Here is a 144,179-nt window from a genome sequence, read left to right on the forward strand (position 1 = left end):
CTCGGCTCACCTGTGTGAAGGGGGTGGGGGTGTCCGCTCCGGGCGTCTGTCCTCTGGCTCCTGTCTGTCCTGTCCCTCCGGTCCTGTCCCTCCTGTCTCCTGGGTCCTCCGGTGTCTGTCCTCTTGGTCTCAGTGCGGAAACTGAGCTCGATCTGCGGGTACTGCTGCTGCTGCTGCCGCTGCTGCCTTCAGGGACTGTAGGACGCCGGAGAACTGCCACATCAGCTGGGGACCCCCCATGTGCAGGCGTGCTTGGTTTGGACGGAAAGGGTTTGATAGAAGTTAGTTTGTTCCAGACCCGGTGGAAGATGGAAGAGCCATAAAAAGACAGAAGCACACTTTATACATCTGATCCTGGTGACCTGCTGCCTGTGTGAGTTACTGCCCACAGACGACACGCCTCCTCTCACTGTTCAGACATGAAGCCACCACATGTTGAGAAGAAGGGATTCATGAAAGGAGAAAAGTTTTATAACTTAAAGTTTTTAGTTTGTGCCCATTCATTTAATATTCTTATGAGATTGTATACTGTTATAAATGTATACATATATATACTTACATCTGTATACAATTAAAAATATATAATGTATGTTTGTACATTAATTACAAGCATATATAAATAATATATATATGTTATATTATATACTATATATACTGTACTATTTTTATATACTGTCTAACAATAACATTACCATCATATCATCAGTACTATTACCATCATCTTGCCACTGCACCTTATCTACCTATTTATCTTGTGTTTCTGTTTTTTATTCTTTCTACTTTAATATTTTTTTATTTTATTGTATTGTATTGTATTTTATTGTATTCAAATATACCGGCTGCTATGATAACTTAATTACCCTTCGGGGATGAATAAAGTACTCTATCTATCTATCTATCTATCTATCTATCTTGTATATCTTATCAAATACTAAACTATTGTGTATTTATACCTATATGTATTTATACATACATATATGCATGCAAATATACGACTGTGAATTTATTTATACACATTTATATGTTATACTCATTCTTTTTGTACATACCTGCCATACTTATAATAGTCTAATATGTTTTAAATGCTTAGTTCAAAATATCCTTATACAAATACACAAGTAGAGTATTTAAAGTACTTGTGTCAGTATCCTTGTGCAATCATCCCGCAGAGAACTCAAGTACATTTTCTCTACAAACAATATATACGCAGTGAGAGGTGTATATTTTGTAAATATTCAGTATTTTTATGAAATCATTTTATTTTCTTGTCTCCCTCATTCAGCTTCTGTAACAAGTCAATTACCCTGATGTGGGATCAATAAAGTTGTATCTTATTTTATCCACTAACATGGAGTGGGCGGGGTTTATGACCTATAAACCATCAGGGGGCGATCTAGACACTTTGGCTTAATTTTTTAGGATCGTAGTGACGTCCGTCTTTATTTACAGTCTGTTCAACTGTTTCGACAGGTTCTGTATAAATACATTTATTATTATTTTCGAATAAATACGGTAATTGTTATGCACCAATAAATACACCAAAGCGAATTCCTTGTAAAAAACCTTCTTGGCATTAAACCTGCCTGTTATCCAGAGTCTGGGTTTTTCTTTTTTACAAGAGGTCCTTGAAGGCCCCATGTCTCTGAGTGTGGACAGCAGACCTGTTGACACATCATGGAGACACTGAGAGACACTGAGAGACACCGAGAGAAACAGATAAACTGAGAGACAGAGAGAAACAGACAGAGACAGAGAGAGAAACAGAGAGAGAAACAGAGAGAAACAGATAAACTGAGAGACACAGATAAACTGAGAGACAGCGAGAAACAGAGAGACAGAGAGAACCAGAAAGACAGAGAGACAGAAAGAGACTCAGATAAACTGAGAGAAACAAAGAGAAACAGATAAACTGAGAGACAGAGAGAAACAGAGAGACAGCGAGAAACAGAGAGACAGAGAGAAACAGAGAGACCGAGAGAGAAACAGAGAGACACATAGAGACAGAAAGAGACTCAGATAGAAACTAAGAGACACTGAGAGACAGAGAGAAACAGAGAGAAACAGAGAGAAACAGATAAACTGAGAGACAGAGAGAAACAGAGAGACAGAGAGAGAAACAGAGAGACACATAGAGACAGAGAGACACAGAGAGACACAGAGAAACAGAGAGACAGATAGAGACAGAAAGAGACTCAGATAGAAACTAAGAGACACAGAGAAAAACAGAGAAACTGAGAGACACAGACAAATATAGACACTGAGAGAAACTGAGAGACACAGAGAGACACATAGATAAAATAATTGACAGAGAGAGAGACTCATATAGAAACTGGGTGACACAGAGGACACATGACTGAATCTGTCCTAGAAACGTTTTACGACAGCCGTGCTGCGTTCAGGTGACAGGGACCAGACTGAAGGCCTGCTGCGCCACCTGTCGGGCAGTGTGGGAACAGGCGCCCTATGAGGATGGAAAACCAGCGATAAACATGAAATACAGACTTATTTTAAAAGATGAGGTCTATGGATGTCTGCTTGAGTTTAAAATCTAATGAACTGTGAATGGGTCGGAAAAGTGTAAATGTAAATGATTAAATGTAATTCAGCAGTTTTAGCTTAAGAGTTGTTGGTTCCAATAAAGAGCCTTCTTGCTGTGAGGCGACAATACAAACACAATTGTAAAATGACCGCGGAGAGAAAGGCCTTTTTCAGGAGGAGGTCACCTATATTTACAAAAAATGGGGAAAGTTTATGCAAGTATCACTTTTTAGGTTTTAAATAAGACAGTTTTTATGTTTTGTGGACTAAATTGAATTAGACTTATTAAGTCAGGTCCAGTTTAATGTATATTTGTGGAACACAGACATAGAGCTCTACAAATAAGTGAAAACACTCTTGGACTGAGGCAAATTAACTTTTGTTCTTGAAAGTTTCTATATAATAGTCAAAATATCTCTGTTAGGGAGCCAGTATTCTTAGATTATATAGTTCAGACAAACTTTGAATTAATGGGTCTAAAATAAAGCCAAACTTGTCCAACAATTTATATACTTTATTTTCTATTTTAAATTTTTGATATTCTATTTCATTGTTATTCTATTTTATTCTATTTTTATTTTTTTGGGTTGAAATTACTGAGCATTGCTTAAAGAGAGTGTGTGACCCAAGCATTTCATTGACAGTGACTACTTCATGTTATCTCTGTTCATTTGACAATAAAAATCTTGAACCTTGAATTAACAAACAACACATTTTACCTTTCATGTTTTTCCACTTTTCACTGAAAAAACAAACTAATGGTGTGAACTCATCATAACCCGAAGCAGGTGAACGAAACAGATGAGGTTATTGGAGTTTTTGAACTGAATTGATCCTGAAACGACAGACTAGCATTGATTTGAAATGGAAAACGAAGGACGTTCTCGCAGTTAAAACCGGCTGCAGCTCCTGCCAGCGAGGGAGCGACCCAATGAAAATGACAGATCGCTATTAATTATAATGAACATTATGAGCGGTCAGTATCTAATTAAACTCGTCGGGCGGGAAGAATCGCAGCAATTGAAGCCGCGCACAGGTCATTATAGATATTACACTGTATCTAAACGCATTCACATAGACTTTCCTGCATTTCATTGATCCTCCAGCTGCAGCTGAGTAGAAGGGATTCATAAAGGAGACCAAAATAACTCTTGGCAGTTGAGGCCAAACATTGTAAACTGCTCACATGAATGATTTTTGGAATCCCAGCAATAAGGTCGGCCTATCCCTGTTCGTGTTAAGACAGGCAGGAAGCAGCAGCACCCACACACATAAATCTGCGTTGTTTGCAGATGCATATTCATGGAGCTCATGCTGTCACACTCCAGTCTCTAATTTCCTGCTGCAGCCAAAGTGACACTTGTAATAATGTGTAATGTGAGTGAAATAATTATGCATCCTTGAAATGTGTCCTGGGTAGGCACTAACAAGATGAAGGTGCTTGCTTTTACATGAATTGTTCTGCAGTTTAACAAAATCAGGCCTTTAACTGTTCTCCATGCAGTGTTATTAGGCAACCACTAGGGGGCAATCAGCCACAATAAATAGGAGAAGTGAGAGAGGGAAGTTTTGAAGGAGGAACCAGCAGGTATGTGAGCTGCAGTTGTGTCTCAGTATTTGTTGTTCAGGTATGATTAACGTCTCAGATACACCTCCCACTCATCATGTGTTAATGCAGCGTTTCCTTGTTGACAGCACTCCTGGAGTGATATTGTGCAAAGTAGGCTCCGATCCACAATCACCCTGGAGTGATTTTTGATGTTTCCTCGCTGTGCAGCAAGATAAACAAGCCTAAAAGCTTCAATTAGCCCCTAAAAGGCCTGCGAGGAAGCTAAAGTATATTGCGCAGCGAGGATGATTCATAACAACCTGCATTAACTTTGTCAGTTATAATCCATCACAAGGTAATAGTCTTAAATAAATCTCATAGTAATTGAGATGAATCCCTCATTTCAATGACAAGTCTGGTTTTTAAGACCCAATTACCACTTGGAGCTCCCCGGCCCGGCGGCTGCTCCGGGTTCGGGCTCTGAGTGGAGGAGAGGGGGCCAGGGGGGCCGGGGGGGCCGGGGAGATGGACTCCATCCAAGGAGCGATGGATACCTCGCCCGGCTGCATCAGAGGGCAGGTAGATTTATGACAAACGCACACAATCTTAATTTGTGCTCAGCCCGATAATGCAAGGCCAGAATACTTCTGCTCAGTGTTTCTTAACTGGATGTTTCTTTAATTATATGTCAGAGGCCATAAAACTCAGGAGGAGATTTCCCCACAAAGCACTGTTTTATGTCTCGCTCATTACTGTAAATTACAAGCAACAGGGAGAGAGACTTGTGGGAAGAAACTGCAAAAAAGAAAAAAGTGGGTTTATTCATTTCCATACACTCTTGTTTCTGTTTGTCGTCAGCCGGTTAGTACACTGATCAGTTGTGAGTCTTATGGACGTTACGCTGCGGTTTGCTCCCTGAGAGCAAACTCTCAGGCAGCGACCAGGGAGGAGAGTGTTGACCTTTAACCTTTAACAAAGCCTCCATCCACACACATGAGGAAAAGAAAAAACCCACCTGTACAAATACTGAATAAATGAATAATACAAGAGTTGTTGTAAACATGTACATATTCACAAATCCGTCATCATATAACAATCCTCCCCAGACCCCTCCCCCCGCCCCCCCGAGTTAGTCCAGCAGTACGAGTCATTTCCACTGATGGCGTGTGCATGGTTATCGGACACGATGGTTACTACTGGTCATAATAATCATATGAGAAATCAGAAAAACTGACGCTTTGATGACCTCTGTGTGAAAATAAATGATGGCTGTACACAAAGCTCCTCCTCCTCCTCCGCAGCAGCAGCCCTTGGCTCATCACAAGGTGGCTTCGGAGTCCTCCAGTCTGCCCTTCTGTTCTTATATTGCCTTTTTTTATTTTTATTTTTTATTTAATATGATGCCACTTAATCTTTGGTGAAAAATAACTGTCCGTTCATGTTAGATTACACAAGAGAGCAGCTGCTACCGTTGGATTCTTGATTTTATTTCGGCGCATTATATTTCCTGCACAACTCGACTGAAGTGTTCCGACGAGCGATTAAACATTTAAATTTCTTAAAAGCAACGAGGATTTAAAAAAAAAAAAAAGGCTTCCTACTGCGCTTCATCCCTTTCCTTTCAGTCTGTGGGTGATCATCCCCCCCCCCACCCTTTCACTTGGCACACACACACACACACTCACACACACAAACACACAGTAAATCAGGCAGGTCAGTGCATCATTTTCTTTCCCTGTTCTCGTTTCCTTCTCTCTGTCCCAAGCCTTTTTCTTCCCATTACTACGACACAGAGTCCATGGATGCAGGGCCGGAGAAGCCCCCCCACCCCCCCCTCAGCTCAGCTCGAACCCGGCCGACGACTCGATGGCGTACAGCAGCTTGTTCTTCATCAGGTGCTCGTCGCAGAACTCCGGCAGCTTGAGCAGGTTCATGCAGGTGCTGGCCGTGGGCAGGCGTTCCAGGTCCGTGCCTCCGTGGTGGATGCAGAAGGCCGGGTACAGCTCCTGTGTGCGGACATACGTCGTTAGTTAGCACATGACAAATTGGCAGCGGTTGCAGATTAAAACTCAAAAGACTTTGCTCCTCATGAGGTGTTTAAAGACAGAGGGGGAAATCGAGTCGGCGCTGATCACCATGTCCAAAGCAATCCCAATTAGGCAATAAATGTCAAATTCCACAAGGGGATAAATGTTAAAAGAGAGACATTAAGCGCTAAGCTAATACAGTGAAAGGATAAATTTAGGAAACCAGATTAGTGCTTGAAAGGCAGCAAGCGGGAACCCGGCCCGCGGCTTGACCCTCGGATGAGACGCTGGAGGAATGGTCATTTCATGTTGTCTATCTGGCATTTTTTAAATCAAGCCTCCGTATGATGAGGCCACCTCATCTGCAGCCGGTGACACTGAGCGTTTCCATCACAAGCCGGGCCGCCGAATTAGCCTCCACCCTGATTTCATCCCGCTATTTAAAGTTAGCGAATACGGCTCGGCGGCCATACTCGCCCGATTAAATGGCTCTTTGGGGGCTTAGCCGTAATGACCCCATTTTTCTGACAATTACCGTATTAAACTATCGTTGCTTATTGAGAAAGTGTCATTACCGCGGCTATCATTCTGGAAAAAAAAGAGAGTTTCAATCATCTTTTTTAAATGGCTTCTCCTGACAGAGCTATTTCTCCTCTAGTGAATCCTGGACCGTTTCACGACAGCTAATTAAGGCTTAGCTGGCTCAGGCTGAGGGCCGGGTCAGGGGCCGCTCCCCCTACGAATTACTGCCCCTTTCCGGCCCTGGAGAAGAGATGGGTGGGAGGAGGGAGCATCCACACGCCGGCCAAAGTCAAATTGATTAAATGTGGAGGGAAGGCAACTATTAAACCCTCAAGAGGAGGGACTGCGAAGGGATTTGAGGAAGAGTTTTGTTCCCTCGCTCTGCCGTCGCACGCATTTAGATTTTCTTAACTAATGACAGTCATAAAACCAATCATATGATAATTACAGCTTCTGGTTAAGATGAAGTAAGACGCATAAAAACACTTTAATGGTCCCGAGCAACACTTTCTGCTTTTTTCTCCCCCTATCTCAAACTGCTTAAGTGTCCCACAAATCAAGTCAGTAAGAAAGTCAAATGGTTTCCAATAAGGGAGGAAATCATTTCAGAAGGAGGAGAGAAGCAGTAATGAGGAGGCTGAAACAACGTATAGAAGCATTACGTGTTTTCATTTAACAGGGAATCGCTGCTGTGTCACACAGAGGGCAAAAGTGCAAAGGTTCAACCTGCTACCGAGGTTCTGAATGGTAATATTTGTCTAGTCATGATCTCTGACCAAGCCCCCCCACCACACACACACACACACACACACACGAAGGTCATGAACCACAAAACAACAGTGGACGTGGAGATAAGGCTTCACCGCACTGGCTCGCTCTTATCGCCGCTTAATTGGAAAATGATCGTTTTGAGGGCTGTTATCAGACGAGGTATTTTCATTACAAGCCCATTAGGAGAGAACACTCCCTTCTGTAGGGTTTGGTAAACTTGGCGATAATACAGGTAGTACACAGTCTGCAGATTTGAGTAAGATGGAGTGGAAGTGTGGGTCGGGTAAAGCCTCACCTTGAAGCCCAGCAGAGGAGGTCTGGAGCAGCTGGTGACGAACCTCAGCAGTTTGCGCTTCTCGTCGTCTGTGAAGCCGTCGACCACCTCCCAGAAGATCGTGATGACAGGGTGGGTGGGCGAGTACCCGCCTGCAGGAGATGATGATCGACAAAAAGATATCGTATAAGCCACCTTCATAAGTACTGTATCTTGAAAGCAGCTTGAGTTTCTAAGCACCTCACACATACGGAGCGTAAATAAGGATATTCGCTCGTACCTGAGTAGTTTGTGAACTTTTTCAGGTCATCTAGACAAATTGGCACATGAGCCCCAGATACCAGCACCTGTAAAAAAGCATGAGAGCATACATATACGTTTTTGTGACCCATGATTGTGCTCGGTGTTAATCTGCAGTTTTGTTTTGTTCATGCGCTGATTACCTGGATCTCCTGCTGGTCAAACATACGCAGCCACTCCAGGTTGACCACGTTGGCCAGGCCCTGTCTGAAGGCCAGGCAGTGAGGCCGGATCTGCTTGTTCAGTCGGTAGTCAGCCACCAAATGGATGTAAGCGATCCGGTTGGCTGTGGTCACAGGAATGTCTTTGCCTCCCAGCTTCAGTTCAACCACCTGCATCCAAAACAGATTTAGGTTTAGTTAAAATATTTCATGTTTATAAGGAGATGGATCATTCCTTCTGTTTCTGAGTGGTATTACTGTCAGGCAGCCATATGCATACTTCATTATGCAGATCACTGAGCCGGCCTCTCCTGCCAGACGACCAACAAACAATGTAAGTGCTTTAATTGTGCCAGGTGGATTTCATTCAATCACAGAAAGGTAATTAAATATTTTCCAACAGCACTCTGATTAAAGGTGAGGCTCGATGTGTGTGTGTGTGTGTGTGTGTGTGTGTGTGTGTGTGTGTGTGTGTTCGTGCACGTGTGAGTTTAAGTGCATGGCAATGTTTCTAAATATAGCACGTCCAATGAACATCTGGTCCAATACAATTTGGCCCCAGGTTCTCTTTTCATTAGCTTTAGAGCAGTTAGCACTTGATAGGATGTGCTTATCTCTCTTCATAAAGCCGAGTGTATGATGACATCATAACAGCCACGGTGGGACAAAATTTAATGTTCATCTTTTTCCGCCGCAGTTCTCCTGCGTTCGGTGAATGTGATCTTGTGTCGTAAATACTTAACGACTTAATTTTAAAAACAGGGATTCAGTGACTTTAGGTACCATCTTCACTTTTTTGTTTTTCTTTAAATTTTGACCACCGATGATAAACACAACGACAAAGAGTATAAATCTGCAGGCATCCCATGTGAGTCCTCTGCAGTGGGCGCAGGTCCGGTTCCAGCCTGGCCCTTTGCTGCATGTCTTTCCCTCTCACTCTCCCCTTTCATGCTTAATCTCCATCAAATATAAAAAAGTTTAATGCCCCAAAAATATGAATATAAAAGAGTAAATCGAACATGATTTTTCTTTAGGATTTAGAAGCAACAATAAGCAGCATACAGAGGCTAAACATAGCAACATTATGTAATGTGACATGGTGAAAAGCCCTGTGGAAAGTGGAGATATCTCAACTGGAGGGGGGGCGTTGAGTTTATCCTATGTAGATTTCAATATTCTGCCCCTAGTTGCTTGTTTCTGTATTAATAATTGTATTAATAAAATAAACAACCCTTTTTTGTTTCCTAGTTAAGAGAAGAACATCAAATTCATCCAGACACCGGATAAGATATCTGATGACTCCACTCCAGCAGGCTGGACAGTTTACACTACACAATGATACACTAAATCTAAAATATGTATTTGTAAGTACATGTAAGTACATCTGCTTTATGCTTCTTCATGCTACCAAAAATGATTGTATTTTAGACTCCATTACATATATTTGACAGCTTTAGTTCCTTTCAAATTAAGATTTAAAAAAATAGATAATACAACTTAATTTACTCGTGGCTAAAGAAAAAACTCAGGGACACAAACAAGGTGAGTTTCCGAACTTTTCCCTGAATTCATCCTAACACACAACAAACATGAACATTTGAGCAACAGTAGTCACACGCAGAAAAGAACTGAGTGACACTCAACAGGATGTTTGTTTAACAACAACACAAACTACAGTCAAAAAGGACAATACAATCAGAATCTCTCTGACGCAGTCTCAACAAAACTGATTGATAAGTAAACAGAGGTGTTCAATTGCAACCAGATTGTATTATAATCCACAGTATCCACTTTTACTTTGTCCATCCCCTAATCGCTGTGTATCCGCGTGAGGCTGCACTGACCAGTGATCATTTTCTGTTTTTTTTGTCTCCCCCGTGTTGGATTCTGATTATGTGCTAATGTAAGAGAATTACTGTCGTTATCTTGCTTACTTTGGCTATCTCACCAGGGCAAATGCAGGGCAGACTGCTCCCGGGTGTGTGCCTAATCTTTCACAAATTGTTTTCCCTATCGTGTTTGCGATGCCCTATTTGCCACCAGGAAGGCTACATTGTGACTCGGCCATTTCAGGTGTTGTTTGAGAAGAGCTAATAAGAGGCGTTAAGGCCCTGAGCAAACAGGGGGTCTGGGCAGAGTGCAGGTCTGGGCCCGGGTGATTCAGTGTGATGACGGCCGCTCGTCTCCGCAGCCTTGAGCTTTGGAGGGGACGTGCTTAAGAGCAGCTAGTTGCTTCTGTCAGGCGTGTTCTGAGATCATTTCTGGGGGAAAGGCAGGTGGAATGGTCAACAGAGCCGTTGTGTTCCCTGCACTGCAGCAGCGCTTAGGGCAACAGTGGCAACGTGCTTTATCTCTTCCAGAGCTGAAAAGTGGTACATCATGGAGGAAATGAATTATTAACGCCACAAGAGAGGAATCAAACATGAGGAGGGGAAGATGGCTGAACGAGAATTACTGACCAGGATAGAGAGATGGAAACAAAATGAACATGTGGCTGAACGAACATACTCCATCCCACCCTGAACCCCGACCCTGTTCACCTGAGCCTCTCCCAGATCGTTGTTGACCACGGTGAAGTTGAGGCCCAGCTCCTCCGTGTCCCCCTCGTAGCTCTTGAGGAAGAGGAGGTTGCGGTACATCTCTGGGTCCAGCGAGGCCAGGTGGTGGATGTCCACATCTGCACTGGTTCCCAGAAGTTTGGAAAGGAAGAAACTGGCAAAGGGCAACTCCACCAGCATGTTCTCGTACAGCGCCTGTGGGTGAAACATGGACGTCAACGGGAGGACAACAGCAAGACAAGGGACATCCTGACAAATTCACCTACATGAGGAAATGCTCGGAGCAGGAACTGTTTATTACTGGTGTCACTGAATAAAACATGATGATTAGATAAGATTAACCACTGGACCTGCATTAAGTAGCAGGTACATATACAACAAAAATATGATTACAAGGGACATTAGGCAACATTAGATTTGCCTTATGCTCTTATATCAAAGAAAGTGATCAAGATATCAAGTGATAAGACAGTAAATCTGGTCACATCATGGTGACATAGAGCAAAACACGGAACACAATCTATCTCAAGCACACCGGCTTCTGTTTCACCCACCTCAAACTTTATAAATGCCAATTCTCACCTTGACCTTAAGTGCCATTAAGAACCACAGCCGGGCAGGTGACTCATAAAACCCAAAGCTAATGTACTGGAATAGTCCGAAAAAGAGCCTGTAGGAGGCATTAAAATATACAGGTCTTTATAAATGATCGCACTAAAAACCCTGACCGCATCAGCTAAATGGATTATAAATCTAGGGGATTTCCATAATGCATGCATCTAAAACACACACGCACACATAAATCATGGCTATTTTCTAAACACAGGTTAATTGCACAACTTCAAACATTGTCTATTTTTTATGCAAAATAATCCACTTAGTATTTCTCTCGTGGCCGGAGCTCGTTTCAGACCATATGGGCCGAGTGGCCCCTTGAAACCTATCAATAACACTTGTGCCGGGAAGAGGCAGCAATAAGTATATGGAAAAAACCTGTAGCCTTATTTTTTCAATGCCACTTACTTTATTTATGAGTGTTTATTGCCAGAAATTGTGCCAAAATGACTTGGGCTGGAAAGAATTAATTATTATGGCCCAGGCCTTTTAATATAAGTGAGTGCAGTGGCAACGCAATTAATACAGATCGCGGCGCCATCAGGTGGAATAAATGCCAGCAACATTGCAGGTGCATTCTGTTAGCTGCCAAATAAATTCCTTAATTTACAGCATTAAGAATCAATAAAATTATAATGCCTTTCAAACACATCTCTATCAATCAGAGGGGCCAACCTCACACACCTCCAAACCGTCAGTTGCTGAAGATTAGTGAGGAGAGGCTGTGCAGGAGTGTGCTGTTGAAGAAGGCAGGAGGATGAAACTTTCCTCACCCCTGATAGTTTACAGAGTGGTAAGGCCACTGCTGATGAGGTTGGAGGTTTTGCACCAATGAGAGATGAATGAAGCACAACAGGGACCTCCCATGGGTCACATTACATAATGAGAAATGGGATTCTGACAAATCGACATCACTAAACACTCCCATCGCAATTAAATTAACTTTTTTGATCTCTAGGCTGAAAGGTTTGAGGCACAAAAGCAAAAGGAACCTGTTTTCATGTTTCCCCATTTGTGGCTTAAATCTTTCAGCTTGCCAGCTGGGTGGACAAGTGAGGAAGAAGGATGATGACTGGCCTCTATTCTGATGTTCAATCCCATTTCAGTGAGTACCCTAGACAAGCCACTCCTGCCTGTAATACATCACCTCCACAACAATGGCACGCCTTGGACATTAATTAACAGTATTAATCTCCTGTGTCCTTTGAGCCGCAACGTGCACTGTGCACATTGCGGCAGCAGTGATGCAATCCCAATCTATATAAACGAGTGCCTTTTACCCAGGCAGTAACGGCACTAAACAAATATCAATACGCCCCTCAAATGGCCACTCAAACGTCCATTTTTATGGAGAAAGAGGAACTTAAGATAGGGTTAATTGAAAGTCAAATTCAAATTAATTTCCCCCCACCTAATTGCCTGAACCATTAGCTATGGAGAGCACAATATTGAAGGGGTGGGGGGGCGGAGCGCTGGGGGCTGCTGATTGATCATTTCTCACTTGCATAGAGCACAGAGAAGAAGTGGACTGAACCATCTCGGGCTTAGCAAGAGAGAAGAGACCTGGATGTTCTTGACTGTAAAACAGATCAAAATGCTATTACCACATGCTTTGAACGCTTATTTATGTCCTGTCTGTGTGGGCCCACTGATTTAGTGCCGGCCAAATGCAATCACTACACAAACAAGAGGTAAGAATCATCGGCTAATGGAAGCCCTAATTGAGAGGCGACCGCTTGTCATGAGGTAATTCTTCTCCAGGTTGAGATGATAGCCAGCCAGCCAGCCCCCCCCCCCCCCTTGCGAGGAAGGCATCTTGATAAACAATCACTACCACATGCATTAAGGATGATTTAGAAACATTAGGCTCTAATAAATAGTGCCATCGGAAGAAGGACGGGACGGGGAGAACAACGCTGTCAACAGATTACGCATAAAGCCAATTAAGAAAACTAGGGCTTGCAGGAGTGCGAGGTTCAAGTTCTCACCCCAACCCTAAAATCTTTTTATGAAACAAATGACGGCAATTTCTCTTAAACGCTGTCAGTTTCCAGAGCAAACACAGAAACAACCTCTGAATTTACATCAACAGCGAGGGAAGCGTTGACACCGACTATGACGACTATTAATTGACGTATTGGTCATTATGTTAAGGCCATCTGTGATTTCATATTAAAATTCTCTTTATGTGAAGAGCTTTATTATCGTCCATTATCCCTCCTTGTTTTAAGAGCTATGTTATGTTACTTTGCATTTTTAATGTAAGGGCATGGAAATATCTCACATCACTATTATTTTTACTAGATTTTACTTTAATATCTCACCTTTCCGAGAATCCTGCCCAAGAAGTAGTAGTGTCGCGTGAAGGAGGCTCCCACCAGCATCTCAGCAGTGGGGCTGGGATACAGCAGGCTGTCGTTGGTGGTCTTGAAGAAACCTTGGTTTGGATTGAAGCCCGACTTGAGGAGTTCGTTGAGGAACTCCCGGAAGATGCCGCCACCGTCGATGCCCGCCTCATCCAGACCGTGAGCATTCAGGAGATGGACTCTGACCCTTTTCTTCAGGTCCGGTTCTAACAGACCACAGAGCAGAGGAGGTTTAAAGAAAAAGGATTTCTGAGTCGTGGACAACAATATTCATGGTTACAGTAAATTGTGGCCATATTTTCAGTTCATAAATGTAACCAATAGCCCTTTTTATGTGATGAATACTTTCTGCTAACAATCACACAGTGAAAGTCTCAGCATTTTAGAGATGTGAAAATGACCAATGGGCAGTGATTACACAAAACAACAAAGATGAATTAATATCGGTAATCAAAATTTACTGTTCAATATAGAGTAGAACTATAGTGGAATGACTGAGTGGACAAGGGAGGGATTTTAGACACAGGCCGGAGTTTTGAGGCTTTTCCTTTCTGCTACACTTACAGAGCGCTAGAGATTTGGACGCCATACAATGACTTAAAAATGTCATCTTTCAATTTTCAAAGCAGTAAAAGCAGCAGACGAATACTGAAGAAAAACCAGACGTAATGAAAAAAAAGTATTGGTTCCATTAGCTTTGAAATTATAGATTATCAAGATTGCCAATAAGCAAACTTGTCGAGAATGACCTTATTAGTCCTGTAAACAAAGACAAAGCTTAAAAGTCCTATGTTCCTTAAATCTACCGTAGCGCATTGTTGTCTGCCCTTACAAACATATTTAGCAAGAAAGCAATTTTTTGACCTTAGAATATTCAAATCAAATTCCATAAGAGGTCATCTTTCAGAATAATTAATGTACAGTGATAAATCAAGGTGGCTATAACTTATAGACACATAAATGATATAGATCATGTCTTCAGCCTAGGTCTCATACTACTCTTTTTAATCAGAGTGGCCCCACTGAAGTGCCCTTTCAAATTCAAACACAAAAGAGGTGACTTAAAATAATTGATTCTGCTTTTTATGTGATCCATTATAATAATCAGAACCACAATTACGCTTTACCGAAATTCAGCACAAGGAGAGAGCGAACCTTCATCTTTAATGCAAACTGGACCCTCGATCCTCAGTCTTAAGCTTTTATGGACCATAACAAGAGTTTCAGTGACAGCGTCAAACATTTACAGCACCGCACTTCCTCTCCTCTTGTACTTGTCACATTGAAAATGAATGAGGGACCTTATACAACAACTACAGCACATTTTCCAGACAATGCGATGATTAAGTACGTTGGCCTCATGCGTTTGACACAACATAATAATGCAGACGTAAAATAGTGCTTTTATTCAAGCCGCAGCAATGCCAGCCCTACCGTTTTCTGGAGAGAGTTTATCGTAGGCGTCTTCATAGATGTAGTTGCGCCTGATGGTGACATTGATACCATCAGGGAATGGCCCGTCACCCTGAACGTCCCGTTTGTCGGCATAGATTAACCTCTGGAAGATCTAAAAAGACGTAAACCCGGGCGGCAGGGTCAGTTAAAAGGTTTAAATGTTCAACAATAGGTTTTAATTGCATTTTATCACTTATACTTTATCACCTTATTTTAGTTTTTTCAGGGTGAAAAGTCACAGAAAGGAGGAAGGTAATTGTATTAAATGCAATAAAAAAGCAGATTGATTATTCCTGTGAGAACTGATCCTATAACACTAACACAGCCGTGTTTCAACTCAATATACAAAATGTATTAACATGAACTTGGCTTTCAAATTTTTCCCTTCAAAAACATGATGTTAAATATAATAGAATATATTTAACAATATAAAAATAAACATCAGTGTATAATTTACAGCAACAAAAGCACAGTTCTGTTCTAATATTGCCCACAAAATGTGTATATTTTTGCACTTTAAGGTGGGACAACGGTGCAGCACCTTGACTCGCTCCGCGAAGGGAACCACGAAGGGGAGTTCCGTGAGGATGGCCAGATGTCTCTCTTCCGTCACAGACAGCTGTGCGGGCTCCATGCCGACTGCAGAAAGACAGATAAACACAATTTAAGGACGGGTGAGAAATTAAAGTCCCCAGCAATGGGTGACAAGAGGCCACTGAGTAAGAAAATGGACATGTTAACTTTTCTGGTTTCTGGACAATCAGTCATTCTCTGCTGATATTCTCAACCTGAAAAAGTAATTAAATCCAAAATGTAAATTCTGGTTAGCTTACCTATAAACTGTATTTTGTTGGATCTATCAATTTGTAACTCCCGTCTCTGATCTTTTTTACTTACACCTCTTTGGGAATGATCCCAGATATCCTGATGATGGTTGAGTTTATATGAAATTTTTGAAAACTTGTTTTAAGTATTTGGTCTCAACCCTTTTATCCAAAACTGAGAGATCCAATCAAAGTGTATTTTTATAGCTGGCATCCAAGCCCTTGTAGCTACTCCAATTCAACTGCACTATAACTTTGTACTTAGAACATTTTTAAAAGACTATCCATGCATTTAGGTCGATGACATTTCCAAGGCAATCTTCAGTTCCCGTCACTGTCCTCTATCAATGTGGTGTGGCAGAATTGCAGATCATCTATTTTTGTTATTGTCAGGTTGAATTAGATGATTGTTAAACTTTCTGCAAAAACTGTGAAAATAAAGGTTAGATGCTTCTCAAATATTTAAAAGTTAATCATTAAATAACTGGTCTATAAACTAATGATAAAAAGGAGAACAATTATTTTGTCTTCTACAGGGCTGAATCTGTTCGAGTCACAGTCTTGATTAGTTTAAAGATTAGCTTGTGATTCCAAACATCCAGCGCTCCTCTGTGTATAACACTCATCTGACAGTATCATTACCATTCACGGTGCTTAGTTCAGTAGTTAAGACCCAGTGCACAGCTTACAGCACACAGCGCCATTAAAGACATTTGACATCCTTCACCCTTTTAATTAACCCAACTGTGAGCTGCACGTCCACATGTTGGGCTAAATCCATTAAGCTGATGTTTGCTTTGTATTAAACTCGGGGTTTAGGTCGTTTAGCCCACGAAGAAAATGCCACAATAGCTAAACCGCTCTTCACCCTCCTCACTTTGCGTCCACTGCAGCTCAATTATTCTGCTCAATTAGTCAATCTGATCTGCATTTTGCCATCAGGTTTCCATCTTTGAGGAGAAATATGGCCGCGGAGTGGTCAATACGTTGCTCGTTCATCAGCCTCGGGCCTGTCCATTTAAGGAAATGAGAAAAGGCCAGACAAACACATGGACCAGATGTGGCTGAGCTCATCAGGTAATTTCACACTAATTGAATTTATCCCATGCAGCCTCTGAGTGGCATTAGGTAGATCATACACACATTGTTATCAGCTTGTTTTCACACCATACTCCACAGAAACCCGGGTGAGCCAGCTGAAGCCCTGTGTGCATCACTGTGCTTTCCTCTAAGTGCCTAATTGAGTGAATTAAGAGAAAATGTGGGGATGTATCTTTGTTGAAAACAGAGAAGGTTAATGACTATTTCTGAGGTTTTACTTTGTCCCTGTGAAATGAAATTTACACTAAGAAGCATTTGTTCTAAGCTAAAAAAGCTAAACTATAATTTGTAAGGGGGGAAATCTATTATCTATTTCCTAGTCCTGCACCTTCATCCCTCTGTCTAGTATAGAGATAAACTAGTAAGATGATTCCTTGTTTTTCTTCATGCATTTCAATGCACAGCTCTATAGAATAAGAGCAGCAAACAGAGAAGGTGACTTTGGACAGCAATTAGGATGATTTTCTGGGCAATGTATCAAGCTGACACAAGCATTATACAACTCTAAATTTCCACCCATTGCCAGTGGAGCAGCTCAGTGCTGTACATTAAGTACAGCAAAGTGAATAACAGGCTGAGAGTCTAGTTGTTGGGGCTGAGGAGAAATAACATTAACAGGCTATTCAAAGACAACTACGGGGCAGGATCACTGTAAGGGTTAATGTTTTCAAGGCATAAGGAGACACACTAACATGTAAATGTATCGCTCCATTTTAAAATTAAAGCACAACGAACACAAAAGGTTATTCTTAATGTGTCGTAACAAAACAAAACATTAACACAGATTACAGTACCATCGAGATTTGACTGGAGTGGCCCGATGCGACCCATCCTTCTCGTTCTCCACACGTGTCTTGCAGAGGGGACGTACAGCTGTGTGACCTGGAGGTGCAAAAGACAGGTCAGTTCAACTTGTCAAACCAACCTGGGAATATAGTTAGGGGCCTCAGTTTACATATCTACTCGATATTATGTAGCTAATTACAGGTGTACCCTTGATCATACACACACAGGAACTTCAATGAGCTATTTGATTTCTATCAAATAACTATTACAATCATAAGCTTAAGTTTCTCAGTCAGCTGCAGCTTCACAGTTGTAATTTTTATTTGTTTTGCATGTTAACGTTGTTTATCGTTAGTTTGGTCTCTATGAAATGTTTGATATTCAAGACCAAGTATTATTATTACTTTAATAAAACCGAGAGCTAATAATTACACGTGTAAGCCTCACTGCTGTTCACGGCAACATGCAACAATGATCTGCCTGGTTAACTCCAAGCAGGTGTGACGACAGTAAAGTACCTTATCAGCACGGATGTTGACCTCCGACGAAAGCCAATGACCTGCGGGACAGAAAGGTCGTCTAATGTCGCGAGCTTTCACCATCTTCACCAGGTTAGTGATGACCTGTGTAGTAGATCAAGCACAGCCATACACACATTAGCACCTCAAACTCCGTCAATTGTTGCCGCGCTAAATCAAACTCGTTGTTAGACAACAAAACGTACGATTCAAGTACATTTCAGAGGAGAGAACATAAGATTGACAAACAGGTGCCTTGTCTTAGGGGAAAAAAAGCAATTTGAGACTTCAGCCATTAGTGAGCCATTTATGGGGAGTATAAAAGAAAAACGACCTGCTCCGTCCCTCAATGTCCAGCCCTGTTAATTACTGGCGAGGTCTGCTGACATCAGCCACTGGACAGAGAATTCAAAAGACACAGCAGCAGCAGCGGTTCACAGTGCTGCATGCAGAAGCGTGGCTCTCCCCTAGCCTGCAGAAGGTTCAGGGTTACAACAATATTTCACCCGGATGTCACTTTGTAACGTTCACAGAGCAATTTCAGGCGACCGCCAACAGAATCTGTTTTATTCATTAACACTGTCTGCTGGGTACAGTTGATATACATTTTTCCGAATTAGGATTTCAGTCAGAAAGTCCAGGATTGAGACCAAAGACTTTATAGTAATACATTTACTTTGCAAATGTAAAGATTTCAGTCTTATTTGGACCGAACAGGTCTACTGTTGCTGCGACACCCACCATATAACCTCATGAGTGCCAATGCACGACAATTCATTACGTCTGGTCTGCCATAACAGTTACAGCCACTCGATTTCCATATAATCCCCCAGCTAGATTATTTCAATCGAAGTTTTCTTTTCCAAAGCACGCCATTTTCATAGAGTGACAATCAATCTCGGCCAATCGCTGGGAGGCAACTGGAGTCCGCAATAATGGCAAGTGCAAAATGCTGTAAAAGACGCGTGGCGATGGGTTTGGAGGAGGCCTACCCCCTGACTCTGGGAATGAATAAGCATTCCTTAATTAGCCCATCGGGTTAAGTGCAAGCCTTAATGGGCCTTTCCCAAACTCCGGCGTGACATCGTTCTCCAAACATGGCCAAGAAGAAAGTTCCATTAGCAATATTAATACAAGCTTAGTTGATCATTTTCATTCAATTAACTTCTTTCAATTAAATAGATAGCTCGACAATGGAGGTGATAAAAGATGGGGAGGGACGGCTGATGACACGAACCAAACATTAGCGTGTTAGGGGTCAGCAGCGTTAAACGGACTGTAAATCCCACCGTTCAATTTGGAAAATGCATTTCCCCTGCTTCTCACTTCTTTAATGGGTCGTTTTAGCTGACAAGAGGCCTTTGAGCAGATCCTTTATGAAGCATACTGACATGCTCTTTGCGTATTTGCCACCTTCTCACAGAAACACCAGTGTTCACTTTTAAATCCTTCTGTCAAAGACTAACAGCCAAGAACAGAGTCGCTTAATTACCGTTTCCTTGACAGAGAATGGAGGAGAGGAGAAAGGAGAATGAGAATAAGAGCCGAGGAGAATGAAGTTAATGCTGTCTTCTGCCTCATTTCCTCTGGGTAAATAACCAATGGATGACCTCCATGGCAGCGCTCCACCTTGTCTTTGCCTGCTCATGCACACATGCTCGATTTCCATCCAACACAGGGAAGCATTAGGCCACTCTGCTTGACCGCACAGACAGGCTACACAACTCTTAAGCATCATGTTAATGTGCCGCAGATCACGGTTTACGCTTCGAGCAAAGAGGAGTTTGATTTAAAATTCTCCTCCACGATGAAATCCATTCAGAGGTGACACCATCACTGACAGACAAGATGAATGAGCCGCCAATAGCAAAGATAAGACATGAGGAATGCTCTATGCTACAGGTGTAATAGATTTATAACAGTCCAATTCTAAAGCCACATTTGGTTCTTGACACAGTTATGGAATTACATTTTTCACTATGTCATTTTATTAAGAACAATACAACTTAATGTCAGTACTGCTTAGTGTCTGAAATTAACATAAAATAACAACACACTGGTTGGCTGGTTAGTTACTTTGAGGTGATTTTTTAAATCACTGAGGTCAAGATGCTTAGCATGTTTGTTGTGTGAGTCTGTGTGTACATGTGTGAGAGTGTAAACACGGACACACACAGAGTGGCAGAGCAGTTTCTCGACACCCCTCACTTTATTTCCTGCGCTCTATTTAAAGTCAACAATGAGAGTGAGAGACACAACAAAGAGAGCAAGAGGACGATGGGCGAAGAGTTCGAGCAACATATTTACGATTTCTGCATTCACATCAGGATTTGAGTGAAGAAAATAAATGGAGTTAAATGCCAGATGCGATATTATTTAACGTATATGCGAGTAATTTTCTATACTCTACCTTGAAGAGCTGCACCCAGCGTTTCTGTTCGGCCAGGATACGCTGCTGGACCTCAGAGTTGGTCTTGACGCCCACGCTGCGGAAGGCCACCATGTACTCCTCTCTGTGCTCCGTCTTGGTCTCAGGGTAGGCCAGCTTGATGATTCCCAGACATGCATCTCTCAGACAGCGAGACAAAGTGACCAGCTCTGTCAGTGTGAAGGGCATACTGGAGGACTGCGTCTGAACTGTTGAGAAGGAGACGAATTCAATGTCTTTTACAGATATTGATTTTTACAATCCCATGGCGGCAAGACAAAATTCAACCGATGAAAGCAACAGTCATTAATGAGACATTATATTGCAAAGAACAGCAAATGTGTCCAACAATAAACAGGTCCAGGGTGAGGTGTGTCCTGAATAGAGTTTGTTTATCACTCATTATTGTCCATTGTGAAGACATTGCAAATTTACATTTTACAGCAGAAAACAACTGTTTGAACACAACCAGATAAATTTGTTCATTGAATCAGCTGTGATTCTGTTCAGCTGGAGATGAGCTATATGAAGGGAGAATTCAGGGTAAATTCGGCTCAAAGTCATCTTTAAATATATATAATTTTGATGAAATTGAAGAGTCGGCCATTATCTCCTACTGGGGGTAAAAACAAAACGAAAGGGAAAAGTTGACTGGGAAAATACTTGTCTGCAGAGTATTTTTATGAGTAATAAATACTGCTAAATACTACTTATTATAAATTCTAATTACAAATTACTTATGCATTGCTTTGGCCTTTCAGTCTTTTAAGAGTCTGAAATTAGTGGACCACCTTAGTCGGCATCGGACATATAAGATCCCAGAAACCCCAGACACTATATCTTTTAGTTTTAAAGCTCTGAAAGTACATATAACATATGGCACTTATAAGAGACATGAGGCCATTTTTGTGTTTATTACCTTCCAGTTCATGCCCGAAAAACTCGCTATCATGCACGGAGATAAGCGAGTGGCTGAAGAGGGAGCTGAAGAGATAGAAGAGGGGAATGATGCGGTTCGAGGCCTCGAATGACATGGGAGAACCTCGTGAGATCAGCTGTAGCAGCGACACCATGGAGCTGAGGGGAAACACACACAGAGGACGGGACTAAGTACCAGGCATAAGTATAGACGTAAGCATAAATATGCTGCATTCATTAGTATGATCTTACAAAGATATATAAAAACAGCATTAGCTCACCCAGTGATCATTTTAGTTGTCATGGAGGTGATCAGGAACCAGAGATGCCTCAGGAAACGTGCGTTGAAAGCTAAACTGTACAGAAGTCTGCAGAGAACAAACAGGGAGATGAGACACATTAAAGAGATGAACTATTTCAGTCAGATGACACAATCAGTGTGAAGAACAGTAAAATTACTTTCCGCCAATATGTCTGCTATGCTCTGATTGTTAACTTTGCCCCGTTAACCAGAGGACACAAGTAAAAGGAGGGGAACAAAATAAATGACCGCGTTATCCAACGTTTTCCTCATAGAATTTTCTTGGCCTTTCTCTCCCCTTTTATACCTTGTGAGGGCCGAAAAGATATTAAATGAGCCATTAAGCTTTATTTAGGCGAGGCACCTTCCATTAGTAAACTAGTTGCTGGCGAGGGTGCCCAGCTCGGGTCATAAACAGCCCTCTGGCTTCCTGCTGGAGGCCCATTTAACTTAATGGCCACGGGAGCAAGACAATGGAGGACGGAGGAGGAGGGGAAGCCTGCTCCTCGCTGTGACCCCGCAGCGCCAGCATGCTTCCACACTCACAGTGAATTACATGATAACACTGAGGAGGGCCCACATACCTTGCTATAGTCGCGTTGCACTCAACGGGCTGTGGCACCGAGGTGTGAAGCTGCTCTTTGTTCGAGTGTGTGTGTGTTTGTGTATACTCCTAAATTGCATGGCTTTTCACACAGAGGGTAAGTACAGGTGACAATAATGTGGTAAGTAAGCTAAAAGGCAAAATAAAGTAGCCCCTGCATATAATAGGCCCTTGTCTGAAGGGTGGCAGTCCTGACACCTATAAGGATGCTTGCCTTTAATAGGGCAGTGTCATGAATTCATAGTGGAGGAGAGGACCAGAGGTCAACAGAGGAAAAGGAGGGAAGAGAAGGGAAAAGGGAATTCTGCATTTCCCGAACTTTCTCATCTCAATGTCAACGCTCAAATTCCCATCCCCGCATTCAATCTACAAAAACCCATTCAAAAAATTCCAAAATGGAAATGAGCGTCCGGAGCAGAGTGTCACACGGCCCTCGTGCGGCTTGAAAAATGGTTTGAGCCGAGCGCTCGCCATCTGTCAGTGCAACAAGGCTCAGGAGAGAAGCGGGGAGTAGTGCAGTGGGCTCATAACAAGTGATGCGGGTGTTTGATTGAAATGGGAAACAAAGCACTAAATGCCAGCTGACATGCTGATTTACGGCCTGAGAGAACCCAAACCCCCATTTCAATCATGGAATGAACCACTAATAAACAAAGTCAAGACATCAAAAGGGGTTGCGTGTGTGTGTGTGTGTTTGCGTGAGTGTGTGTGTGTGTGAGAAAAGCAGCTTGATGAATCATGCCAGGATCATTTCATTTCGCAGTAATGAAAGAATCTCTGTTCAGCAGAAAAAGCAGGCGTGCTCGGGTCAGATTTGATACCATGATGACTGAACCGATTTTCCGCCTGAATAAAAATGTGTTTCTCTTGTATAAACAAGATCAACATCATTATCTCATGGCCAACACACGGGAAAATCACAGCAAGTCTTCAAAAGTAAATGAAGGAGCAAAGCTCATCTGTGCTCACTTCTATCACAGCCAGCTCCGTTAGCGACAGGGTGCTACACCGGGTGAAACCAAACCATCAAAGGGAAATTACACCAAATATCCAAGTCTAAACAATTAAAGTCAGATTACAGAACGGCCACTAGCACAAACCTGGGCTGAGAACAATTTGTAAAAACAATTAAATCTAAATTTTTGCCCCAAATTATTTTACAGCATTTTCACTGTCCTCTAAAAAAAGGCAGAAGCAGGGACATGAGAGATTTTACATATTTATTAAAAAAGACAGCTCGCCGGGCCGACTGGACAACTGGCCAACCCCACTTTTCTTTTTTTTTTTGCTGTAAGTGCAGTAAATCAAGGCCGGGATGCAATTTGCTCCCCTTAGCCTCTTGTAAAGCTATCCCGTCCACTTCTGCAGTGATTAATCTTTCTCAGTGAGCTAATTATTTTGTACAGATATCCAATAATGATGGAAGACGAAGGGCAGGATTTATGGTAAAAGCGAAAGGAAGGAGGAAGCCGTAAAAAATTAAAGGAAACGATGGGGCGGGGGGGGGTACGCGGGGATAAACTGAAGTTCGTCTACATTCTCAAGTCTACGGCACAAAAATTACTCGCTGAGCATCAGACTCCAGCTGTGTGTGTGAGTCCTGTTTTATCACTTGTCCCTATATGCATGTATTCATGTTGAGGTTAGCTGAACAGATATGTAGTAAAACACATTTGCTAACATGGTATGAATCTTTATACATACACATCCCCGCCCACACATAAAAAATCAACTGGCAGCAACGGGCTCCGCTTATAATTAACTAGAGCAGGTTGACCATGCACGAAGCTCAGTCTGGATCACCTCCCGTCAGTCAATGCACCATCCGCCCCACCGCCCCACGCCACCTCTGACATCCTGGCCCTAATGTAATCAACCTGAGAAGGGGTAATTGCCCCCATCCAAGAGTGACAGCTTCCCTGACATCCCTGCTTCCTCTGCCGGTTGTAAATGCCAGTGGGTGCGGACCACAGATAACTGCCTGCCGCACTTCACCGTTATTTACATTACTGCTTACAGCGCAGAAACACATAAAGACACAGTTTTCCACTCAATCAGGCAGGTGTGTAAACAAGCCCGTTGAAAGCAAAGCTGATCTCAACAAGATGAATAAAATGTTATGGTATGAAATAAAAATGAAGAAGGCTTTAAATTTATTTTCATATCAGGTTTTTTTCACTGCCTGGTTCAGTTTTTGTTATGGTCTGATGAATTTACATTATGTTTTTTGTCGTTTGCATGAGAAAGCAAAGTGTGTCTGAGCTGTTTAAAAAATAATCAACAGGGTTTTTGTATTCTTACCTGACTTTTGGCACCATGAGGCGATGCTGCACCATTAGTGTGTGACAGATGGACGCCATCATTGTGAAGACCTCCTCGCTGGCTGAATCCCTCCACACCAGGTTCAGCAGAGCGTTTGTCTGATGCTTGGTGTCCAGCTTGTGGACGCACTCTTCAGTGATCAACTGCACAGATATCCGACTGTCATCCTGAGAGAGAAGGAGACAGGTGTGAGAAGAAGGACTGGAATGACGACAGGAATGAGCTTTAAAGATGAAAGAATTAAATCAAATCACGTTTAAGTTTATCACGTGGTTAATCAATTCTAATTCCATATTTGTGTCCTATGTCATCCTGTTTAACAGGAAATTCACTGGTTTTTGTGTGTATGTTTTTTTCGTGAGACATTTTTGAAAGCAAATCCTGATGCAACAGGATGAACCACATTACTTGACATAGCAAATTCTTGATACATCTAAACTCAGGGAATCTGCTACTAACAAGTACAAATCAAACATTGATTGAAAATACGAAAAGCATAACTTCTTTAAACACCACCATTCCTTTTAGGCCTGTGCACATTCTAGTTGATATCCAATAAGTAAATGCATCATACCTGCATTGATGATGAATGGATTCCAGCGTTATCCTCGTCCTCCGAGTCGCTGCTCACCTCAGGCCTGGTGCTGCCCTCCGACACGGGCAGCAGCGGCAGCAGCGTCTGCAGGGCCCGGAGGTACAGGTGGAGACCCTCCTCTGAGAGAGAACCTGCCAACACACACCCATCTTTATTACTGTACATAACAATCCTATTTTTACCTCTATAAATCCATCTCAGACTGAGTTTATGCCTGAAATGAGTCATATTTATTTCATATGAACATACTGCAATATATAATGATACAAGGAGTTTACACTACAAACAGTGGAGTGTGTGTGCACCTACCTAAGCAATTCTCCCCTGCAGAGAGGACAAAGTAAAATATCCACGGTGCCTGGCTCTGTGCTGCTGAGGAGGAGGCGACGGTGCCCTGGAGGGAGCTCAGGAAGGCCTCGAACGGGAATGAGAGACGGAGGTCCGATAGCGCCGGGATAAAGAAGTGAAAGATCTGCTCGGTAAACGGTGCCGAGATGAACTCCTTAGTAAAGGCTGAAAATACAAACTGCCTACAAGGCCACAGAGAAGCAAAAAAAAAGATTAGACAGGTGGGCATTGGACCAGTAAACACATTAGATGAATACTGATATGAACAAAATGCAGTATGTTAATGAGAAAACTAGCGAGGGGGAGGGGGCTGTTCTAACACCACCCTGCGCTTTCTGCTTCGTGAGTACTCCGGTGTTGTCTCTCCAAACAGAGCGGCTTTGTGTGGCTCAGTCACACACATCTGGTGAGTCAAGTCAGATAATTAGCTGTTGGAGTCGGTGTGTACACAAGTTTCTCTCACTCCCGCCTTGCTTTTCTTCAAAGAAGAAAAGGAGTCCTCTTGTTGTGTGTTATTAAGAATGTCTCAAACTGAGGGCAAACAACCTGATATTCTGCACTTTGGCGAGCGAGCAAGTCTGGGGGCATTTTATGGCTTGTTGTAAATTGGTCTCTGAAGCAATTACTGCTTCACCACTGACTGGAGGGGACAAAAAACTGCTGTGGTTTGTCCGATCAGTTTAATGGATGATTCCAAAAGAATTCACTAGGGGCAAACACTTTTCCTTCCTGCAAACATGAGGTTATATTTCTCTTCGCCAAAAAAGCAGCTACTTGGGAGGTCTGCACTTTATAAGTGTCTCAACAGATGAACATACAGTGTGAAGACTTACTTGTGATATTATTTGTTGTTAATATGGGAGATTCACCTTCTCCAAAAAGTCATGCTACAAATACGGCATTACACAAGGAACTCCAACAAAAAGTTCAGTTTGGTTGTTAGTCCAAGACTCATGGTGAGTAATTTTACCATGAGACACAAGTCACCACTAGCCGTTGCCATTATCAACCCTTTTTTATTTATTTTTTTACATTTGGCCAATAACCAATAAGTTTGTGGACATATAATGCCACTTAAGTTATTCAGCATATTTATTCTGAAGCCACAGCTCTTCATGTTCCTGTCCTGCCACTCTGAAACTCTAGTTAAATTTCACTCGTATCGAAGCACCAAACTCCATCCACTACTTGTTGAAACAGCCCAGATTTCACACTGATACCGTACCTTGCGCCTATTGTGCAGGAGGAGTAGGTAAAGTGCAGGGGTTTGAGGATGTGCTCCAACAATGTGCTTGCGAGAGGGATAGAGGGAGCGTCGCTGTACTCCAGACTGGAAGGGAGCCTGTGATTCACCAGAATGTACAGCGACCTGTAGTATCCTGAACAAAAGACACAAACGGGTATAAGATTCAAAAAAGAATATTAGGCATCCAGATGACACCACAGACATACTACAGCATCTTCTACATCAATATAAAAAGTAGTAAATGTTTGTGTTTGCAGTTATTAGTGCAGAATTGAAGGAAGATTATTAAGTCAATTGTCTGCACTTTTCTCCATGTAATTTAACTTTAAAAATAGAGGCAGCTGAAGTATTTAATAAACTGAGTGGGAAAAGGAGAAACAAGCATCAACAAAAAAAGACTACTCTCCTAACTTTCGTAGTTTCAGCTGTAAAAGAACAGCTAGCTACTTTTCCTGTCTTGTTAGGCTCTAGGACGGGCTCTCTCTGCAGCCGACATAGTGCTAGCAATCAAACAAAATGTATTATGTTGACAAGTGTGAATTATCTTGAACAGTACTGTTGAAAATGAGTCATACTTCTGGGAAATTGTAAATACAATGAGATGTACTTGACCAGGCGCCAGTTAGAGCGGGAACTGCCCACGTACAGATTAAAGTGTTCAAACACTTCAGATCAAATGATACCACCACAAATTTAACATCTCCATACACCCGCCCCTGTTACAGTCGGCTTTAAAGTGTTCGTTTATTTCTGTCTGTGTGGTAGCAAACAGTGGAATAAGATAAGTGTCTGCAATAGCGAAATTTTGCATCCTCCCAAACGATTTACAGCAAACTTAACTATTAAATATTCACATGTAATATCAAGGCTTCTAAATACATTCATTTAATAATAAGCCAGTGAATTCCTCTGTTAACATACCTTTCTGTACCATATAGTGCAAAATCTGCTCGAGTAATGAAGCTACATAGTTAGGATCTGGAATAGCAGGAAGATAGGTTCTCTCTGAAGAAAATATTTCTAGCATCCGCATGGGAACTGCCACATTTAAACTGTCGTCCTTGCAGTTCTGGAGGAGTCTGTGAGACGAAAAGAGGAAAGAGTAACAGTGAGGATTAGTAATAAGTTCCAAACAACTTGCTGTGTCTCTATGCAGCTTAAATATCAATTCATAATGAGTTTTTAAGGGCATTACCTGCAGCAGAAGCCTAAGATCGTCTTGATCTGAAACGTACATGTCTGCTTCTGTGGCCCCGCCAACAGCTTCACAAACTGACTGTTGTGTTTCACCAGATTCTGGCATAACCATATCTTTAGAAACAGACAAACAGAGACAAATTTGTATGGTATGCATGGTTAGACCTCTAGCTAGAAAATACATCAGTGCAACAATCACTTAAGAATTAAACACATTTTGCATCCTCACCAATCGATGTGCATCCACCCTCTGTCTGTAAAAAAATATCAGTTCTCTTGATAGGAGGCAAAGACGAGGACCGTCCAAGACATGCTGAGCCCCTCCTGCATGCGTCTTACTGACACACTCATCAAACCTGGCCCTCTGGATGGCATACTGGCAGAGAAAGAACACCGGTTAAATATTGCAAAAAGTCTGTTTCAGCAGACCTGTTATGAAAAGTGAAGTGAAATCAAAACATGGAGACCATACCAACTTTATGAACACCTAAACAGACACACTTGTTATGTCTGCAAAACCAGTGAATATATTCATGGCTCCATCACCTACTTTTACTCAATTTCAAAACGTGTTTTTTTACCCAAGAAAAACAGGGAAGTGATGTATGAAAGGTACAAAGGGCGTCTTGCAGACTTACCTGGCGTTTCAAGTCCTGGTATCCACGTATGTAGGACTGAATGATGATAGCATTCTTAAGACGTCTTCTTTCATCCTAACAGATCAAAGAACAGAATTTAGACCTGATGAAATTACCAGTATCTTTTACTCATTGTACTCTTTTGGGTTATACGCATTTTCTTCTGCGAAGTAGTGCAACAAAATAGTGGAAATTCCTCCCCAGACACACAATGGATCTTTCAATGAGCGCTTAAAACCCATACAGTGACTAGGAGACTTAACCTGACCAGGTTTGTGATCAGATTGAACCTCCCTGCTCTATATCCAAAAGAATCACGTACGACATTAGTGTTTACAAAGACAAAATTATGTTGTGTTTACCCAGTCTGAGTTTACAGATGTGTGGGGCAATGTTTGAGTGTGTGTGTTGGCGCGAGCAAGCATTTGAGAAACGGAGCGGCGTGAAAAGTCAGGAGGGACTGAATTAATCAATGAGTGGCATGAAGATCTACTATGAAGAAAGATTTTAAGAAAGAAATATGAGTAGAGTGTCACAAACAAAGTCAGTCGAGTAGGTGGTCGGTTAGTTGAGGCCCGGGGCAGCTTTGCCTTCACACGGCTTAAGGGAGAGGCGTTGGACTAGTGGCAGAAACTTGGACTATGGGCCTCTGGTTCGTCTCTGGTTCGACTCCAAGGAGAAACAACAAAAAGACGAACCTGGATTGATCTGTCCAAAAATCCAAGAGGATTCTCCCTACCCTGTCTAGTGCCCCTGAGCAAGGCACCTTACTCCCCTAACATCTGCTTCCCGGGCATTACAGTTTAAAATTTTATAGAAAATAAGGACAAAACCTCATCTACGGACAAGTTTTCTTTTTACTGCTCTGTGTGTGTCTGGCACCAGATGGGTTAAAAGCAGAGGTTAAATTTCCCCTTGCATGAGTGTGCCTGTGCATGTCTGTGCATGTGTGTGGGATAATAAAATGTATCTTAATCTTAAATAATGTGGCCGTATCCATCTCACACCACCTCCAGATGAGTGATCTGATCTCAGGACTTATTCAAGTGTGTGAACTGGGTGGAAGTTTACCTCTCTTTTTCTTCTTTCCTCTTGGGTGCGGTGCAGCAGAGATGCTTTCTCCTCCTGGGAAAAAAACAAAACAGAAGACCCAATCAGTAACATTATAAACATACTGTATCATTAATGCTGTATCATCAACGTGAGGAACAGGGATGGAGATGACACCTTCCCCTCCATCTCCATCTCCTCCCTGACAGGTCGAACCACACCAACCTTTTTGCTGGCTCCCCCGAGTGACACATTGGGTCTTGTCTTGAAATCTCCCTCAAAGCTGAACATTGTTAGATTCTTCCCATGGACTGACCCAGAGGTCGCAGCTTGTTTCTACACAGAGAGAGAAAGAGAAAGTATGAAGTGAACTCGGTGGCGGAGCAAACACACAACGAACACACCAGTGACAACAATGTCGTGACGACTCGTGACCTAGCTTTAACTTAGGGGGCTAACGTGTTCTCCAACTGTTACAGCACGTTGCTACGTTTCCGATGGAGGTTCGTGTAGGGATATGTATAAAAACACATGTACCTCAACGTGGGTGAGTGCTTATGGAGATGACCGGAAAGGAACGGTCAACGTCTGCGACTTCAACGGCTAACAGCTTCACAACAATAGTTAGCTAGCCGGTCAACTTAGCTAGCTAATGACTCAGCAGCTGTCACGTAATAAACTTCGCCGTTTACGCCGCTGGACTCCGGACAACACCGGAAACACCACATCACACATTTATTCGTGACAAAGTCGCAGCGTCGGCTCACACATGTGTACGTAGCGTGATTTTTGTTGACGTTAGCACTCGCAGCAAGCTAGCTAGCACAGCAGCGAAGCACTCACACAGGCTGACTTTACGGGGGGGGGTCCTTCTTTCTCTTCCTACTCCGCTCTTATTACAGGAAACTCGTCTGAGAGCCGTGAACCAGCAACCTGCGGATCGTTTACCTGAGACAGGTCGGGTCAGACAGACACACAACAACTCTGAGGAGCAGCTCAGGTGTTAATCCACTCGTCTTCTGCTTCTCCTCCTCCTCTACAGACATCAACACACCACCGGGAAGAGCCGGAGTCACTGCTTCCGCTTCCGGCTAAAGCACCGGCCGCTGATTGGACAGGAGTCACGTCAATAATAATGGGTTAAACCCGCCTCTCAACTAGATCCATTGAGAAGCTTCTGTAAACGTGTGTGTGTGTGTGTGTGTGTGTGTGTGTGTGTGTGTGTGTGTGTGTGTGTGTGTGTGTGTGTGTGTGTGTGTGTGTGTGTGTGTGTGTGTGTGTGTGTGTGTGTGTGTGTGTGTGTGTGTGTGTGTGTGTGTGTGTGTGCACGTGTGTCTGTGTCTGTGACACAAGATATGTGAAATATAATATTAGTTTTAGTAGTTATAGTAGTTGTAGTAATAGTAGTATAGTATATTTAAAAGTTAGATATATTCTCTCCATCCCTTTGATTGTTTCTGTATTTATTAATTTACACTGAGCACATAATCACACACACACACTACATCAGTGGTGGACAACTTGTGGTCCGTAGGCAAAAAATGGTCCCTTGACAAAAGATGAATATGATATAAATCTGTCAATCTATTAATATAAATACAGCATTTAGCTACATTCTAATAAATGTGACCTTGTAAGGTTCCGTTAACAGATGAACTATTGTATGTTCTGTCTTCTTTTCAACATAAACCACATATATTCATATTTATGGGTTACTATATGACAGATGAATGTAAGTATACTGTAAACTGTTCACTAATAGATTCTGAATTATGTAAATAGAGTAATTTATCATGAATTTAAAGTTGCTATCAAAAAGAGCCATGAATAGTCACCTTTTGAATAGTTGCCTTTGAAACGGAACTGATCTCTTCGACACACTTGTTTTTTTGTTTTTTTGAATCTCTGACAACTGTAACAGTCCCTCTCTGGATTAAGGTTCTTTGAGTATTTTTTGCATTCATTTGATTTCCAGACCAACTTGATGATCTGAAGCAGCAGGACTCTGTGCAGACCACACCATCCACTGCAGGACTCCTGCTGTGAAGCGTTCAAATGTACAGTATCTCTGAGTATCACAGAATTTATGGCTTTGACCACGTTGTCATTGAACTGTAGTTGTTTGAATCATGGCATTTCAAGGGTTTTTCGCCCATGTCGGCTCAAAGGCAGAGATTGAGACTTCATGTTTGACCTTGTAAACAGCCACACAGAAAACTCTTAACATGTTCCCATGATGATATTTTTATCTGTAAAACAAAATACAATTACAATTGGGTATAGGGACTCTGGTGTTTATCCCCATGAAGTGATCACAGGTCAATCAGCAAAAATAACCTGTCCCTGTTGGCCCGAGGCTGAAACCATGAAATTCTCTCCACACATTCTCTTGCAAGATAATCCACAATTGTGTTTTTACTCATATATTATTGCTGTATTTATATTACTGTTCCTCATGAAAGACTATAAATGCATAATTACTTAAGATTAGTTGTGGTACCGTGTTGAGGCTGGTAATTGACATACTGGTGTGATACTATTCTGGATTTTTTTACAGACTTTTGCATTTTGCCCTTGTTATTTCATTTTAATCCATCTGGATTTTGACATTTTATCAGAAAAGTAGGCCTATGATGTTAATATTTTATTTATAAAGATAATAAATGATGAATAACCTGTGTGACCTCATGCAATAAACCAATATTCACAGATATTCTCTCAGCTGCAAGACTGTGCTTCATTATCTATGTCAGTTTTTATCTACAAGCAATTTCACATGTCTAATAAAATTGAATCGAATACAATAGAGCGAATAGTATCTAGAGGAATTGTTTACAATACAAACCTACCACAGAGATGCAATGACTCTCCGACAGTCAGCAAGAAATGAAAATTAAAAGCTTCTCCTCAGGACCCTCCATCTTTCCAACACCAGCACCTGACACAGCATCAGAGGTGAAATGATGCTTGTTGTAATGAGCAAAGAGCAAAATCCTCCCTCATCAGATCACTTTAATAAGCTGCAGGAGAATACAGCCCATAAAATGTGAACATGATGGAAGTCAACAATGTGGCTTCCACTCCCAATATAATAGTGTTCATGTTACATATACAATATTTAAATATGGAGACAAGTATCTGCACCACATTTATTATTTACCTGACTTTATTATTATTTATTTTTTTGGCATTTTATAACATTTTCTTATAATATACTTAACGTATTTTCTCCAGAGCAGGTGAATTTAAGCTGCAATAATATTATCACTGTTTTAAATTAATAATTTGGAGCATGCATGTTTTATATTGGATGCAATTCCCTCATAGTCTTATCAATATTCTTGTTGCTATCATCATTGTTATTGCAGCCTTTATCTCGTCAACAAGCTGATGACATATTTCTTCGGGCTTTTTTATTGGCTGAACGAATAAAGGCTTTAAAAGCAGGAGCACCAGGCCCATGCAGGCAAATGGCTTCATCAATAAGATGTGATCCGGCCTCTATATAAAACAGTGAGCAGGTTTCCTCTCCATATTCACAATGTACTGTCTGAGACAAATTAACCATGATATTGGATTCCACGAAGAGTTTGATGTCACTTTGAGTCTTTATTGTAGCTGTGGATAAATGGTGATTGTCTCATATTGACATTGACATTAAGGGGCTTTCATCTGACAGTAATGAGGCAGACAAATCAGACCACGAGCCATAAGCACTTCCACACATTTCATGGAATTCGACCACTCGTGCCACTTTCACCTAAAGGTATTTGTTGCATTAAAAAGAGACAGTGCAGGTCCCTCGGAATTGCCTTTTCATAATGAACACGTTTGCCGAACGTAATTAATATATAAGCTTTCCCGATTTGTCACTGTGATTTGTATTTTAGTTAATTGTGAAAGTAATTACGGAGCAAATTAACAGCTTTCAGGAGAGACCGAGGTTTTAGGGTCCGGTTCCATCTTGGGCGCCTTATTAATTTTCTCTCCCCTAGATGTGATGAAAAGGAGCAATAAATCTGCTGATCGGTGAAGGCCAATACTAAATGGCTCCATATTTCACCGCTGCTTTAATAGAAATATTCATGCGAGGCCCCTTAATGAAATTAAACCCGAGGTGGGGACAGGGCGCGCAGCTCGGGAGCACGGCGACCAAGAGTCCGACTGTTATAATAATTATTATTATTATTATGATGCAAGATGGCTGATAAAATGCATTTAATCAATGGGAAAACTACAAAATAAGACTCCCTCGGTTCTGCTGCGTGTCCAGGGGTGAGGGTGGTTATTTAGCCCTTCGCAATATCATAATAACTCTCTCAGCTTTTCTCTAATGTGGATGTATTTTTTTATTTTTCCCTATGATTTAAACCAAAATGATCAAAAATAAATTTGCTTAAAAGAAAGTGGCACATGGGGACAAAGTGCCAAAAGGATTTGAGACCCCAGTTTGTACCAGTTCTCATTACATACAGTTTTGGATGTTTGGTGTCTCTCTTTTTCTATTCACCCCCCATCAATCTCCTCGTTATCATTCTGAAATTGGTAATGATCCATAACTCTCTCCAGTGGTTGCATTTCAGTTATCCTTGTGATTAAAAGCAGAATAATCAGATTTAAATTTGCTTCAAAGAAAGTGGCACATGGGGACAAAGTGCCAACAACACCGGAGACCCCTCAGTCTCACATCTTGGGTCATTGTGCCATTTCCCCTCAAAAACCATGGTTTGGGTGTTTGGTGTCCAACAGTGAATTGTCTCCCTCTCTCTACCCATTTTGTCTACGTGTCCATGCGCGGCCACATCCCGCACCCACATCAATCTCCCCGTTATCATCCTGTAATTGGTCATGATCATCAAGGGCCACAATTAAATGGCGATCCTTTACTTGAAAACTACCCGGTGACTTGTTGATTTCCCCCGAGCAAATAAACGTCCCGCGGCGCGCGGCTGGCTGATGAATTGACAAAAACTAATCAGCTTTATTGGTAGACAGGTTAAGGGCAACGGGGTGTCAATAATTCTCATTTTGACCTCCTCTTCCATTAACTTTAAGTGGCTTATTAGACCCAAGTCACCAGGAGCCACGGGCCTATTATGTCTCTCGCCTCATCACACTTGAAGGGTTTCAATTACCAAAATTTTGGTGGAATATTGTGCCAAAATTTGACTTAATTTGACTGCTAACCATGGCTTTTTATCTAGGGTAAAAATGTGGTAATATTCTTTATTCACTATAAAAAACATCAAAACTCTTTCATTATTACAGGGACAAAACAATTGTAGGATTTTACCGATTTTTTTCTGCATCATCCACAAGTCTGTTTTGCTGATAACCTCATATTGGAAGCACACGGGTGTGAGTTGATTGATTTGGTTGCACGGCTCCATTAGGACCAGGGAGCGTCTGTCACCTCCAGGTTTGGGGAGCGACAGACGGAGGCTTTTACTTAAATTTCCCAGTTGGCCTCTCAGGGAGCCCGGGCTCAAGATGTTCGGTTTTTACGCATTGGTCTTTCATTTGCAGCAGCTTGTGTATTAATTGAATTTGCTATCAAAATATGTTCCACTATAGAAACAAATACCAGTGGTGTCGTTTAATATTTGTTATCATGTTTTCTCTGTTTTATGATTTCAAATTTGAAAAAAACGTTTGCTGAATCATCTCCTATCCTGAGATGAACCATGAAGCAGAGACAAGACATGTGTCAGCAAGAAAAGGTCATTTAAAAAATCTGGAATGAAATAATTGCATGATTATAAAAATGATTAGAATTTCTTTGGATGTAAAGAAGATGAAAGATTAAAAAAAATGAATAAATCGACTCTTATATTATGTTTTTTGTTATTGGTATGTTTGTGTGAATAAAAAACATGATGCTGCTATACCTTCTCCTGACCTTGGTTAAATTGATGACGTATTTATTTGTGTATATAAATGCATAGTGTCAATCAATCCTCAGAAATGTGCAGCACCTGTATTCCTATGAAAACGAATTAATTCCTCCCCCATGATTAGGATATTAACTTTGGGAACGTTGACCCTCTGATGCAATGCATATTTGTCTTTAATAAAACAATAACATGTAGTTATATGAAATCTTTCTGATGCTTGTTGTTTTCCTATAACAGTTATATCTTATGCAAGCAGCCAGGCATGCAGCACGGTGCTTCACAGTGATTCCAGCAGCTTGGACCAGCCCCCTGCAGACCAGTCCACCAATCGCCTCCATGTGACGGGGATGAAGTGTGACACGGAGCTGCTCCCTCACACTCCGGACCACATCATAACTTTTGAGAGGTGGGAAAGCGGCTCTGACTCCTCCGTCGTCCACCAGCAGCAGCTCAAGGGACCCCAAATGGAGAAGTCCAAAAACTTTCGCATCGATGCCCTGTTAGCAGTCGATCCACCCCGGGTGCAGACCTCCCCGCTGGCACTGGTCACTTCCCTGTCCTCCTCCTCCATCCCAGGGTCCGGGAGCCAGGCGTCCCAGGAGCTCAGCAGCAGCATCGAGTCCCTGCGCAACGAGACGCCGTCCCCGCCGAGGATGTCCTCCTGCGGGCTGATCCCCAAACCGGGCTTCCTCAACAGCCCGCACAGCATGCTTGGATTACACCCGCAGAGCACCGCAGGCATCCCCGCACAGGCTCTCTACGGCCACCCCATGTACACCTACTCCTCTGCTGCACTCGGGGGCCAACACCCTGCCCTGTCCTACTCCTACCCACACGGCTCCCATCACCACCACGCCAGTGATCCCATCAAGCTGACGGCCAGCACCTTCCAGCTGGACCACTGGCTCCGGGTCTCCACAGCCGGGATGATGCTGCCCAAAATGTCTGACTTCAATGGTGAGTAGCTGTTTCTCTACAGAGTGTATATGACAATTTACCTGCAGCTAGAAAAAAAAGCCCAAAACAGGATTATCAAAAGCAAAAACATATGGTCCTTGTGGCAATTTATATGATACATATGAATGAGAAATAACCCTGAAAGCGTGTGATCCTGAGCTAATACAGACTGTCATGCATGCTCCTTATATTTCGATATAAAGTAGTTTTTGGTGCACTCTCTCCCTCAGATATGAAGATGTCTGAATGAACAGGCTGTCACAGTGTGATGGGTTTTCAGAGAGGAACTAAAATTGTCAGATAATGGACAGTGGGAAAGTGGCGGAGGGGTGTGAAACCCACAGTGCACATGCTGTTTGCTCACCAGAGACTGCCTTTTTGTTTCCGCTCGTTTTAACAGATTTGTTCAAAACGCGATGGCAAATAGCTTCTCTATGGACATATTCATAAGTGGACGACCTTGTTGCTTAAACAGGGGGGTTAGGGATGTGGGAAATGACAACATAACAACCAGGAGCTGGCAATCTTCTTGTTATTAGACCCAGATTACTGCGGAGAAACTGAATGAAAATATGACATTGATGTTGTTTTCCTCCTGCAGCTCAGGCGCAGTCCAACTTGCTCGGGAAGTGCAGAAGACCCAGAACCGCCTTCACAAGTCAGCAGCTGCTGGAGCTGGAGCATCAGTTCAAACTGAACAAGTATCTGTCCAGACCGAAGCGTTTCGAGGTGGCCACGTCCCTCATGCTGACAGAAACACAGGTAAACAACGTCTGAGCACATAGCGTTTATATTAAGATATTTATTGTATTAATACATTTTTCATGGCCTCAAAAACATGGCCAGCAAGTTTATTAATGGGTTCAATATTAGAAAAACATAAAACATACATTTATGCAAAATGTAATTGAGAAATGAAAGTAAAATGTATTTTTAAGTGTCTTGTTTCTGAAAAATCCCAGTCCCATCTCTCCACTTGTATCTGAATTGCAATGGAAATAGTCAGTTTAGCCATAGTATCTATTTCATATTTTACATGATACAAATTATTTGTAAAAAAAAAAATGATTTCAAGATTAAATAACCTTTAAGTCCTGTTTTCGATGTAAGATAATTGTAACACCCTAGAGGTCAATGTCAGGTGGAATGGTGACCTTTACGCAAACTTTACGCATACTTATTACGCACAGATTTATTTTCTTCTTTTTGTGTTATTTCTTAAGTATTTTAAGGACATATTTATGTCTTAAACTGGAAGTGCACACTGGAGAGGTAACGGGTATAGAAATGAGACAGGAGGATAAAATAATGTGCAATAAAGTTGCGGGGAAGCTTCTGTCGCAGTGGCCACCAGCCGGCCTCTCGTATATGTCTCAATCAAATAAACTCAAATTGTTTCTCTTCATTCTTCAGGTCAAAATCTGGTTCCAGAACAGAAGAATGAAATGGAAAAGAAGCAAGAAGGCCAAAGAGCAGGCCGCGCAGGATGCCGAGAAGCAAAAGGGCAGCAAGAGCGGCCAGGAGAAATCTGACGGACTCGAAAAGTCGGATTATCGCAGCAAGACAGACTCAAAAAACGGCAGAATAAAAGACTTCCGGGACAGTGACGACGACGAGGCCGAGAATTTCATGTACAACTCGTCCGACTGCTCATCGGACGACGAGAGGAATCGCGCCAGTGACATCAGCCCACAGCCCTGAAGCTGGAGAAAAAAGAATAAGGGATGAAGATCTCCATTTATAAAGACTGTGGGGGGTTCTCGCTTTAAAATGCAGTTGCATGTTATCCAATCTCTAATCACCTTCATGGAAGAAATGAGCATTTTGTCAAAAAAAGAAAGAAAAAAAAAGAGAAAAGAAATTAGGTCAAATATTAATGCCCATAATGTCGTAATAAACAAGAAATAACAAGTGGATATTTAGATTTTATAACGCACACACATCACTCAGCATATAGATAAACTGTGACATATACAAAACGCTGTAAACTGGATCCGGACTTTGCGACCTGTACTTGTTGTGATTGGTTCAATAAGCCACACAGCTCATATAGTCTGCTGCCATTCCTCTTACTTTGGCCTTATTTTGTTCTTTGTGGTGTTATACCTCCGAGTAGTGTGTCGTGTCACGCTAAAAAAAGTGTTATGTTTATTTTTCTATACTGTATTTATAAAATGGTCATACCAGTGCATGCTAAATTATTTTTAGTTTAGCGTCTCTCTCGGTGGAAACTGTGAAATAAAAATGCTTTTTATATAAAACTCACGCAGTTGGTATTTTGACGCAATTTTTTTTTCTTCTTTCGATTTATGACTCACACTTTGCGGAGTTTCGGGCCCTGGTGCACACAGAGACTTGTCTTCTTGCTCTGACAGGTGGGGTCATGGGAATTACTGTTAATAGCGCTGTCGGATCCGTGCAAACGTGAAGTGAGAGCAAACAGCGAGCAGCCCGGCAGACGGAGGAAACATTTCACACCACACTAGCAATGGGGCTCGTTTTATTAAAGCCTTTTAAACGGCGTGTTAAGCGGCAACTTGGCTGCTCAGGCACTATGTTCAGGAGTGAAATCATCGCGAAATGATTCACAACTCCAGAAATATTTTAAATGTTAACATCTACTTATCTAGAGTGATTCAAATGTCGCTATACAATTACATTGTGGTATTTTGTATTTCATTTATTCATAATTCATTCACTTTGAAGGGTCTTTATTGGGAAATATAGGACGGATTGGATTCAAGAGGACCTCCCTTTAATTATAACCTAAAAGTAAAATTATGACATAGCATAATCTTTTAGAATTTCGCTATTAAAAAATAAAAACAAGAAAATAAATAAGTACTCCTGCAAATGCACGGTTAGCATCACTTCCATACTACAGAAACATGTATTTATTTAAGGTGCGTTATCACCTGCTTTCCTTAATCCAACATGATCTTTAAATATTTTTTATTTATTTTGAATTTTAGCACTGTGTATCCCACTGTGGCTGAGCTATTTGGACAATTTAACACCTTAACTCTTTGTGTGCTTACTATGCAACAGATATTTTCTAGGAAACCTTTTTCTCTGCGCACAAAATGGTCTCGCTTGTTATCTTTGTTCCCGCTGTCATCAGTGTGAAACTATAGCAGAGGTTGACTGATTATGTGCCATTTGTAACAGGATTACTGTGGGATCTGCTGGTTATCTTCAGCTGTTTGCTTTAGCTTCGGCAGACTAAATCAAAGTTCAGCCGAGGGTCAAGCCAAAGCAAGAGTTCACCAGGTAAAGCTGGTGGCAGCTCTCGGGCTCACGGCTGCAGACAATGGCCAGTGTATGGACGGCACAGTGAGACCATTGATCCCACTATCTCCGCTTTTTAACTGGGGAGTTTTCCTCACAAGTACCTTCCATTTCTCACCCAAAACACCGTCAGTCCACATGGGCCTTTTTGTGGATGCAGGGATGCTCTGCTCTTCATCAAAAAACTGGGTCTTACCCGAGTTTAAATCCCCTTTTTACTTCCCATGACATGAGATTACCAGAGGACATTTCCTCTGGTTGACCTTGGTGGCCCATTGCTGACCTCCGGCCGCGCTCTGATGCAGGCCGCACCAATGGAGCTAATTAATAGGAGCAAGTATCAAATGTAACAGAGCGACTCTGCTATGCTAACCACGCGGGCAGATACTGGTGTCAGCGAGCAAACAGAAAAGACTAGACTCATTCGCCCGGGGTCATTTCATCAGGGCGTGAAAACACTGAATGAACAACGCCGCCGTCCCTCTGTTCTGGCGGCTCTTGTTTATGTCACAATCACAGTGGCCAAGAGGAAATATCAACATAAATTGATAAAAAGATGGAAATGTTCACTAATCAGTTGTGTTCAAGGCTGAAATGTATTATAATGCATTTTATTTTGTGTAAGAGTGTAAATAGACCCAGTGAAGCTCAGTAGAATGACTCCAGGTGTCTGAACCTTATGATATTAACTCTTGCTGTACACTGCCTCCATGAGGACAGAATCAGAAAATAACATTAAAGAAAAACAGAGGAAATGAAAGCAGTTTAAAAAATCTTTCTCTTAACAATAAATCAAATCTTTTGACTCATGTTTAACTGATTATATAAATATTTTACAGTGCTAAGATTTCAAATGAATTTGTTAAGATATAATACCATGTGATATTTCAGAAGCACCAACAAGAACAATGTATCAGGGAGTTGAAATATACAAAATATCCAATGCAATGCTATTAGATAATTGAACATATGCTAAATCTGTCATAATCTAATCCACAATTCAAAGATGAACTCGTTTATGCTAAAAAAGCATATTTGTGATCAACCATACTTAAAACCTTCACGGAAAAAAAAACGTCAAGAACGTTGATTTAATATCAAAATCATATTTTTTTCTTGTTTAAAATAAATTGTAGGATCCTGGTCTGTGAATCAAGATGCACTTCACTGCAACAAGCCGTCTTGTGTTGCACAGTTCTGGTTTGAAAGTAAGTCTGTTGTGTGCTTTACAGTTTGAGCTTGGCCTCTTTAGCCTCCATGGCCTTGGTGGCGACCTGAGCGCGCTCCGACAGCAGCGCTGCTTGCTCAGCTGGTTCCTGTGACTGGGCATTCTTCAGCAAGAAGTGGCTGATGAAAAGCTTCAAGCCCTCCCGCAGCATTCCGAGCTTGGGAATTCCTGAGATCCTGGCAGATGGAAAACAATGAGGGACATTGATTTTTCAGACGTTCACATAGTCCCAAGCAGCAAAGAGGAGACGTTTTACAAGATGTGGGTTAATAGAGGTTAACATTGCTCAAAAGTTTAAATGGACTGTTTAGCCATGTTAGCACAGTGGCTCTGTGGCAGTTTTGGCTCTACCTCCACCAACGAGTGCTTGTTAGCAGGATAACTCAATAAGTACTGAGCTGATTTCCATGAAACTTTGTGGAAGGATGGACCATGTGTCAAGAAAGAACCCATAACATTTTGGGCTGGATTTGGAGTAAAGGGTTGATGCAGGAAATTAATTTTCACTTTAAACATGGCAAGATAATGTATTTTTCACAAAATTCCCAGGGAAAAATTCATGGTTGTTGATCGTTCTATCTATTTGTCTTATTTGGCATTAGTTTACAGGTTTGAACATCTAAGAGTTAACTGAAAGCTCAATGAATCTCACCTTCCAAATATGATGGCTAGATCCTCCGGCTCACATTCTTTTAGTAGTTTGGTCAGAACCTGACGTAAGAAGCGCACCGTGGGCTTGTCCAGCTCCCCAAACTCGATTACCTACACAGAAAACCACAGATGTGACTGATTAATATAATTAAATTCACTCTACATCATCAAATATATCAAAGTAATAAAGCTCCAGGCTGGACGTCTCTTACTTTAAGTATGGAAAGCGAGAGGCACTTTCTCTGGAGAAAGAGGAAGACCAGTTGGACCAGATTGTTTAAGGTTTTGGACGGAAGGTTGGACATCTCCCTGAACTTGTCCCATAGGCTGAACTGGAAAGTCATCTAGGAGAATACAGGACATCAATCTGAGGGATAGTATGACAGTATGAAGGACACCCAGCACAGAGATAATTCTATTCTAACCATCAAGGTGAGGAGCACAGGTAATCATCTCCTCCCGATCCAGTTTACATGAGAAAAGCAAACATTCCCAGCAGCCCGGGTACGAGCTCTTTGATGAGGACAATGGTCGTCAGTTTCTGAAGCAGACACCGGGGGACGACATGGCAGCAAAGTAGGAAGTGTGGTCTTGCCCCCCATTGTTTGTCGTCACAGATTGGGTCAAATAATGTAAGAGGTGAGAGAGGTGTGAGACTCCCACACTGCAGAGGTGAACTGCAGGCCACGGGCAGGTCACACACCGATTTAAGATACTGGGTGGTCGCACACACACACAGACCCACACACACACACACACTATGGGTGATTCAACCTTTTCACAGTTTCTCATGATAAAATTTACATTAACTTATCGAACATTAAAACGCAAATTCACAACTTGTGTACAGTGACGTTGCCACCTAACCCCTTCATGTGCTGCATTAAAATACAGATTATTTACAGAGTGCACTATGACTTTAAAAGGAACAGTTTTATTTCAGTATTTCTATTATTTCTAACATAAATGTAAATGATAATTCTGAGAAGTACAGAAAAAAAACCCAGAACCTTTAATTCGATTTAATGACTGAAGAAACAACATTTATAGTTGAAAATGTCATTTTAAGTATCTTTATTATGACTGATTGAAATGTTTTATAAAGAATTGAAATGTAACACGTGAAATATTATGCATATATCTTAATCTTTACAGACTTCAAAGTTCAATATGTTTAATTAAAAAACAACTGTCTTGGAAAATTGCTCATTCCATATCCCAATCTGTTTGTGTTGGTAGTTCATTAAGCTTTTGTGGACCTGAGGGACAAGTGTATTAATAATGTTAAGTGCAGGAGAATTGCATTAGGTTCTGTTTAGTTAAGCTTGCATGTGAATGAAGTGCGGATACTTTCACATTGAGATTTATCTGGGGTACCTGGAAGCGGCGATCGTGGGAGCAGAATTTCTCTCCCAGTACAGCGTAGAAGGCGTTGAAGGTTTTCTCCTGCAGACAGCAGTCCATCAGAACATGAACAATCTCTCTCTCCTGCTTGTCCTTCAGTCCCATCCTGTAACACACAACAAAGAAAAGCCACTGAAACACACATTGTCTAGCTGGGCCATGTAGAAATAAAATAAAAAAACAATTACAAACCTGAGCAATTTCTCAAATGCATCCAGGTAGTCTTCACTGGTCATGATAACACAAAAGATGTTTCTTCTGACTTCAGTGTTCATCCGCTGTTTCCGGGCCAGTTCTAAGACTTTGGCACTAAACTGAGACAAATAAAACAGAGACAACAGTTAAGTGACAGATGTTGCTAAGGCAAAACACACATTTCCATGATGTGCTAGTTTTTTTTGCTGGTTTTGAAACTGTTACATCTCTACCTGTCCTTCAGCGGTACTCTGTTTTGTGCTTGTGTTGCCTGGGTCGCTGATCATAGGCGCTCCGCTCCACGAGGAGCCGACGATCCACCAGCGGCCGACTTGCTCTGCGGCCAGGAGGTTGTCCAGAGAGACCCTCAGCTTCATGTCACTGCCTGCTGCAGTGCGTTGGATCTAAGTTTCACACATGCACAAATAAATCAGTCACACGTGCACACAGGAGGTAAAAACACCAGTTCTATAATAGAAACACCTGCAATCCTGAATTTAAGGCAGTCAGACTACTGATCAGGCTAAAGGTATTAGCAACACTCTGGAATCTATACAGATGGTACTCTGCTGCCATCTGGTGGTAAGGCTGGGAGCTGCAGTATAACTATCAGTCTACATTTAAAATTGAATATTTCCACTAATGTAGGGAAATACGATTATTTAAAACCAAATATGGTCATGTTGGAGAAATCAACCCACAAGAGTCCTCTGCAACTTCCTCAGCTTCTCCAAAGGCTCAGGATCGTAGCCCGGGATCTTCCGCATATCGTTGTTCTTCAGAGCCAGCATGGTCTCCAACATGAAGCGCACCTGAGGACATGTTTACACATCATTTAATCCAAGAAAAGCTTCCAAAACAGGCACATAGCTGAGAAATCAATACACAATAATGTTGTGAAGGATAGATTTGATATATTTAAGAATATCTGCTCCATGACAGATGAAGTAAAAGGAGCTCCCTACCCTGGTTTGATCCTGAAACTTCGAGCCCACATCGCTGGCCTTGCGTTGGGCATCAGTGATGAGCTCCTTCAAAGCCAGGGCGTCGTCCTTCCTCAGGGCGAAGCCCACGTTTCTCAGCACGAACAGAACTAGTTCAATGTCTTTCTCTGTAAACGCTCCCACTAGAAGTTTGAGGATGTCGAAGATGAGGACGGAGTGCACCACCTGGAAGTTGTAGAGGTGAGCCACAATGGCCACCAGGTTGTCACACTCTTTGCCTTCACTGGGGTTCTTGTACATCTCGTCGAACTTCCGCACAACTGTCTCCAGAAATTGGGCCCCCACCTGGAAAAGGATGAAATGTGAACGATTCAGATTCGTGTGCAGCGAGAGGTCAATATTAGTTTAATACGAGACAGTGAAATGAAGGTCTACTAAAGGGAAATCTCTCCAGAAACTCTGTATGTGTATAAACCCCACATTAAGGGTTATCTTTACCTCTATACCGACGGCGTTATGGAGGACGCTGACCAGCATGACGTGCTCCATCAGCAGCCTGTCGGGCATCAGGGCCGGGGTGACGCAGGCTGCGAGCAGCACCTCCGTCAGGGTGTCATTCATGTCCTTCCTGCTGCTGTTCATGTAGATCTCCTCCAGCTGACCACAGATAGACGCCATGTTGGCCTCACTCAGCCTGAAAGAGTGAACAGGTGAATCATTACTTTTCTCATTACATAGAGAAACAAACCACAGAATATTTGGTATACGACACATCACAGGGATGAAATGTATTATATTTTACAAGATGGAAAAATATCTGTATTTGAAAGAGTCGAGGATGAGGAGCTTTATTAGTGGTGGGGGGAAAAATCGATTCTTTTCAGTATCGCGATATTTTGCGCCCGCGATTATATCGATACTGTAGCACAAAGTATTGCAATATTTTTTTTATTTTTTAAAATACTTTATTTACAATCATATATGTAACAGCCCCTGGCTGGCAAAGCATGCTGAGGAGAGTTTCAGAGTTTAAAAGATACCTAGTGTGTATGTGGAAAGGATGTTCTCCACTGCAGGATATATAGTAACGGCCCAGAGGAACTTTAACATCTGAGCATGTTGACCAACTCCTTTTTCTGAACAAAAATGCCAATATTCCCAAATGAATTTAACATTTTGGGTCATGACCTTGCAGCCAACTGGACTGGACTCTAGTAGTACACATTTGTTTATTTTTCTCAATTTGATTGAAGCTCTAGGTTACTCTTATTTATATGATTATTCTCAGGTTTATGTTACTCTATTATGTCTGCTTGCTGTACTGTATTGTATTTAAATAATTGTAAGATATGTGCTGGGAGCTCAGCGTTCATGTGAGAGGTCTCCTATTCAGAAAATAATTACAAAGGTCCTGTGTCCTGAATGTTCAAGGACAAAGTTTTTGCACTACCCTTTCTTAGTTTTTGCACTTCAGTTAATGTGTAGAAGACAATGTTGTTCACAGAATTAAATGTGACACCTGAAGTGAGTTGAGCAGTCTTATTTTCCTCATTTTTGTAATGCCTTTGAATAATATGGGGGACACGAATCGCATTATATCGCAGAATCGAATCGCAATACTTGCAGTATCGCAATATATCGCAGAATCGCAATACTATTGAATCGTGGCCCAAATATCGCAATACTATTGAATCGTCACATTTTTGCCAATTTCCACCCCTTATCTTTATTGTATTTATTTCTATAATAGAGGATTTGATGTGTGTTGGAAATGGTTTAAATGTAGTCCTGTGGTGAGACGTACCTGTTGAGCAGACCTTTCACATTCCTCTTGAGCTTTACCAGCTCAGCTTTGCGTTTGTCATCTCCAATGTCGCGTAAGTGAGGCGGCACGTACTTTCCAGTTGTAGAGGAAGTCTGGACACCAGAGGATGTAAAGATCTGTTATATAGTAGTTAAAGTATCAGAAGGTAAGAAACATATATTCGAGGTTTGTGGACTCACATTTTCTGGGACGGACTCTGATGTCTCGGTGTCAGGGGCTACTGCTTCTTCCTCTGCGTCTCCTTCATTTTCATCACTCTCATCCATCTCTTCTTCGTCCTCCTCCATTTCTTCGTCCTCTTCCTCCTCTGCTTCCTCCTCAATATCCTCATCCTTCTCATCATCTAACGAAGACATGTCTTCATCGCTGCCTTCACTTGCCATTTCATCTCCAGGTTCCTCGTCCTCATCCGACGAAGCAGAGTCACTCTCCTCCAGCTTTTCAAATTTCGCTTTGGCCATGTCCACGTCCTCGTCTTCATCGTACACCCCCATGGCCGAAGAGCTGGAGTCAAGCACACCCAGGATGTAATCAAGTCCATCGGTGACAAAGGACTGAGGGAGAGTTTTTTTGTTCTTCCTCTTGTTCATTCCCAGTTGTTTCTCCAGCTTCTTTATCTCTCTGTCCTCTTGCTCATTTGCTTCCATGAGTGCCATCTTTCTGGATTCTTGGAGCTTATTCACTTTCTTGCCTTTCTTGGCAGACGCTGGCTTGTCAGACTTCCCTGATTTCCCCTTCTCAGCTCCAGCAGGTCCACTTGCTTTTGTTTTTGACACCTCTTTACTCGCTCTCTCTGTTTTCTTCTCCTTCTCAGGTGGCTGTTCCTCCCCCAGGTTGTCCTCATCACCTGCGGGCAAAACGAGCGTCTTGTTCCCCTCGTAGTGACTTTTCATTTTGGCCTTCTTCATCTTCCTCTTCTCCTTGCGCAGCTCCTTCCGGCTCTTCCTCTTCACGGATCTCAACTCGGGCTCGGGCTCACCCTCGGGTTCTTCTTCCACGCCACTCTTGCTCTGCACAAACTCATCCACCGCCAGCATGTATCTGTGCAGCACTATATTCCCCTTCTTCTTCTTCACTGTCGCCTGGTTGCTCTTGCTCCTCTGCTTCCATTTCCCCTTCATCTCTGCAAACCCAACCTGGAGACCCTCGGTATCTAACTCACCTCCACCGGGCTAGCTGCGTTTAAAAACACACGGCTAAGCTAACTTTAGAGACATTCAAACACCGGCACATGTGTCTCCATGAGGACAATGTTGTTGCTATGACCCCTCAGACATGTGATGGTGTACTTCCGGGTCAGGTTGACGGGCTGACGCTCGGCCAACGGAGTCGAACGTCCGCACATGGCGGCCATCTTGCTACAGGCAGCTCGCCCACCCATAACATTGTGTTGTAGTGGTACATACTTTTTAAATAACCATTACTTGCTAAATTTTCAACAGATTTTTAAACGGTTTGGTTTGTTATAAACGTCAGAGATGTAGATATGACACTGCATACTTATGAATAATTATGTTATTTTTTTTTTTAATTTAATAATGTATGCAGTGTCATCATAACTACATCTCCGACGTTTATAACAAACCAAACCGTTTCAAAATCGGTTGAAAATTGAGCAAGTTATGTTTATTTACCACTACCAACACAAGTTATGGGTGAGCGAGCCATAGACATATATAAAGACTAGATGTCTCGTTCGACGGAGCCGGACGTCACCACATGGCGGCCATCTTGCTACAGGGCAGCTCTCTCACCCATAACATTGTGTTGGTAGTGGTAAATAACCATAACTTAGTCAATTTTCAACCGATTTTGAAACATGCCGCCATGTGGGGACGTCCGGCTCCGTTGGCCGGCAACGCAGACGAGACATCTAGTCTTTATATATAAATCTATGGTTGTTGCTATGACCCCTCAGACAAGTGACGGTGTACTTCCGGGTCAGGTTGACGGGCTGACGCCGGATAATGACGTTTTTTATTTTGGGGCGTGGTCAGAACGAAGCGGGTCTTGTCCTCGGATGTGAACTGTCTCTCGGGCTGAAGGGTCCAGAGGAGAAGACACCGGAGTCTGTCCCTGTCCTCGGTGCTGTGTCCTCGGTGCTGTGTCCTCGGTGCCCGGTTAGCATGTAGCGAGTCTGTAGCCGCCTTTTCGTATTTTGCAATATGAAGAATGGAAGAAGACGATGTTTCTATCCGAGAGCAGAATTTCCACAGCCAAGTTCGAGAGTACATCGTAAGTAGTAGCACGGAGAAGCTAGTCGAGGCTAGCATGCTAACGACCTCTTCCTCCTCTTCCTCCACCACCACACGCTGACCGGCAGCTAGCGTTAGCATTGACCGGGTCTGAAAACATGTCGGTGTGATTTGACGTAATTCGCGAATTCACCTGCGACACACTTCTGGTTTCAAGTGGAAAAAGCGACGAGCCAGCGTGCTAATTAAAACGTGAGCGGACGTCAACGTTAGCTTCCACTGTAACCAGTTCATTGCAGTGGTTTAACTCGGGCTAATGGTCTTGTTTTGGGACATTTAGAAATTAGAAATTACACCAATGAGATATTTGACAGCAGGCGTAGATAACATATCGTAGTTATCAGTACTACTCTGAGTAGACTTTGTATGTGGATATAGTATTATAACAACCTGCATAGATCACAAGTCACAATCATCATTAATACAACTGCATTGCACCCAGGATACCTTTATTTTGTATGTGTATGTAGTATTATAGCATCATGCATGGATAACATGTCGTAGTATTCTGTAATGCAAATGTACTACACTGAGGATACCCTTATTTTGTATTTATGTATATAGTATTATAACATCATGCATAGCTAACATGTCTCAATCATCATTAATACAAGTGTACTTCACTGAGAAGAACTTTAATTTGTATGTGTATCTAGAATTATATCAACCTGCATAGATAACATGACACAATCATCAGTGATACAAATGTACTACACTGAGGATACCCTTATTTTGTATTTATATATAACATCATGCATAGCTTACATGTCTCAATCATGATTAATACAAATGTTATACACTGAGGAGACCTTTATTTTGTATGTGTATAATATATAGTATTATAACATCATGCATAGCTAACATGTCACATCATAAGTACTACAAGTGTACTACACCAAGGAGACCTTTATTTTGTATGTGTATAACATAGTTTTCAGTAATCCAAGTGTACTAGAGAGAAGACCTTAATCTTTCATGTAGATGTAGTATTATTGTATCATAGATGGATAACATGTCCCGATAATCAGTAATACAAGTGTACTAGAGAGGAGACCTTTATATATTCAGTGTACCAGAGAGATAACCTTTATTTTGTATGTCCCAATCATCAGTAATACAGGTATACTAGAGAGGATACCTTGGTTTTATATGTTTATATTTTATTATAAGATCGTACATTGACAACATGTTCCAATAATCAGTAACACAAGTGTATGAGAGACGGAGAGGAGACCTTTATTTGGAAGGGATTTATATCATCTTGGTGTATGGTTCTCCCCGCAAATTGTTTTATATTTGTACATTGACATCTTCTCTTGAAGCCTGGTTAAGATCTAATGCAAGAACACATTAACTGGTGAAGCGTAACCTAACTTTAAAGCCTTATGTGAAGCAGAACATTTATATTTTTAAGTCAAAGGTCTGTTTGTGCTAATTTCTACCACTGACATAAAAACATTTGTTTGCAATGGACGTTTGGGGCGTTTGAAGTCAATTTCATGTTGGTTGTCATAGTTTTAAATAGATTTAATGGTTCGAGTCTTTGGAATAATATTGATAATATCAGGATACAAATCTTTCTTTGGTGTTTAATACTAAATATAACAAGTTGTGTTCTTGTCAGACAAGTTGTTATCCTTTGCAGCTATACTTCTGGTGTCAGACACAGCAGGTCCTTGTTGGCTGCCCACTTGAAAAACCGTGATAAAGTAAACAACTTAACGAGCTCTAACCAACGAAAGCCCTGAACATTGCCATTGATTTCCCTTTGCCACAAACCATAATATGGTTAGCGTCTTGGTGTGTGTTTCAGATATCAGATATAAATCAACTAGAAAGAGGGGGGCGTGTTGTCTGGAGTTGGTCTTGTTGATTATTCCCGGCCGACACGTTTGAAATACAGAAACTATCAAATGTCTCACAAGTATGCAAGTTCCACATCTCAGCTTGAGATCGCACATCTTGTCCTCAGCGTCTCTTCATCTGCCTCCCAGTATCCCATATCAGCATGCTTCAGCCTTGCATAATGTTATGATGTGTCTGTGTCATTTAAACCTGATGTGTATGAGTCGGCCTATGGATTGATTTCCACCGGTGGAGTCATGTTTGTTGTTGTATTTACTTTTTGCAGTCAATGTTATTCTGGGCTAAGTTTAAAGTGAGTAAACATGACTCGGTGGGAAGACGATGCCCTTTTAACAGACCTTTTTAAATGTGGGAGAGTGTCTCTTTCACTGTGGGCCACACTGTGAAAAATGATTAAAGAATGCCATGCCTGCGATTACACAGAACCAGACACAGAACACAGAAAACTGTGTTATGTGAGTAACCAGGTTAACACAGCGTAAAAACATGAGGTGCTTTCAGTAATAACATTGGCCAATGCCATCTCCAAACAGCCTCTAATACGCTTATCAGCCTTTCACATTTTGTGCTGGATAAATTGTTATGTTCCAGCCTGGGCAGCCACCCTGTGCTGTTGAAATGATTATAATTAACAGACAGTGCAATGGTTTTCTAAACTAAAACACAAACTTTCCAAACATCAATGTATTTGTTCTATCGATCTTTTCCATGAGCTTAAGCCGAGCTATATTGCATGATCAAGCAGGTTTCTTAACAATTCAATTACTGCTGAAAGTGACTTGTCGGGGAAACACAGTGGTCAGCACATGCTTGAAGAAATACTCAAGTTATAAGTGCTGACTAGAGCTCTCTTAGAAAAAAGGGTTAATATCTGCCCTCACCTCCAGTTTGAGTTCATATGTCACAAAGGTGTGAATTCCTTAGTTGGTTGAAGCCTCTAACAAGAAGCCTTTACTGGTGTGCTTGAAACTTGCTGTTATCTTCCCTCGGAGTGTTGTGTCTTTGTGTCTGTGCCAGTTTATCAGCTCTGTGCACCTGACATGTGTGTTATTCTGGGTTGGTCCCCTTGTGGACACACATGTTTAGCTTGAGCCAATGTCAAAACAGAGTTTGTAGCTTGGACATTTTTCTTTTTCACTTAGAATGAAACTGCAAGGGTTGGGAGCACTGTTTTTGTTTTTGAATTATTTTAATAATATTGTGTCTCTGTCTGCGATGTGCACAGGCTGTCTGGTGTCTGGCTGAGTCATTTTCATGATCCGAGCTTGGCCATGATGAGTTTTGCGGTGTTGACAGGGTGTAAAGTGCTGAAGTGCGAGGTTCTATCATTAGTTACATCCCAGTCCCCGTCATAGTAGAAGCAGAGAATGTGGAACGGGATTCTTTCTGTAAGACCATCCAGCTTGTTTGGAGCCAGGTGTTACTTAATAAACTGCATCAGTGACATCGGCACCACTTTGCTTGTAGCTTCGGTTTAATCATGCATTGAATGTTAGAAAAACAATGACGCATTGCAATGTTTTGCTCTTAATAGTTAACTGTATCGTTGATTAGATTAGTGCTACAGCGAGTGGAAATGTTTCTTATTTTGGTTGTTATAACAAATCTATGCTCTCATATGGTTATTTATACAAATACCAAGAGACAACATGTTCTACACCATCAGAGTAAGGCATGGAGGAAATTGTCTACTTTCCACAGCTGTCTATGATGTAGAAAATGAATTATAGACACTACTTTCACACTCAAGTGCCATTTAATCTACCTGATCGCTGTAAGTCATGGGAAAGGACTGAGGCATCAATGTGCTCACATGATGCAGAACCTCAATTTTAGTTCTCATTAGTATAAATTGGTAATCGATTGTGGGCTAAACCAAATTCTTTCAGATACATAATCTGCACATGTTTGCTATATTAAACAATGGCACACAACAGGACACAAACATACATTTGAAAAATACTGTTGGTATCGGCTTGCTGATTTATGATTTATCAGTCATAATAAACAACATACTAAGATTCTATTATGTTGTCGTTTCAGATTTGTTTCCTCCTGTTTGCAGTCCTTTACATCGTGTCCTACTGCATCATAACCAGATACAAGAGGAAGACTGGTAAGTGCTCCTGCAGAATACGATCTCCCGCTCTGTGGAAAAAGGTATTTCCCAAGTGTTTCGGTCGTGAGACGGTCACACGTCTTAAAGCATCGGTTTAATGCAGCGTGTCTGTGGTGGAACTATTTTCACAGAGAACATTGTAGAAGTCTGGTTATCTGTGTTGCTGCTTGTTTGTGCAGAGACAGAGCCCTTCATTGTACGTCGTCTGAAAGAGAGTCAATTCCAAGAATGCATTAGGTGTTTTAGGAGAGACCTCACCCACAAGTCACCTCTGTTAAAGAGTAAACTGTAAACGCCCAAAATTGCTTTTAGGGCTGTGGCCGCATTGACACAATGGGCTACATTCTGACAGAGAGGCTTATTAGTGATATAACCTGTCCTCTGTAATGAAAATCACTAATGCAAGACTCAAGGGAAGTGAGACACCGGGTGAGATCTTATTTTCTATTCTTCTGGAATGTCTTTCACGCAGGTTTTGATCTTTTGAACCAAGATATGAAGCAGGCTTTATGAACTGTATCCTATTTCCTCAGGACAAATATAGTATGTGGAGGTCACCTGTTCTTCCCTCGTCTCATTTTGAAAGTAGAACACTTTGCACCACAAATTCCTTCTGGAGTTTTGTCCAGCAAGAATCTAGGCTGCTCTTGTTTTTACACTTACAGGTTGGTTTATATTTTTTATGAAAGGGCCAAATTGTAGATGCCTTGATCATTCTTTCAATAATTATATATAGTATGCATGGGAAAATATCAGATTCTTGTATTCTGCAGACACATCAGTAAGTCCCTAACAAATAATAATACAACTAAAATATTGTTTTCCACTAATTTCTATCTTAAATATGATGCAATGTATAAAAACATGCACCGTACACAGCTTATCAGCCTTGTTAGTGTCCTACTATGTGACTAAAGCTGTTTGGTTTCCTTCACAGATGACCAAGAGGATGAAGATGCTGTGGTCAACAGAATCTCGTGAGTTAATGTTCTTTTTCATGTGATTTTGAAAATTTTATAACTTTTCAGGTGAACTAGCAGTTTATGTTTTATACATAGAGACAAGTACATTAAGTTTGTTTAAGTAAAGGGAATATATTTGAGAAAATATAAGCCAGGAAAGTAAGTGAGTAGCTTCAAGAAGGAAAAATAATTAATGAATGTATACGTTACTTTATAGTAATTTATGATAGGTAATAGAGTCATTGAAGTCATGTTTGACCAGAAAAGGACTATCTATTAGACAAATAGATATTTGCCAAATATTGTTTGGTTCCAGTTGATCAATTGTGATGATTGGTTGGACCTACATTTTCTTACATTCTACTGCACTCACTAACTACACTCACTAATTCACTGTCTAACCCACTAATTCCCTCACTGTGTAACTGACACCAGACCAGTGGTGGCAAGTATCAGCGATCTCAGTGTAGAATTACAAATCACACTCACTGATGCTTGTTGTAGCCGCACGCATCCTGCAGAGGGAAGGGAAACTCTAGGTGCATAAAAATAATGGAAAGCATTTCAGAAAACTTAGTTGGTTTCATGACCAGGGCAGGGGGTGTATAAAGTGAAGAGCAGAAGGATGATTGAAAGAACAGGTTGACAATGAGCCTGATGGCTGTTAAATCCAGTGCAATTACAGTGGACAACAAATAAGTTAAATCTGCACTTTTCTTCTGCTTATTAATTCCTATCACACTGTAAATCAAGTGACTATTGTTTAATATAACACATAATCCCAAAGTAATCCCTCAGTAACCAAGTAACCAAGCTTGTAACATATAATCGGATTTTAACAAGAAAAAAACCTTATTACCTTGTTGTTATTCTGCATGTGTTCGTTTTTATCCCGACTGGCCCTAATACTGTGTGTTTTTGTCTGTTTATGTGTGTGTTTGATTCTATTTGCAGATTGTACTTGTGCACCTTCACCCTGGCAGTGTCGGGTGGTGCCGTCTTCCTCCTGCCTTTCTCAATCATTAGTAGCGAGATCCTTCTCTCCTTCCCCAAAAACTATTACATTGAGTGGCTCAATGGCTCCCTCATCCATGGTCAGTGGATCACACAGCTCACGTGTCTTTTCAGTTTCATTAACTCATCTTCTCTCACTTTACAGTCCCGCATGATGTATTTGTTTGCAAATGAAGCAAATATCTTGTAACGTAGATGCATTAACATTCTTAGTAATCATAATTAACTTTATACACTTTTATCAAATTCAGTAGATGTTGTGATTAACATGTCCAAATTGTTTTAAATGTGTAAACACCCACTCTAACCCCAATGTTTGTTTTGCTGTTGTATGTTAACATACACTAATTATATTATAACTGATAATAATATATAAAACTTGTAATAATAGTTTATAATGGATAAGTGCATTGTTGCAGTTTAAAGCTTGAGGCTTTCTTAGTAGAGGTAATATGACTAATTAATAATACATTAAAGTAACATGGGAAATCAACTAAAACACTGTTCAAAGATAAAATAACCATACGTGTCTGTGTAACCCATCGAATTTAATACTTAACAGATTTCATGATTTCTAAAATTTGTAGAAAAGATATAGAATCTTGTAGAATGAATGCTAGTTGTGATTAAGGTAAATGAAGCATACAACACATTTGACTTTGTTTGGTGGTAGATGGAGATAGATAGTTAATTTCTTTACTTCCTTAAAACCACAAGTAAAAAATAAATCTGTTTCATTTGCAGTATCACAATTTTTCAGGTCACATTTTGTCTTTAGTGTCACAATCACCAGTGCAGATTGACAGTATCACCACTGGTGTAATTTAGGCTGTTGGTTGTTCCAATTGCCACCAGAGGGCATCAGAGACTTATACATTGACAAGGAGACACTTGCCAGACCCACTTCACAACCACTGTATAATAACATTCAAGGGAAAACACTCGTGTCACATTAAAAATAAAACTTAATATTGATATTTGATGTATGATTTATGACTGTATACATACACACTTTGGTTTATGCAGGGCTGTGGAATCTGGTGTCACTGTTCTCCAACCTCTGCCTCTTCGTCCTGATGCCCTTCGCTTATTTCTTCCTGGAGTCTGAGGGATTTGCGGGATCGAAAAAGGTAAATTGTCTCAAGTCTTATTTTTATATTTATAATATCTATCAGTCTTAGATTTGTTTATTTCCTTGTATGTGATGCACGGTTACCAACTACCAGAAATTGTGAGAGACTGCAAAATGTAAGAAAATGTAAGGTCGGAATTTTTTTTATTCGTTTTTCTGCTTCTGTATTGGAATGCTTTGCTATTCAGGCAAACATTTCCCTGTCAGCAGCCAAAGCAGCAGCAGCAGCAGCAGGTGCCGAGTCTTTGCCCTCTGCCTGACTCATGCCACTGACCGTAACTGCCACCGCAGAAACCTCATTAACCATGAAAGTCTGAATCTGGTCTTCGCCCAGCGCCACATCCTGACAAACCCTTCCAATAAGGCCATAGACTGCAAACGCTTCAACACTGCTGCATCGGCCCCACTGATTTAAAGCCTGATTCCTTGTCACCCCCTCCCCAGCCCCCTAAAATAAAACTTCAAAAGGACAGGCTAATAATCGAGTTGTAAGGCTCAGCGAACTTCCTCGTTTAATTGATTACCCCCCCCCCCCAAAAAAAAAGAGGCTGGGGGCTCGTGTTCCAAAAGTCCATAAAGTCGCAGCAACATGACAGCACAATAGAGCCTCGCAAAATGGAGGGGGAAAGATTTACTTTTAATACACCTCTATCCTGTGTCACAGTTTGAAACCTCTCTGGTTTATGTCCCTCCTGGCAAAAGCACATAAAAATTAGTCTGTACTGTAGTGTATAGGCCGTTCTTTTCTTCCCCAAGCTCCACTAATTTGTTTCGGTTGGATTTCTTCAGCCGAGGGCCGGCCCTGATGTGTAGGCACCGAGACCAGGGCCTCTTTCACGTGTCTCGTTTTTTTGTTCTTTTTATTTTTTATTTTAGCGAGACTGTTTCTTGCTTCTGCTCGTCCATAAATTTGCTCCGAGGAATCGCTGGTCAATGTTGAGCTGCACGTCCAGGTATATATTGCGTGTGTGCAGAGGAAGGGGTGGAGGTGACACCCGTGTTGCGGCAAAAAAGAAAAAGCCTGAGCCGCCTGCAGAGTCAATCATGCGGCCAGCTGCGAGGAGCATGTAAAACACAGATTCTAGTTTTTATAATGTGATATTATCCCTTTTCCCAGTAACAACAGCATTAGACCACAATGTCATAAGTTTTAATGTGGTATTTTAACCTCCTGGGCTAATGTAACGGCACTACGAGGTCTTTTTGACTGCGGAAATGAAGTGAATGATGAATTTCACTACTAACGTTGTAAGTCAGGCTTTTTCATGTGGCTGTGTTTATGTTTGACGATGTACTAAAAGACGCCACCAGAATAAAGATGGAAATGTGGATGTTTTTTTTTTTTGAATGTTAACTGTTCAGCTCTTCAGAGGCTCTGTCACCTGAATGATTAATAGTTTGCCAAATTGTCCAAATTGTGGATGTATCAGAGTGACTTAGGGCTTTGATGTCAGATGTTATGATCTGGCTTTATTTGTTGCTGTAAAATGTCTCCCACTTTACGGCTGGGTTCTGAAATCTTTGCAGAAGAGCTGCATCACTGAGGCCACTAAAGGTCCTCGTTTGGTTCAGGGTTTGAGGTTCTGATCAGGTTTAACACTCCTCTCTGCCGTGGAGTATTTCTGCCTTTTAAATCTTGCACGTTAGCAGCAATGTTGTTGTTGGGGTGTTTTGACTACATAGGGACAGACTAAAAATGTGTCCAATTGTGAGGCTTTTTATGTCCCACTATAGCACTTCTGTCACGTATCTGTTCTGGTGTCTCCGGACCACCAGTAGATGGCATTATATTGATGAGAGCCATCTGTGAAGATCAGTGTGTTCTGATCATGTTAATAACACATCTCTTTACAAAGACTATAACATCACTGAAAATGTAAAGCAAGCCACTTAAATGATCATCATAATTATACATGACATGTTTCATATTTTGAAGCTATATATATATTATTAACAGTGAGATCATAGTGAAAAAAGTTATTCTTTTATTTACAATCTTCTTAGCACAAACACACCATTTAACCTATTGTAAAGTTAGCCTGATCATGTTTTAATGTCCGTTTAGTTTTACCCCAGACGTAGATCTTTGCGTGAAGAAATGTGTGAATTACGTAAAGTATGCGTTGCAGTGAATAGTCTCTTGGTCTTACCCACAGTATTGAGATGTGTTTGATCCTGAAACGAGTTGGAACGAGTCTGACCCCCTGACTGACCCAGCGAAGGGCCAACAGGTTTCATCTGGTAGTTAAAGAAACTCCTCATCAATCTCATCCTAAGCCCTAACCCGCCGATGATGAGAAGTGTGTTTATTGTGGAGGGAGAGGAGGGGGGAGGAGAGGGGAGAGAGAGAGAGGGAGAGAAAACGTCTCGCCAAGCAAACCCGCGTGGTGTTACTAAGATACTCGTCTTTGTTGGAGCTCCACAATGGGGCCTGGATATTTATTTCAAATCTCCTGCACATGCAGACATTTTTCCCAGGCCTTCTTTCGGGCAGGGCCAGCCGGAGAATATAAAGTGGTGTTTACATACCTTCCTTTAAGGTCACAATGTCTCCCTAAAGCTGCCTGTTACAATGTTCGTTTCCATGGCAACATATTAGTTCGAGCTGGGAATTTAAAAAAGAACAAGCGAGTTGCTCAGGATTTCTCCCCTCCTCTCGTGACTCAGTTTTTCTAAACTAAGGAATGAGTTCTGAAGCTGGACTGATTCTGCACCAGGTTCTTAGTCGTTTCTTGCAGATTTTTATGAAAACCCCCCCGCTCTCTCTGCTTGTCTTCTATCATACATGTGAAAATAACACAAACGATCTAAGAAGGTTAGAGGATTATGTAGATGGCCGCTGACTTTTCTGTAGTCGGAACATTTCGTCGCCATTGTAGGACGGCAAATAAAACGTAACTGAAAATACAGAGCGGCCTTTTCAAAGTTTCCCTTCATATCACAATATTACTGAAAGTCCCCCCCCCCCTCCCCCTCCCCACACCCCGAGGGTTTGAACAATACGACGTGATGCCGATCATTTTCCATGCTCTCGTGCCATTGGTGCTTATTAAGTCTTATTAAGAGTCTTTAGAAGTTCATTCTGCAGCTTTACAGGGGAGTGTCCTTCTCCTCTGCTTTCTGTCTTTGACACGGTCACTGTGCTGCTGCAGCCGACTGGTTGAAGGATACACTAATAAGGTCCCGGGCATCTGGCATGTCTTTAGCAGAGAGGGCAGTCTTTTTTTTCTGCTGGGGAGCAAGAAAAAAAAGGACCCTGCCCCCCCTCCCTGGCTTATTAGATCCTCTGCCCTTGTTCCACACGTCCATGACGGTGAGCAGAAGGATGGGCCGCGGGAGGATCTCTGCCACCGCCTGCTGACCTGCTAAGGATTGATGGCAGCAACAAGGAAGCTCCTGCACCACCTAACTCTTCCTTTGTCTGTTTTTTGTTCTATTAGTCCCCCTTCATCCAGCACAGCCTTGCACCTTCCCAAGAATCACCCCTGACTCAGTATCACAGATTGTACTTTTGTTTTTCTGCAGCACAGGACAGGCACAAAGCTTGTGAACTGTTTCCAAGCCCTCTGTGGCTTTGTGTAATCGGGTGGATTTGCAGGTTGATGTATTTGGCCGCTTGTGTGTCTAGCTTTCGATCTACGTGTGTGTGTGTGTGTGTGTGTGTGTGTGTCGGAGCAGTGGGAAGTCATGCATGTTTGTTTGTTTGCTTGTGCATATGAAGCGGTTCCTTTCCTCTCTGGCCACCGCATGCATTTCTTGGAAGTCTCTCCAGTCTTGTACAACATAGCTGCAGTTAACCAGGCCCTCACTCGATGTCAGTGTGAGGATCGGGGGATGCTGAATATTTCAGAGCTGCTATATTTAGAGGTAGTTACACATTTAGAATGGCAAGAATAGAAACTTTCAGCAGGCGCTCTCAATGCCAAAGCACAGGTCGTTTTTCTTTTTCTTTTTTTCCTCCCCTCTCGTTCTTCATCAGTCGACAGTTTTAGCTTTGATCAATGGTGATGGCTTACTTGGATTTTTTATATTTTTAAACCATCATTTTTTTTTCAAAGCCTTGTGATGAGGAACAAATGATGCAAGAATAGATGAGGATAGACAGGAATTTCAATGTGCAGTGTCATGCATGTGGATGGATCAGTGAGACCAATCAGGCCTCTCGGTGCAGTCGAATCACGTCTGACACTGTGGATTGTTCCTCCAGCAAGGCAGGAGCCAGGGATGATAGTAAGGGAGGTGACAAGCATTGCCTTTGCCCTAAATGATCTGAATGGGTAATGATTTGAGTCTTATAAATGATTGAGAGACCTATCTGAAGGGAATACACCTTCAGCATGGCATGGGCAGCCTGTTAAGGTGGACCGGTGCACATGAGCTGAGACACGTCCTGCCTGTGACTTCTGCTCATCCCGATGCATCCTTAAGAGAGCGCGTGTGGGACGTGGCTCCAGTCCCTGAAAGCATTCCTCTCTCACCTCTCTTACCTCAGGGGAATGGGATGCGCTCAGCCGTTGACTCCTCTCCTCCATCAGTCTCTCTCTGTTGTTCTCTCCTCCTTTATTTCTCTCTCTATTGCTCTCCATCCCTCTTTTCTAATCCAGGGGTGTTGAGTGTTTCCCCACTGCCCAGTTGAGTCGGGATGGGAGATGGTTGATGGGAGACGGAAAAAAAGAGCATGAGGCAGACAGAAAAATTCCTCCCCACGTACGATTTGAGGGTTTTATTTTTAGCATATTGATCCTCATTATTAATGGAATATTGGCACTTACACGTACATGGTCCCCTTAAGATATGTTTTTACTGTGATATATCTGGAATTGTTGTATTTTAAAGATTAATATTTGATGAAAGGTTCCATAGGCCTTATTTACCTTCTCTAACGTTACCTGTCGAGTAGCTGCAGTGTCCACATTGGCCACACTGGGGCACTCCAGACCCTGCCCACTTCTCTGTTGTGCTAGAAAATTCTACCCTCACTCACTGAGGCTTTTCCAGAACATCACTAAGAGGGATGTACATGACGAATGATCGCTGACAGCGGAATGATGCTAAGGGGGATTTTCAACGCCTGTCTATAAATGTCCGAAGTACGGAGTGATTGGGACGGAGATATCGTGTAGACATTAAATTTATCAAACATGTCTTCTACCCATGAAGTTGTCGGCGAGGTGTTTGAAAAGCCGCCCAACCGCGACCAAAATTGTAATACGAACAATGTGCATTTAATCTGCAGGATTAAACTCATTTCCATTCTGTTAAGTGGCGTCGTGATTAACAGGGGCAACTTTCAAACAGACCCCCCCTTCATGTACCTGTTGGCAAATACTGAACAGCAACCGCAAAAGACATTATGTTAGCTGGTAACAAATTGCTCACATGTACCTAATTTAAACCGCACTCCACAAGCAGCGCGCCCTTGTTAGCCGTGCCTGGTTGCCAACCTGACATGTGTATGAGAACACCTATCCATCTTCCTGAGCTCGACAGCTCGGCTCTCCAGCGGGGCGGGAAATGGAAACTGTGTGAACAGGTAGAGGACGGACTTTATTAACCACTCAGCAGTTTGTGACCCGGAAAACCCAAATTACCCCAAAACCCTCTTGTCTGCCCGGCCTGGGACGCGACCACGGTGCTAAAGGAGCTCCTAATCAGCCCCAGATGGGAGGCCTGCTCTTGATCGCAGACAGTAGCTGACCCAGCCAGGCTTTATGCTCCTTATAGCACCCCCTCCTCCTTTTTTTTAATTTCACCTCTGCGACCACAGGCCCTATTAGACCCACTTTATAGACCTCAATATGTGTGTATTAAAGAGCTGTTTTACAGAGAAATCCATGTGGGCACTCATGTCATGTTTGTGTGCCGTGAATGGAAATGACGCGGTTTAGTATGAGCGATGGAGTTAGGAGGGAGATGTCTTGTAAAATTAATCTTATTTGGTGTTTTATAAACTGGATATCAAACCATATAAAACCACCTTCCAGCTCAGAGCAATGAAAATGTGTGTGATTAATGTTTTTTGTTTTCAATGAAACTCTGTGTGTCTGTTGTGATACTGATTTCAACTGTACCAACCATATCTAAATATAGTTTTGTTTTTTTTTGTCAGGGAATCAAGGCACGTATTCTTGAGACCTTTGTGATGCTCTTCCTGCTGGCTCTACTCATCCTGGGTATAGTGTGGGTGGCATCCGCACTCATTGACAATGATTCAGCCAGTATGGATTCACTCTATGGTATGTTTTTAATGCTCTCTTGTGAGTCATGTGTGCCTGTTAATGTCTTTGTTTTAATTTTTTTAAGGGAATAGTTCAATTGGAATTATTTAATTAGTTGTGAAGATGTATGTCCCTCTCATGACTGCCTGAAGAATGGATTGAGCCAAGCTTTCTTCACAAACATGCCCACCTCTAACAAATTTACTAATAATATCTTGCTTGTTAAATCCATTAGAAAAATCTAACTAGAATATCCCTTAGTGCTCAGAGTGAATACCACCTCCAAGGCCTAATAGTCCCCTTAAATCAATACAAATTAAGGTCTCTTCATTTTTCCTGGAGAAATAAACAAAAATGTCAAACAACGCCCTATCTCGTAATGTTGAAGAAAGTGAAAAATAATTCCCCATAACCAAATCTGCTCCAAAAGTTTATGGCCCATAACCCACCCCTCCACCAGGTTTCAATAAAATTGGTTCAGCAGTTTTTGCATTATCCTGCTAATAGAAAAACAGACAAATAGAAATGAAAACATAACCCCTGTGGCAGGGGTGAAAAACAAGATAAATCATGTTTTTTACTTGGGAGTTGCATGCTGGAACAGTTTCTAGCATAGTTATCAAAATGTTGACCTGTCGTTTTCATAGTGTATATTTTATTTAATCAATGTATTTTTTTCTTCAGATCTTTGGGAATTCTACCTTCCATACCTCTACTCCTGCATATCTCTAATGGGAGGATTGCTTTTACTCAGTAAGTCATTTAACGTAATCATGAATGCACTGAAGCAAAGAGAAAATCAGAGCTGCTCTGGTGTTTATCATTGAGTTCAGTTTGTTGTGAATAAACACGCTGTTTTCTGCCTGTGTCTAGTGAGCACTCCAGTGGGATTGTCCAGGATGTTCACAGTCATGGGCCAGTTACTAGTAAAGCCAACAGTAAGTAATCCTTCTGATGGAGTATTTAAATATACAGTTTTAATAGTTCAATGCTCAATAGGAAAAGTGAATAGTTTTACATTTTTTATGCACAATAAAAGACCAGTTGAACTTGAACACATCGACTCCGACTTGAACCTCCTTAGCTCCTCCTGACGGTCATTTACACCCCCGACAGACGACTACAAATACATCACCAACTCATCCCCTCATCTGCCATCTCTCCAGTCCCACTTTGGGCCTAATTATTACCCATTTCATCTCCTCCTCCTCTGCTCCCTCCCCTTCAGATCCTGGAGGACCTGGATGAGCAGATTTACTGCATCCATTTGCAGGAGGAAGCCCTTCAGAGGAGATTAAACGGTATGTCTGTGGGAGACGTGTTGGCACATTATAGGGGAAGGGAGGGGGGGGTTTGACTGTCCTATTGGGTGTGATGGAGCATGCCACACTGGAATCAATTAGCATTGAAAATTCAGCCAGGCATGCACACACACACACACACACACACACACACACACACACACACACACACACACACACACACACACACACACACACACACACACACACACACACACACACACAAAATGACATTCACAAAGACCCACACAAACACACACACACTTGACACCAGCCTTTGTCTACCACTGCTTTACTCTCATAACTTTCTGATTAAGGGCAAAGCAGCCATCATGACAGGGACCATATTTTATGCGAAGGAAGTTTTTAAGCATCCATTTAAGACATTACCGTGCTACTGTCACTGCCGGGGAAATGATTGCCTCATTTAATGTCAGGCCCAGAATGGTAGCCTGGGTAATAGGATGGAAATTAAATCTTTTACAAGAAGTTTTGGCTCAGTCCTGTTGACATTAAAGAGCAGCAACTTTTTTTTTTTTTTTGGTGACTTTTTGAAAAGAAACCAGGAGCCTTGTGCTGTTTGTTCTCTGGACCGGGAACAAAGGCAATGTTTAAAGAATTTAAGGATGGTGCCGATTTTATTTTCGCAGCCTGCATTTCCTCTTCATGCGCGCCCCTCCGCGTTCCCAGAGGCCTTGTTTGACGTTGAATTACTGAAAAAGCAGGAAGTACTTGGGCCACGTTCCAAAACTTACTTTAATATTAACTCAAGCACGCAACCAAGTGTACAGATGCGAGTAAATGAAGAGGATGAGCGTCCTTTCAAACCAGGGAGGTAAGGGAGATCCCTCGCTGATAACGCTTGTTTTCAAATGCTACGCCGGCCACCGCTATAGACTGCCACCTAAGCGTATGGTTCCTTAGGGCTCATTCCACACTGCAATGCTTTGAACTAAATGATAGAATAATTGTAATCTGTTCCTTATCATCCCCAAGTCTGTTTGATCTTTACAAGTCACTGTGAGGCAGCAAAAAAAAGAGAAATAAAAGTGGTCAACATGTCCATGTGTGCACCGAGGCCAAGCTGCAATTCATTTTTGTCCCGTTTAAAGAGGTGGGAATTAAAGGCAAAGGAGGATGTCGACATGAATGTTTTTATGCGCACGGTGTATGCACGTGCACACACACTCAACGTCCATGCTCACACATAGGTGAAACTGAAGGCTAGAGTGGTGTTCCTTTTGATCTGCCGAGAACACTGACTAGGAGGCAGTTCAGGGACAGTTCACAGGACACACTCCAGAGGTGAGCAATGCCGTCTCCTTGCTTCACCTGTGTTCTCTCTCTGCATCCAGCTCCCCGAACAGATTATCCTCTCACACAGTTTGTGTTTGTAGATGCGGACGGTTGGGCCACATCAGTTGATGCAGTTGTTTGTTTACGCGTCTGAGCCTTTGTTGTACTCCCTCTACGTGCAGTTGCCCATTTGTAATGACACAGTTTTTAATTGTGTTGATCAGAAGCTTGTGGTTTTAACCGGCTGACTGGACGTGTGTCTGTTTTCTTTGTGCAGAGCACGATGAACCCATAAAGTGAAATGTTCAGAAAAATGCTCCTCGAACATCTAGATAAGCTGCTTTTTTTTTTACATTTTGCTTGCAAACTAGTTTTTTTTTTACATTGCCACTGATTTCCCTAGGGAATAATTCATGGATCTGGATGAATAAAATCTATTATATTTAACTGATATCTATAAGTAGGTGCAATTTGGTGCAGATTGATTGGATTCAAGGGGACTGTTGGGCCTTGGCAGAGGTATGCGCTCCACTGAGTTGCCATTGGATCGGTAATGATTGACATAAAATGAGCTGGCGACAGTTTTGATAACTCAATCATTTATTAAAAAAATGAAATAGCTTTGGTTAGTTCTCATTAAACTTAATGGCACTAGTTTCTAATCCGATGCATTTCTTTATGACCTCACTGTCTTTACTCAATACTTAAAGAAGATTAATAATGCACAAAGCCTCTTCTAAAGATGGTATCAGGGACTTGATCTTAACGCAGTAAAGCATCTTTGAGATGAGTTATCCCGACTGAAAGAACTTTGCTATGTACGTGTTTCAAATAATTCAGGCTGTGGGGATAAAAGGGGCTCATACCTAATTCCTGCAAGCTGCACCTAGTTAAATGACTGTAGGTATGATTTCAACAGGCACTCTGGCTTAGAATGTGTTCTGAAAGTACAATCTAATAACTCAAGTCGACAAATGCACTGCAGCACGGGCAGTGTGGCACACATTCCTGTCCACGCTGCCCTTTCAAGACCCTGATCTGCTGATATCAGAGCAACAGAGCGCCTGTCCAGATGCTATGCGGCACAATGACCTTGCCGGCGCCTCTGTTGTCTCAGCATGGTGTTTAGCATATTTGTAGGTGACGTAATTTTTCGGCTGTGGTGAAGGTTGGAGAGGATACGTTGAATTACTCCAGGCCTTCCTGGCTGCCAGAAGCCTCACTCAGCATCTCTGCCTCGCTGTAATTCAGTGTTCTACTCAATGCTGCCAGCTGAGGGAGAAGAATTTATTTAACTTCAAGTTGCAATGATGTCATTGGAGATACTGCAGTTGAATTTCTCACCATTTTACCCGTCTGCTTGGAACAAGTAATGATATTGTTCTTTGTTAGATCTACTACTTTGGATCTTTGTTAAGGATCTAGATTTCATTTGATCAATGATTTATCTGTGCCGGGTGACGAGTAAGGCCGTGTTTGGATATGTTATGCACATGGGTGATAGATTAGTTCGCTTGCGGCTGAGCAGATTTGGCTTCCCCGAGGCTGAGTGTTCAGTGCGTCTCTATAGAAAAAGAGCTGTTGAACTGTCCGTGACATTTCCTGTTGTGTTGTGACTGCATTTGCTCGGAGGGTTCAAACTTTCCCCTGCTTAGATCCCAGGACAGGTATCAGCGAGGGCACAGACACGACGGTTCACTCTCTCTCCCCGTCTATCTCACCTCTTTTGCCTACTTCAACCCATCCAGACAGGGCGTGTCGTAATGACAGAGGGAAGAAAAAGGTTTGATCAAAGTGATTGGTCCTTCACTCTTGTAACAAAGATGAAAGATGGTATTTTTATTGCACGCTAGTAACAGTGTAACACTGAACTAATTGGTCTTGATCTGCCAGTCACCCCAGGGGATGCAAATGGATACTCTTCCACTTTGGCTCGGAGGGGCCTCTGCGCTAGTGCGTCAAGCTGGAAGGAAAACAGAGTAAAATAGATAAATTAGCCTTAAATGAGCCGGCCTTGTGGTTTTCCTGGAGAATCCCTAGCTGTCTTCTCTAGCCCACTCAACCAGTTGTGGCATGTGCTAGACAGCTCCTGACACAAGAGATTATTTTTACTTGTTGGAGATCACATTGTTGTGTTCTGAGCAGGATTACTTGTTTTGATGGGATTGCTTAATAAAGATTAGTCAAATACCAAAAGCTGAGGTAAGTCAAGCACAGTGAGAAGTTAATTAGGGCGTCATCTACCGTTTTTGTCTGATTTGATGTATGAGAAATGTGTGGAAATAATGTATTTAAACCTGAATTGAGTGAAATAACGAAGAAAAAACTCGAGGAAGCATCTGATTTTGCAACAAATGTAATTAATTGAAATGTTTCTGTCTCTGCAGGATCGTCCTCGTACACTTACACTTACACCCGAGGAAGCTTTACTCACCAGCTCAACAAAGAATTGGACAATGTCAGAAACCAAAGGAATAAATTAGGTAAGTTTTTGTGTTATGAGATACGGCCGATGGGAATACGGAGGGATCCGGTCTCAGAGTTTTTCGCCCCTCTGTAGATGTCAATGAAGTTAGCTTTTTACTTATTGCTGACAGACGGCCGCTTTCTCTCCATCTGCCTTAATTTCTTAATTTGGACTTGGACCAGAACTGCCTGATAATTTTCCATCCATTTTAGGATATTATAAATGAGGCTTGAGCCTTTTGGGGAGAAGGGTGGGCGGGGGGGGGGAGCACAAAGGCACTTAGGATATTGGACAAGATGCAAACTTTATATTGTAGCAAGCCTTTTAGTGTTGTCATTAATTTAGAAGGATGGTGCATATAAAGTGCACTTGGCAAACTTCTCGGGCAGGCAGGGTGGGTGCACTTTGAGAATCAGGAGGACTAACAAGGTTGGAAATAGAGAAAGAAAGTCAATATGGTAAGAACTAGAGGGCAGTCAGATGTTAGATGCATATTGTAGGTGGACTGTGGAAGTCCATAACAGGAGAAGGTGCATGTAGTGTACAGACTGTCATCTGTTTCTACACACATGGCTGATGAGCTGTGGAAATAAGAGGAAGATGGAAGATATAAACCTTGAATTGGTTCATCTGTCTTGGAGGAATGAGACACATTAGTTGCTCACACACACACACACTCTGACCAAAATATAAATCAAAACATTAATTTTGCTGCATTTCTTTTTATCCAGGATTTATTATTGTTTCCACTAATTAAGGCAATGATGATTGTGGCTAATTAAAGAGGAAGAGCATCTTTTTTGAAGGTTATGAAATATATATTTTACCTGGAGGGGGGAAAGGGGGTTTCGATGAGAGTTGAGATTGGGTTTGATATGCACACACACGATATGTTTTACCAAACCAAGCTGTACAAACCCTGTAAACAAAGCCGGAGGGGTTTGAGGTTTCAGTCGTCGTCTTTGATGAACATATTAATTAACCAGTGGTGGAAAGTGGTTTGTAATGGAGGATCTGAGCTCATCACGGAATCTCGCTATCAAAGAATCAGTTCTCCTATATTACTGAAGAGAAACAACCTTGCACTTGGTCTCACTCTCGTTTCTTTTCAGAGAGAAGAAAGAAAGCATCAGGTTGGGAGAAGAACTTGTTGTATCCCATAGTGATGCTGATCCTGCTCGCTGGAACGGTGAGTGCTGAGACTGACCTATCATTAAGCCTGAACTGTTTACTCATGGCGTATACAGCCTGGCTGGTGGCCATTGGTTATAACACTGCACCTCAAACTCCGTCCTCTGACAGTTTTCCCACAGTGTCTGGGTGGGGGAACCACTTTTGTTTAATAGCTGTTTAAGACAATGCTGAATAGCCACCTGCAACAACTGTGATTTTCAATAGATTATAGTGTGGGAATACTGTTTACGCCGTCTGATATTGTTAGATAAGTTAGAACGGCCATGTGAGACGCATGGCACGTGCATCACACAACCCCCACATTGTTCGAGTTTTGAGAAGCTTAATGTTGGAATGGTTAAAAATCACAAGACGGTTATTATGCATGGCCATACTTAAGGATCAGCAAGGCCCTGCAATTCAATTATGTCATGATGCTGGATACTTTTAGGATTTGATCAATCTTTTTTATAATGATACCATGTGTAAACAAATCTTTATCTTCCTCTCTGTCTGCAGACAATCTCAGTTATTATGGTGGCGCTGAACATCCTCTACCTTCTGGTGGATGAGACGGCCATGCCCAAGGGATCCACAGTAAGCCCGCTGTCTAAATGAACTTTATTTTTATCACCACACACACGCACACGCTCCTATCAGCTGGCCATGTTCCTGGTGGAGACATAAGTCAAATTCCGGATATGCTCAGGTGCACGCTGGAAGAAAAGGACCGACCAGATGTTAATCAGGCCTCAACCTTGTGCCTCTGGTTTTGTTTTGGAAGCTCATTGAAAGTCATTTCACAGCAGCGTGCAGATTCAGTGAGCTAGCGACGTGTCTCAGGTCCACAGTGGGTGAATAAGTTGCTTTTCCTTCGCTCTGCAGAGGCAGACAGGGCCAGGTGAAGGGCTCTCACTGTGAGGCACACAAACTGAGTGTGCACCGACTCCCAGAGATTCACATCTCTGCCTAACATGCAATGTGTTTTAAGCTTTCCCTATCTCTTCTCATCTGCAGTGACAGAGGTGCACGTGCGTGTGCTTGCCTGCGCGTGTGTGCGTTTGTGGTTGCATTCTTGTCTGAGAGGGGGCAACATAATGTATCCTATTTCTCCCTCATTTCATTTCACGTCTTGCGGGCAACTGACAGAGCTGCCCTCAACATTCCAATTATTTTATTGAGCAGAGATGTTTTCTTTGGCATGACGCGTCGCAGAAAATCCCCCAAATTACACTTGTCATGCAGCTTGAAGCTGTCCTCCCTGACAGTGTGGCCCCACTAAATGGTTTATGCGTTTGTTAAGCCGAATGGAAGCCACACCTCTGATCTTACAGCACTACAGGGAGAAGGGGGGGGAGGAGTGGGGGGTGGGAGAGAGACTCGTCTTCCATAACAATCGATACTGATATGGTATCCATCTATCCACCTGTTAACCCTGCCTTCCAGCTGTCAAAGTCCATCCCTCCAGCTCCGAAATGCCCTTTAAGATCCCTGCACGCTGTCTGGAAGGAGATAAGCACAGGCGAGGGAAATATAAAGAAGTCGAGAGAGAGCGGCTGGTTTGAGGTCTGGATGAGACTCAGACTGTGGGAAAGTCAAATGAGGCCCTGATGTGCTGATTGTTGTGTGTGGGGGGGGTGGGGGGGGCAGCACAATGGAAGTGCCCTGTCAATGTTTGTCTTCCTCTCCAAATACGCATCCCTCTGTAGTTCTTAGCATACTGAGCAGTGCCCCGGCTCAGCTTTACAGAGCAGAGGATGGAGGATGAGGGGCAATGAGAGATGAAGAGTAGGGAGAAGAAGCAGGTGGATGCAGAGGAGGAGAATGCAAAGATGCTGTAAGAACAAGGTGGAGGAGGAGGTGAAGGGAAACCGAAGCTGCCTCTGTCAAAGGACACGGTGTTTTACAGCTTGATGAACAAGCACTAAGAGGAACCAATAAAATAGTAACTGCAGGCCTGGTCTTTGGCAGCCACCACACTTGACACTTTATTTTGTAAAATGGACAATTAGCTGCAACTGGACTGTAATTTTCCCCTCACTAAAGATGCCCTTCTCTCCACACACTCAAATGCACATAAAAAATACCTCCACATAAGCACCTTAACTACGACTTCTCAACTCGTGTCTGATGACTTTTTGTTCTCACTCGCTGATAATGTCTCTAATTATGGGAAACTCTAAAAATCAAAGAACAATTAGACGAAAATGGTCTGACAGTGAGAGTGAATGTACCAGTGGGACGGCCAATAAGTGTCTGTGGCTTTACAGCTAGTAATTAGAAACAAAGGAGAGTGACATTTTTATAAGATAAAGTAGAATTAAATATATAAAGTATATTATCACAGGGTTAAGCCGCTATATGATGAGTCTTGTTTGTTTTGTGATGAAGTCCCGTAGGATTCTCTCCCATGAGTGAAGTAAGAAATCGAGCAACACATTCCTAAAAGAATATTAATATATATATCTTTAAATGACATCTCTATTGAAGAGGTTAAGACTATCTGTGTTTCTGCTCTTGTTTTTGACAAATACTCAATAATTTCACACAGCAAGAATTAATTGCAATTAATTTCTTTAAATTGGCTGGATTCATCCAAGCACATCCAGAAGGAGGAACCTTAAGTTTAAGCACCTCTGATATCTTATATTTATTAAGTCTTTATGACGCTATTCTGCATTTTTGTAATGTTCAAATGCGTATGCTGGGAAAAATATATGTGTTGTATGTTAAAATGAAGCAAGTTAAAAGGTAGCGTTACTTGCAAGAGACACCTGAGGTCAAATGTTCACGACGTAAGACACAGCTCCGTGTGTGAGAGCGAGTGAGGTGCTGACAAACCTTGCAGATGTGCAGGTATTGCAAAGTGTTAATCTTACAAGAAACAAATGCAGTGCGTCTGCTGACTGAGCCGTGGCAGGCAGCACAGACGAATACAGCCCCCCCCCTCGTCTCATTTTGACACACACACAAACACACACTCCATCACCCTTCCTGCTACTGGAATGAAAAGAAGCAAAGAGTTGAAAGGAGGCGTACTGTGAAAGCTCGCTGTCCTGAGTGCGCACATACATGCATACATGCTCGCCCGCCCTCCATTAATAAATGACATCAGATGCTGTCTGCTAATTCCCGGTGTAAGAGAGAAAGAGCACTGCGCCACGGCTCTGCAGTAAGCTCCCAGGGATGACAGTTGCATAAAAAGGCATGAAACAACCTGCCAGGCTTTCCTTTTTTCTTCAGGCTCTTTTAAGAAACAAATCAAGACGAGGAAACTAAAGGAAGAAATCAAACGTAATCCAATATAATAATAAACTAAAACTACAGACCATACGACAGTATCCGAATATACACTGTGTAGTTATATGTTTGTATTTCAAGAACAGTAAACATATGTCAACCTGACAGTTATATGCTGGATTTAAACAGCACTATTGTAGGCTATATTATGTTATTGTCGACTAAAGCAATTGGACAATTGCCGTACAGTTGTTTGCAAAAGAGTTGAACGTGATCAGCATGAAACCCTGAGCTGTAAATAAGTGGAAGCAGAGAGTAAACGCTGTGGTCATGGTCACTTCTCATTTGTGGACATGATTTACAATATTGTAGGTGCCCCATACAACACTGATCCTTTAGAGGACCAACAAAAGCGAATACTTAATTGACAACACAGATGCTTGGTATGTGTTCTCTTGCACCACTTTAAAAAAGGGGGTTTAGGGGTTGTGTGTTAGTGCGTGTGTGTTAGTGCGTGAGTGGCAGCGGCAGGTGGGAGGTGTGGGGGCGGCCCAGTGTGTTTGCTGAAGTATTTGTTTTGTTGTTTTTATGTTTTTGCCGCGCTTTCAGCCTGTACACTCTTCTCACCGTAAGCAATGTGCCGTTTTTGTTTGAACACCTGTTCACATATTGTATGATCGACAGTGATTTGAAAAGAGCCTCTTTCATCTTGTTCCATTCATTACTTTGCCAATTTGATTCTGTCTTTCTCAAGTGGGGAAATTCTTCATGCACGTTGCAGGATTTCTACAATTGCGTGTGTGTGTGTGTGTGTGTGCACGCACTGTGCCTGCAGCACGCACACACACACGCACGCGCAATTATAGAAATCGCGGAATGTGTTTTCCGTGTTCCTCTTTTTGTGTTTGGGATGTGTTGATATGAGATTGGTGTGTGGTGACACTGAGTAACCCAGTATTTTGTCTGCATCTCCGTCTTCCAGGACCGAGGCATCGCGACCACCTCTCTGTCCACGTTCGGCGTGGCTCAGGCGGTGCTGGAAATCCTCCTCATCTTGTATCCTTTCAGTGACCCCCTCCACCCTGCTCTTTGTCCGTGGGCCGAAGTAGCATGCTCCATGGCCAAGAGCAACAATGTCCAGCCAGCTTTTGTTTATCCAGGACATACTTCAGCCAGACACCTTCCGGAAGACACGTTTGGGGCTGTTTCATCACCTTTTATCACCGGTGAAAAGGTCCAGACTTAGATACTTAAAAACAAAAAACGTCAACTCAATGAAGCTGCTTTGCTCCCAGCAGAAAAGTGTTTCTGGTCCTTGATTGATTTGCTGAACAGCTACTTGATGGTGTCGTCTGTGGTCGGCTTCTATAGCCTGCGGGTCTTTGAGGGACTCACTCCCAGGAAGGATGACACAACCATGACAACGGTAAGGATGGGGGGGTAGAGGAAGGGAAAGGGGTGCTGAGATGGCTCCTGAGCTGCTGATGTGTTTGGGACCCCCCTGTGTTTCATCTCTCCCGCCTTCCTCTCCACTCCGGACTCCTACTGTTCACTAATGTTTTCTTCAGGGCCCCTCAATGGCTTTAGTTGATCTGTCCAATATTTGTTTGTGGGTTGCGCAAACACTGGCAAAGTGCAAGCTCCTTTCTTGTACATCAGAGGGAGAGTGGAGTTTTGGTGTGTATGGGATTGGGGTGGGTGGGTGGGGGGGGGGTTCTGTTAGGCCCACAGTGGCAACTATTCACTTGGTAATGAGTTTGGGAGTGGTGAGGCTTGTTAACTAGCCATGACGCTCCAGTGAAAGGACTTGAGGAGACAATGGAGAGGACCTGGTAATGAGCAACTTCAGAGGTAATTGTACAATATGTGGAACTAATTTAACATCAAGTGGTGTGTGTGTGCGTGCATGTGTGGGCATTTCACGGCTCAGGCTGTCGGTGCAATTGGTGCTTTTTCCTCCCAATTCTCACAGTTTTCCTTCCTTTAGAGAAACTGTAGGTTAAGTTCTGAAGTCCGATTATATGCTCTGGTTTTTGTAGATCATTGGCTGCTGTGTGTCCATCTTGGTCCTGAGCTCAGCCCTGCCAGTGATGTCCAGGACTCTAGGTGAGTGTGTTTGTCTGCCTGAATGTCCAGAGTGCGAGCAAGATAATAGAGATTAACTGGCAATAGATATTAGAATCGATATTTTAAGAAATATGGATTTTCACCTAGTATCTGTCCACTAAATATCAATCTACAGTCAGCATGATTAGCTGAGCATAAACAACAGCCAGCCTAAACCCCAGACACTGCTTTTTCACCAAGATATTTGTTTTCTTTCATTTGTTTTGTATTATTGCATTTGTCGCATGCATTCTCCTGGATTTCTACTGACTTTATACCAAGGGAAACTGCAGAGCCTCTCACCCGGACATTTGCGTTTACACATGCACATCCGGGGAAAACACAGAGTAATGAAAAAACATGTCTGAAAGCAGCTTAAATGACCTCGCCACAAACAGCCAGAGAGTAAATGCTCCTCCCCCACACCGGCGTATTCAGCACCACCGCCATCACCAGACCATTGAGGTTAGCAAGTTGAATTCTCCTATAGTTTCCCATAGTGACGTTAGAAACCAGCCCAGGGAGAAGGGGTAAAAATGACAGGAATAGTGCCGTCACAATGGCACTAATAAACATGCAGAGTGCAGAGCACAGCTGTTCAAATAGCACTACTCCGTGTGTGTGAGACCAACAGAGAGGGAGAATGGGACGGAGCGAGCATACAGTGACTCATTGGAAGCTTTACAAAATATCAACAGGTTCTGCTTTGCGAAGCTGAATAGATGAAAAGGAATAAATGCACGAGACAGAGTCGGAGAAAAAAAGGCCACGGAGAGCTGAGTGTGACGAAGTGAGATGTTAAGAGACATGAAAAGGTTTTGTGTGGACGTGAGGTGGTTTTTGTGTGCGTCAGTGTGGGAAACGTACAGGAGCAGGAGGAACTGTACACGGCAACACAACAGTCAGCTGGATTCTGTGTGTTTTAACAATGTAGTGACAACGTGGTCTCATGTTGTGCAGTCGCTGAACTTCATGACTTCTGGAACAAGCTAATGATTTTTAAAAATTTAGCCCGATTGAGGTGTTTTAAAAACTATAATTCTGATGCCGATATATCTGGCAATGATTCTTAAGATGTAATTTTTAAACCCTTATGACAGAGAAATGCTATCAAGGCATGATCGGTTTCTTCTGTCGTGAAAACAATATTAATCTTGATTCACTTACAGGAACAAAACAGAAGAATCTCTCTGTTCCATATAATCCTGATTAATTCGACATGTGCATGCTGGATGCATTTGCCGGCTGCATGCTAATGTCTCAATCTCTGCCACTGTGTCCCTGACATTTCAAATGCCAAGAATGTCTTTATCCCCAATTAGATTTTCTCAAATTACCAGACCCAGATCAAAACCTTTGGCATTAGACATAAATGTATCTGGGCCGCGGTGGCCAGCTGTATCGACGGGGGTCTCCATCATCTCGCTGGCCGTCTCTTCGCAGGCAATTCTGTTAAAGGTCCTTGATGCTTGCAAACTGCTCACTGGGGCTGTAAATACATCGCTCAGGACACGGAATCGATCGGCCAATCTAATTGACGACGGAGGTTGTGAAGATGTAACAGTAGAAGAAGAATGTCCAGAGACGAGGGCTTCTTCAGTCGGACACGTCCTAATATCATTTCCCACTTTTAGATGAGTGACTGGAAAATCTTTGCGGTGCTGGGTTTAACATGTTGATGCATCGATGAGGTTGGTCAGTCTTGGACGCACAATTAACATCTCAAAAAGACGTAAATAGAGCCTGACTGATATGGATTTTTGGAGACAAGATATCGTTACTGATATTAGAGAGTAAAACATTTTTCACACAGGAAACCATTATGGCGCTGCTGGTTTTCCAGGCATCGCGTGATCAGCTTGGACTGATGCTGTGAAATTGTTGTATCGGTTTGGAGCTAAGAGGAAGCTGCAGGAGAAACTGCTACTTCATCTCTGTCCCACGGTCCTGACAGAGAGAGATGAAGTCCACCTGCAGCTCATACCCACTCTGCTGCTATACTTAGTCACCCTTTCTTTCACCGTCCACCGGGAGCAGACCTTACAACACCGGAGCTCCTAATAATACGTAGTCAAGTGATGAAGATGAGCATTGCCCTTTCTTTTTCAGCTAGTTTAGATATTGAGGCAAACATTATATATGCACATTCAATATTCTGTCAATATCAGGGAACATTTGCTTTTAAGAGACGTGTTTTTGTTCCTGGGTGAAAATCTGCAAGATATTGTGCAACACTGAGCTTCACAGAAACTTGCAAGATGGTATGTGTTCATTGTTTGAATGTGATGTGTCATTCTCTCAGTTGCTGACTCAGGTGCATGTGTGCACAGGTGACTTTGACTCGAAAAGAATCAAAGTCCACTCGGGAGTGGCTTTCTTTTTTTAGACATGAAGCACACAGGGCTGGTCTTTGACAATCATAAAGAATAATGGTGTAATAAATGACTTTTATCCTCTTTCACATAGAAATTAAATTGGTTTTAACTTCTGACTTGTTGATCAAGTTCGACCATGTCCTTTCTAACCCAAATATTTGTTGGATCTCTCTCTTTTCGTAGGTATCACCAGGTTTGACCTCTTGGGAGACTTTGGGAGATTTAACTGGCTGGGAAACTTTTACATCGTGGTTTCGTACAACCTGTTGTTTGCAGTCGTGACAACACTTTGTCTGGTGAGGAAATTCACCTCAGCAGTACGGGAAGAGCTCCTGAAGGCTTTAGGTAAATTGATCAGTTTCATAATTTTATATTCATGTATCCAGAGGGTTTTAATCTTTAAAATGTACTGTTTCCAGTAAACCAAGTTTGTATACATCCACTAAGGCCCTAAGAAATTGGTGGAAATGTAAAAACTGGCCTATCTCGCAAAGTTAAAGAAAGTGATTCTCTCCAATTTCGCATTCTTACACCAAGTTTCGTGGAAATTGAAATTAAATCCTCTGACAAACAAACAAATAGAAAGCGTTATAATAAACTCTGAGGTAATTAGATCTTGACTACTCAATTTCCTCCTAATTTTGAATTCACATATCTCCAGTCTCAGCTGACAGTACAAACCTACACTGTGGCTCTGGAGGGAGATACGTGTGTATTTCTCTCAGACATCACGACCTGCAGTGACAAAATGGAGGAATTTGCAGCGAGAGCCACTGAGCTGCTGGATGATGTGTGACAGACGATGGGGCTCGTCTCGAAGGCTTGTGGTGACAGGCCCTGGGTTTTTGATACACGGGGTGGAATAGGGTTAGAAAATGTCAGACTCAGGGGGGAGAGAAAAAAAAGCACATCAATACCTCTGTCTAAGTGAAAGTCTGAGGCTTTTTAATGAGATTTCTCTCCCTTATCTCCTCCTGCCCAGGTTTGGATAAATTGCAACTGTCAAACAGCCCCACGGACCCTGAATCTGGGAAGCTCTCGGCCAACGGGCATCAGAAAACTCTGTGAAAGGGACGACAGATCAACACGCGCGCACACACACACACACAAATATATATATAGACACACACACACAAGCACACACACACCTTAGCATAGCCAAAGGGAGATTTCAACAGTACTGCCTGACTGCTGAAAGGTGAGAGGGATTGGAGGGAACTTAATAAACCCCGGCAGTGTCTGACGGATGCTGCAAATGGAGGCTGAGAGCAATTTAGCTTCGTGACATTCCATCCTCTGCGTCTCGGATGGAAGCTGGGACAGAGCCAGGGATGCGACTGAGGAGCGAAAAACAGACTGGCATCACTGCAGTGACCTTGATGTTGACCTCAACTGCGACTGTGACTTTAAACCACCCCTCTCTTTGCTTCAGGAGGCTCCCCCACCCCCCCCCCACCCCAGCCCATCATTGCTACTTGGTATTCTTCTACAACCTCCTCAAGCTGCACTAGACAAAAGCAAGAGGCTACAGCAGGTGAAACAAGGCACCTTCTGTCTATTCTTTTTAAGTCTTACATCTCACTTCTTTTACCTTCACCCTGCTCCTGCTCTGTATTCAGCGTATTCAAATGGACCCCCCCCCCCCCAATGTTCTAATGTCAGTACGTCCCTGGTTGCACTTGCAGTTTCTGGTCTCTTATCGTTGGTCTCTCGTTGCTGTGTGGACTGATACAGGCGTGATTACGGTGTCAATTTGTCATTTTTGATTTAAACTCAAAATGTGAAAAATAACTAAATGTGTTGAAGCATGAGAAGAAGTCAATTGTTCTGACTCATCACAGCCGGGGGGGGGGGAAACGTGCACAGCATCGATACAGTTCACGGGTTATGCATCGGCGCTGTCGTTACGGATTGGCCTTAGTTTTTAGCACTCGTGCTTTCGTTGATCTTTTTTAAAAATTTGGCTTTACTCAAGTGCGCTTTAACTTTATCGATGATGTCATTATAGTTTGTATGTGCTCTAGATGGGACTTGAGCTACTCCACAAATTGCAAACTACATTATAGAGTTTTATCCACGTCAGTTCCAGTGAGAACGATTGAGGCTGTTGGTTGTATTTCCTCAAATTTATGCACATGATAAGAATATGTCACATTTTGCTCATCCCAAAAAAGAACCGAAGAAAGGATCAAATTTGTCTTTTGGTTAAATGTTGTATTGACATGTACATAAGGTATAATATTGTGTTTCAAACCTCTTCCACGTTATTTGGATGTAATTGAGTCCGCTGAGGGTCGGACTCGCTAAGCATCTTTTATTTGTTTATTAAAAAAAAAGCACCTAAATCGAATGCAAACCTGTAACAGTCTTCACACACAAAGTGCACGAGTTTGCAGGTGGTAGAAAGACTTGGTGACTCAGGCCCCGTCTACATGTTGTCGTATTGCTGCATACTCTTCTGAACTGTGATGTTCTTTGTCTCCAGAACCACCTTAAATGCCTTAGACGACGAGCATCTCACAGGCTTAATGTTAAGGTTGTTTTCCTGTTCTGTGTAGTCTGTTTGTGTACATGTACGTGTGTGCACTTTTACATGTTGTCTCTAGACAGTTCCACTGTGATCCGCTGTACACAAACCGAGTTTCTAGTCCAAAGCAGCCATTGAAATGTACGTTTTTTGTTTTGTTTTTGCCATGAATGTTGTGAGAAGCTCTCGTCTCGTGAGGCTGAATCTCGTTCCCTCAACAACACGAGCACGTGCTTGAAAAGGGTTGAGCGATCAAATGGTGTCGTTTTTATGGTGTCGTAGATGTGTGACTAATACGACACGATGAAGACGACACAGGATAAGGAAGCAAAAAAAAATGTAATTCACATATGCATTTAAAACTTGGGTTTCTCAGGACAGGAAATGTTTTACATCAAAGCTGTCGATGGTTGTTGCTACATTACAAAGATACATTTCCAACACTGAAGCCAGCTTCCCAAATTATTAAACCGGACGGGAGAATGTCTTGGAAAGTGGGATTTAAAGATATAACAGCGTTTACCATCCAGGAGTCCAGGTTACACAAAGTCTTTCCTGGCAGAAACATTCAGTAGATTTTGTAGTAGGTTGTAGTTTGTCTCATGCATACAGTCGAGTGTTGGGCTCACTTCCGGGTTGAAAAATATCTCTAGATTGAGGTCGAAATATTACGAAACTTATGTCTTAACTTTGGGCTAAGTGTCATTTCACAAGTCATTTATCACTCTTCTATCAACTATCAACCTTTTTGCACATCGGCAACATGTCATTGTAAGTTTGTTCAATAAACTGAGACTATGTTGAAGAAAGAACCACATGGACTTGGAAAAAATTTGCTTTTATGGAATAGGAGATGACCGACTGGAAGGTTATCATCGGGTACATCTGCATGAAATTCATAAAATCTGATTGTTTAGGATCCATAAGGAGTTGAAACATGGATTCTCATTAAATTAGGACTTAATTGTTGTAAAATTACAACCTCATTCTCTTTTCTTTTCTTCATCATGGCCCTAATACTCCATTAAACATGCTCATATTGTGCCGTCAGCTTTTCATATCAGGACAACACTGACCATTGGTAACACAGTAAATTGGTAAAATAATTTAAATTAGCACCAAAGGTTTTTCTGACTTGATCCGGACGAATTATAACAAACAAAACTATTGGGATTTTTTTTTTTTTTTTTTACATATCCACAATTGCTTTGATCCCATCTCTTCAGCAGAGTGTGTTAGCGTTGGACTCTGGCAGGGAAGCATCACAATCCCATGTTTGTGTTTTCTGTGGGGGCTTCTAAAGCCCAGAGTTGGTGTGTACTGTAAGTGACGCAGCTTTGATTTCTGTCTCTATGTCCGTCAGTCTCTGCATGTGATTTTTTGGTACATGTCTTGTGAATGTATTTTTTTACAAATTTCTCAGTTTGCTAAATTTATGTTTTGTTATTTTTGATGTTTATGTGTTTGAAAATAAAAGTAGAAAATGCTTCAGCATCTGTTCTTTTCTCATTGAAGCATCCAGGACATTAGTGGTGCTTGAAAAATTACTATAAAATCATTTTTTAGATTTTTACGACTTATTTACCACTTAATTGCAGAGTTTGGTAAAAACAACAAAACATCTTGGGTTTTTGTATAGGAGCCAAGACCTGATAAGCTTAGATTAGCTTAGCATAAAGACGAGAAGCTCTGACCAAAGGTTAAATAAATCAGCAGCCCTTAAACCCACTAACAAATTAAATCTTACTTCTTTAATCCAAACACAAACAGTGCAAAAATGACAGCTTGTGGTTTCATAGGTGCGTGCAGTAGGTTTTGGCAAACAACACCTGGGCGTATAATGAACTCCACGACTTTCTGCTGGATGCTGGTTTCTCTCACTGTGATAAGATGATTACAGGAAGTCACTGCACCAACAAATTAAATATGAGTACAACTGCCTCTTAGCTCCAGTTTCAGACATGCAAGAAAGTCAGGACATTCTCCTAATGTTTTCCAGAGGGGCTGAATGTAGCAACACAAATGTCCGATTCAGTTGCTCTAGAGACATTTTCTTGAACTTTTCCTGCCAGGCCCCTAATAAAATGTCAACAGGAAATAAACAATGACGGAGCAGGCAAGTTAACCACCCCATACAAACATCTCAGGGTCAATGCTCTACCCTGACACCTGCTTTTTTGAATACATGTTACTTTACCCGTCAAATATTACAGGATAGGACAATCTAAAAGGCCACCTTGCATAAATGTCTACCTGCTTTAGATGAGTCTTTTGTGGTAGACAGATCTGCACAGGGGACATGAAGGTCTGCTGTTGGCTGTAAACGACTCAAAGGCCTCTAAACAAAGCTGGTGGAAGACGTGGGAACAGGACAGGAGCACGGTCCGTCTGGGCTGTTGATGGTTGGATGTAGCGGCTTGTGTCGGGACTTTCAGTCTGCACAGAGCAGTCAGGCAGATGGGACAGTCCCACACATCCCTCTGGATAACCTGTAAGAACAAACAATACGAGTTAATGCACCCGTAAGTCATGCTATGGATAAATGACGATGCTTAATATCTAGCAGGTAAAAACTGTCAAATACAAAAATATACGTAGACTACAGATCCGGAAAGTGAACCCAATGTTAAAGTGCCTGAAACCTGTATTCTCTCCAATAAGCAGCAGGGGACTAATCCACTGGTTTTAAAACATTTGCGTAAGGTATTTAAAATCTCGATCACTAGTTTCATGTCTTCTTCTACACAGCATGAGGTTGATGTTGTAAATGATGGTATCATTTAGAGTTACATAGACAATAAAGCAGGTGGCAGGTATAGGTGGGCGTGAAATGTCCTTGAGCTCTCAGTCAGGCTCCACCCCTGCTTCTCCAAATATGGTTAATTCTGGTTTCAAGCAACCAAGATGGCGCTGGACGAAATGCCAAACTACAGGCTTCAAAACGAAAGACCAATGGATGGATTCACCTGGACCAAATCTGTTGGCATATACTTATAACATGTTTACCAGTGATACGGATAAAAACTAAGCAAAGCACACTCAGCTCCGCCAATGATCAACAGAACACAGCTACCTGGATTTAAAATGTTTCATATCCAGCTCTTGCACCTGTGGAAAAGATGCACGGTTTGTGTTCACTGTTTGATGCCCGATGTCAAGGCCGGGCCACTGGTGCATTGTGCTGAACCTTCTCACACACCTCTCCCTCTCAATGGAAAATGCTACTGGCTGCTATGAAAGCCAACAATGGAGCCTCGTGGAAAAGCAAATCTTAACGTCCTTTCAGTTCCTCCGCAGCCGTCCAGGCGATGAAAAGCCTGTCGTGCATTATCCGACCAGCTCGTGGTTTTTGTGAACACAGAGGATTATTAGCCCGCTGCCATTCATTTGCTAAATTGAATGATCACCTCAGGAGAGAGGAGTACTTTCTCTATAGCAGCTGGGATGCTGCGGTCCCCATGCAAGCGTTAACATGTCGGGGAAACACAAGGCTGGGTGGAGAAGAATCAGACTGGGATTCCTTTTTTTATTACAAGGCCACGTTCAAAGACACGAATGGCTCCCGGTCGTTCTGCAGAGTGTGTCTGACCTGGCTCTGTATTCGGTCCCAGTCGTTCTCCTGTGGCTCGGAGACGCTCTTTCTCTCCAACTGCTGGAACACTCGTCTGCTTGATGACAGGGAGCGGTCGATATCACTCAGAAAAGCCTCCGTGTCGGTGTGACAGTATCGGACAAAGCTGTCATTCAACTCCTGCAACTAATTAGAAAAACCATTTTATTGGCACAAAGGAGGCATGTTTCATTCAGGGACACAATGGAGTCGTGTTTTCGGCAAGGGCTAATTGTGTGTGTGTGTGTGTATTGTAACGGCTGAGGCACGCTGACAGGGTGCAGTTGTTAAACAGCCAGATCAATACAGTCACGTCTCCCACTAACACGGAGAATTAATGGAAACCAGTGAAAAAATGGGAGGCTGTGCTGGGAAACATGCAAACACACACATCTGTGACAGTTTTCCTGTTTCTTACATGGTCACATTATTATTCTCTCTCGTCTGCCGTGCACACAGCGTTTGGTTGGAAAAACTAATGGATTACTAATCAATAGAGAGTTATTGAGTTTCTCTCCTGTGAAATAATGTGTGGAACTGATGGATCTTGATCTCTGTCTCTGTACAGTCCATCTGATATAACCCGTCAAGTCTTCCATTCTCAATTGACCATTTTAAAGACCCCTATTCTGTGTCTGTGTTCCCATAACTCATCTGTCTTCTCCCATTTACAACAGCTGTTGCTAGGCAACAATTAATGCCTTAATATGCATAATACCGTTTAATATCAAACTCAATTTCAGTAGTCAGTGAAGGGGCTATTTATATACTTCAACTTTCAACGGTACTGAGAAGCAGACCCATAAAAATACATTCTGCATGTAACACAAGTGACAATAACAGGTGGATCGGAGAACAAGGCTAATGTCCCATATCGCCATGTTAAAGAATGTAAACCCTCTTGTTTATTCAGATCTGCTCCAAAAATCTATTGTGTTCTACCTTGAGTCTTTAGTCTTCAACAAATTTTTCGGGGAAATCGGTTCAGTAATTCTCGAGTGCTGATGCTGACGGACAGCGATGAAAACATGACCTGCCTGGTGGAGATAATTACATCACCTGAACCATCTCCATGACAACTGAACAAACTAGACTGGGATGAACCGACCGAGTGGGACATGTGATAAGACCGTGTTTGTTCAAGCTTTTCATTCGTTCAATAACTGCATGAGATTACAGAAAAAATATGCATTGTTTTTGCATTTTTTTCTGCATTAATCAATTGATCTATAATGTGCCAATACTGTAAAACAACAACCTTAGAGTTCCCTTAAGCCCAAGTTATCTTCAGATTTCTGTTTTGTGAGATCTACACTAAGATATTCAGTTTACTATCACTTTAACAACTGTATCACTATCAGCAAAATCATATAGAGGCTGGAATTAAGTTAAATGTTGATTAAAACAGTTGCCGATAATTTTCTGTCTATCAACTATTTACTGGGACACACGCACACTCACACTCACACTCACACTCACACACACACACACACACACACAAACACACACACACTCACACACACACAGCCCCTAGCCTGCCACAGTGACATGAGAATTGCTTTACAGCTCGGCTTTTATCACTAATTAAACAACTGTTAACTATCGGGATGGAGGGTTTTATGAGCCTGGCTGACTTTTCCACAGTCCGGGCAAACAGTCCAGCCTCTGGTGAACTTTGCATTGCTCCACAGTAGATGGGGACAGGGGAGGACACAGAAGGGGAAGAGGAGGTGGAGCACAGAGGCGTTATCTCACGGTAATCCATCTCGAGGTGGGTAGTGTCCCCCTTAATGTGTTGACTCAGGGTCGGACCTCCGATGTGTGTAAAAATTGAAAGCTGGGCATCGGGATCAGCTGATGATAACATTTCTGAACCTGGAGTTTTTCTCCCCCCCCCCCCCTCAGGCAACACCTGGTACAAAGATGCTTTATGGCCTCCTGCTATCATGAGGAAACCTGAAAGAAAAGGTTCCTCTGTCTCACACAGGTTCCAGCCCAGCGCTAACACGCCTGTTTGCATTACAGTCAGCTAAGCAAATAAGTCTTCCCCTTGAAAATCAAGTCAATCAGACCTGTCAGCGCCGCGTTGCACCGCTCGCAGCTCTTGAAGATCATCCTCGGCGTGACAAAAGATATGAGACAATCTCGTGACCACCCACGACCACCGAAACACGGTGTGAATGTAAAGTGTCTGACAGCGGCGGTGACTCCGTCCTGGGCATGTGAACCCGGACATGGCCTAATGCGTCAGAGCAGAGTTAATTGGTTCAGTAAAGGCTGTGTCTTTGTTTACGTGACATGTTGGGGCAGAGTTTATAGGCGAGATGATGGAGAGTGGCGGGGGGGGGGGGTGCGTAGGACACTCTGACCCTTGCAACACATTATAAGTGTGGTCCTCATACATGTGTCAGTTTGGTTTAATCAACTTCTTTGAGGCACGGGAGCACTCGGCGTGATTACAACACTCCACACAGGAATATAAATATACCTGTTTCTTTAAGACACACTGGACATACAGAGCACGGAAGTATTTTAGATTTGGGCCAATTAATGAATTTGGTTGAGAGAAAACTCTGCGTCCTGGTGTGAGAAATGATCCGCGACATCTTCGCTGATCTCAGGCCTCAGCTGGAGGAGGTTCACTAGGTGGCAATGTTCCCTTTTCCTGTGAAGGCAACACGAGCCTCACAGTCACATGACCCAGTCCGCCGTCCGCTCTCGAGACCATCGGTCAGCCGCTCTGAAATATTCCCTCCATCGCGTCCAGTGGTTCTATGATTTATGGCTTTGAAATGGGACAAGAGAACAAAGCCTGAAGCCTGAAACTGCGTCAGGTATCCAAGCAGCCCCGGCCGATTTCTCGTCTTCACCCTTTCCCGTCCGGCCAAGTCACACACACGCTACACACACACACACTCACTCACTCATACGCTGATCGATGAAGGAATACCAGACCCAAACATGCCCCGGGAGACATTGTGCTTTTGTGTTGACCGTGGAATGTCCAGACTGTTTGACGAACACACAAAACTCTCTTCACATTAGTGGACAAACAGTGTATGATTCACAAAGCATCAAAGAGGCTGGAGAGGGTGACAGCAGGTGACCGGGTGTGTGTGAGTGTGCTGTGGGGTCAGCGAGTCCCTGAGACCCGATTCTCAACCCTGGAGATGTGATGTTCGTCAATACCTTCATTCGACCGACTGCACGGTCAGAGAATATCAGAAAGAACGGGAAATAGACTGTAATATTATGATTTAGCATGACCCTCTCTCCCTGTGGCCTCAGCTATGTGGCTGAAAATGAGACTTGAGGAGGCAGACACTAGGTAATGTGACCAGTGTAGCCTAGGAAGCGTATTAAACTACTACATCCTGATGTGATCACTTCAGAGTTACAGTCCAAACTCACCTTCGCCTCAAAGAATTTGCGTCGCAGCCGTTTGTCTTTTGGGCAGATTGTTTTCCTCACATGCTTGTACCACTTTCGAGCGACGTAGCCTCGCCAGCAAGCTTGAATTCTGCACAAAAGAAGAAACAAAAGAACATGTTTTTGTATCAGAGGAGGACTTCAACTTAATTCAACTAGAGATATGTAGAAATCACTTCTGAGATAGCGTGATGGGCAATTCTTAGTTTGTGTTTCTTCATGGAGACACATTAAAACCAATAACCCTAACCCTTGGAAATGTAACTGAAAGTGTAAATGGAAGTGACAGATATATAGTCAAGATACTGTTGATTGCAACTAAGAAAACAATAACAAGGAACTGGTACAAAACTGAATCTCCTACCATAGAACAATGGTTAGGGATTGTAAGAGAAATATACTGTATGGAGAGAATGACCTACCAACTTCGACTGAAGGAAGAGGTTTCTATAGCAAAGTGGAAAAAATGGGTGTTGTATGACATAACGAAAGACATGTGAACTGTAAACTGTATAAATCTGATTTTGTAGAATAAGGATACCTGCAGCCATGACCGACTTTTATTTTCTGTTTTTTTTCTTTGTTGTATATGTCTTGTATGTGTAAATGGAAAAAACTGAATAAACACTACAGTTTAGAAAAAAAATAAAACCAATAACCCTACATTATGTATTTGGCTCAGTGCGTTTACCTGGTGGCACTCTGGTGTCTGAAGAGCTGCGCTGCATCGTGGATCACGCGTGTTTCATACTGCCTCCTCCTGCACATCGGGCAGCGCTTCATCCCAGAGAACCTCTCAAAGGCCTTCAGACAAGCTCTGTGGAAAACATGGGAGCAAGACAGCAGCACCTGCAAAGGGACAATTCTCCAAATGAATCTGTTTACGTGAATACACAAAATAATATCCCACACGGTGTCAATCAAGAAGCAGCATCTCAATTGATCCTACGAGTTGAGATTTCACGGGTTGACTGACTATATAGGTTACCGTGTCTCTCGAGGATGTGTATTGGTTTTACCTTTAAGTGCTTAGAAAGGCTCTCATACAGTATACGGCCTCTGAGTATGTGAGCTCTAAGCCACTTTAAATCAGTGTGTATTCATGCCAATATGTGAATGTGTGTATTTGATGTTAAGTGTTATTTGTCTAGGGGCTAGAGGGAGTCAGCATGACCCCCAGTGGGGCGATTGGGACCTGGACTAAACTCTCCCTCTACCTGCGAGAGGGGGCTCTTTTATCGTCTGAAAGGAGACCGCCGCGGCTGTGGGGCTTTGCACACAAACCAGTTTACTCAGATCTCTTGAGGGCAGAGGGGAGGCATATTGATTTCCTATTGTTTTTTTGGCCTGACCAACACACTCCATCACCGGTGAAAGGGCCCCCTGCAGTGTACAATTTCCAAGAGCTCCACAAGCCATTAGTCCGGAGAGAGATTTCACTTCTCACAACATTCTAATGGTACGAGCTACAGCCTAAAGGTCCACGAAGAAATAGGAAAGAAATTTAATAGAAAGCAATGTTTACATCCTGATTTATTACAGAGAATATCAGGTTGATATTGAAATAACAAGATTCCAGTCCACACAAACTGGTTCAGAGCAACTGCTGTTGTAAGCATTTTTTCAATCCCTTTAACACTTGAAAGACTGTGGCACAGCGGCATTGTCACAATATGAAGGCTTCCATGAAAATGCCAAATCAACAAAGATTCCCTCTTGTCACTTTCCCTTGTTAGCAGGCTCTAATTAACTTTTTTTTTTTTCTCCCCCTGAGTCAAACTAATATTTACACACGCATCTATGGCAACTGTGCTTTGTGAGGCCGCCTATTCTAGTCCCGCATTCTTGAGGAGATTGGCATCTTAAAAGGGGATCGGAAAGGTGTAAAAGACTGAAAGACCCTCACAGTTACACACTGATTGCTACATCATCACGTCACACTTGAGTTCCAAGGCAGTATGGGTAAATTTGTACAGTTGTCTACACAGATTAGAACATACAGGAACTGCAGGTGGAAGGGAGGGGGGTGGGCTTGTGTGTGTATTCGTGTGCTTATGTGGAAACACAAGGTTTCCCCCGAGAACGGACACAGAACACTGAAAACAACCTTAAAAAAAATATATATAGAGAGGTCTTTCACAGAGATTTAAAAGTAGGATCTGTGTTGGGTGAATACCTGAGGCTGCAGGCGAAACTCCTCCCTGCATATCGCACAGGGCTGAGCGGATTCCCCCTGGTGAACGGACCTCGCCTTGACCTGCATCCACTCGTCCTCCATCAGCCTCTCTGCCGGGGAAGCCACCAAACCCATCTTCTGAGCTAAAACACATACATATACACTGTTTAGAATTAAAAACATTCCAAAGCCTGGATGTTATTTGTTGTCTACCTAATGATAAAGCAGGAGGAGCCGGATCCAGAACGTATTCCCTCTGGTCTCTCCAGTCACCCGGCCTCTGCAGACCTTCCACTTGTCCTCTTGCTTGTTGGTTTGTGGCTGTTTTTCTTCTGCATCTCAGCAAAGGGTCAGAAAGGGAGAAGTCTGACTGCAGCAGGCTCCGTGTGATGTGGTCTTGAAAGGCAACAGAGGTGATCACCAGCTTGTTGCTCGCTTTAGACTTCGAGCCCTGGAAGAGACGGGATTTAAAATGATGCATGAGGCTTTGCTAAGTTTATAACCTGGGAAAAGAAACGAATGTTTATCATGAAACATGTTGTCGGGACCAGAGGTTTTCAAAGAGGCTCAGTGAATGGAGGTGAAAACAACTATTATAATAGCCTGAATTTGTATGAGTTGGTTACAGAGAGAGTTTAGAGATACAGTTGTTTGGAGGAATTTTTTCCCATTTCTCTTGAGTCAGAATCTGATAAACTCTTAATTCACCTTAACTATACATAATTCATGTCTGTATTACTTACTGATCACTTTAATCATTCATTATATATATATATGTTCTTACAATCAGTTTTCACAGCCGTTATCCTGTTCACAGTCCTTTTTCAGTCATAAACACTACTCTTACTTTATAATTATACTTATTAATTATCATTATTATCATAAATGAATCATAGTATACTGCATTGATTTGCACTGATGTCATTGTTGTTTTCTTTCACGTTTTAACCTGTTGTATTGACATGCTATATGTGCCTTAGAATTAAATAAAGTTGTTTGTAATAAATGGGACAGACACTTTTTTAAAAATGTTTTTGGAGAAGTTATGTCAAAAAACAATTTTAGGTTATCTTGGATTAGTTGCTGGTATCAAACACCAGGATCATCATAATAGATGAAGTTTTACCAGACTTAATAAATCCCTGGTCTAAATCAAATACTCTCAAGATGCAGGAATAAACTACAGTTTGGCCAAATACAATATGGTACCATTTATATGGTAAATCTTTTAAAGCATTAAAAGATCCACTAAATAAGTACTACGCTTCTTAAATACTTTTTAAAACCCACATAACTGCTCCTGATATATCTTTTAAAAAACAGGAAGTGTATCCTGGATATTTAGGTTGTTTTCACCATCTCATTAAGCTACTAGCCCATTATGTTATTAGCTCATGAAGCTAACAGGTGCAGAACAACACCACGGAGCATTTTAACATCATTAAGATTGGACATGTCCACAGTCTAAACCCTGAGGGACAGACAGGAGGACACGCAGCTGCTGTCTCTGTCTCAGTCTCTCATTCAAGCAGGTTTTCATTGAAGAGTAAATGAGCAAAGAGAAGTGAGAAAGAAGCTAAAGTCCAAACCTTCCGCATCGCCATCCTATCACCGGACTGTTTGACTGGTTACCTGGTAACCGTGTCCCCGCCCCCTCGCACCGTGGAGCCTCAGCTCTGCCTCTGATTGGCTGAGCGAACACTTCTGGGTTAGCTGATTGGTTGATGTTTCCAAATTGATCAGACGTGCGTTGAGTTTGATTTCTTCACGTGATATTTAGATAAATCAATCATATTTTTAATTTAATCTGATTCAATACAATTCAAGTAACTGTATCAATTTAGAATTATGTTGAAGCTTAAAAGTTATTTAATATTATTAATCTTATTTGCAGGATTTAAATTGATTGACCGTAAATAAGCAGTCCTACTTTTATTTACATTTAATTCGAGATATATTGAGCTGTGATTTAAACTTTATGATTAAAAAACTAACTCACAAATATATAAACCAAAAATAGCATTACTTACATTAAAATATTAAACAAATTCAGAAATGCACTATTTTAAAGTATTAACTTGAGAAATTCCATCTTATACTTGAGTATACTTCTTAAATAATAAGAGAGAAATGTTCTACTTTTTAGATCTTAAATTCTTGGTTACTTTGTAGATTAATATATTTGATTATATATAAATCCATTAATACAATATGATGCATGTAAACTACCAACATTTGCTGTTGAAAGTAAAAAGCTCCAACATTTCATTAAAATAATTGATTATCGAAAAATGTTACACATAATAATATAGGATTGATTTTGATTCAGTACAAGTCAATCATTGTATATACATTTTCTTGACTATACTATACACATAAAAAAATGTATATTCTATCTAGTCCATTGTATGTATAACACCACTGCATTTACAAAGTTTTTCTATTTCTCTTCTATCACCATGCACAGGTACATTTTCCCTTTGAAAACTATGTGTGATGTTTCAATCTTACTAATGATTATTTTATCGTCAGGGGGATGTCAGTGAAGAGCTGGAACCGGACCAAAGGAGGTGAGTCTGTGTGTCTCTGTGACTCATCGAGCTGTCGTCAGAGCTGCGCTGAACAAAGCTAAGCTGCTCATACCTGTGCTGTGAGCTAAGGGATCCCTCACAGGTCACCCTTACATGGAAAAACCATGCACACAAACACACGCAGTCCAAACCGTCTCTCGTTTTGTGAGCGCGATGAAAAGTTTCCTTTATTTCTCACACAGGGCGCGGGGGTGTGCGACTTTTAAAATGCTTTGCAGTCTTGATTGACTTTGATGTGTTCACTCAGAATCAGTGAAAACAGATGGCCGAAGAGAGGGCTAACGGTGAGGCCTGTCAATCCAAGGAGTCCTCTAAGAAAACAAAGTGAAGACCTGGCTATGGGAGAGGAGGAAACCCCTGAGCTTCTCAAGAGGCTGCTGCATTCTTGAGATTAGAGCAAGAAAAACGCAGACCACTGCTGTTAATGCCCCAGACAAAGGCGTGGAACAATTTATTAGTTAAGAATTCGAGCTCAGAGCTCAATCAAAGGCCTGTCGTCCACAATGCCAGACTTGGGGCTTTGGTTTGTTGTTTTAAGTAAATAATCATGCTTAAAAGATATGGCAAAGATGGGGCTCAAGTCCCCCATAAAGCCTGCATTCTTCCAACTGTCATCAGAATGGATTCCAGTGTGCGCTTTTATTTTCAACAGGGACACTGTTTGTCTTTTTCTTTATGAATACCATTTTAAAGAGCTTTTTATTTAACTTTCTTCCCCCTGGACCTCTTTACCTGATCTGTGGTATTTCTGAAAAGACAACTCACCTTGACGTGCAAAGAGATGATGACTTAAATGAAAGGTGCAACAAAAAAGAAAATGTGCAGAGGAACTGCTTCTTGAATAAAACCCAAGGGTTCTTCTGTACTCATGCACAACCTGCAATGACTCAACCCACAGATAGTATAATGCAAAAACAAACATGAGACTAATCAATACTTGTGTAAATAAAGCATCTAGAAGTGAGTAAATGCACAACACTTCCATGAGACTGAGTCAGTTCATACTCTTAATGCAGGTCTTTGTCCCTACATCATACCCTGTGATGTATATTGCTTTGTTGTCAAATGAGTAATTGCCGTGAGATATAGATGAGAGAGGGCAGCCCATAATGGTTAATTAACAATTATGTCAGCCAGCAAGATGACCAGGAGACCAATCACTTTGATAGGAGACAGTGGAGGGGGACAGAAATCTAATTATTTTATGACTTGACCCATAATGCTTCCCTAACATGACTCTAATCACTCCGTGGCGGACAGGAGTCCCCCATGGCGATCTGGGAGTGAACCAGTGGGGAGTGGAGGACAGCGGGTCTTTACTATTTGCTGTTATCTCCTGCGTCATTGCTGAGTAAGTAAGCTATAAAAGAACACAGCCATCATTACAGCCTGTGGTTGCTCTGCAGAGAGATGGAGCTCCTAATGATTAGACATGTCTTTTGTAAATGAAATACAGATCACCCCAGGCTTTGGGTTTTACTTCATTTACTAAGTGCTACATTACCTCATACTTTGGACCTAACAATGGATTTCCCATAAATCTCCGTGTATTTCAAATGATGAAGGGGCTCACATATCACGAAATGTGCCAGTGCTTATTAGCACTTGAGAAGTTATTGATCGAGAATTTTGATTAATGTCCACTGGGGGCTACGGTGGCATTCACAGACCTGTGGAGGCCCCAGTGGGCGACTGGCTGGGAGTTCTCCCTCTCCATTACCTCCAGTTTGTGCTGACTGCCAGCCCGAGCGCTGGCAAGATGACAGCCACTGCAGCGTTGGTCCCGACGCCAGGAGTAAAACAAAGTCATCCCGTATTTGCCGGCACATGCATCGGTCAGCATCAACGTGGAGGAAAACTGTTCGATTATTTGCGATTAACGACGATAATGTCGTCTGTTTGACCATAAAAAAGTTGTTTCGTTTTCAAAACGATGGATCCACCATTTAAGAGAGTAGATAAAAGTACGATTTCCTTTTCTACCATTTTTCCAGGTCAAATTTTATCTGTTGTACTTAGCTAGTGAATAAAGCTAACATTAGCTGAATGAGTTGGCTGAAAACATGTCTGCGTAGGACCTGATTATAGTATATTCAGCTGGCTCATTTGGAAATGATATCATGCAAAAAGACTCTAAAAATAAACATTAAAAGGAAAAGTGTCAATCAATTTGATGACTCAAATAAAACGCAGCCTACTGAAATTAACAAACAGCACTGGTCTTGTATTACAGTGGTGCACAAGCTAATGAAAAATATGCCGAAGAAAAATTGGATATCAAACTCATGTTTCATTCTAACATAAACCTGTTTGGCTCGTAGCTTAAACTCAGTTTGGCCATAGATCTGGAGCGTAAACTGCTAATGTCAGTCCGACCTCTGATCGGGTAGCGTGCAGTGAGAAAGTAATACACTGTGGCTTCTTGTTGTTGATAGCTCATGATGAAACAACACTAAATGTAATTAACAAAAGATAAACTCCTTAGTTTTGATAGTAATGCTTGATTAGGCTATTAAGCTAGTTAGCCAGTCATGCTAAAGTTTGGGGTTATTGGGACACAAAGAATTGACCCCGAGACTAATGAAAGGGGTCTCCATCACTCAGTCTATAATAATATCAACACAATTTTTTTTTTAAAGATGTTTACATTTTGTTTATCATATAAATAAATAAAAATTAAATAATAATAAAATACGATAGATAGATAATTGATTAGATGACAACCTGTGATACGTGTCCACACCCAGCCATGGCTGTATAACAAGGGAACCAGGGATTGAGGGTGACAACAATGAATCACAGAATACGAGAATTTCAGTTTGGGCTCCCGTGATGATCTCAGTGTAAAGGCCACTGCTGCAGGAACCAATCATTTCTGCCGTGGTTGTGCAGCCATCTTTCTCTTTAATGGACAATAATTGTACAGAATCCGTCTCTATAGCTAGAAATAGAAAAGCATAATGGCCATAAAGTGTTTCCTGTGAAGCCATGAGCACCGAGAACCTTGGCGCCCCCCCGCTACCTTTCAACCTCACACGTTGACTCCATGCTGATTACATACAATACATATCCACTAGACTCAAATCAAAGCTTTTCAGTACACAATGCAGCCAATTGACCTTTGTAGGAGCAGTTATGTTATTTCCACATCCCTTATTCCTCAAATAGGTAAAAATATTTTTTTATTATATTTCTAAAATCAACACATTCAGAAGTATAGTCCTTAGACTTGACATACAACGCAGAGTTTGACAGTCATACTCAATCAACCTCCTCAAAGACGAGCTACTGTAAACGCAATTAACTTATTTAATTTTTCTAAAGGGGCACCTGAATTAAATAAGCAGAGCTGCCGGAGATTTCCTTCCAAACTCGGTCATAAATCAGCCGCAGCTGCTTTTTCATCTGATTGAGCGAGTGCACAGCCTGAAGTTTGCCTCTGCTGTGGGGAATGTGTTTGTGGTGAGTCTCATAAATGCCAAGTTCTTTGGGCAATAAGAATAAATATCACAACCACTCTCTAGAATTACCACATAATTGGGGAGTTTCCGCGTCTGCACAGGACCCCGCTGTCTCCTCCCCCTACCTTACATGTTCTATAACAGATGAGTCCATATTAAGATGATGAGGGGGGAGCAACGGTGGGAAGAGCCATATTTAGCATGTCAACGCACACAATTTAAGACTGTAATGAAAAAAAGAAGAACAAGCAAACATCTTTAAAGGAACCATGTTGTTTGCATACAGAAACACTATGCTGCAGGATCATAATAAATGGTGTGTCCCAATCTATATGTTAATTCTACAGGAAGTGGAATCTGAGTATTTTGTGCCTTCAAACTTCATGAGGGTGTAATCACCTGAAACTATGAAAAGTGTTTTAAAGGAATCCATATATCTACATCTGGATCAGGTCCTCTTCCACAGAGTCGTTTTTACATCACCTTAAGGCCCCTGTAGATTATTCTCTACCTTGAAAAGGGTGAATTGATTTGAGGGGTATTAAATAACACACAACACATTTCCACTTTCTCCCATCAACCAGATATCAAGACAGAATTTTCCTAGATATGAACGCTAAGCAATCGTGAGTTGGTCTCAACTGTCAATCATGACGCTTCACCTTGTTTTATAGCATCAAACTTTCAGCATCAACCCTTATTTAGCTCTCTTCTTTTCATTGGCTAATGATTGTATAATGTGGCCAAAAGTATGATAGCAAAAAACATATGCTGATGTACCATACACCACCATCAACCTCATTCAGTAATAAATTGTTAGACATTTTCTCCATTAGGACAACCCCCAAACGATTAGACCAACAAAAAACAAGCCAATCACTAAAAAGGAAAAACATCACGTCTCTGCCGTGTGGATGACGCATGTTCCACCAGCATTCAGAGGGCAAGTCATTCACCATCACTGGCGTACTTCAAAGCGAGCGGAGATTCTGCCAAACAAGAGCAGTCCCTGGGTTTCATGTTGTAATTTTAGTGCGTGATGAAAGATGCGGCAGCAACACTTATTTACATGTTACTCAATGTGCCAAGGGTGCAGCCTCAGATGTTTTTGTTTCCACTATCTGTCTCATCAGATCCATCCCCCCCCGATCATCTGGTGAATGTTTGCTTATGACTCTTGGCTTTAATGGCACCGAGTCTGAAGAAACAATATACTAATAACACAAACCTCCGTAGCTAAAACAACCAAACGTCTACTCACTTATTATCGAGGTTTCCTTCCAGTAATGAGCAGTAAACAGGACACTTAAGAGTAAATGTGAGGTTTGTTTTCCTGTGGTACAGAATGAATTTGTAATTTGTAAACTTGACGTTGATGGGATGTTTTATTGTTACCACTTAATTGCATTTCCCATGGTGCATTCTGCAGAGCACAGAGAGACTTAAAGAGATAGTACGCAAACTGGTGGAGGATGGGAAAGGATAGAAGGTAGAAGGTGTGGTAGATAATGTATATTTAAATCCACTTCTAAGCCAAATTCAAGTTTTCTCCAACTGACAGCTAGAGTTATTGCACATGAACGTGATTTATGTCAGAGGAAAACCGCCTCTAATTGACGTCAGCTCCTCCGGGCGGGACCGATTCTGGATATCTCCCCTGACCCGTGCCCGTCATGTTAAGTGCAATGCCGGGTAACATTTCTGCATGAGTTGCATCGATTCACTCACATTTGAGGGGACACAACCAGGGGGATCTGGAGGAGAAGTGACAGACTGCTGGCTGTTTGCCTGCTCGGGCGTTGCTGCCAAAGCAAACAGGTGAACTTCCCATCTCTTCACACCTCTGCCTGCTCCTGACAGAGAATCAAATGGAACAGAATCCAGCAGAAGCTCATCAGTCAGTGCGGACGACAGCTTGGCCTACTTACAGGTAGCCAAGGTTTTGATTGCTTGTACTTCCTTATCAAAATACACATTGGATTTTCCTTGGAATATTACGTCAAATTGTTTTGCTAGTTTTTTTTCTCTCAAGTCAAATCTTGCAGTTTCGCTCGTCGGGATCTGAAGGATCAGTTCTGCCTTGTTTACATTCCTACGTGATGTCCCACTCGACTTTTTCATTTGACACCACAAATCAGTTTTAAAGGAGAGATGAAGTGGGAAGAGCTCTCGTGAAATCCAAACATCTCTCTGATGTATTTTCCCAAATCGCTTGACCTCTCCATCGGGCCAGCAGCGCTGCGTCAGTCCTGACGTGACGGCTCCGTGTTTATTTTTGCCCCCAACATTTGTCACATACTTGTGCTGAAAAACAGGCCGACACAGCTGCCTGCTGGGAAACCAAGATGTCATACCAGCAGCCCAATACCTGGCCATCACAACCTGACAACCTTTGAACTGTCACTCCTCCGAGCGGCTGAGGCTGAACAAGACGTGTCAGGATGAACGAGCTGACATGCCAGCAGACATTTCAAGTCATGCAACATGGGAACCACAGACAAATTCTTCAGTGAGAAGCTCTCGGACCAAACAGAGATTCACACACACTCACCTACTGTACAGGCACACACACACACACATACTCAGTGTACACTCACACTTTACCCACGCAGCAGTGACTTCAAAAGGAACAAGGAGATAAAACAAAATGAATTGCAGACACATCAAGCCTCCCATGCCCTTTAAAGCTTAATTATACCTGTTGGGGTGATGAGAGACACATCACAGAACCTAGTGATTAATAAACAAACGGTGCATCCCATAAAGCGTCTGACAAGTCCCTGCTCATCGCCCCTCACACTCACAGGCTGTGCTCAGGTGGAGTGCACATATCAAAGTGTATCAAACAGGAATGAAGTTAGGCCAACCCTGGCCACGGCTTAGCCCCCCCCCCCCATGTTCCCGTCTCCGATCCGTCTCTTCCCTTCCACCTGTCCATCTGAGGGCTGATGAGAGCATCACGCAGACACGTGCTTCAGAGCGCCAGTCTCGGCCCGAGCTTTCATCTTTGGGTTGCCGGGGCCCAGATCACTCGGCTGGAGCTTTGTAGCCGCCCGACGAGGTAAGTGTTGCGTTCGCCGGCGTTTTGTAAACAGACACACCTTTTGTGAAAGATGATGTGTGCACGAGATGAAGTTACTAACTGCTGGAGCTGTGCGGCTGCCGCTGAAGGAAGGGGCTGACCCCCGGGCCGAGGGCATATTGGATTGCTCCGTCTTGAAGGGGGTACGTGTGGAGTGAGTTCCAGCGAGAGGGGTGAGCACTCACAAGAGGTCGTCAAACTTCAGGTGGAGCCAACGATAAGAGGCGAAGGGTATGGAATTATGGTGCGGGTTGATGGTTTATAAACAAACATCAAGTCACATCGCAATGAGTATATATGCAAAACTCAGCGATTGGATATTTCATTCAAACCTTTAAATCAAAACCAAATTACTGGGTTTTTCAGTACAAATTTGATCTGAAGGCCAGTAAATCGCTTTGTGCAGAATGATAAATTTGAACTCCACACTGATATTCAAGATTAGTACGCTGAACACAGACACATCGAGGCCATTAGACCTTTGTTGTTCCGGTCAGAGTCTCTCTCTCTCCAGTCACTGTTGTGCTGCCAGTGTTCTGCTTCTTGCTTTAAGCTGCTTTGGCCAAACAAATGTGATTTAGCCTAATCATTTCACTCTAACAAGTTGGTATTGTTATGGGTGTTTTTCCACTCGGCGGTTTGCATAATTAGCATTAAACCCTGCTTATGTATGCCAACCTGAACTGAACCCACTCGGACATTCAATCACCTTTATGCTCAAGTCACAAATTCACTGACATGACTGATATGAACCCATCGATATCTTAAATCATTTATTTTGATCAACATATGAAAGTTGTCACTCTTGGCAGAGAACCCACGGAAAAGGATCACACATCTCTATGAAGCATGTTTGCATCTTTGAAGGTCGTTGTTTTGGTTTTATGGGCCGACAACTTTCCTGTTTTGGTTGAGTCTCGTCACTGTCATCGCGGTGTCTTGCCCGGCAGTGTAAGTTACCTGCTCAGCACCAAGGAGCAGAGGAAGCATAGACTGTATATGGAGATGGAGGAAACTGAGCAGTAGTGATGGTGGATGTGGAGCCACAGTATTAAGAACCTGCCGATACACACAGTCGACCATTGATGAGTCAGGCTCAGCTGTCAATCATGAAGTTTCTCCCATAGCAACAAACCTTTTAGTTTGTTCCAAGTCCTTCTTACAAACAAAGCTGTTTAGTTTGTTTGTTTGTTTTAATAGCCTCAAATAATAATATCTTATACCCAAACATGAGCAATTGAACAAACTTTACCTAAAATTATATAAAACAGCTTTGATAACACTTTATTTCACGCCTTCGTTGAATTTGTGTTTTTTTATTTTGTCCCGTGTCCCATCAACTAACACAGAGGAGGTGAGGTTATGACAAACACTGCAGCCAGCCACCAGGACAGGATCGAGACACTTAAATAAAAAGTTAATAAATAAAATACACACAAAAACACAAAATTAAGTAAGTAAGCATAATTGAAATAAACTCTGAAATCCCTGTATAAAGTTATTTTAACATGCTTTAGCCTGGTAGGTATCACTTGGCAGCTACTGTCATAACTACTGGTTATTAGTAGTGTCTGTGTTGTACTACAGAGGACTGGTGATAGACTGGGCCCAAATGAAAGGGGCTGACAGAGACACTGGAAGTGCGGTGCAGTATAAATGATCATGCCTTACCATTGATTTAACTAATGATGAGTGCTCCGAGTGCAACAATAGTAATTTTGTCATAAAGCTGTCAGCAGTTAATCAATCTGTTAAGGGTTTTCCTCCTTCAATGTAAGATTTATTAAATGTTCCTGCAGGCCTGTCCAGACATGTTCGAGTCTGTCGACACACAAAGCTGAAGTCTAAATGTTTCAGAACTCTAATGTTCCTATTTATCACGACCTCCATTATCATTTCGTATTACCCACTAACTGAATGGCATTAAATTTAGGTCACGTAATTATGTTTTTTTTCTACAGGAAACCAAATGACAAGACAATTTATGCACTCACCCCTGTGTGATAATTTTTTTTTTTCAATATTTTGTCTGAGCTCCTCAGGCTGTGTCTTGTGTAGCCAAGACTTGCACGCTAGATGCCTCCAGGACTTGTGAGACCTGCTGGTACATCTGCCAACAATAGGAATTCCCCCAGTTTACACGTCTCGAACACAAACTGAGGTTATCTCTGTAGATTCAGCCTCATTGTTTCCTTTCTGGAAGGTTTCACGCCGCTGAAGCGTTTGACTGATGTTACTTCAGAATCTATTTGCTAAGACGACTTAATCTTCTGTGATTAATGTAATGAGCATTGCTCACAGGGCTGTTCCATCAAACTAAATATATACTGTGTATTGTACGGAGGTGTGGCTCATGTACGCCTCAATTTAAAAATAACTGAATGAGAAAAAAGAAATGCATTCTGGAAAAATTTAATGTTTTTGTTTGACAGGAGCCATATATTTTACTACAGGTTTACAGCCTTGTCTGTCAGCTATTTAAAAACAACATCGGTAGCAAATCTCCAGATGACACCCTACAATCAAGATCCAATAAAAAAAGACAGTTTATTTTTCCAACTTCAAAGGAATTGATGCATTTTGGTGAAATATGCGTTGTGTGTATATGTGTCTCCTGGCGTAGAGTTAGATGAGAGGTTTGATTGTACAGTGACTATGAAGCAGCACAGGCCAGTTAGCAGGACTAAGCATAAAGACAGGAAACTATATGAAGACATTACATCTTGTTTGTTTATCTGAAGAAACAGATCAAAGTACAGTGTGTTGATTGGCTGGGACGAGGCTAAACACTCCAGTCCATACACGGCAAACAATGCGTCCTTCCAATCTCTAGCAACAAAGGATCCAACAGGTTGTTCCTTCTCCAGCCAATCTATCTCAGGATTCATTGTGCTGGCTCAAGCTCGCTATGTGGGCCACAGATGAGGGACCAGACTGTTACATTTCAGTTCGGCCTTTGTGGTCGACTCGGCCTGCGAAGGGAATATGCCTCGGTTAGGTAAGTAGGCCGAGACCTCTGAACCCTCCTAACTGTACATCTTATGGCTAACAAAGCAATGTAAAGAGCAAGTAGTACACAAATATAAGACATCCTTGGTAGACCAGTCTAGTTTCGGGTTAAGCCTTCATGATCAAAGTTCTCCAAAAGATGCAGAACACAGCTTTTATGCTACAATAAGCAAAATAGCATGAGTTTGATTTTGAATTTAATAATTATGACAGCGATGCCCAGATTAACTGTCACCAAAATGTCAATGTATGTCCTAAAACCTTTGTATGTAACATGATACATAATAAAGAATACTACATATAATCCTCATTATTCTAAATCCTCATCTAGACCCTGAGCCGACACATTCATCATCCAAACCTCTTGTGGCATGAGGTGCACGCAGCAAAATCCCAGCAAAAAGCAGATTTGAATTTTAACTAATATTTATAATGATGTGTGAAATTATTGTTTTTGCCGTCAGCTCTTGCTCCTGGTGCTCTCACTCTGCCCCTTTGAAGTAAAATATTAAAGTGCTGTTTAATGTGGTCATGGGCTGTTCATATATCGCCTTCCGACTGTAGTCAGCTCTTCTTAAATACATAGCCAGGGCTGTAATTTTTTACAAGTTAAGGCAAAATGCGCTCTAAATACAGTATCATAGTTTCAAATGGCTGGCGTCACCATCTCATTTCGTACATACATCTCCATTTGATATTACGGTCCACCGTGCTTTCTCTCATCCAGGGGGCACGGTGTTATTAAAAACGTATAATCATAGATTTTGTGAATGAAACGACTCAAGTGTGGAGTCAAAATGGAAGGTATGAAGCACTCGCTCAGAGTGTGTGAGACCCCGGCAAGCCCCCGGGTGTTCGTGGTGGATTTTAAAAAGCATGAACTCTTTGCCTTCTGAGTTTGAAACATGATCTGTGATATGAAGAAAACAGAAACGTGCTGATAAACAAAGTGATGTGAAGCTAATGGGAAGACGTTGCCCTCTAATTGCACCATCCTAGTTTTATATTTCGCCGGTGCTAATTTCATTTTGATGGTGATATTTGTAATTACTTTTTTGGAAGCAGCACATAGAAAAAGTACAGAGACACACACACGCACACACACGCTCTTTCCTGGCATTTACTGAGTTGTTTAATCTTTCTGTTTCTATAGATAATTGTGTCAGGCCTGTTTCTTAGTGTGATCTATAAATACACCTGTTTTGACATGATTTAGCTAAAAATAACCTTTACAGGAAACAAACTCAAGGCGTTCATGCATTTCTTGCCTTCAGCTGCTGGAAGAAAATATCTCGAAAAAACCTGCAGCATCAAAGCAAATCTGTGAAGTAAAGGCCCTCTTGAGCCGAAGCCTTTTTGTCTGCAGGTCTCCTCGGACGAGCAGACGATGAATAGGAGGGGGGGGAACGCTGCCGGTAGCCGGACCACCACAAGCTCCCCTCTGTGTCTCCTCCACCACTATGAAGCACGGTGGTGTTATGAGAACAGGATAGCTCTTGAGACGCTCGCCTTTCACTCCCGAGATGGTGCGTAAACAGAGCAGGGGCCGACAGATGGGCCTCAGCAAACTGGTCCCGTTGACCTCTCAACCCCACTGTCCAGCACTCCCCTCTTCTCTATAAGCAAATGCAGCGGAATTCCAAGGAGATTATCATCCTTTATGTCCCTCGGGTTTCGCTGCCCACCGCGAGCCGAGGATACACAGAGGGCGCCAGGAAATGCAGCTCACGTTCCCAGGGACCCCCGAACACCGTGTTCTCCCGATGTACTCGCTCGTGTAAAAGCTACAAACGTAAACAGAACGTTACGTAATCTAAAGCACAGCTAAGTGCCTCAGGTATGAGGTTAATCTGGAAATGTACATTCAGAGTGTTGCAGCCCTGTGTGTCCCAAACGAAAGCTGTGACTTCACCTTTTCCGTCGCCACCGCACGGCTCAGCTCAGATTTGACGCACCGCCGCTGTTTACTCAAGCACATCACATGTACAGAGAGAGCGGTTAATGAGAGAGTCGTCTGTCTGAGAGAGGGATTTGAACTTGTACGGTGAGACAGAAGAAAAGAAGAGACTAGCAATTTGGAAAATTATCACCTGAGATTGCCCGAGGCTCCACTTTTGTATATTCGTGTTCTTATTTTCAACCGATTTCCTGGTATAAGCAGCTCCTGCCAGAGGTTTTACTCATTTGGTTTCTACTCTGATGAGGCAGATTCATTCATGATTTCCTGTGTAATCATCATTTGGCCTCATTGACACACTCTCTCCAGATTTCAGTTATCATTCCCATGGTATAATTGAGCATTTGTCATGGCCTCGAATAAGAAAATACCTTATATTACTGTCATTTTTATATTATAACATTATAATACTATTTTTATATAATTTTTCCTCAATAAGTGGAAATTGGAAATCATATTTAGTTGTTTTATGCTAAGAAACCCAGTCTCAACAGTATATTGCAATTTTCTGCTGGGATTTTAGGGTTAAACTTCAAGACTCCAGTTAATATAGATATTAGGGCTGGGCAAGTTAACTCGTTTTAATCAAGTTAACTCAAGTGATGAGTTAACTTGTTTAATTATTTAATCTCGCATTAACTCAGGTTTGATTATTTATTGTTTTATTGTGAAAGTCAGGCTTTTATTTTGTGAAAGTCTGTTGCTGACTGCTGCAGAACAGGAAAAAAGAAAATAATTGGCGGATAAACAATCGAGTTAACTCATCACTTGAGTTAACTTGCCCAGCCCTAATAGATATATATCCCATAACTCTCCATAAAGGTGGTTACTTCTAACAGTTAGAAATCAAGAAATCTGTTCATTATTATCCTGGTTTCCAGGAGACACCTTGAATTTGTGCAGCAGCTTGTCGGGGGGGATCATCCTGGACGATGGGAACTGTTCCCACTTCCTCGGACGATGCATCTGACACTCGACACTCGACTTCGACTTCCACCCAAACATGAAATTAAACGACCACGTGAATGTTTTTGTACAGAAATTTAAAGTCAGACCTCTGCAAAAAAAACATGAACCCTGCTTCCGACACAACTTGGCATCATCTGGAAATGATTCACTCGTGCGGAGGCTTTTGTAAATTCTCTTTTTCTAAAGGTGCTTCTGCTGCTCTAACTTCTCAACGTGTGTCCGTGTGTTGTGAAGTAAACATCTGAGCAGCGCAGGCTCCACCGCTGCTGATCCGTGCATGAGGCATTTTTTGCATTCCTTGTTGCATCTTAATCTGCTTTGCATTTTTTTTCATGGAAGCAAGCGGGAAACAATTCAGCATAAGCTGGTCAGGTCAGCATTGTGGTTTGTTTTCCGTGCCAACAGCAAGGATTTAAACGGCCGTGAGAAATCACCAATTGATCCAGTTGTACTTCACACTCGAAAACTGTGTGTTCGAAACGAGAGAAACGAAGAAACCTGACAGACTTTCGTTGATCGAGAGACAGAACCCACGTACAGATGTTTACTTTCCCAACATTACGTCCGTGGATTACTTGCAGAGCTCATACTCGTCCCTCAGTATCAATTTTTCTCATTCGTCCCGTCGGGGGGGGGGGGGGCAGCGTTCAATCACATAGTTTTGAAGGGAAGCACACTTACGTCTGTAACAATGCTGATTAACAGAACATTTCCCTTTTGTGGACGATCACAAAGAGCGACTCTTAGCGTCTCTGTGGCTGAGTCACCACACAGTTTGGGCCCCATTCATGTTTTTCCCATGTTGCAATTTACTCACTGAATTAGGCTCGGACCAAAAAAAAGTGTTTCAGTCCCAATTATCATCTGGCAAGGAGGAGAGGCGGCCCGACCGGGGTGGGGGTGAGATACTTAAGCCTTTTCTCTGGTGCTGCCTTGTTTCCCCTGTTCCTCTCCTTGAGAGAGTAATGTGTTTCCTCACACAAAAGGAGGATCTTCAGAGATATGCCAAGAGTCTGGAGAGTGTGTTTGCTGGACCTGTGAAGAGACCTCTTTAGGAGGCTTTGGGGACAATGGGGCATGGGCACCGGCCGTGGTTTACTTTGTCCATTCTAAGCATTTCACACGCACCCAGGGCAACAGCCGGCCGGAGCAAAGGCACAACATTAGTCTGAGTTATTGAAAAGGCCTTTTTCATCTTTGTCACCCAATCAGTGCAATGATCGCTCTAAGGGAGTTATGTTTGCCCAACACATTCTTCACCTACAAACTGTTTTTTGGGGGGTTTTCTTTACTCGTTTAAAAGTAATAAATTGTATTTTTGTGTTTTTCATTGATTATATTGATGCTGCCCATCAGTTTAGCACAATGGGATTGGAATGTTGCTTCCTGTCGAAGATGTGAGTTTATTTCACTCAAACCAAGTTACAGAAATATTCAGCACATTAAAAAAACAAATGCATGAGATAATCCTGCAACAGCATTTAAAAATATATATAGGATAGGTTGTGGGTATACATACACACCACGTTCTTCATAATGATGGCAGCAAAGTGACTCAGGCTATTAAAGAAAATTACATTTCAATGTAATTAATGTGCATGGATAACAGATCAGTATATATAACCGTATCTAATGTCAAGCATTATATTATCTGCCATCTATTATTTGTTATATTTTGCATCTTAATCAAAATATCTGAAGCTCTATAGCAATTATCAACTGAATGATTTTGTGTCATTTTAATAGAAAAACTGGATCGTTTATTCTGAAAAGGAGAAATATATGAGGAAGATTCGCAGTTTGAATGAACTGCAGCAGAACTGGAGAAGACACCCACTACATCTTCATTAGAGCTGAAGTTTCTCATCTCTCCTGCGTCTCCAGCCTCAGCCGGCTTCGTTTGCTCCGTCACATTGTTCTTATCTCAATGGCCGTGGCTGGCGTTGCTATAGCAATGTGCGGATCTGACAAGGGCCCAGGTTATTCCTCATTTAAGTAAATGCTACGTGTTAAAAAGAGTCTCTGCAGCGTTTTACATGACAAACGCAGACATGGAGCAGGATGTCAGTGTGTGTGATGGACTAAATTTAGGTTTAGGGTAAATCTCAAAGGTCATTGCAAACAAAACAATCCAGGTTTGAATGTGTTAAACATATAATCATGTGTTTTCATATAATTCGTATTTGGACTTTCGATTGCTGCAGTATTTTGGGTCATGAGGACGTTATTGGTAATAATTAAGTCGATTCTATTCTTTTGTGCTTCTTGCCAAAACAGTTTAAAACACTTTATGCTTATTTTTTTACAATGTTCCCAGGTACTACAGTATTCACCTCTGTCCCATGAGAGTCAGCAGGTACACGACGACATCAACACACCTGCCCTGTGCATCAATCACTCGGAACAACCCATAAATACTCTGCTATGAACACACACCTGATAACGGTGGCCGACCGGAGCTCTTAAGAAAGCAAACCACAGACTGCGTGCAGCATTTTCAACTAATGTTGTGTTAAATATTAATCTCACACACTTTGAGAGCAGCATTCCTGCGAGATCACAGTTGAGGCAACTTGTGGAATGCAAACGCTTAAGCCCTGAAACTGTACTTCCTGGCTGTGAACAGAGGCATGCTGGGAAGGCCGACAGACACCTCTTACCCTCCGTCTCTCAACAGGTGTCTCTCCCTCCCTGATCCCTAAATTGCTGCTCCTCTGCGAGTCGACCACGAGGGACGGGTCGGACAAATCTCGCTGTGAGATGCCGTATTCTCTCTTTGATTCGAGTCAACGAAAACAGTGCGGCAGCTTGGGCGGACATTTGGACTTTTGCCGTCTGAAGACCGGTGAGGTCATGAGGTGAAGTTGTGACCGTACCCAAACAGAAACCAGGCTAACCGATCACATGGTACACGTCTTGAGCAAGTATTTGCAGTCAGATCTGTGGTAGTCCTTGTGAAATATCTTGATATAAGCCCCACTTGCCAGACCACATAATTAGCTTTTGACCTACATTCCCCCCCCCACCCAAGGTTTTTGTGCATGAGACATAGGTCAGTTTCTCTCGGATTGAGACTCAACACGTCGAGGAAATCTCCATTTATTTGTTTTATTTAGCTGAAATGAAAGAAGACATTAAGAAATGTCTCATCGTGTTTACCAAACAAAGAATTAATCTTCTCTTCAAGTGTAACAGCTGTTTACGGCGGCGGAGTTGCGAGGGTGTTTGAACATGACTCACTCGCATTGTAAATACAAAAAAAAAAAAAAAAAAAAAACATCCTGAGACTGAACATGTTTTAATAATGTGCTGGTGTGGGTGGACAGGCCGATGAGAGTGTTCCACTGTGTGTAGATAGGCTTCTAATGAAGAGTCTGTAAAATACATATACATATAAATACATGAAATAAAAGTGTAACGTGTCATTACTACTTAGCATAATAAACACAACGTAACATTCAATGAGATGATCAAACAAAGCAATACAGTAAGTAATAATAACCAATATAAGACCTATAATGGGTTATAACATATTTCATAAAACAATGTAATGTGACACATTCCCCTAAGACGACGTCTGACATGACATCCAGTGACAGGACGTCCTACAGTGTGACACACTATCACTTCTATGACATGACAGAGTGGGACATAATTCAATGTGACACATTACTGTCGTCTGATGATGTGATATATCTGATGTGATATTCCACAGTATATTGATACGACATTGCATGACACGACTGAATGTAACACAACGTGTGCTCACAGTGGTGTGACTCAGACGTCCCTTCAAATGTGTCCCCGATAAGCAAAGGCTCCAACAGGTGGATCTGTCTGGGGCAGAAACTTTCCCAGGATTCATTGCGGTTTTGATGACAAACTGAATTTTCTAAGCGATAACGGAGGCAGCAAGTGACGAGCCGTCTGATGCTCACACTTAAGAATGTAAGTATCATGCTTCATCTGGACTGAACAGCTAAATGTGCACATGTTGAAAGGCAATAAAACTTTCATGTTGTGTCCAGCTGCAGCTCTGTAGCTAGGCAACAGCGCAGAGGGAGGGGCAAGGCCTTTATTATATGTCATAATATAATGTGATATAAGAGTTCTAAATATGACACATCATTCCATAGCAGAATGTGACACTCCATAAGTTGACATTTGATGGTCGGACTTAGTGTGACAAAACATTTAATTACATGTCATAATGTGCACTAATATAACATGAAGCTCCATGACTCACTTAAATAACATATTTTATTACCTACAGCAAACATTATAAATGATTACCTGAGATCCCACACCACTACAAAGAGCCACTGGGAAATGAAGACGTGGTTATTTGCATTTCCATGATGACGACTCGACATATTCAACATGACACATCCCACTTGTTGCTCGCGGTTAATGCAATAATCTTTTTATGCGGGCGAACGCTGATTCTGTGTGTAATCCCAGTCAAACTTCTCGCGGTGAAAGAGGATGCAGGCCTTCCAGCAGATTACTGCCATGACGATGTGTTCCGCTGCTGATGAGCTGGGGCTCAGCGGCTCGTCTATGGACGAAGCAACATGTCGGGGGGGGACGGGGGGCGGGGCCACAGGGTGATATGTGTCCCAGAATTCATACTGTTCTTAATGTTCTCACCGTAGAGAATAAAGGATTTGGGGGGGAGAGAAGAAAAAAGAAAAAGAAAAGACAAAGTAATTCAGACGTCTTTTGTGTAAAAATCCTCCCGAGAGCTACTCAGCCCATGATTTCATTATCAGTGCGACTTACACTAATCCTCTCAGAGTGGAGTTGGCCCTTGTTGGGTGTCTATACTTGGGTATCAAAAAACTCTGGGTATCAATGGGCAAGAGGGTTGGGAATATGCCTTAAGTTTACTTGTGTGAGCGTGTGTGTGTGTGTGAGACTGTGTAATTGTGCATGTTTGCAAACAACAGTGTGAGAGTGTGTGTGTGTGTGTGTCTGTGTGTGTGTGTGTGTGTGTGTTAGGATGCGTGCGTGCATGTGGGGGAATGCTGGATGTTTGAGATCATCCCCAGACGCTCAAGACTGTTTTGATTTCCCACTTCATGGTGAACGTGAGAGTAATCCCCTCAGGATTCCCCCTCTCGAGGTCTTTAGCTGCCATAAGCCACCATTCAACAGGCAAAACCCAACATGGGCTCAATGCAGCCTGCTGGTATTACTGGATGATTGGGGAGGGGAGAAGGCTTAATCTGCCCTGGTGGCTAACCTGTCACTGAAAGGAAACCTGCAGGGAAGCCGGCCATGAGACCGCTGGCCCGACCAAGTATATTGTTCATCCTCCGGCTACATTGAAGGAAACCTGGGAAGGATTTGTTAACTGAGGACTGAATGATAAATTACTCAATTTGTTCTTTTTTTTTTCTTTTTTTTTTTAATCAATTACGTTTTTAAGCTTTTTCTTATTAAAGCGTATCACTGAATGCAACAGCGTGGTGGCAGCCATGTTGTTACGCAACTGAATAATCAAGAGTTACATAAATATATGCTGTAATAAACTTATTCTATATTATTTTTGTCTGTGATTATTATATTATCATTCAAGCCTCCAATTGAATCTGGAACATTGAGTTATAAAACATTAAATTGTGTTTTTCTGTTTTTAATTTCACAGAGATTCACCACATGATGGTTTCTCTATCATTATTTAAATTTCCTTTTCCTTTTTCATATTAAGCCACAAGTTAAGCCTTCATCTAACTATGACAAATTTATCTAAGCTGCTTGAACTAAATCATAAATTTAACCCTAAATTAAATAATACACTAATAATAATAATAATTTAAATAAGGAAACTCCCACAGTTAAATAACAATTGGTGGATAATGGATTTGTGCCACAGGTAAAAGAAGCACATACACTGTTTCGGTCCAAAAGGATTTAAGTAAAATAACATCCTGCTCTTTATTACTTAGATACATATATCATCCTGATTAAGATCAAGTGGACGTCCGTCATTTCTGTCTAAACATCTAATCTTTAAATTCAGGAGCCGGTGATGCAACAAGCGGCAAAATTTTAAACAAACGTGTCACGGTGAAAATATTTGTTGCAGTTTTATCTGGCGTTGCATTTTTATATGCGTTCGCCAAAACTTCTCCTGCCATTCAAGCAAATCCAGGTGATGCACTAACTCCCTTTTAAGTGCTTGATCTGAAAGCAAGTATTGTTAGGGAGTAATAACATGGATGTGGGATGGATAACACTGACAAGGAATTAGGTGGCCTGAATGCCATGCAGCAGCGCGCCCTCCTTCCCGGCCTTACAGATTCATGTCACATTGCACATATTGGTGGATTACTGGCTAGTTTAAAGAGCTTAAGTTGAGTTCCTCTGGTGTGCGATCAAGTCTGAGCAGCGTGCCTCATAATGCACTGCCGAGAAGAAAAGGCCCTGTCACACCGGCTCGCCTCCTGTCTTGCTCTCAAGGTCTCTCGTCATTTGACTGTCTGAATGGCTTTGTGTGACAGCCGTAACTACGCCGCGCTGATTGCAGCCGGGGCCGCACGGCGTTTCCATGGAAATGGCACTCAGGTTGCTTCTTTTGTGCTTCGCTCTGTGGCAGCCTATAGCAGTCGCACCTGAACGGGACGTATGCATCCATAGCTGAGGCTTTAATGTGCAGTCAGAGCAGGGGAAAGAGGGAATGCAGCACAAAATTATTCATATGTCACCAGTGTGGCAATATCCAGGGTCAGTTTACCCTGAATATGAAATATATATATTTTCTCATAGCACCATTAATTTACCTGTTATTCTGAATAATAAGTCTCATCAGTTTTCATAGTGGTTTCTTTTCAAAAATATATTTGACTCGTTCTAATCCATCGAATCAACCTGTTGTCTCCCTCAGTCGACATGTTACCCTCAAACTAAAAATATATAACCCTCACCCCTTCCACTAGAAATAAAAATAACAAAATCAAATTCTTAATCGTGATAACAATTGTATCTCCACACCAGCACATGTCCACCCCATCAAAATGTTATTATTCCAATAAATACGTCATCTAGTAGCTGTACAGACTGGCTGGTATCTGAAACCTCCGGCCTCAACAAGACCCTTAAAGTTGTTATAATAAATGTTGATTTAATATTAAACAGATTTCTCAGCAAAGTCTGGATATGATAGATTTTTGGCTACAACCACATGTTTTCTAACCATCGTAACAGAGGTGATCTATAGACCCTGTCGCCCATGTTCCCGTTATAATCAGAGGAATTTGGAGTATTGATCTCAGACCTTGTTCAGTCTGATGAGATTCTAATGACAAGACCTCTGATCCTCTAGAGCCTCATTGATACTTTCACTTTCACCCGTGCTTGAACCTATTCAGTGCAGAGGTAACACGCTTGACCTGGTTCTCCCCTGCGGGACAGCGGCCTCAGATCTGACCCGATCACATCCGTTGGGTCAGATCTCAACCTTCTCAAACTTGGGGGTGATGTATTTACCATCGAGACATATCGCTCCATCACCTTCCCCCTGCAGAGTTCCCCCTGTTGAAAACTGAACCAGTGGCTTAAACACAACTCTGTGTCGTCTCCTTGGACCAAAACCTGACTGAGCGCAAGTGGAAAGAATCTAAACTGGAAGTCTTCTGCCTCCACTGGTGTGAGAATGTATTTGCACATTCTACTCACTTCTTAAGCAGCATATTTCTCCTATTTAATCCAAAACAATATAGATAACCAGTTTAGAACCAGTTTAGATCCCGTTTAGCATTTTAGCTGAATGGCTTTTAACATATTTTGAAAGTCGGTCTGTGGAATCATTGACTAAGTCATGACTAAGTTGTCTAAGCTGAAGTTTGCTCAGGGCGTTGTCACATCCACCTTGTTTGGTCTGGACCTTTCAAAATAAAATAAAGTTCAACCAGAAGAGGTGTTGTCGGTCTGGATCAAACTGGACCATGGTTCACTTTGTTTCGAGTGTAAATAAACTTCTTTGAACAGTTCCGACTTCTAATTGCAGGAAGTTGAGATAACATTAATCGACAGAAGAAGAAAAAGTAAGTGACTCGCAGGAATAATCCCTGTCTTTGCTTCTAATGATATAATGTTTGAATCATTCAGGGACTTTTAAAGATAAGAAGAGTCTTGAAATTAGATGATCAGATATCAGCTCTCACACAACATTTCTCAGGATGTAACTCATTTGCATTCCAGACTGTGTGAATCTCTACTTCGCGTCTGAGCAGTGCGTCACCGGGACGGTCACCGCAAAAACTCCACATGTCATCATCGGGCTCTTTAGAAGTCATCACCGGCGACGCTTCGCATAATCCGAAGTTGGCGACGCTCCGTTTGAAGTCGTCTGTGGGAGAGACGCGGCTGAGGGACAATTATCTTGTACGTCCTCAAGAGGTCTGGCATTGTGGAGGAAAAGGCTGAGTAAAAGAGATCAGAGAAGGAGGGCACACACAGAAGTACATCTAAGGGCCTCGTAGATCCCGGGTATTACCAACTGTCTGAATTAACAGGATACACATACTTCACCTAACAGTCAACATGTCATGTCTTAACAGCGTTTGGCTTCACCCATGAGCCAAAATTCTTACATGAAGCCCCGTGAGCCCCTTGCTGTTTCGCAAGCTTAGATGAGGTCTTAAGCCTCAACAGAAGATGAATGCCGAGTGCTAAATTAATTTGAGGCATTTTCTTTTGTGCGCTGACAAAAGCGACCGGGTTGGTGCTGGTTTCCATAGCTGATGACAGATCATCGGGCTGCAGTGTTTGCCCAGGTGTCAGGCCTCCCGCTGCAGACAGCAGAGGGTTTGTCCAGGTCTCCCAACTTCACATTGCTGAAGCTTTCTGTGCCTTAATTGTACAGATTGCTTCATTCAATATCGCCCATGAAAGAGCCTCTAAAAAATAATCGTGACAAAGTGTGGAAACGTTGGAACATGCCCTGTTTCCCCAGAGGTTTCAGGCTGCACGGGGAAAGGAAAAGACTCTTTCAAAACACTTTTTGAATGTGATGCGATCTTAAGAAAAACTTCCGACCTTTAAACGCTCACAAACACGTCCATAATATCCAGGTTTGTGTTGCGTGGGCGACACTTCTCAGCTCTCTACTCACACTCTTTCCAAACAACCTTCATCAAGAATACATTATAATTCCCTGTGCATTGTTTACAGCTGCAATAAGGTGTTTTAATTGCTCGGTAGTGTGTAAAAAGTCACGCCCCGGGCTGTTTGGCAGATCATCGCTGCGTTTGGTGCGGTCAGGAATTTCTGGATGTATAAATATACGAGTATCTAAGTATATGGTTTGATCTGTGTGTCATTGAAGTTCGCGGTGTTTGTTTAAGGTTAAGCTTTTGGAGGCCAGTCCAACAGTTTGTATCCCATCACTCAGGAAGCTTGTTATGTCTGCATTCGGAGGCCGGGGCGGAGTGATCGCAGCACAGCTGGCAGGTACAATGCGTCTGGATCTATAAATTTCCTTTGGCTGCCGTGCATGACATCCCTCACCTTTGCCCAACCCCTCTGATGCAGAGCTGCAGCAGCTAGCAAACCCAACTAGATGCTTCCTCGTCTCAGGAGAAACGCCGCCGCTAATCTGCCGCTTGTGGTGATTCCGATGCTGATATATATATATACACGTGTGCATGTTGAGCAGCATCTATAACCAGAGAATGACTGATCATTGACAGGCTTTGAAAGCACAATGTGCTTTCTTGTAGTAAAATCACAGGTGCTCTAAATCACTCCCTGCGCCTGGGTTTTGAGGGAGTGTCATTTCTCCCACAGTCGGTTTCTCCTATGATGTGTTCAAGCCTTTTGAAAAACACTCACCCCGGACCCGATCGTGTGCTCACACGCTGCTGCTGCAAGTTTATATTTGTCCCTCTTTTCACTTTTAAGAGTTGATATAAGAGGAGAGGGAAAAAAACAGCAGAATTTCATGACAATCTTGAAAAAGAGCACGAGTTTCTCTGCATTGCTACGGCTTACCGGACAAAAGAGTGAGGGGATTCGTTTTTCCACGGGGTGAGCGGCGAAGAATTAGAAGCCTCTGCCACTTAATTTGCCGGCAGAGACTTACCCTGCGAAGTTTTGTTTTTCTAAGCCTCCAACATAACAGAGTGTGCCTTGCCGTCAGCACCTTAAGCAAGTAAAAGCGCTTCCTTTATGAACTAAACCCGCCAGATATTTGCTTTGCGAAGCCCAGCGAGAAGAAAAGAGGAGGGCTCGCAGTGAATAACTTTTTTAAAACACTGTGTACGACACGAAAAAAAAAAAAAAAAGGCGGCAGGAGACATGAAAGAGCAGGAGAAATGAATTGAATGTTGTTTTTTTCCCCCAACTCTATGAAAAAGAGGGCCGATGGGATCTGAAGGCTTCGTTTCCAAAAGCTTTAGCCAGGTGATTCATCACAGCGCTCTGTCAAAAGAGCTTTCCACAACATGAGGCGAACAATGACACTGTGATTGCAAGGACAGGAGAGCTCGTGATTGAAAGATATCAGCCATAGGTTCAGCTTCCCAGAGAGAGAGAGAGAGAGAGAGAGGAGGCCGACTGCAAGACGGAGGGGAGGGAGGAAGAAGGAGGTGAAGGTGGGGTGTGTAGGGGGGGACAACTCGGTGATGGAAATCAAAAATCTTAACCCTTCGACATGGGTGTCAAGAGAGCTTTTCGGCGGTGGTCTGCGTAACGAGAGCCTCCAGATATGAATTAACCAAAACAATTTAACAGCTGCTTAAGCGCGAACACAGGAGCTGCCAGGCAGATTGATGGTGGAGATGCAGCCGGGAGAGAGAGCGGCTCTCGGATCGGGTTCTGCTGCCGGGCGACGGCGGCTCCTCAGCTGTGGAGCGATGCTGAACAGATCGTGGACGTCTGCCAGATCTTAAGATCACACACACTCGGCTCAGAGAGGAATCAGTGGAGACTCACAACACCGGGCTTGTTGTCGTGAGACGAACACCACCGGATACGTGATGTTTTGTTTCTATTCTGCAGATGCACACAGTTTGACACATGAAACAAATATTAACAATGAATAAAAGTGAGTAAATATTGACTCAGCGTCATCTGCCCCAACATGGCCTTTCTTTATAACCCTACTCTGGGTTTATGTCTATTTGTAAATGCTGCAATAAACATTTTACTGGTCCAGGTGAAGCTGTTTGAAATGATCTTATATTCGGCTGCAGTTTAAGATATAATAACGCATCAGATGTTTAATACGTAAAATCATAAACTGTTCATGAATGTCCGCAGCAGTAGAGTGGAAGTCGAACTATAAAGTAACAGAAGGGGTACTTGGATAAATATACTTAGTTACTCTGCACCACTAGATATGGAATTGAAGCAATAGTGATGATAAAAGTTAAACAAAATACATAATTGGAAGTTTCTAATTATATATTTATCATCATTTCTCTAGTTAATTCAAATTGTATCAACACATTACATTTTATAAAGTGAGTTAATGTTAATGTTTAAATCACAACGACCTAATAAAGAGAGAGAGATGATGAAAGTAGCTCAGTTTCTCCGTCTCACTTCATATCTCTTCCCCCTGAGTGCGTCTCCACCTGTTCCCGCCTCGTGATAAAAGAGCAATCACCTTAGATACTATTTACACTCGGGGCCGAGGACTACCATTACCCCTCCATCAATATCAGCATTTAAAGTTCATAAATCTGTGAGGCAGACCTCCAGCCTGTAATTTCCGTAGTCCCTAATTCACGGTGAGAAGAAATAATATTACAGGGCGTTCGGCTAAATAGCGATGACGCTCTCAGGTAATTGCGAGAGGCATCAAGAACTCTCACTGGCTGCAGGAGCCGCGATGCATTCACGCCTATGTTACATGAGCACACGCGTGTATCGTAACACTGAAATACCTCCGGGTGGGTCAGGACAGACAGCCCCCCCCCCCCGGCCCCCTCCGCAGACCTACAATGTGACCACTTCATTAGGAACGTCTTCCTGCCTACACACACACAGCCTGATCCTGCAGACAGTGACTCAGCAGTTTGCTTCTGTTGCACTAAATTGGAGAGAATTGGCAAAACGTGTGATTTAGGCAACTTTGGACATGATATGCTGCTGACATGTGATCCAGAATCCGGAGCTTCACCTCTGCCAACAGGAACCGAGAACGTAGTTGAAACTCGATGCACGAGCTCAACACGATATTTCTATCAGCATCTTGAAGGTCTTATAAATCCTTTTACATCTTATTGGTCAGTCTGTATTAAAGGGACTCTCACCTTTGTTGCATTTGAGAATTACAGCACATTCAAATCATCCCGCCTTCCTCCAATGCCCCACCCCCTCGTTCCCATCCGCGGTGTTTTATTTAAGAAACTTTATTTACACAAGCAGACTTACAACCATCCCGGTGTTTTTATTTTTTTGAAGAAACTTTATTTACAAGCAGACTTACAACCTACTGCCTCCGCGCACGCACGTGAGTTTTTGTTTACCAAAGCAATGGACCACTTTGGTCTGCCATCGTCAGTCGCTACGGTCGATACGGTCGCTACTCGCTACTGTCTGCCGTGGAATCAAAACAAACCCTATAGTTGAGGACGCGCCTTGATGACGCGGGCCCGAATGCGCCACAAGAAGCAGACGGAAAACCTGCATGTCCATGCAGCAAACAGACAGGTCTGTTGGCCAATAAGGTCCTTCGGTCCGAAGAATTTTATTGGTTGAAGTTTTCACTAAATATTATGAGAGTGAAATAATTGTTTGTTTTTACTCCTGGTGGGTCTGTCTTGCATTTTAGAGTGTCATTACCTTATTAATACCAATTTAACCTTATCCACAAAAAGTGTAAAAATGCAACAAAGGTGAGAGTCCCTTTAAGATCTGTAGAGAAGGAGAGGTGATGGTGAAAAGACTTCGACAGAGACGGATGTGTATCTCCTCGTCTTTCTGGCATCCGACGGACAGATTGTGTCGTACACGTCCGCAACACACCGGGATGCAAATGTGAAACGTTGCAGGCTCTGACAAATCTCACAGGAATGTCTCACCGATCTCAGATCCTGCTCATTAGCAGCAGCTCAGATTACGCGGTATTCACCTGATTCAATATATCTTTGATTTATGTCGTCCTATCGTGTTTCAGCGGTAACAGGATGCTGAGTGGGGAGGAAGCGACTTGGCCGAGGCGGCGGGACCCGAGGCGACTTGAACTCGGCTAGGAAACGCCGTCTGCTGACTCACTGATGTGACTCATGTTGTTGTTTCTTCATTTGCAGACGCTGCTGATATGATATTGGTTCATTCCTCAAGTGTAAATGAAGATGAGATCTGTTTTAATGACCAGCGTTTACCTCTGATGTAGATGTGGTCCAGTTGGATTTGGTTTTACGATAGATGACATGGCCGCTCCCAAATGTGAAGCCAAACTTTTGAGATCGCCCCCTGGTGCCTTGCTGCAGTACACGCCCTGAATACCCCCCTCCTCCATGTTAGCAGACGGGACGTGGACCAACTTTTTAAATCCACATGTCAAACAACATGATTGACAGCTGAGACTGACTCACTATTGCTCGGGCGCATGTATGGGCGGGGCCTCGATACTGTGGCTCCACACTACTTTTCTCAATCGCTACGACTCTGGCTCCAATTTGTGGATTGGAAATACGTCGTCCATATTTATATACAATCTATGGTTTTGATTAAGAAATGTATCAAATATTAGCACAAATTATTCAAGTCGCTTAAACCTTTAATTTAATTTCAATACTGTTATAATAAATCCCAACATAAAAGCTTTTAGAACTAATTTGAAATAAGTCTGCACAGCAGGCGACAGAAAAAAACTCTTATGCAGATATATATTTTGGAGGCAGGCAATTATTACGATTAAAATAATTAAGAATATAATGGTATTGATTTTAATCCCATCTCTTCTGGAGCCTGCTCTAAATCTTAATGATTCCCAAACCCTGAGGTTCGTCATCAGATACGGGTCGAAAGCAATTTCTTGGAAGTTATAGAGTGTGATTGTACTTTGGCAGCAGGCTCGTTAGCAGCGAGCGGTAAATATTTACTGTCCGGGGACGGCTGTATCTGGAAATGCATCCTTATCACTTGTGTAACTAAACTACATATGGCCTCGAGTTTCCACCTTCGGCTGCGGACCAGGGAAGATAAGCTCGGAGTGAAACAAAGGCCCAGATAAGAATATGACAGCAGACGTTAGAAACAAAGCTGTTTTGCAGTGAGTCAACTTAGTTCGGATTGTATTGACTGTTGTTACAGATACGATATTTACTGTACAGCTGTGAAACCCTTTTCAGGCCGAACAAGCAAAGCGAGAAACCTTATCCTCCCGTTATTGATCCCGTTCTGTTTGTTGTCAGCTGTTTTATAATTAAAGACTTGAAGATACCGAATCCAGTTATAAAATCACTTTGACATTTGAGCCCTGACGGTGTTTAAAATGATTTTTTTCTCACGTCACGAGAAGCATTTATCTCTGTCAGAGTCTCGCAGTCAACATGTGAGAACAGGTCAAGAACATTTGATACGTTTAAGCGCATAATGAGAATAAAGGTTGATACTTCTCCTCAGACCCGGGTGAAAACAATCGCCCGACTACAACATCTCTCTCCACCATATTCAGTGATTTTTTTTCTTCCAAAGCACAACATTAATTATTGAGATGTGTTTTAGAGGAACTAATGGCACTCTTTTCCCCAGACAGATGTCGATATGGAGGATCGAGAAAATAGATGTTGCACTATAAAACTGTCAAACAACTCTTCAGGGGACATAATTGCTTCTTCCTGCGCCCTGGTCTTGTCAGTCCCACCCTGAGCGTAGACACATTGAAAGCTTCCTCCATTTCCCCCAAAATCCACCAACTCACCAAACTCCTCCAGACTCTCCTGAGATCCTCAGTTCCCCCCCCCCCACCCCCCCTCCCCCGAACCCCCCCTGGAAAGCATCTGCGAAATGATAAAAAGGCACCGACGTTGCCAAATTAGCACCACATTCAAAAGTTCTGAAAGGCTGCTGAATGTCAACAATGCCGGCTGAGCAGCAAAAGCTTAATTATCCCAAATGTGAGCATGGGCGTGCGTGTGTGTGTGTGTGTGTGTGTGTGTGTGTGTGTGTGTGTGTGTGTGTGCGCTCTCTACCCAGGTTTAGTGGCGATGATGTAATATCATATATCTGTATTTGTCTCTGGGTGAGCATTACATCATTACCTCTGGCTGCCAGCGAGGCGGAGATGCTGAGACACTGGAGGCTGCAGCAGAAGCCGTTCAGTCTGCAGCTCACACAGCGACACCGAGCTTCCACTTTCCACTCGATGCTGAGCTGCAGCAGCAGATATGGATGTGATGTCACCCGGAGAAATGTTAGGATTTAAAATGAGATGAGATGCATTTTTATTTTTCTTCCTGTAGGGAGTAAGATGCTGTTTTTTCCGAAAAGTAAAAGCTTTGCAAAGTTAAAAGGAGGTTTAAGGCTCCTCCCTTTTGAACCGGTATCAGCAGCCGGGCCGATACGACACATACTACACAGTCATTACATCGCGATGACCCACATTTGCACAACGTACATCTAGCGTCTAGCCTGACACGCCCCCTAACAAGGTCAGGTAAGAGCGGAGGCCGACATTTCCTACACGTGCTGTTAGTGGTTGACCAATCACAACAAAGCGAGCCACCTTGACCAATCAGAGTGAACTTTATCGGAAGGGCGGGACCTTAAAGAGACAGGAGCTTAAACCAGAGGCTGAACAGAGGAGCTGCAGCAATAAGGGAAAGTGATATGTTTTCATGTAATAACACAAATCTATGAGTCTGAATACGAGCATAAAATGTCTCCTTTAATCAAACAGTCGCTCATATATGTTTATGTTTTTTCTATTTAGCAATGAAATGCTGTATAACTCTCAAATTATGGGCTTTCAGTACCTTTACATTATTAAAGGAATGCAGAGGCTACAATGTTGTGTTCTTGTGTTTTACTTTAAGTTGTTTTGTGATGAGAGTCTGAGCCATGTTGTATTTTCTGTCTATTTTCCACTAAACCATGGACGTGGATATCCATCAGTTCCTTTTGGAATAATTCACTTAACTTTTGTGCTGAGAAGCTCAAAAGTTTCTCTTCAGCTTCTGAGACGAGTTGACAAAGTCACAAAATGACACAACTTGTGCCCTTGGCGTTTAAGAGGAGGACGACAGGAGAGACGTCCTGACTCCTCTTCCTGTTGGTGTCATGCACTCAATCACATTTAGTATGCAGGCAAGGAATAAGGACACATTTTTAAATGTGAACACATACACACACACACAGCCTCTGACACACACACAGCCTCATACTCAGACGTATTCCTGTTCAAAAACTGCTTTGTCATTTGTTATTTCCACAATTTATAATCCTTAATATAATTTCCTCTTTGGAAACGCAGAGCAATGAGTTCAACTGAGGCATTTCTGAATTATGAGCTGAGCAAGAAAGGTTTTAGATCTTGGCTTGAATTAAGTTTGCGACGATGACATCATTACACATTTTAAGTAATCACTGCAACTGAGTCACACACACACATTTAGGATAATGCAAAGTATTGATCTTTCATTTTCATTATTTGGTAACTTTTCCCCCGACGCGTTTTGACAGAGCGTGGATGAAAATGCCCCGAGTTAATTACTCGACTTGGAAACACATCCTGTGTTCAAAGGTTGGAGCAGAGGACATAAAAAAAATCAGGCATGATCATCTATGTAAAACTTCACAGTGGCCCTTCATCTCCGACAGCAGCCAGCTCTACTTAGAAAGCCACAAGAAAGTGTGGCTGACAGTGTGCAGGAGCCCGCCTGTAATTCTCACTGATACCTGTGCATTAAGTTACCTCTCCTGCGCCGAGGAACACATCAAAAGGAGATTAAAATTAAAACACGGTGAGCCAATGTATGGTTAAGTCTGGAGATGATAAGCTCCGTCCGGAAATTCTTAAAAACAAAAACCAAGACTTGAAAACTACCAGAATGGAAATGTACCAAACCGGAGTGAGGTGAAGTGGGTTGTTTTTCTCCAGCATTCTGCAGGTGCCACAAAACGGTGCGATGTGGACGACCACGAAATATCAAGTGACCCTATTATTACGACCTAGGTAACGTACGGCATTCAGGGAAAGGTTGTGTGTCTGTGGTGCAACGCCAGTCAACCCACAAGCCAGGAGATCAGAGAGGAGCCAGAGCAGGAGGGTCAGCAGCAACATGTTTGTGTGGCGGAGTAAATTGATCACTGTGTGGATGTCACCTCGATGCTGTTATCCCCCTCCGGAGCCACAGACAGGGTCATTGTTGCAGCGTGAATAAATGAATACAGATGTAAGGCTTCCTCCGGGGGTTTTCATTAGACCCTGAATGCATCAATTCAGGCCGTAAACGTGCCCGGGCCTGCGTCTGAGCGGCAAACATACAGGAATGGTGAAGGGCAAAAAAAACTTTAAAGTTTCTTGCCACGCCGATAACCCCAACCCCCCCACCCCCAGACACCATTCAACCACACTGCCATAATTAATACTTGATTCCTCAGCCGTGAGGAACAGATGCAGGGAAGATGACCTGAAATTGGGAAACCACATGTGAGGAGGCAGCATGGGTGCAAGGTATCGTGTTTACTTTCATAAATATGGCAAACCCCCCGCACCCCCACCCCCACACCCTTCACACACACACACACACACACACACACACACACACACACACACACACACACATACACACACACACACACACGTTGTGCACCTAGCAATTAAATCGAGTTAGAGATTACTCTCTGCTGCATCCCGATTTTCACAGGAGCCTCCAGCCTGGACTATAATAACTATGGTCTGCAGTGTTTCAGCCATTCATTTGATAAAGTGCTTTTCACCTTGCAGCTTTCATTACCCGCACACCAGACAGTGTGTGTGTGTGTGTGTGTGTGTGTGTGTGTAAGTGCTGGTGTGTGTGCATGTATAAGTTTATTTGCTTGGCTTGGAGGGAGCTGATTAAACAAGTGTCATGTCATTATTTTGTAATCAATTTTTCAATTATGATGCAGGCTCTATAACGCCGTAATGGAAGGTGAACCCGGATCTATACGGGGGCAGCGAGGTGATTAGATGTCGCTGGAAGCTTTCCAGAGAAGAAAGGGGGTTGGGGGGGGTTGGGGGGGGAGGAAAAAGAAGGAGAGCCTCTTTTTCTCCAGATCGATCCTGCTGACTGAAACGGCCTCAGTTCATAACAGACCATGTCTGCTAGCAACAGCTTAGCTGGTCCACTGAGGCGTCTGTCCACACGTCTTTTGGGAGCTTCTTTAAAGAAGGTGAGTAAAGCAGGCGCTCGGAGCAGGAGGGAGGAGAAGATGTTTATTGTGATGACCCTGCTTGACACTGTCAGGCTGCTTCCATGGTGCAATAACATGCTACACCAGAGCTAGACTTTCAGACAAGACCCCGGAAAATATACTATCAACGTGGCACGGAGAACATGACCGGATTTTAGTGATTTGAACTCGTGGAGAAATGTCTTTTAATGACTTTCCTCCATTACAGTCACATTTTAATTGAGTCCTAGAATTTGTGCTCAAAGAAATAACCTTTAGACAGAGGATGTTGAAAACTGTGTCATCTGTAAGTGTCATCTGTCAAGTACAAAATACATCTCAAACTATTAAAATAAGATTTAAAACCATGTTAAGTGATTAACTTATTCTAATCATATCAACAAATCCCTTTCAGACTAGAAAATGTTGATGTTTTGACCACGAGTAGTGCTGTATGTTTTTACCAGTGAGTCTATAGACTACATATAAAGAAAACATCCTTCTTCTATCCAGAAATATGAACGCTGTCATCTGTCAAGTCTGCCAATCATAAGCAGGTCTCAGCTGTCATAACTTTTCATCCCGTTTTTATACAATCAAAAAAGAAAATAAAACCAAAGATATCTGAAACTGAACGTGAGCAGCATCAGCTTGACAAGATAAGAACGACCTAAAATGACAGAAACCATTTTTTGAGAGAAATTAATTGAATCTTTATTTTGACATTTTAGTTTGGTCCATGTCCCATCCAACAACATGGAGGCGGTGAGGTTTATGCCTGCAGTCGGCCACCAGGGGGCTGTTGAGACTCGAATCAGATGCTTTGGCTTCACTTTTGGGGATCTGTCAATCACATAATATCATCTGTAGGTACAGTCTATGGCATGAACATAGAAATAGCCTGTAAGTGAATGTGTAAAAGACAGGTGTAGGCAGATGTCCACACACACACATAACAAGATATTGCTCACTGTACTGGTATGAGTTAGCAAATAATTGCTAGTCAGGGGAGGAGGTAGCCTGTAATATGCATTGGGAATTTTAATCTTGACTTTTAATAAGCTTTTGACCTTCTTACGTCTGCAGCCTATAATTAGAATTTCTGGCTGGGCCAGATTGACAGAATGCTGCGTCTTAGAGGAGGTAAAACCTTGTGCGCCCGCGGTCAGCAGACCTTCTAAATCATGCGGCTGCAGGAGAAACGTTTAATCTAACAAATTGGTTTCTGTTTCCTCTCCTTTTTTTCATTCTTTCATGCGGTACGTCTTCTCAAAATGGAGGTGATGTCACCATCTCATCCTTTCAAGAACTGACTTTGCACCGTATATTCTGAGGGGGGGGGGGAGGGAGGCAGAGAATCAGGACCTAATGGTCTCTCCTCCTCCAGCCAAATCTAATTGTGCCCTTATCATCTCCAAGTTTAACTGCACCATTGAAGAGGATTGAGCTGTCTGGACTTTAACTGTTGAATTGCCCGTGTGTGTTCCTGCAGAGTTAAATATCCAATGGAGCTGCAGTGTTCCCTGGTATTTTCTGACAGGTTAATCTGGTGTGAACCTGCACTAACAGCAGCGGCGTCTTCCTGTGTCCGACGACAAGATGAACTCTCTCTTCTTCTCTGGGCCTTTGCGTCTGTCAGGCAGCACTAAATTTAGCGGCTGGTGTTTATTTACTTTATGTCCTTGCCGGTGTGTCCTTGCTAAATGAAGGCGAACAGGACTGTCACCGTCCAGAGGACAGCGCTGCTCAGCCCCTCGGGAGTTGATGGATAATGCAGGGATGTGCACGCCTCAGTGTGTGTGTGTGTGTGTGTGTGTGTGTGTGTGAGTGTATGTGTGTGTGTCTGTGTGTGTGTGTGAGTGTATGTGTGTGTGTCTGTGTGTGTGTGCATGGACAGAGACAAGAACATACATGTGTGTGAATAATCTATGCATGCACACTTGCACACAAGACAGACCTCCTTTCTGCACAATTACTGTTTGCAGTAATCCACTCAGATTATACAGTACAGGAAGCTGGTGGTGCACGGCCAGCCATCACAACAGGCCAGCCAGCCTCCAGTCATACAGGTATTCGCAGCCTGTGGAGGTATTCAGGCCTCCATGTGGCATAGTGGTATTTGCACCTTTGCTGTTTCAGTGTGTCAGTGTTGAGCGCTACACAGTCCTATGGATCAGTGCCTCTGTATGGATCCCCTGGAGCAGCCTCTTGTTCCCTTAACATTCCAGGTACATCCACACCAGCTCCTTCCTGTCGCTCCCCTTGTGTGGCGCTGATTGACAAGCGTCCGCTTCTCTCAGGCGCGTAATCAATCTGCTAATTGGTGTCGGAGGGTCGGCTGCTGCTGAAGCGTCGCCCGGCTCTTTCTTTGGCTAATTTGTCTTTGTCACCGCCCGACTCACAAGGTACATTAGTTGAGAAAGTTCAGTCTCTGCAGAGCCTCGTCTCCCTCCCTCTCTCTCTTTCTCTCTCTCTCTCTCACACACACCACACACACACTGTATGCTACTGTGCTTTGTTCATCTTTCGTTTTTTTTTTTTACTGCAATACATCACACAAAGGAGAGAGGGTAAATGTTAGTCTTGCACTGTTTCCATTGGTAACGACAGCTCAGGAGGTAGAGGAGGAGAGCGGGTCAGTCTGCCTGTGCAGGATAATTGGCGGCAACAATGGACTTTTATCATAATTCACCACCGCGAATGCAACGCAGAGGCAGAGGATGGTTATAATTGGATGGAACGCTCCTCTCAGTCGATGGACGGGGTAAACACAGTCTCACTAGGAGCAGATTTTCTTTAAAATCGGCACAAATCTGCAGCGTGTGTAGAGAAATGAGGAGGATTTGACTGCGTGTGATTCCTGGTAGAAGCACAACAGCAGCGTCGACGCTCAGCCCTTGAAACAGCTCTCGACATCAGATTGATTTACAGGCCGTTTCTACCCAGGGTGCCAATCAAGCCCCTGATTAGACAGCACCGACTCGCTGATGACGGTTCAGACGGCGGCAGCCAGGGCGTCGCGGGCCGAGCTCTCCCCCCCGAGCACCGAGGACTGATTGCAGGAGGCCGCTTTAACCCAGATTAATCACGGCAACTAACACGGGAGTTGTGAAGTTCACATCTCCCGGAACACAAGGTTCAGTGTAACGATGAAGTAAAAAAGAGGACAAAGCATGTGTGCTGCTCAGAGAACACTTGTGGATTAGGCCCCCAGTGCCCCCTATTGGCCCCCACGTCATCTGTTGATCCTCTCACACACTTGATCCTTCACATTCATGAGGAAAAACAACCTCACTCTGAGGAAAATGTGTGAATGAACCGTGAAATTTAATGTTTATCATAAAAATGAAGGCAAAATGGCCCCATTTGGTTTTGTTATATGAGACAATATGAGAATATTTGAAGTGTCTTCATCGTTGTCCTCCTACATCCTCTTCTTTTGGTGTCTTTTCTTGCTTGTTACCTCTTTCTTTCCCCCAGTTTTACTGATGGAGTGATATATAGGTGTAGAAATGAGGCACTGTGCTCTGAAGGGGAGGAGAGAGCGTCCAACAGCAGGGAGAGACGTCCGTGTTCCAGCCCTGCAAGCTCCCTCACTCGCTCCATCACAGGAACAGCAGCTGCACGCTGATCATACCCTCATTAAAGTTGTTCACTTTGTCCTTTTTCACTCGTTTTTCTCCTTCTTTGACGCACTCACCGCTCTTTAAGTGCTCGACGCGCTGCGGCGGCTGCCTCGGTAAGAGTCTGTCTCCGACGCCATTAACAAACCACGTTTTTTCAACAATGACACGACCATCAGAAGACGATTTTATGCAAACTTCTCAGGAGATCGATCCATTACCTCCACTTTTATTCACTTGCTCCTGTTACATCAGGGTCTTAAATGTCTTTTTCACCGAAGATAAGGCTCTTAACATAGCTCGGGGATCAGACTCTCACATTATTATTATTATTCATCGCCGACGTGAGAGAGCCATGTACTTTGTTTAATTGATTTTCAAGTTTTATTTTCAGCTATGTATATTTATGGACCTTTAAATATAGAGAATCAGGACCTGTAATCTGGATTTACAGGGGATATAAATGTGGTTTCATGAGCCTTGGTGGAGGACGAGCTCCGATAGGTGTCATTCTAGTGCATTTGACTCTAGACTGTGCTTGTGCATGAGAAAAAATAAAAGACGACGTGATTATGTTTTATGGTTTTAACAGCCGAAGCTTAAAGTACAGAGTGCGATAAGATAAGACCGAAAATGTCTGTTGTTATGAGAATCTACAGATTTTGGGAGCAAAACTCTTTGTCATTTTGAATAGAATAGATTTCAGGAGGAGACTGAGGTTCTTCTTCTTAAACTTCAAATGACCAAACGGATCTGCAACAGGTCAGGATCAATGCTATGAACAGTTTAAAGACACCTCTCCTCAGCCTGTATCTGCAGTGTGTGTCGATCGGCCTGTTGTGAGTCACACTGCACGTTGTTTCAACCCAGACATGCAGACAGACACACACACCGACACGACCCTGAGATAAAGTGAATGCAAATCAGTTTGTCTCATTTCTATACACGTTTCATTGCTCTATGACATTAAAAAATTAAAATTAGAAAACCTCGATCTGGTCTAAAACTCACTGCCTGCTTGAATAATGACCTCTCGCTTTGTGTCTCGGGGTTTTTTTGTATTTGAAGAAAAAAGGATTCAAGGCAGTAAATTCAACACATTTTTGGGCGGCGAGCTCCAGTCTGGTCGGCAGCTTACACGATAATGTAGCGAGTGGGTGAGCTTTTGCACACCGCCCTGTCAGTTTTCAGGGAGCTACGCAAGCGGAGGATGTGGCAAAGTCTCACACCGGCCCCGACCTTCGAAAAAAAGAAAACCTCCAGCGGTGGAAGCGGGCCTCTGATAGTTTGGTGAGATTATAGAGGAAGAGAAGAGCGTCTAAACTGGGGGGGGGGAAACACTTCACAAGAGGCAAAAACAGCAATGAACCCATGGAACTGCTGAAAAATATCCCATAATGTGATAATAATGTGGAATTTCCGCATGAGAAATAGAGGTGAGGCGAGGTTATTAGAGAAACAAAGGAGGATTTCAGGTGGGGGAAACACCTTTTCTGTGAGACCACAGGGTAAACACCAATTTGAGCAGCACCAAACAATAATCAATATGTGCTACTATCAAAAAAGAAGAGGCTTGAGGATGATAGTCTCTGCACTGCGAGGTCTCAGCACCGTCCCCCCCCCGCTGGGAGCAAGTCCCTTTCCTGTGCTTTTGATCTGCAGGTAGAACACGTCCTCACAGAGCTGAGAGATAACATGTGATATGCTGCTCATTCGTATATATATGTACACGGCACTAAAACAGCCCTGGGTTCACTCCTCGAACACCTGCACAGTCTCCTCTGTGATCCCCTCACCTGTGATCTAAGCCTTTTATAAACCTCTAGCACCCTGCAGTAGGAAAAACTTTCAACCCCTAAACTCCTCCCCCTGCCGCTGACGGGGGCGGCCATTCTCCGAGGCAATAAAGATAAAGGATGAGGAGTTTCCCACCTGTAGACAGGAAACAGGGAGAAGTTCACTCGACAGGCAGAGCAGCCAGACACACCGGGCTGGATCGTACTTTCACCTCTTAGACCTTCAACCTGTCTGATTTGCAAGCTTGGTCCAGAGCGACCTGGTGGCCGACGATAAGGTTCTGACCTCCTGCGATAACACGAAGAAATACGACGTGCGGGACAGGCTGTGACGTGCCCGTGCAGCCCCTTCTCCTCCCATACAGTATATTCCACCTAGAGCTATGTTCCAGTTCCTTGTTTGTATTGTGGGAACGTATTTAGCGGTTGCAGTGGCACTGCGGGATTAGCTCCAGCTTACCGACACAGACACATGGAGAAGGAGAAGCAGTCGCTCTTTAGACTGAATGAACCCTGGTGGAATGTGAAAGAATGTGACCCAACAGGGACACGTTTATACATATAGATATACGTTCCCATATATATAACATCATGTCAGGCACTAATCACAAATTTCTGTTACGTAGTTACCAACCCATGAAGAATAACACATTTAGCAACTAGAGGCATTTAATAGAGCGCTTAGATCCGTCAAGGCCCAACAGTCCCCTTAAGAAAATGCATTTAAATCCATGACGATCTGGAATTATGTCCCTAGGAAGTTGCTGCAAATGTTAAAAAACTCTCTATTTTCCAATGTAGATTTATTATTTTTGCAAAAAACCTGTGCCCAAAGGCATAGTTTTCTTTTCTGAACCATGTCTCCTCCTTCCAGCAAGTTTCGTGCAAATCTGTTCAGCAGTTTTTGCGTAATCAATGTAGAAGTCACTGACAAAGACGTCAACTTGGAAACACGATGCAGATTCTAGACAAATCACAGAACATGTGACTTTTGCAGCAGATCTTCAGGTCATGTCCGGCCTGTATATGCTCCACCCAGAAAACAGACGTACCTATCACACCTGTCTGTCTGTCTGTCTGTCTGTCTGTCTGTCTTTCAGTGATGGGACATCAAAAGAGTTTTAATGCAGGTCAGTGCCCCACTTTTTCTCTCAGGGGACGAAAACAGAAGCCTCTGCTGTGTAAGACATTTAACCCGGCGCCCTCACAACCACGCTGGCTAAACAAATCATAAAACCCGGAACGAGCGGCGGATCGTTTGGCGGCTTTTTACGAAGCTGCCATAAAAGGATTTCTGTCCGTCCACGATTCATTTGAAGTTTCTCAGGGGAGTTCCTGAATATTTGAAGAAGAGAAAAAAAAAAAACAGAGTGAAGATATCTCGAGGTGGATTTTGTTATTCAGGGTGTCACAGGCAGGGGTCATCGGCAAGGTGCGGTGGAGAGCTGCAGTGCAGTCTGGGTGCTAATCAGACTCATCCTCCAGAGCGCCGCTTGCCATTTCCCATCAACGCCGGCTCCCAGCTCGCTCGCTCTCTCTCTCCTCACCTGGGCTCTCTCAGACGCTCAGCTCCCAGCCGGACTTGTCTTCCATACTGGGCCGACACAGCCAGGCTGCTCCGTCAGTCGCTCGCCTCATTAACCCCTGTTGGGCTGCTACTCCCACCGCTGCAGTCGTGGACGCACACGTGCCCTCGCACACACACACACACACACACGTACATCCACAAGGTCGAAGTTTCCCGCCCGGAGGCAGTGGAGTGTTTGTCAGTTTGCACAATTTGACATGTTTTGACGTCGTGCTTCTTGTGTGAATTACTGCGGCTGCAGGGTTCACTCTCTGTCCGTTAACATCCGATCAGACAAATTGATTTTTGCAGCGCTGACAGGATAAGTGTGCACGTTTCTCCAAGTCGGTTCGGATTAGAGCTCACACACATCAGGCACTGCATGGAAACCATTCGAGGGAGGGGTGGACAATGTATTTCTCTTTCGTTTTCATTTTGTTTTTTGTTGATCGGAGTGTAAAGAGGATCATATCATACAATACATTGAAATGGGCCATAAAAATATAGATACGTGATATACAAAAAACACAGAAAATGTAAAATAAAGAATAGATGTTTATATTTCTGCTAATTCCACTGCTACCAAAATTGGTGGCTATGTGAAGAAAATATTATTTGACTATCATTTGAGATATTTCTCCACAGAGGTGTGTTTACGGGTCTTATGCACTAATGCAGATGTGAGACAAATGCAGATGTCAAAAAGGAACTCTGTGTAATCTGATAATCCCCTCTTGTGATGTGTAGGTGTGCACTTAGAAACAAATGAGGTCACAAGCCCTCAGGCCGCTCTGCACTTCTTGAAGCTAACAGCTTGAAGGTAAATTAGCTGCCACTCACAACCGAATCTCTGTCTGTGGTTGCGTTGCATTGTGGGTAATGTAGGCACCAGGTTATGATGAGGATGAACAATGTTTGGCTTCAATAAAAGGCAACATCTCTGGTTCTGTTGCGTCTATTTTAATTATCTACTTCTTAAATCTGCCAATCAGTGGAGTAGCCTGCACCTTTAAGGTTCATATTGAACTGCACCATTACAACTCTTTGCCCTCTTAAATGGTAAATAAATGGCAAAATGTACTATATACTTTAATTTTTGGAATGGTCATCACTTTCACTTTCAAATGCCGTCAAAAAAAAGATTCATGTCCATCCAAAGCCACAACTCATCACAAGATATGAGGCCAGTGTCACTCTTGTTCAGCTTCCTGGTTCCTTCCGGGCAATAACTGTGAGCAGTGGCAGCAATTTCCTGGATTAGTAAAGTTTGAATGGAGGCGCGGAGCAGGAAGGATATCGTAATCGCTGTCGACCTCGATTTAACACAAGCTGTGACACATGCGATCACTTCCTCCTGCTGATAGATTCAAACATTCGCTGCAAATTAACTTAAAATTTGTTTAAAGCGGAGATTAAAGGGTGATGCCATGGCACAGTAAATCATATTTAGAAGCGTTTACGGATGTGAAAACGCAAGGAATCTATATTTAAGCTAAAAAATAAGCAACCGGGCCTCGATCTGACGACAGGCGGCGTTGAGCAGTCTTCATCGAGGCAGATGAGAAGGAGCTGATTGAGGAGAGGAATGCCTGAGCAGCATGTTCGCCCGTGATAACCGACTATCACACACACAGGTGGTTAGTGTGGTTGGCATGGGTAGTGTGGTAGCCTGCTAACGGGGCGTGATTGAGCTCCCCTGCTGTTTGTTGTGTTCCTACACCTCATTCTAGTCAGGAGGGAATTATAACCTGCATTTTCTCCGCCCGGGGTGAAATGGCACAGACTCGATCACTCAGGGCTCATTAGAGAGATAGAATCAGTGTCCTCACTTTAATGGGAAGGGTTCGTGTTGAAGCAGATTTGCTCATCTCTAAGAAGTGAGTTGGCTGTGCCGATATTCTCACACCGGGCCGATCGGGTGTGATTCCTCAGACAGACTTGGACAAGGTTACGTCTTCCAGTCTGTGTTTGGATCAAAACTGTTTCTTGTAACCGTGTTGATGAACATGTTTTTTTCTGAGAGGTTCTGAGCTGTGACAGGTTTCTCAGAGTGAAAAAAAAATGATTTAATGATTTAATCTCACTATTTGGCTTAATGCATGAAGATCAGCTGATAAAACAAAAATCTCCAAATAGAGCCTTTCAAATGATGTCATGGTAATGTCATCAAGGTCATTTTAAAACTTTAAGAGTTTCTGTGTCTCCCAAAGAACACTGTTGAGTTGCATTATGGGAATATTTTAGAAATGTGTCTCCTTCGAAACAATCAATCAATAAAATAAAATATAGTGATGGGAGTAGAATGAACAGACAAAAAATATTTCTATTACATTAAGGAAATTTGTAAATTTGTATTGGTGGGTCCTGCAAAGAACAAGATGAGAAAACACATTAATTCTTGATTATCTAATTCACACAAATAAGTGGAAAAACAAACTAACCCTAACCCATGTGCCTTTCAACCTCACAATGACAAGACGATTTTAGCCTACCAGGCTAGCTGTTTCCCTCTGTTTCCAGCCTTTATGCTAAGCTAAGCTACGCGTCCAGATGTGAGAGTCATATCGATCTTCTGATCTAACGCTTGGCGAAGAGGTAAATAAAAGTTTGATTGCTAAAGAAGATAAAATCCGAACATATCTGAAAGAAAATTAAACCAAAATGGAAATAATCTCAGTGGCAGCTACTGTTTTTTTGTTTTTTTTACAGGAGTTAAAAAAAATTCTTCGGCTCAAAAACAGAAAACTGTTTTTCTGTCTGGGTATAAATTCTTTCAGGAACTCTGAGCAGAGTTCTGTCTGAAGGTAAACAGCTACACATACTTGTCAATACCACTGAGCCCTTCCCTTCTCCGTCACCGTTGCTTAAGACTGCGATGGTGTTGCATGACGGCCAGCACTGACTCACCTGGTGGAGTATCTCGCACACGCACACACACACACACTAACCCACGTGCACACACACACACCGGCCCCCCGCTCTCCACTCACTCACCTCCTTCCCCTCCCACTGAGTTCACCCTGCACTGCAGTTCAAAGTGGTTTTGCCTGTCTAGCCTTGGCGTTTAATGTTTAAGTATTGGGAGCGGCTGGAGAGTGCAAATAAAATGCCTTTACAGACTCTGGGGCACGCTGAGGGCTGTGATTCCAGATACTGTATTGTGAAATTCCCATTGTGCTTGACAGCGTGCAGCCTCGGGGCACCTAAAAGTGTTCAGCTGAATTTTTTGGCTCTTTAATTCTTGATGCATGGGGCTTAAATAAACCATTTAAAAGAAGGTTATTCAAACTTTATTAGGCTGACAAAAGAGTACACATGTTCCCCGGGATGGACGGCAACGTGTCTGCGCCGTAGAGGTCTTTGTCGAATGTTCAGAACAGGATAAAGGTTTGAAGGCAGACCCCACCTGGGAGGGGGAAACCACAGCGAACGGTGGTGCAAGGCAGCTTTCTGCTGGGCTGAAAGAAAGGACACCCTATTCACAGCAAAGGGGAAAACAACACAAAAAGCCTGACACTACTTATATGTTTGTGCGTGATTATTCTGTAGTCCTAATCCGTCTAACAATGTTACAAAACATTCAGACAGGAGGAGGCTTTAAAGCAGTAATTGGGGGGACTTAGACTGCTCAAACTCCACTCAACCACATCTAGTTGCATCTCGCTCGTGCTTGATCGAGACCGTGGCATAAAAAAACAAAATCAAACATGGGTGTGGATTTAGTCTGATTCGAAGCATATCTCTTAATTCCCTTCGAACGTCGGGCTGAAGACGGAGCTTTGAGTAACCGAGGAGACGCAGGAGGAGCGAGTGGACGTGACCGACCAGGTTCGGGGGGTAAATGGTCTCGAAGGGACGCAGGAGCCAGAAACCGGTGACTCATTGGCCGTTTTCACGCCTCACACTGGATTAGCCATCACATGCAACAGGCATCTTAATGTGAGTTGTGTAACGGCCTCAATCCCTCCAGAATCATTTCATGAAACCAGCCTCAGTTTTGCTGTGTCACCTTCGAATGCAAAGTGGAAAAATCAAACGGGGACAGAGTCACACAGCGGAAAATGTCTTTGCTTTGCGGAAGCTGTTTGTTTGGGTGTTATTCTTTGTGTTCGGGAAGCTTTTACAACAAACAGATTTAAATAACTAAATACTTGTTGTCAGGTGAAAAATTTCCAGTTTGCTTGTTCTAACCTAAATCACAGGATTATGTGCTCCTTTGTGGTTGAGCTGTTGGGTTTATGAAATCCTTTCAAACCCCATTTGGCAAACGGAAAACAGCTACTCTCAAGCAAAAAGGGGAAGTTATAAAATGTCCGTACAGGTGTGAATACATCCGTCTGGACCGTTTGCTGTAACGTTGTTTATATCTCAGCATGAAATCACTGCAAACATTAGTAATCCTGTGTTTGAATCTTGCAGTACACAAAGTATTTCGATGTTTGTTTTGAGTAGTTTTTCTAAGAAAGTATCAGATGAGTTCACGATCCAAAACTTCACAGACTAAATAGACACTTTCAGATTTATTGTCCAAACTGTCGGCTGTGATTTCCATTCCCTTGAGTTGCAGACTCCACCCATCTGGCACTGGAGGAGGCCAAAACCAAACAGCCAAGTGCAATGTTTGCAAATACTATTTGCCCCAGGTCTGGCTGATACATGGTTGGTTTCCTCTGTGGGAGAAACTCAAGCTCAAATCCAGTCTGTCACATCAGCACACCTTGCTCTTTAGGCTGCATTATTCATCGCAATCTCTGCATTATTCATTTCACTTAGCATCACATTTTGTCACTTGGTACATTTACAAAGAAGCCCTTACAGTCTCCATTATCATTGTCATTATTATTATTATTATCATCATCATTGCTGGTGCTGCATGCTCAGACTGTTTGGAATGTGAGGACACTGTGTGACCTCTAAGGACGGTCGCTGCCTCCCTTCGCTCTCTCTGTGGTTTTGAGGCGTTCGTGTGGCATGCCAGGTTTTATCTCAGAGCGGTGACACCTGAACCAAGACTCTGACCCGGGGCCAAGCTGCACCTCCGGGTCCCTCAGGGCTCCGCCACTGCTGTCAGCTCAGTGTTTGAACAGCACCTCTCTGCACAGACAGCTGCTGCTGAGGTCTAAACCAAGACACCTTGAGAATCTTCATGACATTTAGCAAAAAACAGAAGGGATCCAGCGATATGCGGACCGAGAGCCCTCATCGCTGGTGGTGGAGGATGTTGGTTGGGGGTCACACAGCAGCGTGCCAAGTGCACGAGCCACCTTTTGGCCAAGACTTGATGTGCATGGTCTCCGTGAGCGGCAGGTCGTCTCACCTGCCCTGGTGGAGGTGCCAGAAGCCTGGCACACACGGAACACCACCAGACTGGAGGTCAGCCAGAGAGAGGTTATAATGAGACTGAAGCCACACCAAAGGCTGGCATATCTGTCCTCACTCCCGAGCACCTGTGCCACACCGTCAGTGCGATGAGAGCTGAAGCTGCATCACAACACTCGCTCTTCCTGTAATTACGCTTTGTTAGCACACAAATAATTTCCCTTCCTGAATCATTTCAGATATCCCTTTTGTTCTGAGCTAATATGCGGATGCAACATTGTTTCATGTGTCGTGGTACCAAGCAGTTTTAATCACCATCACAATAATAATGTCTTAATTGGCTCTGATCACAGGAACTATGTGTGTGTGTGGGTGTGTGTATGTGTGTGTTTGGGGTAAAAACAACTCAGGGAAGTTGGTGATTGAAATAGGATGTATTTTTACATCCAAGCTAAACGTGAGGAGAATTCATTACTGAAGTGCTGAGTGTTGTAGGAAGCTCCTCTCCTTCAAAGAGAGAGAGAGAGAGCAGGAGTGACGCACAAACACGTCTGCCACAGCTAGGGCCAGTGTCCGGTGGTCTCTGCAGGGAAAAGAGAGAATGAGACCCTCTCGGTGACTCTGGACCGGAAGCAGATGAACACAGAACAGTTTAATGGCAGATTTCAATAAGAATTGGCCCTAAAAGTCTCATCTGTTCTTGTCTAGACGTCCCGTTCCCTCCCTCATTCAAGAGCCAAGTTTACAATGCAAGTCAGAAATGTGCTGCAACTAATAACTTTAGTACAGAGGGAGATTAAAAAATGAATTGGAAAGAAGAATCATTAAAGGAACAAATGGATGCTGTGATGCGTAAAAATGGAGGATGCGCCAAAGTGCGCACAGTACGCGCACTGCACAGACACTCGAGCAGATTGAAGTTTGAAGTTTTCTTAACTTTGACAGAGTTTAAGTTATAATGTGGAAGTAACGAGTTGAGTTCCGTTATATTTGTTCAGCTTTGTTTAGTCTTGGATTTAATGAAACGTCTCCAGAGGGTTCGTGCGTATTCATGTTGGCACGATAAGGAAAAAGGTTGAAATCAAATTCAGAAATAATGAAATCCACTACAATCTAACAATTAGCGCAGTAAGTCAAACAGTCATTAATTATTTATTTGATAGATACGGGGTCTCAGGGACAAAATCACCCGGCGCATGCGTGCCACGGACAGTTTTATTCCCCTGGGAAATGCGTTATGTGCGGAAAGTTCCTCCAGACACATTTCAATTACCGCACACACACAGAAAGCACTTCTCCGGCTCGGATCGGAGCTCCTGTCTATCTCCTCTTCCCTGAGAAATGTGCAAGCTGGGAGGGTGAGGGGGGGGGGAAAGCGGTATATAATTGATGTTTTCCCATGGAGCTGCCCCTCCTCCCCGCGACGCAGGCTCACCCTCAGGTGGAAGAAATCTTTTAAGATTTTTTTTTTTTTTTTTTTGTGGGATAACATCAGGAGGGTTTGTCTAGGCGAGCCAATCAAGTCCCTCCCCTGCTATAGATCGGCTCCTATAATACAAAGCAGTAAAAGCGGTCGCCTCACACAAGCGGCTGCAGCTCGAACCAGATCCCGTGGTTTTTAATTCCCTCACTACTTTTTTTTTTTCACCCTCCTTCGATGTGCCCCGTTATTAGCTCATTTCCGCACCTGCCACGGTAGAGACAACCAGGCGAAGGCGAAGTCGAGGAGGAGAAGTCGAGGACATTTGCTGGAGCCGGGAGGGAGAGAGACACACACACACACACACACACGGTAGAGAGACGGGCAAGCGATTGAGATCTTTAAAGGACACACACACACAAAATGCTGCTCTGGACCAGAATCGCACTGGCCGCTGTCATCTGCTTGTCCTTGGTGTCCTCGGGGATGGGATGCGGACCGGGCAGGGGCTACGGCCGGAGGAGGCACCCGAAGAAGCTGACACCTCTCGCCTACAAGCAGTTCATCCCCAACGTGGCGGAGAAGACCCTCGGGGCCAGCGGCAGATACGAGGGCAAGATCACCAGGAACTCCGAGCGATTTAAAGAGCTGACTCCCAATTATAACACAGACATCATATTCAAGGATGAGGAGAACACCGGCGCCGACAGGCTCATGACTCAGGTAAGGAGACAGAAGGAAGGGTTATCTCCTCCACTGGCCACCGGCTCCTGACGCACCATCACTGCGCACTGCCTCATCCTCCCTGTCAGACCCCCAAGTGAAGTGGGCTGTATACCCGCTGCTGAACTCTTCACACTGAGCTTTGTTAACTTGCACGGTAGAAAGAAGAAGAAGAAGACAGATTGGGGAGTTTTCCGCGGCTGCATGGCGAATGTAGAGATCCTGGTGGAGAAGTAATGTGCAGGCGGACAGTCAGGACACTCGGCCTTCATGGTTGTGACAGTGTATTTAAAATATTAATGTGCCCCTCTCCTCACATCTATATTTGTATCGCAGTATTTGTTGCCTTATAGGCGCACACCACATGCTGCCTTATATTTCATGAAGACATCCCAGCGTTTGTTGCATATTTCAGCTTTTTTGACATTACAGCTTGTTTCCAGGCGCCTTGTCTTTTCCTCCAGCTCTTGGGGATGCGCACCGCTTCCAGCAGCAGCCGGGCTCGCTCAGGCATGGCGTGGCTCATTCAGACATTTCTCCTTCTCAGCACAGGCTGCTGTAATTTAGCTTTTTCGCATGGGGTGTGCACCGGTGCGTGAACACATGTAGTGGCGTTTCTCTGAGAGTGTCCGGCTATACTTCAGAAATGGGGCTGGAAGTCGCTGGGTTAATTAAAAGGCGCACAGAACAGGAGGTGATGGATGGTGCGTCTTTTTTTATTTATTTTTTTTGGGGGTTAACAAACGCACTTGAAAGGAGGATGACATCTTTTTTGAATCGGTCCATCCTCACACAGGCAGGCAGGTAGTCACCACAGCTCGGTCGGTGCAGGGAGGATGAGGCGGTGCATGGATGGAGGGCAGAGCTGGAGGTTTCTCTCTCCAGGCTGCAGGATGCCGAGGCTCTCCAGCATGACTTTTAGCACTCAGATGCTGGTGAATTATTAAAGGCGCTTGGGTGATATTGGCTCAGTAATAATAAAATGCCGGTGGTGGTGGTGGTGGTGGTGCTGGTGGTCGTGAGGACGCCAGGCTGAGTCCCTGAACCCGTGCCTCGCACCATGCATGAGTACGAGCTCCGATGAAATATTCACTGTGCGTGCGGTCCCTCTCAGCCCCCCCACCCCACCACCCCCCCTACATCTCCTCATGGACCTATAGGTTTTATGATTATGGAATCACAGGTGCGTGTGGATGTGATGCGTAAAGTGGGGTGCAGGGACCCCCGCAGAGGTTTCCCCGTGGAGGGTTCAGGGTCTCCGGGAAAAAGGAGAAACGGCTTAATGTCACTTGTAGGTCTGAGAAAACAGAGAAACGTGTCTTCATTAAGTCTTTTAATCTGAGCAGAATGCCCCACCTGCTGTAGAGCAGCACAGTTGAGTGTCCAAGTCATGGTTGCTTTAGTATCTTATACTTTAGCAGCAGCGTTCTATTGTACTGATTTATATTTTTAAATATTTCCCTCTATAGCTGTGGCTCCTGCTTCATCATCCGTTTCCCATTCTGCATCCGAGCGTTTATAGAAAACACAGCAACCGACCCTAAGTGTGACATGTACATGAAAGGGCTTTTACGCACCCCTGGCTGGGCCTGAGACGCAATTTGAACTTACGACCTCTGGTCAGCGGGAGGCCACAGTAAGTTGAAACAGGTGAGATTGTCCTTATCGTTCGTGCCACTGCAAAAACCTCCAAAATTAAAGCAAAAAAAGGGGAAATGTGGCTGTAGCTGTTGTGTAGACTATACTCTGACAAAGGCATAAGCGTTATCACATGGGGATTTACGCTGTGCCAACAGTCTTAGCTGCTGCTCCACGGCTTTGCGCATGAATCGAGTGGGACTTTACGCACGGACTTTTACGCACAAATACAGCGAACTTCCCTCGTTATCTTGCGTTGTGGGAAATTGATGTTGTATTCGTACATGGGACGAGGCACGTGTCTGCTGTAGCTCCCCGAGGTGTGTGCAGTAAATGAAATAATCAATCAATTCCCCGCACATGAAGGAGAGGCTGAACAAGCAGCTCTTTCTACTAAGACACGGCTCAGTCTGGTGGAAAGCTGCCAATAGAGGCGTTTTACAGACGGTGTTTCATTGAGTGACGGGGCCTAAAGTGAGCCGGGATCATCAGTTTGGAGGCTGAGCTGTAAAAGTGCTCGTCTTATCCACGCATCCCAGCTGCATTTGAAAGATACTTGTCTCCAAAGTAGAGGAAATGTCCTCTTGAGGAGCAGTGGGGTTGCTTAATCTCCTAAATTCCATTTATTTCCAAGGAAGTTTCCCCCTATTTAGCAGAGAAAGCAGAATAAGGTGTTGAGTGAAATGTGATGATAAATGACTCAAGAACGAGGTAAATACTTGATCTGACCTGCAGTGAAATCACGCCTTTCCACGGTGACACACGTTAATCTGAACTTTTAAAGAATAGCTCCAGCACCAGATTAAATGGCTTTTTGAGAAGCTGCTTGTTTTGGCAGTCCCCAGCCCACGGTGTCGGGGGAAGAGATGAGCTGGCGGCTTGTTTGCACTGACAGGTAGCTGATAAGTGTTTCCTCTAACCAAATCATTTGTGAAAAGATTAAGAGGGGAGGCTGTTGAACAACTTTACCCGGAGCACAAAGCGCCGGTCCGGGGCGCCCTGCTGGGCTTCACGGTGGCTGAGCAGAATTTGGCTTGATTTGCGGCACACGACCTAATGAATTAATAAATAGGTTAAGCTTTACGGCTCTTGACTCCGACAAACCCACTCCGAATGTGTGTTTTTTTTTATTTATATGGATCTGTTTCTTATCCAGCACATTCTACAAGTGTGATATCCTTATAAAACAACCACTGGCAAACGAGGAAACTCGGTTATTTCCTCTTTTGTCGTTGTACGAGTCAGTGTGTGAACATTCCTGCTTTTGGACGCACGGTCTTGTCCATAAGGGAGAAAGGACACTGGGTCACACATAGTCGCTCCTCTGTGCTTCTCCCAAAGCATCCCTGGATATTTCACAAGTCTGTCAGTCAGCAGGCGAGACGCAGCGTCTTAAGGAGGCAGGTCACGTTCCCCAGGACTTTGCAGGAGAGGAAGAATGAAAGTTTCCCTCCGCGGCTGCAGTGAAAAGGCTCTTTGTGATGTTTTATTTGACATATTGCTCGAGTGTTGTCTTGGAGAAGGCCAAGCATCTTCATTGAGGGAGCGCGGAGAGGTTGAGGTGCCACGATTTATTTATAGGGACGAACTCCAGATATTCCAAGGCTCCAGCTGCTGCTGAAGATCATCTTCATATCATCTGCATATCAATTATTTATTTAAAGGAAACAGACAAGTTGCGACCAACAAAAGGAGCCGCGCTTTTCCCGTGGCCTAATATAAACTCATGAATGCGTAATGGACGCATGTTGCGTTCAATCCAACGCGTATTTGCGATAGAAAGGGACGCATGCTCACACCTCTCCCAAGACCAGAGACCCATATGTTACAGGCCAGTGAAGCGAATGCGGTGCCTTATCAATATTTCATCAGCAGCTTTCTTATCCGACATGTGCCCTCTGACGCTGCTGCTCCTCACACTGAGAAATGCAAGCTCACATCCGAGGATCAGGGGCTGCAGTTCACTGCCAGTGTTTCAGAGGAGGAGGCAGGTTGGGGCCTCAGTGATTCCAAATATGATTCTAATAGTCGTTGTTATAAAACAGGCATCATAGGTCCTGCTAGTAATCCATGGATGTGCCTGGAAGGTATATTCATTGTTAAACTTGTATTGCGAATGCGTTGTATCCTGATAATTAATTTCTCTGCTTATAAGATGATGTGGTTTCAGACACTTAAGAGTCTTAGCAGCAAAAAATGTGTCATTAAAAAGAGGCTTTGGTGGCAGGTGCTCTCCTTAACTCAGATTCCCTCGCACTTTACGCGCTCTGACCCAGTCTAATGGCACAACAGGTGACTAATTGATCCATCTCTCCCTCCCGCAGAGATGTAAAGACAAGCTGAACTCGCTGGCCATCTCGGTGATGAACCAGTGGCCCGGGGTGAAGCTGCGGGTCACCGAGGGCTGGGACGAGGACGGCCACCACTTCGAGGAGTCGCTCCACTACGAGGGCCGGGCCGTGGACATCACCACCTCGGACAGGGACAAGAGCAAGTACGGCACTCTGTCCAGGCTGGCGGTGGAAGCCGGATTTGACTGGGTCTATTATGAGTCCAAAGCCCACATCCACTGCTCTGTGAAAGCAGGTGAGAGACGGGAGGGGAAAACACCACCTTTGTTGCACCTTTACAAAAACCTGCCATGGATAATGACCAGGTCTATCACCTGATGTGCTCAGTGTCCATCAGGTTGCTGGTAGACGTTTGATAAAGAGCAGGTGCAGCTCAGGGAATCTACAGCTGCTGCATCCTCTAGAGAAGTTTCATACAAAACAAAAAAAATCTGACTTTCAGCAGCTGCTTGTGCGTAAAACATAGATTAAGTTGGATGTTATGAAGTTAAAAGGGTAAAAAAACAGGAAAAAGAACCTTGGATTTCAGAGTGAATCACCTGCTACGTGCACAGACTTCCAAACATTCAAATTACAGGACTATAATTTACCTAATGATCAGAAATAAATTGCAAACTAATAATTATAATTAATCAATAATAGCCAGATTAATAACAAAACATAGGGGATTGGAGCAGATAAACCAATTAAGTCTCACTAGCTCTTTCTTTTTTTGTGAACACTATAGGAAATATTAAATGCATATTTCCAGGAGTGACGTCTATGGGCACATCCCAGCCTGTGGCGTTGTGAGCGTTTCGCACAGCAGACTCGTTTCTTGATCTTACATCGCCCCACTCAGTCTCCTGGTGGGAACCACGGCCACAGTCTCCTGCTCGCTGTGACCTAGAAAAGCAAATGGTTTGGTCCTGTGGACTCATGCACATGCAGCTGCGACATAATAAGATGTAGTGTTTAGGTTGCACTAAATTAAATCTTTTAAATTTGGTGATATGGATAAAATGTGAACCTCTTATATCAGGTAACTTATATTTAGTTTATTTCTAAGAGTTTTATTTGTGGATTGGGTTAAATTGATCTTCCTCTCAGGCCTCCACTGAGCCACAGGACACCTCCAGGGGCTCAGAGAATATCCCTCCGCACTGATTGGTGAATCCTGGCACTTTCCCTCCGCTCGGACTTCATTGATAAATCCCTCATTTATCATTCAGAACACTCGTTTTGAGATCACAGTACGGGCCCAGGCCGACGTGTCACTGGGGGTCATGCGACTTTACCAAAGGGATTTGGCCACGAACAATGTCTGATCGCTCGGGGTAAATCTGGTTTTCAGTTGTCACCTTATTTCATGCTCGGGAATCTTTAAAGAAGATTAAAAGCCCCAGATTGCGAGCAGGAAACCGGCTCCTCTGTGCAGGACAGTGTGGTCCCGGGCACTGGTATGTGGAGAGCTTCCACCAAGGCCAAAATTATTGTCATCAGGACTGACAACAAAGCGGAGAGAGGTGCTGGAGAGAGGGCACATTGATGTGGCACAACAGAAAGCATTTAAGAGTCCGGGCCCTCATTTAAATTCAAATCTACGAGTCGAGAGGCTTGGAAAAGTGGCTCCACTGGGTAAATAGTAGTTGTGAGTCGCCTATTTGTGTGAATTGTCACATGGAGGTTTCTGCACCTGAGTAAATATGGGGAGAGGAGCTGGGAAAAGGCGTAAGTGTTCTTTACCGAGAGTCGCTCGATCCACAGGCTGATTTAGAATATCAATGGCTGCTCTTTATTGGGTTTTTTAATTAAGAATAGATGAGCCAAGGCTTTGAGTTTTATCGCCTCAGACAACGTGGGCCAAGCCAATACGCATTTGGCACCAAGGAGCAGACAGGCACCATTATGCAAAATGCATATGTGCCTCCGAGATGTGAGGAGGCAGGGGGGGGAAACAAATACCAGCAAGAAAAAGAGAAAGGGTCTTGAATGAGCTTTTGAATTAGCCAGTGGTCCTGAAGTGTAGTGAATCAAAACACGAGGGATTTATTAAGTTTATAAGTCTGTAAAGTGATTAAAAACTTTGAAGGGAACTCTGTGTGTGTTGGTGTGGGTGTGGTTTGCAGTGATGTATAAAGTACTTGAAAGCCATACTTGAGTAAAAGTACAGATATCTTACCTGAAAGTGACTTTGGTAAAAGTAGAAGTCACCCGTCAGAAAATGACTTGAGTAAAAGTCTTAAATTAGCTCATATTAAAAGTACTTAAGTATCAAAAGTATCTGGTGTTGAAATGTACTTAAGTATCAAAAGTAAAAGTACCAAAATTAAAAGTGCTTTTTATAGTAGGCCTATACAGACACAAAACAACCCAAAATGTTTCTCCTCAAGATTTATCTCAACTGACTGAAAAACTATAACAACAATATGAATATAATGTATATAATGTATAATTTTACAAATTTTGAACCCTAGATGAGAGAGAGAGAGCGAGAGAGAGAGCGAGAGAGAGAGAGAGAGAGAGAGAGAGAGAGAGAGAGAGAGAGAGAGGTGCGCCAACCTCCGCTGCTCAAGTAACGAGCCAGTTTGAGAATGTAAAAAGTAGAAAGTACAGATATTGGTGCTCAAATGTAACGAGTAAAAGTAAAAAGTCGTCAGGAAAAGAAGTACTCAAGTAAAGTACAGATATGTAAAAAATCTACTTAAGTACAGTAACAAAGTATTTCTAACCACTGGTGGTTTGAGATGTTTTGTTCCACGATGCGTAAAATGTAGTGATACGACTTTATGATCGTTTTCTGATGGTGTAAAAACTTTATATTTGGCCAAGATTTGATTTCTTCAATCAATCAATCAATCAATCAAATTGTATTTGTATAGCCCATATTCACAAATAACAATTCGTCTCATAGGGCTTTAACATGGTGTGACATCCTCTGTCCTTAACCCTCAGCAAGAGTAAGGAAAAACTACTAAAAACCCTTTTAACAGGTAAAAATATGTAGAAACCTCAGAGAGACACATGTGAGGATCCCTCTCCTGCAGGACGGACACAAGTGCAATAGATGTCAAGTGTAGGAAAACATTATCGGGATTAAAGATTTTTAGCAGCATCGATGAGGGTAAACATTTTTGAAGGATAACTTCAATACTATATGTCAAGTAGTCCTGCTGCAATCATAGTCTCGGTCAGCAGCAAGATCACGATCCAGCATCAAGATGGGATCCATTCTTAACACTATTAATCTTCTATTCGACAGAGAACTCAGTGGCAGCGAAGTCCGGGGGCTGCTTCCCGGGCTCCTCCACCGTCAGCCTGCAGGACGGGACCACCAAGCCGGTGAGAGACCTCCAGCCCGGGGACAGGGTCCTGGCGGCGGACGCGCACGGACAACCGGTCTACACCGACTTCATCATGTTCATAGACCAGGACTCCACGACCAGGAGGCTCTTCTACGTCATCGAGACCTCCTCGGGCCAGAGGATCTTCCTCACCGCCGCGCACCTCCTCTTCGTGGGCCACGGGAACTCCACGGGGGGCGCGCACGGCAGCGGGGGAATGTCGGCGGTGTTCGCCAGCCATGTGCGACCCGGACACACGGTGTTCGTGCAGGAGGATGAGAGACTGCTTCCGGTGACCGTGACACGGATTTACACGCAGGAGCACCAGGGCTCGTTCGCTCCGGTGACCGCGCAGGGCACCGTGGTGGTGGACCAGGTCCTCGCGTCCTGTTACGCAGTGATCCAAGACCACGACCTGGCGCACTGGGCCCTGGCCCCGGTCCGGCTCGCCCACTGGGTGTCCTCGCTGCTTTCCAGCTCCCAGTCCCAGACCAGTGCGCAGAAGGACGGGGTGCACTGGTACTCCAAGGTCCTGTATCAAATAGGAACATGGCTCTTGGACAGCCACTCGATCCATCCACTTGGGATGTCAGTGTACCCGAGTTGAACCTCCACCACAGGAGCCGAGTGGAACTCAGATGTAGGACACACGAACTATTCAGTAGATTAAAAAGTTAAAAAAAATAATTATTATTATTATGAAAAAAACAGCAACAACAACAACAAACGAACAAACAAGACAAACAAGACAAAAAGGCCCCAGCGGAGTTGGGATATTTATTTCAGTGACTTCTCCAAGACGTGTCCCCTTTCAAAGAATGAATGGAGCCTTAAAAAGTTTCTCTTTGAATAATTTATTCTCATGTGAACTCGCTGCTGTCTCACAAATGGATTCTGAAACGGTGTGAGCGGCGCATTGTGCATAATCTATTTTTGTATATCTCAAATGCAAAACAGAAAAAAAAAAAAGTGAAAAGACAGGAAAATAAAAAAAATGAAGAACAAAAAAAAAAGTAAAAATACGGAAAAAGAGAGAAATAGCGCAAAGAGAAAGAAGAACCATGTAGAAAGGAGCTAACGTTGACAGGTTGTAATGTTCATATTGTGCATATATGTGCAACTGACTGTTATATTTTGGGGGAGAACAAACTTCGCGGGGTTCCATAAATTATATTTTTTATACACAGAATTGTAAATTAGATTTTGACAGATCGCTACCGAATCACATTTCGTTATTTGAAATAGTGTAAGATATGAGAATATATTTTAATTTAAATACAGTAGTTGGGAAAAGTATTGGAAAAAAAATCTTGTACTGCTTTGGTTCATTGAGATTTTTATTCTTTTGGA

At 42.8% G+C, this 144,179-nt stretch overlaps 6 protein-coding genes across 6 annotated transcripts; 3 read left to right on the forward strand and 3 right to left on the reverse strand.

Annotated features, from left to right (window-relative positions):
• Positions 1-5,215: 5,215 nt before the first annotated feature.
• ube3c (ubiquitin protein ligase E3C) lies at positions 5,216-31,061 on the reverse strand. Its single transcript, XM_061093874.1, has 24 exons — positions 30,961-31,061; positions 30,238-30,348; positions 30,034-30,087; positions 28,963-29,037; positions 28,554-28,700; positions 28,323-28,438; positions 28,049-28,206; positions 27,107-27,260; positions 25,843-26,063; positions 25,513-25,664; positions 24,918-25,105; positions 21,993-22,079; positions 21,713-21,870; positions 20,776-21,002; positions 18,366-18,470; positions 17,856-17,943; positions 15,678-15,775; positions 15,116-15,248; positions 13,640-13,887; positions 10,683-10,895; positions 8,125-8,313; positions 7,962-8,028; positions 7,703-7,833; positions 5,216-6,093 (listed from the first exon to the last, which is right to left on the reverse strand). The coding sequence occupies exons 2-24, from the start codon at positions 30,301-30,303 to the stop codon at positions 5,923-5,925; spliced, it is 3,246 nt and encodes a 1,081-aa protein (XP_060949857.1). The 5' UTR covers positions 30,304-30,348; positions 30,961-31,061; the 3' UTR covers positions 5,216-5,922.
• Positions 31,062-36,370: 5,309 nt separating this feature from the next.
• mnx1 (motor neuron and pancreas homeobox 1) lies at positions 36,371-38,564 on the forward strand. Its single transcript, XM_061094205.1, has 3 exons — positions 36,371-36,863; positions 37,465-37,625; positions 38,277-38,564. The coding sequence occupies exons 1-3, from the start codon at positions 36,371-36,373 to the stop codon at positions 38,562-38,564; spliced, it is 942 nt and encodes a 313-aa protein (XP_060950188.1).
• A 2,182-nt stretch (positions 38,565-40,746) lies between these two features.
• Positions 40,747-47,661, reverse strand: nom1 (nucleolar protein with MIF4G domain 1). Its single transcript, XM_061093933.1, has 11 exons — positions 46,578-47,661; positions 46,378-46,490; positions 45,072-45,267; positions 44,595-44,918; positions 44,331-44,441; positions 43,863-44,033; positions 43,627-43,748; positions 43,408-43,540; positions 42,243-42,374; positions 42,032-42,141; positions 40,747-41,555 (listed from the first exon to the last, which is right to left on the reverse strand). Exons 1-11 carry the CDS (start codon positions 47,517-47,519, stop codon positions 41,378-41,380), a joined length of 2,532 nt encoding a protein of 843 aa, XP_060949916.1. The 5' UTR covers positions 47,520-47,661; the 3' UTR covers positions 40,747-41,377.
• Positions 47,662-48,413: 752 nt separating this feature from the next.
• Positions 48,414-77,778, forward strand: lmbr1 (limb development membrane protein 1). The gene is made up of 17 exons (XM_061094043.1): positions 48,414-48,633; positions 52,563-52,635; positions 53,576-53,615; positions 54,555-54,694; positions 55,641-55,744; positions 61,856-61,982; positions 62,649-62,717; positions 62,838-62,902; positions 63,193-63,265; positions 66,949-67,044; positions 68,141-68,217; positions 68,721-68,798; positions 72,424-72,497; positions 72,777-72,867; positions 73,481-73,547; positions 76,106-76,267; positions 76,905-77,778. Exons 1-17 carry the CDS (start codon positions 48,571-48,573, stop codon positions 76,988-76,990), a joined length of 1,485 nt encoding a protein of 494 aa, XP_060950026.1. The 5' UTR covers positions 48,414-48,570; the 3' UTR covers positions 76,991-77,778.
• Positions 77,779-80,707: 2,929 nt separating this feature from the next.
• Positions 80,708-89,268, reverse strand: rnf32 (ring finger protein 32). The gene is made up of 7 exons (XM_061094303.1): positions 89,254-89,268; positions 87,878-88,115; positions 87,665-87,807; positions 86,180-86,337; positions 85,471-85,579; positions 82,039-82,206; positions 80,708-80,938 (listed from the first exon to the last, which is right to left on the reverse strand). The coding sequence occupies exons 1-7, from the start codon at positions 89,266-89,268 to the stop codon at positions 80,708-80,710; spliced, it is 1,062 nt and encodes a 353-aa protein (XP_060950286.1).
• A 45,949-nt stretch (positions 89,269-135,217) lies between these two features.
• shha (sonic hedgehog signaling molecule a) lies at positions 135,218-143,436 on the forward strand. The gene is made up of 3 exons (XM_061094068.1): positions 135,218-135,517; positions 139,480-139,741; positions 142,748-143,436. The coding sequence occupies exons 1-3, from the start codon at positions 135,218-135,220 to the stop codon at positions 143,434-143,436; spliced, it is 1,251 nt and encodes a 416-aa protein (XP_060950051.1).
• Positions 143,437-144,179: the final 743 nt, after the last annotated feature.

This window comes from Limanda limanda, chromosome 20 (genome assembly GCF_963576545.1).
Source record: "Limanda limanda chromosome 20, fLimLim1.1, whole genome shotgun sequence".
NCBI lineage: Eukaryota > Metazoa > Chordata > Actinopteri > Pleuronectiformes > Pleuronectidae > Limanda > Limanda limanda.

What these genes read in the sequence shown, in the direction of transcription:
- ube3c (XM_061093874.1), bottom strand. Translation starts at nt 30,303, where the DNA reads ATGTTCAGCTTTGAGGGAGATTTCAAGACAAGACCCAATGTGTCACTC. An exon ending in ACAACTAAAATGATCACTGG is followed by an intron (nt 21,871 to 21,992) that starts GTGAGCTAATGC and finishes GTTTCCCCTCAG; the next exon opens with CTCCATGGTGTCGCTGCTAC. An exon ending in TTTCGGGCATGAACTGGAAG is followed by an intron (nt 21,003 to 21,712) that starts GTAATAAACACA and finishes CCTTCTCAACAG; the next exon opens with TTCAGACGCAGTCCTCCAGT.
- mnx1 (XM_061094205.1), top strand. Translation starts at nt 36,371, where the DNA reads ATGGAGAAGTCCAAAAACTTTCGCATCGATGCCCTGTTAGCAGTCGAT. An exon ending in CAAAATGTCTGACTTCAATG is followed by an intron (nt 36,864 to 37,464) that starts GTGAGTAGCTGT and finishes TTCCTCCTGCAG; the next exon opens with CTCAGGCGCAGTCCAACTTG. An exon ending in TCATGCTGACAGAAACACAG is followed by an intron (nt 37,626 to 38,276) that starts GTAAACAACGTC and finishes TTCATTCTTCAG; the next exon opens with GTCAAAATCTGGTTCCAGAA.
- nom1 (XM_061093933.1), bottom strand. Translation starts at nt 47,519, where the DNA reads ATGAAGGGGAAATGGAAGCAGAGGAGCAAGAGCAACCAGGCGACAGTG. An exon ending in CAGAGTCCGTCCCAGAAAAT is followed by an intron (nt 46,491 to 46,577) that starts GTGAGTCCACAA and finishes TCTGGTGTCCAG; the next exon opens with ACTTCCTCTACAACTGGAAA. An exon ending in CCCACGATCGCCGCTTCCAG is followed by an intron (nt 42,375 to 43,407) that starts GTACCCCAGATA and finishes GTATTCTCCTAG; the next exon opens with ATGACTTTCCAGTTCAGCCT.
- lmbr1 (XM_061094043.1), top strand. Translation starts at nt 48,571, where the DNA reads ATGGAAGAAGACGATGTTTCTATCCGAGAGCAGAATTTCCACAGCCAA. An exon ending in CAGTATGGATTCACTCTATG is followed by an intron (nt 61,983 to 62,648) that starts GTATGTTTTTAA and finishes TTTTTTCTTCAG; the next exon opens with ATCTTTGGGAATTCTACCTT. An exon ending in TGATCCTGCTCGCTGGAACG is followed by an intron (nt 68,218 to 68,720) that starts GTGAGTGCTGAG and finishes CTCTGTCTGCAG; the next exon opens with ACAATCTCAGTTATTATGGT.
- rnf32 (XM_061094303.1), bottom strand. An exon ending in TCCTCCTGCTTTATCATTAG is followed by an intron (nt 87,808 to 87,877) that starts GTAGACAACAAA and finishes TATGTGTTTTAG; the next exon opens with CTCAGAAGATGGGTTTGGTG. An exon ending in GCAAATTCTTTGAGGCGAAG is followed by an intron (nt 82,207 to 85,470) that starts GTGAGTTTGGAC and finishes TTTTCTAATTAG; the next exon opens with TTGCAGGAGTTGAATGACAG.
- shha (XM_061094068.1), top strand. Translation starts at nt 135,218, where the DNA reads ATGCTGCTCTGGACCAGAATCGCACTGGCCGCTGTCATCTGCTTGTCC. An exon ending in CCGACAGGCTCATGACTCAG is followed by an intron (nt 135,518 to 139,479) that starts GTAAGGAGACAG and finishes TCCCTCCCGCAG; the next exon opens with AGATGTAAAGACAAGCTGAA. An exon ending in CCACTGCTCTGTGAAAGCAG is followed by an intron (nt 139,742 to 142,747) that starts GTGAGAGACGGG and finishes TCTATTCGACAG; the next exon opens with AGAACTCAGTGGCAGCGAAG.